The sequence below is a fragment of the Callithrix jacchus genome, chromosome 11, assembly GCF_049354715.1.
Source record: "Callithrix jacchus isolate 240 chromosome 11, calJac240_pri, whole genome shotgun sequence".
NCBI lineage: Eukaryota > Metazoa > Chordata > Mammalia > Primates > Cebidae > Callithrix > Callithrix jacchus.
Genome location: NC_133512.1, coordinates 27,094,158 through 27,237,257, shown reverse-complemented (window position 1 = coordinate 27,237,257; position 143,100 = coordinate 27,094,158). Strand labels below are relative to the sequence as shown.

Below are 143,100 nucleotides of genomic sequence, written 5' to 3'. Positions count from 1 at the left end.
CCAGTTCAGTTTTCCACCTTTGATAGTGACACAATGACAGAGTAACTGTTCTCTACTAAAGCCGCAGCTCCTGTTCAGTGGTGGATGGCAGCTGGCATTAGGGATGGGAGCAATGGGGAGTGGTGAGGGGCGTGGTTAAGGGGAGAGCTTTGGTTCTGGATGAAGGGACTGTTTACATGCTGCATCTGACTACTGTCACATGCTGGGTCAATGCTGCCAGATTGTCCAACTGCTCAGACGAAGCCAGAAATCCAGATTGTGTGGATTTCCCTGATGTGTATCTGTCTTATCACCATAATCCTCATTCCAGCTTCCTGTGCCCACCTAGAGAACCAAGACTTTTCAAGATCAGGAATGAGGGAACCCCTACTGTTACCTGGAACAGTTAAGATGGACCCTTAGAAATGGTCTCGTTTGTCTCATCCTGCTACAGAGAGGGAAACTGAGGCCTGGTGGGGCGGAGACCTCCTTAGCCAAAGGCACTGAATGGGTTAGTGGCAAGCAGCAGCTGGAAGTATCCAGGGAAGATAAACAGAAGGAAGACCCAAGGCAGAAGAATGCATGTGGTCCTGTGAGTACATGACTAGCGGTGTGTCCCATCGAGGTGAACGAGATCACAAAGGTGTGGGAATGATAATTTTAGCCCACATTTATGGGGACAGGCCCCAGAACAAGCAGGGTTTGGGTCTATTGAAAACACTTTATTTTTGTATCACACAGCCCCTTTAAACTGCACCATGGGAGTAATCTTTGCTGGCTTTATGAGCTGAAAACTCAGGCAGGTCTCATGTCTTTTCTGCTCACTCCTATGTCACAGACAAGATGTTCATTAAAATTCTGAAATTGATTCAATGGCACATCTTTTCCCCATGCCACACTCAGGGCTGGAACCTGCAGTGGGAGGGGCAGGGGGTGGGACATGGCCGGTTTCTTTGTTCTTCTTGGCCTTCTGTCTTCCAGCCCCCACCCTCCCATTTACAAGCCGTTTTCTGACCCCTCCTGGGTGTGGGTAGGGCAGGAGGAAGGTGGGAAAGAGGGCCGGTAAGCGGAGGCAGAGTCTTCCTGGAACTGGCTTTGCACTCTCTGGGCCTCGCAGGTTGGTAGCACCAGCTCCTCTTCTGCAATACTCAGTGGGGGCCGCATCTGTTCTGCCCCGCTGGGGAAGGAGATGGCATTCATCATAAGCAGCAATGCCACCAAACCACGGGGCCCACATCATCCAGAGCATGACTTGTGTCAGATGTCTGATGCCCTGGCCACTCACTGGCTGTGGGACTTGAAGGCCTCACATAGCCTCTCTTGGGCTTAGTTTTCTCATCTGTTAATTAAAGAGCTTTGCATAAGGTTGTCTTCCTGTGGCAAAGAGCAATCAGGTCCTCTGAGGAGCAGGAGGCAAGAGAATTAACCTTTCTCACCTGGACCCAAGCAGAAGGCCAAAGCCACTTCTGAGCTGCTGGGGGACTCTTCAGTTTCTCCCCTCCACCAACCCCCAAACCTTTAGAGCTCCTGCTGTCTGCCAGGGGCTCCTCCCAGCTCCTGTGGTCTCCCACGTCCTGTCACTTTATGAACCAAGAGGGAAGGTAGAAGGCCCTGCCCTCACCTATTCTTCCTCCCTAGCTCTACCAATGCCAGCAGGAGGAGCAGCTGACCATATGGGGGTGGGGCAGGGGGTGGTGAGGGGCGCCTGGGAAGACGCGAGGCAGGAGTACTTGCCACGAGGTGGGGCTCTGGACTTTCCCCTCCTCCTTGTCCTGACCCTAGCCTGCCACTCAGGACAAGGCCATGCTGATTAGGAAACTGGTTAGGGATCAGGGTGAGTACCCCAGAGGGCCAAGTCAGTGCCCAGATGTATGGTGCAGGGGTAGAGGGTGAGGGGCCCAGCTGGAGCTGGTGCTAGTCTTGGTGGAGGAGAATTTGCTATGATAGAGAGGACAATGGGTGGAGGCCTCCCAAATGGGAGATGAGAACTTTGTGCTTTCTTTCTACCTCAGTCAGAAAGCTGGGGAAATAGTGCCTGCCCTTCCTTTTCTGTGTCTCCCTGGGCATCAGCCATGCTGGCTGGGGACAGGAATGTGGGGCAGGGTAGAGATTCGGTGGGAGATGGGTCCATCCCCAGGAGTCCCTGATCCTCCTTCAAGCTTTAGCTCAGATGTCACAAATGCCCTGGTACATAGGTCATCAACACATCCATGTTTAAATGAGATGAATCAGCTCAGGGTCACTGGGAAATACCCTAGGAGGCTTTCCAAATACCAGAGAATAGGCTCATTTCTCAGGCTCCATGAGCCTTTCTATGGAGGCCTCTGTATGCCCTTTACACACTGTGAGGAATTGCCACTCCTCTGCCAACGGGGCCTGAGCTGTGTCCTTTTCACCTCTGACCCCCAGGCCCAGGCCTAGTACCTGGCACAGAATAAGCATTGGATGGTGTTTGCTGAATGAATGAATGCAGGAGGAAGGTAGATGGAAAGAAGAGAGGAGAGAGAGAAGGGACAGGCGTCCTGGAGGAGAGGCTAGGTGTGGGTATCACTTCTGGCCAGCTGGGATGCTCTGGCCAGAAATGACCAGAGAAGGTAGGGCAGGGGATTCAGGATGCTCGAGCCCCAGATCTGCCCCTGCTGGCCTTTGTGCTGTAAGCTCTGCAGCCAGGGTCAGCAGCAATGCAACCTCCTCATCCTCCCACCCTCCTCATCCTCACACACTGTCCTTGTCTGGGAGGGGAAGCCACTTTTGTGGGGGAGCGGCAGACAGACATGTGGAGAAGCACAAAAGGGAGAGAGCGGGAGTCATGAGCCAAAGGACCTCCAAGTGGAAGAGGATGGAGGAGAATGGGAGGGCGGACACCTGGAGAAAAGAGAGGCCACAAGGGAGGCAGAAGGAAGAAGGGTTTCTTCTCCCCATTCCTTACCCTTGGTCAGACAAAACAGAATCTCCCTGTTTATAGGAAATGCTAACTTTTGTGACTTCCTGATTCACATGACCTGGTGGCCACTCTGAGCCATCCAGGTTCATTCCCTCTCTCCAGGCGTCTGGTCCTTGGAGTCACAGGGGCATCGGGTGGCCTGTGAGGGAGCATGGCCTGGTGTGCATCGGAGATCAGATTATCTGGGCTCAAACATTTGCCTGCTGCTGACTAAAGGATTCTAGGGGCAACTAGCTTGAATGCTGTCTGCCTCAGTTTGCCCTGATGGGTAATGAAATAACCATCTCAGGGTGGTGAGTGGAGTGCTGAGCCTAGGGCATAACAAGGTCTACATAAATATGTATTATTATTATTATTTGAGATGGAGTCTCACACTGTTATCCAGGCTGTAGTACAATGGCACCATCTTGGCTCACCGCAACTTCTGTCTCCTGGGTTCAAGCGATTGTCTTGCCCCAGCCTCTTGAAGAGCTGGGATTACAGGCATGCACAACCATGCCCAGCTAATTTTTTTTCATTTTTAGTAGAGTTGGGGTTTTGCCATGTTGGTCAGGCTGGTCTCGAACTCCTGACCTCAGGTGATCCACCTGTCTCAACCTCCCAAAGTGTTGGGATTACAGGCGTGAGCCACTGCACCCAGCCAAATATGTACTATTATTGCTTAGGGTGCTTCAAACAGATGCAAAAACAGCAGGCAACATTTAACTCCTGCACACCTGTCTCCTTATTCATAGAAAGGAGGAGAACAAGCCTGGCTCAGACAGCCTGCCATAGGTGGTGAGAGAATCCATGCTGATGATGGACTGTAACAGTGACTGTTTCCAATGACTGGCTTCCTCCTTGGCTTTAAAATATACTCTCACTCCTTGAGGAAGGTATTAATGCCCACTGTACAGATGAGGAAACCGAGGCTAAGAAGACAGGTGGTTTGCCCACAGCCACATGGAGGGTCTCACCAACTGGGGAGGCTGGGACTCTCTGTGCCTGAGAAGACTCCTTTCAATCTGATCTGTGGAGAGAAACCTTAGGGGGTGTTGAGGGGCGGGGACATGGCAGAGGAGAGGGGACATGTTCAGTTCCTGCCCGACAGCTCTCATTATCTGTCCCACTTTATTGCTCCTTGCTGATTCTGAACAGCATGTACCAGGTCTTAATGGTACAATCACCTGCTTATTTGAGGAGAAAATTGGACTAAAATGGCCTGGAGCTTTCAGCCTACAGTTCAGGAGAAAGGCGGGTGACAAGCAGCACATGGAGCAGGGAGGAAGAGAACAGCTTCCGCATCAAAGGGTGTCAGCAAGGCCCAAGAGCAGCCATCGGTCCCAGGTAGGTGCCAGGGGAGAAGAAAATGCCAGAGTCAGGGGGCCTGGCCCAGGCTTCACTCCTGCAAGATGCAGGCTCCTAAACCCGTCTCCACAACAAGATATGGTACAAAACTCACCCAGAAGTACTGGGGACCCACAGTTCTTCCCCTGAGACATATAACACCTGTTGTTCAGGCCAGGTAAGGGTCCATGGCATGAAGTTGTCTTTCCAGATGTTGGAGGGCAGCTTGCACTGTGCTCCCTCACCTGAGTACCGGACCTCCTTGGGAGACACCTCTAACTACATAATCCCCCATCCCACAGAGATTGTGCCATGTCCCAGTTCAAGTGTTGGCTGAGAGTTCCTGGCAAGAGTGAGAAGAAGGTCAGGACCCACAGTCTGGGGACCACCCTCCTTGAAGGGAAGGGGCAAGGCTTATCCCGGGAGGCAGAGGAGGAATGGCAGTGGGTGGGATCAAGGAGGCTGAGGGGCATGATGTCTAGTGCTGCAGAGACAGAGTAAGGTGAGGCATGAGGCTAGGCCAAGAGGTCATGGGGACTCTGCGTCCTTCTGGGGGTGGCTAATGGAAAACCCCGTCTCAGAAGCCAAGTCAGGCCTGCCATTGCCAGCACCCCTTGGGTAGGCTGGGGTGTCCAAGTTGTCCTGGAAAGAACATGGGGCTGCACTACTCCAGGCCCCCAAAGCCCCATCTTGTGCTCATGGATGGGAAGGTGACTCACAGCAGCTCTACCCATTCCCAGCCCATTTACCCTATGTCTTGGCCATCTGCCCTCCTACCTTTTCTCTCTCCTCCCACCTTCAGAGCCAGAGGACTAGACCACCACAGCCCTGAGGGTATCCTCATTCCTGCCCCCTCCCAGGACCCAGAACTTTTTTTCAGGAGTGTAGGAGTACTCAGACTGAACTCGAAGTTTATGCTGCAGCTCAGACCTCTTATTGCATGGATCACTTATGACTGGGCTTGGGGGGTTAGACTTTTTAAGAGGCAGCTCAGGCTGAGACCAGACTTTGAAGTGACAAAGTCCACCAGCAAGTTGGCCATAGGAGAGCTGGCTGGGCAGCATGAATGGCTCTGTGTTGCCCTCCCCACCACAGTGGTCAAAGATCAATGCTCAGCCATGGCAAAGGTTGAGGGAGGGAGTGTGCACCTTTGATAGTGGGGAGCTGATAGCACAGCCTCCTTGAGGCATACGTAGGGGCCACCTGGTGATCTGGGAAGTGACTGCATCATCCTTGCAGCCTTGGGATCAGGAACATCCAGTCCCCACTGATGGACAGGCACTTACCTGGACCATCTGCCTGTCCGCCTGTGTCTGATGTGATCTTCTTCAGGAGCCTATGTTTGCCTGCAGCACGGAGGCCCTGCAGATGTGGGCTAAGGAGGGGTGAGGGAGGGCCCTTGAAATCCATGGCTCCTGTATTGATCCCTTCTCACACTGCTGTAAAGAAATGTGAGGACTAAGAATAGCGATGCCAATCTTCTACGTTGGTGATGGTGTTCCCAGAAACAAAACAAGTGTCAACCTTGCCCATACCTTTAACAGAGCCCAAGAACCCTAACCACAGCAGAGCCCGACAGGCCCTTACCACTTCCTTCCTTAGCCCCCAACAGTTCCAACATGCCAGCACTTCCCCAACCCCTCCCCTATGGAAACTTTAATATAAAAGCCTCAGTTTGTAAGCGATTAGGATCTCAGCCAGATTCCTCACTGGGACCCCTCACAGGCTTATTCCTATAAACAAACCTATTTGGCCATCGAGTTGCCTTTCTCTCTTCCTTTATATTTTCCTAACAAGAACTACCTGAGACTGGGTAATTTATGAAGAAAAGAGGTTGAATTGACTCACAGTTCTGCAGGCTGTACAGGAAGCATGGCTGGGAGGCCTCAGGAAACTTACAATCACGGCAAAAGGCAGAGGGGAAGGAAGCACCTTCTTCACATGGCAGAAGGAGAGAGAAAGCAAAGTGGGTAGTGCCACACACTTTTAAACCATCAGATCTTATAAGAACTCACTATCATGAGAACAGCAAGGGGGAAATCCACCCTCATGATCCAGTCACCTCCCACCAGTACCCTCCTCCAATTTGACATGAGATTTGGGCAGGGACACAGATTCAAACCATATCAGCTCCCTAGACCAAGGCCCATGTCTTGGGTCTTGGGGACAGACAGTGACCTCCTCCTACCTGAAGAGGAAAGGGATTTTGGCTTCCACTTTAGCAACCTCCACCACGTGCAAAGACCCGAACTGTAGTCCCCTTTCAAGGGATGTCCATCTCTCACCCCGTGCTCAAATGTCCTTCCAAGATCAGGAATGGCAGGCTATGCCTAGAACTGAGGCTTGCTGTGGATAGGCAAGATGGCAAGAAGAATAAAGGCAGAGGGCATTAAACATGGAAACTCCTTTACAGAAAGTCTTGTCCATTGTAGTTTCTCAAACATTTTTAGCAGCTCAAATGACTGAGCATCTTAGAAGCTCAAATGACTAAAACAGACGAAAGTAGAGTCAGTCTGATTGCAGTGTGAGTGCAAGACCTGGGCCCAATTATTGACCCGGCTCTTCCTTCCCACTCATGTCAGCCACTGAGTATCCTTGGTGAACTCCTAGGGCTCCATGTAGCAGAGTTTGAAAAGCTGTCCTTTGACTTCAATCCTTCCGCATCTATATTTGGCCTGGCTGTTTTATGGATAGGCACATTGAGACTTAAGAAAGGAGTGACTTACACAAGGTCATGCGTGGCACAGCCAGGGACATAAACCCGTGTTCTTGCGTCCCAGCCTCACTCCTCCCAGCTGCCTGCTAGAACTCCATCTTCCTGCCTGCTGCTTGGATCCCAACAGCTCTGTTTTAAAGAATAATTTTATTGTCCCAATTATGCATTTCAATATTCTAAACCACCTTACATTTGCTCTGGAAGCAGGAAGAGTAAACATCATAAATGCACACATAAAATCATTATGCTCCCTTTTGGCTTGACTCTGGGATCTGCTCCGTTGTGGGAGGAAATGAAGGAGGCTGAATTTGGCCCCTGCCCTTGACAAGCTCATGGTCAGGGTGGGAGTTTGGAGAGCGAGGGTAGTGGGGTCTAGGACTACTCTCAGTAGCTGCAGGCAGGGTGGAGAGGGGGGCTTCCACCCCATCACAACTGGGTGGGGGCATTCTGTGTAGCTTCAGGGTAAAGGCAGATGACCCACATTTTTGGTGTCACACAGCTTGAATGCTATTAAGAAGATGGGCTGACACATAATAGCTTCAGCAAATTTGCCAACCTCTGTGTGCCTTAGTTTCCTCATCTGCAATTTATCATGTGTCAATTTATGCAAAACACTTAGCCCTATATCCAGCATATGGTAAATGCTTAGAACAGTTAGCTGATAATAACGAGTGTCCGCCCTGGAGGGGAGCTGTGGTGTGGGGGCTCTCCCAGGAGCAGTCCTCTTTGTCTGAAGCGTAGCCACTGGAACTCAGGTTGAAGGTTGAATGAGGTTGCCTACTGCGGAGGAAAGAGCCCTGGCTCGGAAACAAGAGACCTGGAATGCCGATCCTCACTCTGCCACCAAGGACCTAGGGCAGGGCTGTATCTTCTTGGAGCCTCAGTTTTTGCATCTGTAAGATGGGTCATATAACAGCAAATATACAGTGTTGTTGCTGTGAATGTTAGATTAGATAAATGTGTAAAATGCTTCTCATTTTACCTGGCAGGATGGAGGTATGTTGGAGTCAGGGAATGTTAGTTTCCCTCCCTAAGAGAACAGGCAGGAGGGCCCTGGATAAAGTGTCATCACGAGGATCCTCCTTAGAGTTTGGGGAGAAGACGGAGGTGGCAGCTCCAGCAGATTAACAGAGGTGGAAGCCATGAGAGAGGCCAGGCTGGGAGAGAGGAAACTTTCACTTTCACCTACTTAGCATATTTCCAGGACATTGACCATGTCTGGGCCCTAGGCTGGATCCGGGGGCTGACAGAAGAGACCACAGCAGCCTGGGCTGCCCTCTCCTAAAATGAACACCATGCCAGTTGGAGGTGCAAAGGCTTATCGGAGGCAGGTGGACCCCTTCAGCTGGGGAGGATTGAGATTTTGTTTTTTGACTGGGGTTTGAGGGGCATCTAAGATAGAAAAAGTGTAGGCATGCCAGGTAGCTTGAAGGGCATCCCAGGTGGGGGAAGCATGGAGACTGGAAATCCTGAGGGGTTGAAGATCTAAGTTATGATTATTTTTTTCCCCAAACAGAGACAAGCTGGATCTATAGCCATGGTGCACCCCAATGGCCGGCCCAGGCTTCCCTGTTCCACCAGAACATTCTTCCTGCCTAGAGCCATCTCCAAAATCCCTACAAAGCAACACATGGTGTGACCCACAGTCTCACTCTGAAATAGATGGAAGCTCTAGGGCAGCATAGGGGAACATTGACTGAAATCTCACGGCGAGCCCTGAGAGGGTCAGCGGACCTGGCAGCTGCCCGGGCAGGGTCAGCTCAGGCCCAGAAGGCTTCTCAGAGGAGGTGATGCTGGTGGCCTGCGTGTGTCGGTGTCAGGAGGAAGCAATGTCAAGAACAGCGAGGTCGCTCACTCACTTCTTATTGTGGATCGGAGCTGGGAGTTTTCCTCAGATTACTTCTCACTAAGAAGACAGCTCTCTTCTCAGGCGCAGCTGCTGACATGTTTTGTTTTCCCCAGATGGGGATAATCAGCCTGTTTGGGAGTTGGGCTGACAGCTCAGGCAGCAGGCGGGGGCTGGGGGGCGGGAGGCTCTGGGCTGCAGGCAGCTCCCAGCTCTCAGGGAGCAGGCGCTGCCTGCGTGACAAGCTCCAGCAGGTGGGGATTTCCGTTTGCGCCACAGAGGAGCGGGCCGTAGAGTGATTTAGCTCAGTTTTGTGAACCCTGAGAGGCTGCCCGAACCCTCTCCCTGTTTAATTTATGCTTGAGTGCCAGTGCTGAAGAGCTTCAAGCCATCCCCTGCTATACCGGAAGGGACCCATCAGGATCCTGGCTTGGAGCTTTTCTGGGTGATTTCCAGACGTTCTACAGAAGGTGGGGAACAGGGCTGGCTGTGCTGTCTCCCTCCCCTTCTCTGGGAAGACTTCCACAGCTTCCCCGTCCCTTCCCGATGGCCCCACCCCACCGGCTCCAGCCCTGAGAGTCTCAGCCTCACCCTCAAACCCTTGCGCAGGTCCAAGTCTGGGCTTTTCACTGAATCAGGTTTTGGAGGAAAAGGTACAGTCACCCACTGGCCTCGGGGCTGTCTGAAAGCAGGCCATAGGTGCTCTGATGGCTGGAACCCAGCCTGGAACTGCTCAGCATTTCTAGGCACTTGGCTGGAAGGCTGGCATCCCAGGCATAGGAGGGGTGAGGAATGGCTACGTTAGAATTGCCTTCAGTGGAACCACTGTGCCCACCTGAGGATCATGGGTTCCCTCCTGTGCCTGGGTCTCTGGGGGTCTGAGGAGGCCCCATACCTGCAGGCAGGCTGCAGTGGGGCCTTTTCTGTTCTCTTTCTCCCCTAGTCCCACTTCAAGGAGGGAAGACCAGGCCAGAGACAGCCTTCCTGAGAGACTTGCACCCTCCCTCACCACATACACCGATTTCCTCCTGCGTGGAATGAAGCCGGTGGACTTCCCATTACCAAGGCCCGGACAGCTCTGAGTTCTCTGGTAATGGGTCCTGCCCCGAATCTCAGCATCCCTTTTCTGACTCCCCACTGGGCCTCCACAGAGCCCAACCTCCGTCTTTCAGTGCTTGCCCACTTACTTCCTGTGCATCCAGAGCTGGGGGCCTTCCTCAGACTCTGGGCCTACGCAAGGCAGTTGCTCTCAAGGACAAGGGTTAATAGAGGCCTTTGATAGAGTCTGAGGTCTTTCCAGAGGGAAATTTAGCTCCCAGACAGGCCCGGGTAGGGGCCTGAGAGAGCTGGCCACAGAAGCTTATGTGGCCCTCTGACCATGTTCTTGGCTGCAGCCCCATGAAGCCATCGGCGCCCAGAGCAAAAAGCAGGGCCCTGGCTTTGTCCTCAGCTCCTGGACACAGACCTTCAGTGGCAATAAATCTGCCCTTCACCCCCTGCACCTCAGTTTCCTTGTCCAACTCACAGTATCTGTGGGACTCCAGCAGTGTGAGTGTATATATATGTGACTGTGGCCCCTGGGAGAGGAACCTCTGGGACCACTGGCCATCTGGCCCTCGGTAGCTGTGTGGTGCAGATTTCCTCCTCTGTGGTCTCCCGGGCAACGTGGAGCTGCCTGCCAAGCCTGCTGCTGGGCCTGGCTCCCGCGCAGATCTTTAGTGCCACACAGAGATGGCTGATGGCAGGAGCCAGGGTGAGACCCAGCCTCCCCAGCTGTCACAGAGCAAATCAGACAAAGGCTGAGTTGGGAGGGGTGGGGTGCTGGAGCCAGGGGGCCTGGGAAAGTAGCTCAGAGGCCCCAGCTGCCCCCTCCCACCTCATCTTCCCAATGCTGCCCTCTCAGTGACCCCTGCTTCTCAGAACACTCTCTTTGAAGTTTCTCAGCCCTGGGCCTCAGTTTCCCCATCTGTCAAATGGGAGGGGCCAGGTCTCTGACTCTCCAGACAAATGGCCTAAGACAAGATCTCAGCCTGGATGTCAGAGGCCTGAGGAATGGACAGGCTTTGATGGCTAATGGCCTTCAGGCAGACACCAACACTGCCACTGCATGTGGCAAGTGACTTTGGAGGATGCGTGTCTCAAGGGCATTTATTAACGAATGTCTCCAGGGCCATTGCTCCAAATCACCCACTGCTTTGCACTCCATGCCACTAGTGAGATCTCTTCTCCCAGGCCTGACTTTGCCCTTGTAGTTTTCCTTCTGCTGCTTCCAGGACTTGCGGGCTCTGGAGGCTAGGCAGTTCTGTTTTAGATCACAGCTACTCCTGCACTGAGGTCACCATTCCATCCCTGTCCCGAGTGAGGCAGAAGCTGGAACTGACCCTGGGACGTGGGGTTGAAGGTAGGGTTTGCGGAGAGTAGAAAGACCTGGAGACTGCTGCTTCTGTATGTGAGTAGCTGGATTCACAGGACAAGGGCAGGGAAGGAGGTGCTGTCCTACCTACAGCAGACCCCTAGGTCTAGAACAGAGATCCAGGCATTCCCTGCTTCAGTTTGGGTCCCATGAATGACCAAGAGGCCTGCAGCACCAGCAGGCACAACTGCTGCAGTGGGGAGCTCCCTTGGGAGGGGGCAGCTGGCACCATCAGGCAGCCAGGTAGGCAAGGATGCTGTTGGCTCTCAGGGCCCTTTTTGTGAATTAGCATAAAAGACACCCTCTCTTGGCAGTCATGGCCCTGCAGTGCATGGATTTCAGTCACTGAACTCCCTAGGGTGCCATTGAATGGAGCAGAACCTGAATTGCTTTATATAGCAGTCTGCCAAGCAGAACTGGAGAGGCAGCAACTCTGACCAAATACTTGAAAATCAAGGGAGATTTCTGGCATGGTTGCATGGGGGAGGCTTTGTTGACCGTGAGCCTGAGACCCAGAGGCCAGTGCAGAAAGGGCGTGGGTTCCTTCAACAAATGTTAATTGAGATCACCTACCCAGTGCCTGGCACTCTTTTGGTTGCTGGGAAGAGAGTGATATCAAGATAGACAAGGTCACTGTGGTTCTGGAGCTTGTGTCTTAGAGGAAAGAGTCAGACAGTAGCAACCTAGAAAAATTATCAGACAGCATGCAGAGACTTCAACCCCAGGATGGATAGTGGGTGAAAGGTGATGTTAGATTTAGGGGCGGGGCTTAGGTATCGGTGAGACTCACTGAGCCTCAAGCTGAGACCTGAGTGATATGAAGGAATCAGCAACGTAAGCATCAAGGACAGAAGTAAGCATCAAGGGCAAGTCAAGGGACCAGCTGAGATAAGATTGCACTGAAGGAACTTGGCCTTGTCCAGGAACTAAACAAGGAGGCTAGGAGGACTGGGGGGTGCAGAAAAGGGAAGAGGGGATCCACTCAGGAGGCAGGGGCCAGATCTTGGAATTTGGTCACCCACTGTGAGGGGTCTGGACTTTTTCCTCAATGCAGTCAGAAGCATTCCAGGAACTAACCCAGAAGAGACTCTAGAACAATGCTTTGCAACCAGGTGTTATCCTCACAACAACTGGGGATACTCAGCAAGGTCAACAGAGGGTGGGGGTGGGGACGCTACTGGCAGCTGGTGGGTAGAGGCCAGGGATGCTGCTAAACACCCTGCAGGGCACAGGACAGACAGCCCTCCACTCCCAACAAAGAATTATCTGGTCTCACATGTCAATAATGCTGAGGCTGAGAAACTCTGCTCTGGATGCTCGTGTCCCCTGGGTCCTGCTCTTTAGAAAAAGCCTGGGTCACTGAACCCAGGGTTCATTCCCTCCAAATCTCCAGTTGAAATGTGATCCCCAGTGTGGGGGGTGGGGCCTGGTGGGAGATGTTTGGGTCATAGGGGCAGATCCCACATGAATGCTCCATGGCCTTCCCACCGTAATGAGTGAGTTCTTGCTCTTAGTTCACTTGGGAGCTGGTTGTTTCAAGCGTTTCAACTGTACTCCAGCCTGTGGCTCTTTCTATATATACTCTGGGTTCAGATTTTGTCTCCACTGCTTGCCCAAAATGTCAGTGGTGCAGAGGTTGAGAAACTGCTGTACAGGAAGAAGGGAAGCATCGCAAATACTCAGACCTGTGCTGAATGTAGTATCCGCTGGCCACATGTGGCTTTTGAATACCTGAAATGTGGCTAGTCCCAGGTGCTGTGAGTATAAAATACCAGATTTCAGACTCGGCACAATAAAAATATCTCACTTGCATTGTTATATGGATTATATTTTTTAAATAAAATTTTGTATATGTTGGCTTAAATAAAATATATCATTAAAATTAATTCCACTTTTTTTTTGTTTTAAATAATGTGCTACTGGAGCACTGAAAACTTCATGTGTAGCTCCCATCACAAATTATGTTTCTGTTGCACAGCACCGAGTTGGATAGTGATAAGACTCGTTATACCGGTTCCTATGTCCAACCACGCTTACGTTTTCACAACAATCTCATAAGGGAGCTATTGTTACTCTTTTTTGGCTTATATATGAGGGGATATGGCCCTGAGAGTTACTTGCCCAACGGCACACAGGGAGTAAGTGTAGGGCTGGCTCCAGGGTCTGGGTGTCCTGAGGTTGGTGGCTTGGCTATGACGAAAATGGTGGAGACAGAGCGATCAAATTTGGATGTTCGTTCCTTCCAAACAGCATGTGGAAAAGTGATCTTCAGTGTTGGAGGTGGGGCCTGGTGGGAGATGTTTGAGTCATGGGGGTGGATCCCACATGGATGGCTCTGTGGCCTCCGCATGGTAATGAGTGAGTTCTGTTAGTTCACTTGGGATCTGGTTGTTTCAAGGCACCTGGCACCTCCTCTCTTTCTTGCTCCCTCTCTCGCCATGTGACACACCTGCCCCCCTTTCCCCTTCTACCATGACGGGAAGCTTCCTGAGTCCTCACCAGAAGCAGGTGCTGATGTCATGCTTCTTGTACAGCCTGCAGAACTGTGAGCCAAATAAACCTCTTTTCTTTACAAATTACTCAGCCTCAGGTATTCCTTTATAGCAATGCAAAATGGACTAACATATGGGGAGAAGGGAGATGGTTTTGGGTCCACAGGGGCTCTGCAGGACTCGCTAATGGGCTGGGGGTGGTGAAATGTAAGGGAAGAAAATCAGTAGGGCATTGCTGTGAATAGCGAGGTGAAGGATGCCTTTTGCTGAGATTGGGAAGCTGGGGGTGGTGTAGGCTCAGAAGAGGAGCTCCATTCTGTGTTGGTCCTGCTAAGTTTGAGACGACTATAGACATATAAGAAATCAGCTGGATTTGCAGACAGACATCAGAGTGGAGAGACACATTTAGGGGCAGCCTTAGTACATTGACAGAATTTAAAGCTATGAGGGACAATGTGATGACCTAGAGAAATTGTAGATGTTGGAGGAGGGTTGCTCAGGATACAGCCTGACACACACCGGCAGTTGGAGGGTGAGCTGTGAAGGATCAGTGTGGGAGGTTGAGAGAGAGAATCCAGTGAGGCAAAAGGAAGACTAGGCATGAGAAGACATAACTCAAGAGGGATGGTGTGGCCAGTTTCCAGGCTCGCTCACATTTTGCCTCTGAGCCTCTGGCTGGTTGGAGCAAGATAGCAGCAGGGCTCGTTGGCCCAAGGTAGGGCATCTGGGGACCTGGGCTCATTTCTGGGTCCAAGCCCTGCAAGCTGGCCAGCTTCATGCTGAATCCCTGCAGCTAGGCATTTCTGGTTCCTGAAAAGACACAGAGGGGCAGGAAAGTGTCGAGTGGCCCCAGCTGAGGCAAGAGGAAGGCCCTGAGGTATGGGCAGGGTGGCCCAGGTAGCTCATTTGAAGCAGGTAACCCTACCTGCTTCAAAGTGATTTCTGTGCTTAAGCTAAACTTAGCTCCTACAGATCCTTCTTTTGGGTGAGGACAAAAGACACAAGGAAGGTCTAGAGAGAATCATGCCCACAATGGGTAGACGTGGGATCCCTCCCCTCATCTCTCTTAAACATGTCAACCCCATCCCCTCCCACACTACTCTTTCTTTCTTAGCCCACAGGAGAGGCTTCTCCTCGTCAAAGCTCCACACATTCAGCTCTGGGCTCTGACAGAGTTTGGGGTTCAGGACATGAGGGGAAAGGTGGGATCCGAGCTTTCTGTGTCTTGACCCTGGCACTAGAAGCTTCCAGTTGGCATATATCCCTCACTCTGGCTGTCTCCCTGCTGATTCACAAGGTCTCTGTCTCCAGGAATCTGTTCTCTGCAGCATGTGTTTCTGGCTTGGCATCTGCTCACTGCCACCTGGATCCTGGCACCACTCTACCTGGCTTTTGTCCTCAGTCTGCCCACTCTTGGCTGCACCCCCACCTCTAGCCCAAGCCTGGTTTTGTCTCTCCCACCTCCTCATCAGAGCTGCCATTCCAACTTACTAGCCTCTGCACATTCCCCATCACTAATCTCCCCAACAGCAGCTTCCCTTCAACCGCACTGCCCACAGAACCAAGTGCTTTGTCGATGAAAAAGCCCTTTGGGGGCAAACACAGGATGTTAAAGTCTCTGCGCAGGGTAAGAAAATCCATTCTCTTTCATGGATTTCTATAGTCCAATTGCTTCTACTTCTGCTGAGTGGCTGGGATTTTCTGGTCACTCACACCCATGGGAGCTGGCCAGTGGGGGTGATGTTAACCAGGGGGGCCTCTGTCTGCGATTCCATCATCCACAGTTCATGACTTTGGGGCATGTAGGCTGCCTCCTGCATCACCAGGGTATCTGTGGCAGGAGAGCACCTTTGAATCATTGTCAGAGGCAAACACCTAGAGTGGATGTGTTGTTGGCTGAGAAAGAGCATGCCCTGCTGGAGTAGAGGCACACAAGTCCAGCCTAGCTCTGTGGTTCTGAGAGGAATGTGCTAAGGGAACAGCCTTCTTCAGGGAGAAGAGGGAACCACCTACCATATGTTCTGCTCCCAGAAGGTTAGTACTTTTCTTCCTCTTGTCTCAAAAAAAGGGGCTTGGATCAGATGGTGTTTAAGTTCCCTTCCAGGTATAATTTATTCAGCAAACACTGGTGAAGCTACATCCATGTGCCAGAACTCTCAGGAGCCTCAACTAATTGTGCCCAGGGCCCCAAATCAAGCAGGCAGAAGCTGCCTCTCTTACTTCCCAGGGCCAACCCCTGTGGAGAGGCCAGGCTCAGGCCACAGCCTGGAGAACGAGCTCACTGGCCTCAATGTTTGAGAGTCTTTGAGCCACAAAGGGGCCTCGGAAGCACTCATATCAGGCAGACATCTTCTCTGAGAACTCCCACGACCCCATCATGAGCACTTCAACATCATGGCCAAGCTCTGAACACAGAGGTGGAAACTCGGTCACCAGAAAAGTAGAACAGGTGCTGGGAGAGGGAGGCAGGCAACTCCCTTAAGGGAGGTGGCAGAGCAAAGGGAAACATGACCTCAGATGGAGATGCACCTGCCCCCGACCCCAAAGAAGGAAAGAGCAGGGCCTTGGTAGAGGGGACCTGGAAGACTCCTTCAAGTTACTTAGGACCTGCCAGCATGTCCCGGTGGAGGGACTGGGAGCTGAGGTTGCAGCCAGCCCGGGGAGAATCCTCCAACTCAGGGATCTGGGTGGTGGCCACAGTCCAGGCATTGGGAGAGCAATTCTTAAGAGGGCAGGATAGGCCATCCTGGTCCCAGAGGCACAGCAAGAAGGGAAGATGGAGGGGCTGGAGAGCCAGTAGACATTAGGGAAGGGGGTTAGCAGCCAATTACCCAAGTCTGTCTGGCACATGGGGTCCAAGATCCCACCCGTTCATCCATGCATCTACCCACCTGCCTTAGTCATTTGTGCTTGAGGCTGGTCATTTCCAAATAATGAAGATTTATTCCTCACAGTTTTGGAGGCTGAAAGTCCAAGATTAAGGCACCAGAACATTCTGGGTCTGGTGAAGCCTGGCTCTCTGCTTCTAAGATGATGTCTTGTTGCTGCGTCATGCGGTGAAAGGCAGAGGGCAAAAAGGACTAGGGCACCGCCTTCAACCTCTTTTTTTTTTTTGAGACGGAGTTTCGATCTTGTTACCCAGGCTGGAGTGCAATGGCGCGATCTCGGCTCACCGCAACCTCTGCCTCCTGGGTTCAGGCAATTCTCCTACCTCAGCCTCCTGAGTAGCTGGGATAACAGGCACGAGCCACCATGCCTGGCTAATTTTTTGTATTTTTAGTAGAGACGGGGTTTCACCATGTTGACCAGGATGGTCTGTTGACCTCGTGATCCACCCGCCTCGGCCTCCCAAAGTGCTGGGATTATAGGCTTGAGCCACCGCGCCCGGCCCCTTCAACCTCTTTTATAAGGTCACTAATCCCACGCATGAGGGCTCCATCCTCATGACTTAATCACCTCCTAAAGGTCCCACCTCTTAGTACTATCACATTGGCGATTAAGTTTCAACAAATGAATTCTGGGGGACACATTCAGACCACAGTACCACCCATCCAGGAAGTGTTTTCCTTTCCTTTCCCCCCCATTCCCACAGTGCTCCTGCCCAGTGGGTGCCTCCCACCCCCACCCACTGTGGGCATGACTCTCTCTAGACCTTCCCAGTGTCAGACAGGTCCTCGTAGCCCCATGTCTGACCTTTCACATCGATCCTAGCAGCCTAGATGGATAATCAGCTTCTCACACTTGTGAGTGGTCACTCCAGCTCTGTCTCACAAAGCCCTCTCCCCTACAATCCATAACGCTGCTGGACATCTCACTGTTACAGGATGTTGACAGTCTTCTGGGGCTGTACTTGGGCCACACTGAAGGTTTACTTGATTAAATTTAAATGAACAAGAGGAACCAATATATAGTGAACATCTAATCTAGGTCAGAATTTCTACAAGTTCACTCACAACCCTCTGAAGTTGGTATAACCCTGTTAACAACAAAAGTAGCTAGTATTTACTACTGACTACTACTATATTCTAGGCATTAAGCTGAATGATCTGTAGATGAAGAAATAGGCTCAGAAAGGATAAGCAATTGGTAACTTTTCCAGTGGCACGTAATCAGAGAGTGGCAACGCTGACATTCAAAACGGTCTGGCTGACCCTTTGGAAAATGCTTCTGGTGGGCCTCCCTGCATCTTCCCTTTCTCACTGACCCCAATGCTGTAAACTGTGGCTGCCTCCTGATGCAAATGCTATAAGCTCTTTCCCTCTGGACTTTCTCTTGCATCTGGCACATTCTTCTATAAGGTCCCTGAGAGCAGCAGAGACTTTACAGGTCCCATTCATCTCTCTGCCTCCCTCTTTTGCTCTTCTGTGCACTCTAATCCAAAGAGCAGTAGAGGTAGGTCCAGTGAAAGGTACTTCAAACATTCTTATTGTTTCGTTAATGACCACTTTGATGCTCACAAAAAACATGCCTTCTTAGTAGTGTTGAGCATAGACCATTCCATTTTATAGATGAGCAAGTTGAGGTCCAGAAAAACAGCAACAGCAAACACTGGCTGGTTGTATAACCAGAAAGTGGTAGATGTCCCTGGGTGCTCATCTGTTTGCAGTGCAGCCTGGCCTGGCACTTGCAGACAGAGCAATAGGCTGCAGTGACAGAAACTCGTGGCCTTGCCCTGGCAAGGGCTCCTTCCCACGAGGGATAGTGGAACCCACTCCCTGTAAGCCTGTGGCCAGGTCAGCTATAAAGACCAGAGCAGCTTCCTAGTGGCCAGAAGGCAGCCCTGGGAGGGAGGAAGGAGCAGACCGGTGCAGTCACTCCAAGGCCCTGTCTGAGAGGACTACTGTGCCTCCTGTCTGGCTTTCCTTGCCACAGTCCATATGGGGACTGTGCTGGGGATGGCTGGACAGTTGCTACGTGTCACCCACTCTTTCTCACTTCCCAGCAGGGCCCAGGAAATGTGAGAGGCACTGCAATTGATGGGACTTGAAGATTGATTCATTTCTCTCTCCTTCCTCCCTGGGCCATCTCACCTACTCCCATGGTTTTAATAGCATCCATACCAGTGGTTTTCAGCCCTCGCTGCATGCTAGAATCACCTGGGGAGCTTTTAAAAACATGCCCATGCCAGACCCCCATCCCAGACATGATAAACTCAGAGTCTCTGGAGTAGGGCCAAGGTTCTTCTGTGCAGTCAGAGTTGAGAACCACAGATTAATTCACCCTCTGATTGCACTCTCTTCTAAGTCCCATTGCTCTTCTGAGAGCCTTGCCTGCTCCCTTGACATTTCTCTGTGTTCTCCTTAAGGTACCTCAAACTTAACTTGCCCAAGTCAAGTTCATAATCTCTACTACCACTGCCTCACTCCATCTCAAAGCCTGTTTCTCTGTCCAGGACTCTCTGTGTCAGTGAACATGACCACCATACATCCAGTGGTGTAAGCCAGGGACCTTAGGGCCAGCCAGCCTTCCCTCTCTTTTCCATCATCTTCATGTGTAATCCACCACTGTGTGAATATTTGATTCAGCAGCTGTAGCAGAGACCCAAAATAGTAGTCCCCTAACAAAATAGAAATTGCTTTCTTCCTCACATAAAAGTGTGAGTAGGCAATTCAGAGCTGGCATGCCAGTTCCGTAATCACGGGTTTGGGCAACGGTGGCATTGGGTGGGTGGAGTGGGGTAGGGGTTGGGGGGCTCCTGCTAAACCACATGGCTTTTCTCTCCTTACAAAGCAGGTTTCTCCTTTTGCCCAAGATTGTTGCCCTAGTTCCCACAATCACATCACCATTCCCGCCAGTGGGCAGGGGAAGGGGATGCCATATCCCTCCCTTCAGTGGCATAAACTGGATGTTGTTCCTATCACTCCTGCTCACACCCTGCTGCACTGAATTTAGTCACACTTCACACCTGGCTGCAAGGGAATCTGGGAACTGTAGTCCCGCTGGTTTTATCTCCTATGGTGGTCTCCAATTCCTCCATCTCTCTCCAGCTCTCCCACCATTCCATTAGTCCAAACCATAATCTTTTACCTTGTCTACTAGCAACAAGCTTCCTAATTGATTTCCCTGCACCCTTCAACCCAGTTTTTCCCCTGCAACTTGGGTGATATTTTAAAAATGCAAATGAGGCTTCATCAGGTGTTCACAAGCTTCCCACTACTCTGAGGTAAAGCCCTAGGCTTTGATGCACCCTCAAGGTCTGACCTGGCCCTCTGGCCTCAAATCCAGCCCCTCTCCTTTGCTGTCTGTCCTCCAGCCATGCTGGTCTGAGTCCAGTGTGTTGAGTGTCTGGTGCCTCCCTCTACTCGTGGCTTTGCTCTTGTTTCTTTCTCTGCTGCAGTATTCCCACCCCCTCTGTCCTCAGCCGACTCCCAGCTCCCTTCATTTGTTCTTCAGATCTAAGATAAACTGACTGTTTCTCTGGGAAGCCTCCCTGACCCCTGGGTGAGCTGTAACCCCTTGTTACATAGGCTTATGGCATCCTATTCTTTATTTCAGTATCACAGGTTGTATTACATTATTTGTGTAATTATTGTTTCAAGTCTGTGTTCCACATCTGACTATAAGCTTCAGAAGGGCAGGGACCATTGCCACCTCAGTGGTTGGCATTGTGCCACTGGTTGCTGGTTGCTCAGGTGAATCATGGGGGCTAGAAAGTGTGAAGAATGACTCCCAGGTTTCCAGCTTACCCAGGAGATGCATGTGGTACCATCTGTGGAGACGGGACATGGTGGGGAGGGGGCAGATCCTGTGCCAGTGTTGGAAAGACTGGTCTGGATGTGTGTATGAAGCCATTGGGGTCAATAGGCTACTGGACATATGGCTCTGGACCTCTGGGGAGATGTCCTATTTGAACCAACTGACATTGGATTCTTGATCTTGATAACCCAGGTCATCAAGGGTCAAGGCTGCTAAGAGGACAGCCATTCAGAAGATTCTGGTGTGCGTCCAACTTTAGACAGGAGGAATCTGGGAACTGGGAACTACTCCAATTCTCCTTACTGAATTCTAATCTGGAAAGGTCCTGTTCTGGGCCCTTCACATGGTCAAGGAAATCAAGATTCTGAGTAGCCAGCACAGTGAGCACGGGATGGCTGGATCTGCGCTCCCCCTCCTGTGTAACATTGCACACTTCTCACTGTAAGTTCAAATCCATGAGCAGTCTAGCTCAGCAAACACTCACGGAATGTCCACTGAATGCCAGGCCTGTGGGATACATGATGATGGGTGTGGGAGTTTCAGAGTAGTGGCAGTAGTGATAGCTACTGTTTATAAAGTAGACTAGAGCCAAGCACCGTCTTAGGCATTATAACATTTAAACACACTGAATCTTCACAGCAACCCTAAGTACCACTGTTCTTCACATTTTACAGCTGGGTAAACTGAGGCAACAAAAAATTAAAAACAAGATCACAACTAGTGAGTGGCAAGAAATAAGAATAAAGACTATAGTCCCTTTGCTAAAAAGTTTAGAGACATGGGGCTGTCTTCTTGGATTCTCTGTAAACAGGGAGAATAACTATTGTCACTCCTATTGGACAGACAGGGAAACTGAGGTCCATAAAGGGGTTTCTGGTAAATATAACGCTTAGCTGCACACATTTTCATTGCTTTTCTTTTGTCCTTCCCATCTTGTACATGTTAAGACTCATCAAGCATTCCTTGGAAGGGACTAAACTAATTTTAAGACAACAGGTAGCTGACGGCCTGGCTGCAAGTCAGTGAATGGTGAACCACTTCCAAGGATAACTTTCAGCAATCTGATGGAGTTCACAGAGCCTGGTGGTTTAAAAGGTCCTTTACAGAATTTGACCCTGTGAGATAGATAGTATCATCTTTGGGTTACCAATGAGAAAGTGGAGACTCTGAGAAGTTAAGTGACTTGCCAGGATCCTAAGGCTGGCTGGTAGGTAGTGGAAGGGACAGACACATGAACACAGATATCTAGATTTCCAGCCTAGAGCTGTCTGCCACCCCTTCTTATTGTTTCTGTCTGTATCAGCTCCTCCTGGTAGGTGTCCAGATTTATTCCCATCTATCTTTCATTTTCCTGGTGGCACATTCTCCTTTTTCCTCACCCCACATAGTGCCCATTCTTTAGTGCCCTGACTGTGCTAAATTTTAATTGCCATATGGATGAATCAGTGAATTTGTGCTAAAATGTTAATGACTAATAATGGCTCAAGGTATTCACTCTCCAGAGGGTTTTTCTATTTTTCTTTTTTTGAAGAAAAATTTGCATTGTTTTAATTATTTTTGTTTACAGAAAACTCAACAGTGTACATTTAACCCAGTTTTGTGGCAAGTTCTTTAGCCTTTGCCTTTTCGAGCTTGGCGATGTGAGCCACAGACTTGGGACCCAGGACATTGCCTCCCCAGTGACAGTGGATCTCATCATATCTGTCATTGTAATTGGTGCAGATAGCTTCCACCAGCTTAGCCAAAGCACCTTTGTCTTCTGAGTTAACCTGTGTGAAGGCGACAGTGGTGCAGGTCTCTTCCTGTGGTCTAGATGTCCCAGTCTTGCTTTCCCCTTGATATTGCAGTAAGGGACTCCCATTTTACGACACGGCAGGCAAGACGACAGCCAGCTCAATGGGATCCATGTCGTGTGCAGTCACCACCAGCTGAGCTTTCTTGTTCTCCACTAAGGTGGTGACGGTGTTAACTCCTGCCTGAAGGACAGGTGGTCTCTTAGTGGGGACGTCCCCTTTGCCAGCCGCTTTTTTCTCGGCCCAGGCCAACAGCCTCTGCTTCTTCTCTTGCTTTGTCTCTGGTCTACACTTGTGGGCCAGCTTAAGCAGCTGAGTAGCTGTTTGGCCGTTCAGGGCCTGGGTGAACTGGTTAATTGCAGGGGGCACTTTCAGCCACTTATAGAGGATGGCTCTCTGCCGCTGCAACCTGATATAGTGGGGCCATTTCACAAAGTGGGTGAGGTCTCTTTTGGGCTGGGTGTCCTGTTCAATGCCAAAATTCTTAGGCATTTTCTCAAACAGGGGATTCACCACTTTCTTGGCCTCCTGCTTCTTCACAACAGCAGGGGCCAGAGCCACCTTCTTCCCCTTGGCCTTCTTACCTTTCGGCATCTTGTGTGGCGGGAAGAGAGAGAGCTCTATTTTTCTTCTTTATAAAAAACATGGTAAAAAACAACAAAAACTTCTTGTAGGGGTCCTGCCCTTGGAGTTTTCAAAAATGGTTCCCATTCATTTGTCTTATTTTCTTCTCAGATCCAGACCTGTCCTTTTCTATCTATGGCCACTGCTCACCCTTTCAACATCTGTCCTCTGGACTGTTTCAGTCGGTTCCCAGCTGATCTCCCTGCCTCCAGTATATCCTCCAATCCTGCAGCCCAAGTGATCCTGCTTAACATTCCTTGCTCTAAGCTCTTCTCTGGATTTGCATCCTCCAAGAATAAATTCAATCTCTTGGGATGGCATTCATGGCCATAACTTGGTCCTGCTCACCTTCCAACTGCTTATCACACCATGCTTCTTCGAGCACCTTATTCCCCAAAGTCTAGTGTTCTTCCTACACCTCACTCTGGGATGTGTCTCTGTGCAGTCAGCTCCCCATCCCTGAGTCACCCAATTTCATGGGAAACTTTCCAAGATCTCCAAAGAGTATTTCAGGTTTCTTTTATTTGATTGAGGTGACAGGAAGATTCCCTTCCTACCTGCCTTTCTTGGATGCCCCCAAAGGTATCCTCAGAGATTTTCACTTTCTAAAGTCCTCACTTTCTGTTACCTGCATGTGGTGGTGGTGGGGGGTGTAGGATAATGTTGGCTAAACGGGTTTGAGGCCATTCTCTTTGCAAGTCTTGCATGGACAATCTCTCAAAATAGTTCTCAAAGGGGTAAAGAGTGGGAAATGCTGGAAATGTGTGGGGGTGTTTTGAATGTCACAGTGACGGGGCAATGCCACTAGTATTTAGAACCAGGGTGAAGATGAAGGGTCTTGAATGCTAACCATGTAGGATGCTAAATGGTTTGTGTGGCAAAGGGCAGCCTACTAATAAAGAAGTGTCCTGACTGACACACCTATGGTGCTACCCTCCTTGAGAAATGAACATGGGGTCAGGTGGCAGAAGTATCAGGAAGGAGTGGGGAATTGGAGCTCTGAGAGGGTCCATCCATCCTTCCCTCAGAACTCCCTTGAACTTCTGGGAGTGAGCAGGTATATTAGACTGAGTGTCTAATGGGGAAGCCTTCAGCTCTGCTGTGCAGCCATACTGATGGGTAGAAGGTAACTGTTCCTCCAACTTGGAGATGCTAAAAGGAGATTTGTTTTTTGGATTGTTATGAAATTCCTCGTAAAAAGTTCCAGGCTCATGAAAGAAAAACAACGAGAGAAAAGAAAAGTTGAAAGACCCACATGGGTATGTGGCTGCTGCAGGGTTTAGGAACATTCACCTATAGCTCTATCTCCATTTGTTATCATCATCAGAGTCTGCATCTCCACCTCCAGGACCACTCACCCATCACCACAATCAACATCACCTCCAAAATTGCCGACTCCATCTGCAAAACACCGTTCCCTGTGTCTTGACCCTGGGTCAAGTTAACTGCCTGGTCCACCAATCTTCTTCCAGATACTCTTTCACATATTGGGGTAAGCTCAGGGTGCCGCTTTGGAACAGAACTGTTCCTGGAGCAGGTTTTCCTTCATCAGGAAGGGGATGAGTCAGCTTGCTACGGGCTTTGACAGGGACTACAGCTCAAGTCTTTGTAGCTGTAGGTTTCCATAAGCCAGTGTGTCTAGGGGGCTCCATTTGACCATTTTAAGGAAGTCCACTGGCCTTTCAAATTTTTTAAGATGAATTCTGTTTTCGGAGACCTGTGGGTTCATCTCAGCATCATTTAGAGGAATCTGTAGTTGGGATCAGGGCTCTGTCTTGAGTTAGGGTTAGAGGTCAGTCTTTGGCCAGAGCAGGAACTTGTTCTGAGACTGGGATTAGAGGCCAAACTGAGATGGAGTCAGGGTCAAGTGTCTGACCTGGGCCAAAGCTCTGGCTGGGGTTGAGTTAGTACTTTGGGTAGAAATAGCATCAAGGTCATTAGTTGAACCTCTGTAATATGTCAAAAATTTCTCACAAAGTACCCCCATTTTATCCTGGGTCAATCTATTTCCTTGAGGGATTCCTCCACTCTTCAAATCCTTAAGTTTGCTGGGGCTCAAGGTACAACCACATTCCTGCTCTTAATTAGGGACTTCAGAACAAGGTAGAAAACCTTCTGACTCCAAAGCCGTCTGCTGCCTGAGCTCACAATTTGAGGAGGAGAGGGCATAGCCAAGGCCTGATGCCTGCCAGCCCAGGCAGCTGGATGAGCAGCTGTAATGGGATTAGGGCTGGCCATGCCCGCCTCCCTGTGTGCTGCCCAAAGCCCTCCCTCCTTTCCTCCCCCAGGACTGATCAGGATTCAGTCCTTGGCTCTACCTACCCCAGCCAGGCCAGCTCCATTGTGCTCTCCTTCCATGGTGCTGGTGCCTAGCAACACTCACGGGGATCTCTTTTCCCACCGCCATCCTGGCCCCTCACCCTGCCCCTCGGCTCTGAGCACACACAAGCACCGCTTGCCTTTTTATCACTGCAAAATGAGCCAGTGAAAGGAAGCCAGCTGTTTTCGCCAGATTCTCCCAATGATCCAATAACAAACCTCTCTTCTGAAATTCTGGGCTTCCTTTTCAAGATTCCTAGGCCCTACTACCAGAAATTCTCGGATTACATTTGAAGACTGCAGAGTTTCAATCTGGAATTCTCAAGTCCTGGAGTCCATTCTATGACTCTGTGAATTCTAGAATCCCAGGACTTTGTGATGGGGGTCTCAGACCATTTAACTATATTCTAGAATTGAGTTATTGTATTTCAGGGGAGTCTGTGATTCCAAAAATGGACTCTGTGGTAATGAATCAGGGTGAGAGGGGTTAATGATGGGGACATGGAAGATGCATTTTAATTCTCTTTAAATGGCAGTTTCTGAGAGTGAAGAGTAGCATGAACCTGCTATCTGGAGAGCGGGAAGGTGGGATTCATTCACCGACTCAATAAACACTATTAGATGCTCGAAGCATGGGGGACAGAGCAATGAGCAAAGAAGGGCCCTGCCCTCAAGCAGCTCACATTCACTTAGGGAACACAGATCTGAAACAAATAGTGTGCAACTTGTCAGATAAGTTCTTTGAAGAATTAGAGCAAACAATGAATAATTGATACTATATTGTACTTATTCTGTGCTAGGCACTGTTCTAAATGCTTTACATGTATTCACTTACTTAAATCTTAGACTAACATTTAAAGGTAGATGCGATGGTTCAATCACACTGAATAGATGAAGGAACCAAAGCACAGCAGGTTAAGTAACTTGTCCAAATGGCAAAGCTAGGATTTAAACCCAATAGTCTAGCTTCAAAATCTGTGGCAACCACTGGGTCCTAATGCAGGGTTGAGGGGTGGGAAGTGATGGAAGGCGTAGCTTACACAGGGTGGGCAAGAACATTCGAATAGAGACTTAAAGAAAGTGAGGGGGTGATGTATGTGGATATCTGGAGAAGAGAGGTGGGGCAGACGTGTCCCTCAGGGATTGAACCAGGTTCCCTCTTCCAATAAGGTGAACCAGGGTTCTCTGTGCTGTGGGGCTGGAGGAAGGCTTTCCATGGGGACCTGGTGGGAGGGGCAGGCTCAGAGAGATGCTTATTGCTGTGGGTGTACAAAGACCCCTTTGCCTGCTCCAGTCAGATTCCTGTGTGTTCTTTCCTCCCTGGCCACTGTGGATGGATCTCTTCTTCAACAGATAAGTGTCCTCCGAACACAAAGAGCTGGAAGAGAGAAGCCCTCCTGGCAGGACTAATCAGGCAGGCTAATTATGAGTAATTAGAAACACCTCTCTCCCCTGTTGGCAGCCCTGTCCCAGTGTGAAACAGAGTGAGGACTTAATTCCTTTGGGAAGGAAGTGGGGCTGGGCAGAGGCACGGGAGGGAGGATGCATCCAGCAACCCCTGGCTCTCCCTGCACGCCCAGCCTTCTGACCCTGCACTCAGTCTGTCCTGCCTGTGGACACAGACAATGGCACATAGAGAAGGGAGCATCTGGGACATCAGGGTGGAGCCAAGAGAGTCAGCAGCATCTCTGAATGAGCTGTTTCACCTCTCTGAGACTGGGTTTCTTTATCTGTAAACCTGGGATAATCATAATTCCTAATCACAGCTTTACAATGATCTGAGCAGACAAGCAAGCAAGAAAGCCAAGCATAGGGCCTCAGCAAACTGTAGTGCTTCTCATTTTGTTTTGTCATATGTGGCTTTGGATGACTCAAAACAGGTCTTTTCCTTCTCCAGGCCTCAGTTTCCCCATCAACTATGGAGGTAGGGGCTGGTTACTCACTAATTCAATCAATAAACATTTTCTGCGCAGTGACTTTATGCCCAGTGCTGGAGGTGGAACAAGAGTGACATGGGCTCTCACATTCCAGGGAGCTCCTTAGGGAACTTGGTCAATGGGTTTCCCCCAGCTGTCACATTCCAGGCTCTAGAAGGTGGGGACTGTAGTAGGCTGGCTTCTAAGGTCCCCAAGGATCCTGCCCCCTAGAATACAAGCCCGTACAAGCCCTTCCTCTTGACTGTGGGCAGGACCTATAGATAAGATGGGGTTTTGATCTCCTGATCAGGCCATCATGTGGCAGAGGGAAAGGGATTCTGTGGATGTTATTAAAAGCTGTAATGAGTTGTCTTCAAGTTTATCCAAAAAGTTAAGATCCTGAGAGGACCTGTGCTAATTACATGATCCCATTAGAAGAGGGCCTAGAAATCCAGGCTGGAGAGGCAGTGGAGTCTCTCTCCCATGGCCTTGACGAACCACACTGCCATGAGTGGAGAGAACCACATGGCAGCAAATGGTGGGTGCCCTCTAGAAGCTTGGGGCCTTAAGTCCTACAACCACTAGGAACAGAATTCCACTAAAAGCCTTGGGAGGACACCCCGAGCCTCAGATGAGACCCCATGCTTCACTCACTTTGACTGTAGCATTATAAGACTTTGAGCAGGGGACCCTGACCTGTGGGAACAGTGAGATAAACAATGTATGCTGGTTTCAGCCACTATGTTTGCTGTAACTTGCTAGAAGACCCTTGAATGTATGCAAGGCCTTGAGCCAGTCCCATCCTGCCAGCTCATACTAACCTGCCCAGCCCAACTGGGGTCTAGAACCCTGGGTGCATCAGTGAATTTCTCGCAGACAGTCCTCCCATCACCCATCGCAAAAGATTGTTTCATCAGCTGCCAATCAGTTGGTCATCAAAGATTGTTCTATTTGCCCTACTTTTAATATAATTATCAGCATCATTTGCATGATACTGAGTCATGGCTCAGGCTGTCACAGGCCCTATAGTATCCTGAGCTGCTTTTCTGGGAAAGGCTGTGTTCCCTGCCTCATGCAGGCTGCTTCCTCCCACACAAATTATCTGTAATTTCCACACCTCCGTGCTTGCTGTGGCCCTATGTTGAAGCCAGGACTTGTGTGGGGCTGGAGCACAATGTTATTTTCAAAGCAGTCAAGCCAGGCTCCAGGAAGCTTCACGAACAGCAGGCGGGACCTAGCTTTGACTGTGGCACCTGTAAGCGGGGACAGGCAGAGGGGGTGCAGGTGTTTATCCCAAGAGTAGCTAGACTCAGACCACTGAGGACAGCAAATATGCAGAGGGCAGGACATGAGCAGTGTGGCTCCTGAACACAGATGATATGGCCTATTTGCAGGATATTCATGAGGGTCCCTTCTGTAGCCAAAGAATACTATGCACGAATGCCAGGATGTGCAGAAGGTGGAGGAGAGGATGGTGGCAGAGATAAGAAAAGAAAGTCCTGTGGATAGAGCTTTGGAGGTGAGACTGGAAATGTTTCATTCTCCTTCAACCAGGAGCCCTGGAGAAGACTCAGCTTCCACGAGTAAACAGCCGAGTCTCTGGGAGGAGACTATAGCAGGTGAATGGGAAGCGTCACTCACTGTCTGACAAGAATTTCCTGACAGTGATGGAGCTATGCCTATGCAGACAGGCCCGCTGCCTGCCTGAGAGTCTGCAGGAGAGGGAGCATCTCTATCTCGGTAGAGAAGATGTACTTTGCTATTCCAGATCTGTGGAGAGCATGGGTGCGTGCGCGTGTGTGTACACACGTGCATGTACACAGACACACACACACACACATGCCTGGGCATCTGAGTGCATGCACATACTTGGACTCTGAATGCACCTCTGGGCATACATATTAAATGGAAATCTACATGTGTATGTGTGCGCAGTGTACTCAGGTGTAGCAGTAAGTACGTGTATTTGAGTATATGCTCGTTTGGGTATGAGGGTGCATTTGGATATTTATGTACACGGAGGACAGAGACTAAGGGCATTTGACTCTTCACATGTGTATCTTGCCATTGCTCCAAGCTTCAAGAAATTACTTCCACCATCCCCACCCCCAACACATCCACACTTTCCAACCCTGTAGAGGTGTGTCTTCACTTCTAAGGTCATGATTCTGGGGATAGAGCACAGGACTGGCGTGCTGGCTCCGCTCTGCCACTAGCTAGCCCCATAACAGAACAAATCATTTCTGTTTCTTGACTCTCATTTTCTTCATCTGTGAAAGGTGGTGCTAAATGGTCAAGTCTGCACTTAGCATTTAGGGTCCAAGCAAGTCCTTTGTCCCCTTGTCCCACCTGCCCCCACTCTCAACAGCCCTTCTCCCCTTGCTCATCCTCACTCATTGCTGTGCCCTCTGGTGGGTGGGGGACACAGACGACTCAGGGCTAATCTTTGAGGAGCTCCCAGGCATCTCCGAACATGGGTATCCCTTCCTCCTTCACTCCAGGCTTTTTTTGTGAGGCAGCTTCAAGGATTTCTAGAGCTCTTGGAACACAATTTGACAATCATGGATCTAGGCAACCTAACCTTCATTCCCTTGGTCTCTCAGAGGATCCCAAGGGTCCCTGAGATCAGGGTCCAAGGCTCTAGATGGCATTGGTTCATCTGATGAGGATGCTACCTCCTGGCTACTCTATGACACAGCAGGGGACAGGAGTGCACTTAACTTTCGGGGACCTGCTTCTGGGGTGCGTGGCCTCCCAGGGGAACTTGGTCCTGTCACTGGAATGTCTCTGCAGCCTGTGTATTCAGGGACAAAAGGCCTTAGTGGGGCAATGGGCATGGATTACCTACTTTAGCGGGGGGCTAAGCTTTCCAAAGCCTGTCTGCTGCTTGCTCTAATCTGTCTCTAACACTTCCAGGATTTCCAGGGAGCAGTCCCTGAGGCACCTGGGGCTTCTCGGAGTCTCTCTGGCCATCTGACCAGAGTGCAGATAAAGGAGACCAGAGGGCATCTGAATGAAGCTTTCCCACAGACAGAAACACTATTTCACAGTCTGGCATTCAAGGCTCTCACCATCCCCAAACAGGAATTAAATGGGCCAATGCACAAATGACAGTTACTTCCCAGCCTTTCCATACCCTGCTGCCGGTAGAAAATGAAAACATTTGTATGTCTCCCGAGGAAAATGGAAAAGGCTGCTTATGGCTGCCCAGGGGGCTGAGGGACCAGCATCTCAGCATACTTCTAACCTGTTCTGGAGATATGAGTGTGCTACCTTGGGATGCTTGCCCGCAAAGCATTAGCAGAGGGCTGAAGACAGGGGTTCTTAACCGTGGCTGCACATTAGCATGCTCTGGGGAGTTGTAAAAAATTCTTTGGCCCAGGCCTCATGATAGACCAATTGTCTAATTATCTTGGGTGGTGAGGCCTTGATGTAGGTATTTTTAAAAAACTCCCCAGGGGGAGTCTGCAGCACCCAGAGGGTTGAGAAGCATTGGCACAAGACGTGGTGAGCATTCGGTCGATGTCAGCTATCTGCTATAAAGAACCTGTGTCCTTGTGTGTGCTGTTCTCGCCTGAGCAGTGTAAAAGCTGAAGTGGGGTGGGGTGGGGGCCCTGTAGTCAGGGAGGAAACTGCTGCTCAGGAGAGATGAATGCTGGGTAGGGTGGCCTGGTATCCATCTCCCTCAGCCACGTCTCAGAAAATTGAATTAAAACCCTTATTTTTCAGCTGCTGCCTGCCTGGCTGGCTGGCTTGTGGAAGGGAGTGAGGCAGTGAGCACCTCAAGGCAGGGAAAAAGCTGGTGAGGGGGCCCCCAGCCTCCCTCCCTAGGAGAGAGAAGGCAGCTCAGGGGGTCCTCAGAGAGAAAACCCTTCCCAGGGGTGGTCCCTTGCCTCCAGTCTTCCCAAAGGCAGGCAGGTAGGGGTAGGGTGGGAGTGGTAGGCTGGCTGGCTTAGAAGGTCAGGGCTAGATCTTGAGGTAAAGTTGATTATTTGGGTGAGTGTGTGGGGAGGCAGAGAAGAGGGAGACCTTGGCCATGTCCTTGGGGAGGCTTAGACTCGGGGAACAGAACTGGCATATCTCCTCCTCCAAGACCATTTGGAGAGACCACAGTGGCATGCCTGAGACAGGTGGAGAACAGTGTGGGCTGAGAGAACCTGGCCTGATTTCCATAATTAAGGGGGTGGGGAGAGCTCACAAGGTAGAACACTTCTAAGCTGGGCACCAGGATAAGATCTCTGATAAGAAAGTTGCCTGTGTCTCCTCGGGCTAGTCTTGTTGCCCCTCTGGAATAAGGCACCCCACCCATAGAGAAGGGGACTAGACAACCCTCCTGGATCCCAGCTCTGATATTTGTTCCAGGCTGATGCTACTGGGGGAAGTGGGATTAGAATCTAAGTCTACAAGTGCTGCTAGCCCACATGGCAACTTTGAGAGGGTTAGAGAGGTGTCACCTCCAGGTGGATCTACCAGAAAAAAAGTGCCTCTTTTTGAGTAGATGGGGGAATGACTGGTTTGGTGGGTAGTGGGCAGAGTAGGATCTCGATTTCCAGCCCCACTGGCCCCTTCCAGGGGATCTGGAACCCACAGTGGAAACTGGAGAAACAAGAGAATGAAAAGGGAAAAAATCTGGAAGTCAACCCTGAACTTTAGAGTGGAGTGGGAGGCGCTGTATCTGGAAGACTGGCCATACCCATTCCCAGGACAGGCTGCTCTACCATAGGTGACCTCGATCTCCACCCTTCCTCTCACTCCCAGGCCCTCTACACCCTGCACTCTGAATCTCTCTTGACTCTAAGGCTCCTGGCAGCCTTCCTTCCCTCACACTTAGTTTCACAGCTTACAGAGAGCTTTTACACACAGCCTCTCATTTGATCTTCACAACACCAGAGCTGTACGCAGATGAAGAAAGTGGCTCTTAAGGGTTAGGGCAACGAGCTAAGAAGGGGTTAGCCAGGATTAGAGGGAGGTCTCCTGTGTGTCTGATTTTAGCACAGTACCTGGCCCTCTTCTCTCCATTCTTTCTTGATGTAGGCAAGACAGATATTCTCCACCAGGAAGCTTTCCTGTACTGAACGGAATATCAGCCAATCAGACTACCAGTGTGTTGTGCCAATGGGGATCAGTGGCCATTGGTCAGCAAAGAGAAACATGGACCTAGGAACCTCCACACATCTTTCTGGAACCTCTGATTGCTTCTTTCAAGTTTCCATATGGATTCCTCTCCATCCACAGGTTCTTTCTTCTTTGGTAGACTGAGGTCCCCAAAGGAAGGCTCAGAACTCTCCCTCCTCCTTCCCCCTCCTTGAGGCCTCCTCAACAAGGTGGCTATACCTGGAACTTGAGCCCAAAATGAAGCTGAGCAAGAATTTACTTGAAAGGGCAAGAAAAGAGCCTGGTTGCAGAACTGAAAAGCTCTCAGTGACGCTTGAGGCAGGGACCAAAAACTGAGAGCAGAGGCAGGCAGGAGCAGCTGGGGGCTGGGGGCTGGGGGCTGGGGTGAGCAGAGGGTAAGAAATTGCCTGGGAGTGGGTAACTAACTACTCTCAGCTAAGTTTTGGTTTCACCACCAACCCCCGCCATGCCACCTTTACCTGTGTAGTTCTTCTCATTAAGCCATTTGTACTAGGAGGAGGTTGGACAGGACTGTAATAACAGTATTAACAGTAATTCATTCAGCATCAATGAATGAATGATACCAGGGAGAAACTACTATGGGGTGAGTGCAGCATTTTTATTTATGCTGCTGTGAAGAGCCCTGGGGCCAGTACTAAGGTTCTCAATGAAGAAGCTCAAGTTCAGAGAGGCCAAGTCACTTACCCAGGCTCACAGAGCTGTCCTGCAGCAGGGACTGGAGCCAGGCAGTGTGATATTTGAAGTTGCCTCTGTCGTGTAAGCATCACCATCCATTTTCTAGTCGTTCTGAGGGAGGGGGGTCACATTTGAGTACATCCCGACAGGCACCCCAAAACTAGCTGACCCTCCCAGGCCTGGGTTGTAGGGGCAAAGAAGAGCCCAAGGAGGGTCTGAGACTTGCCTGGTAAGGAAGGCTTCCTGGAGGAGGAGGAAGACAGGCTCTGACACACAGGGAATTTTGAGGACCTAGGGAGAATAAAGACGGCTTTCTAGTCCCGACTTCGATGGGAAGAGTAGAAAGAGGGTGGTTGGCCTTGGAAGCCCACAGACGGAGGACATGGGGCTGTCGCCTCCGCCTCAGCGCCCCCCACCCCGCCACTGGGATTTCCAGCAGCTGCTCCAGCTCAGGTCTGTGCTGCGGCTGGGGTCAAGTTGAGCAGCCCCGCGCCGCGACCGCACCGCCCTCGGCCTAACCCCGCCCCCGGGCGCTCATTGGTCTGCAGCTCCCCCTCCCCAGCCTGCAAAGTGTGCAGTGGGTGGGTGGGGGGCGGAGGCGGTGGTCGGTCGGCTCTCTACAGCTCCCGGCCTGGTTGGTGGCGGAGGCGGCGTCCGCAGAACAGAGCCGGGCTGGACTGCCGCGCCACGCGGGACGGGCGAAGGGGGGCGCTGCTCTCGGCCCCGGGCGGGGACTGGCGGCGGCGGCGGCGGCGGCTGTTGCTCCGGGCGAGCGTGGTCCCCGCGTGCGTACACGCATACGCCGCTGCGCAGGAACACACGGACCCCGGCCGCCCACGGCCACACAGGCGCGGAGACCCAGCTTGGCGCGCGCTCCTCCGCACACTCGCTCCCCATCCCCGCGCGGCGCGGGCTGCGGACTCGCTGGCTGCACGTCGTTTGCGGAGTCCGCCCCGGCCCTGCCGCCAGGCCCCGCAGTGAGCAGGTAAGGGTCGCCCCGCCGCGGCTGCCCCTCCACGCCTCAGCCGTCTTCTCCCGGCTCCAGAACCTTCGCCCAGCCGGGACCTCGGATCCCCTCCTCTGGCTCGGCGGTCTCCGCCAGCCGCGACCTGCACTGACCGAGAGCTGGCGAGGCCAGCGCCGGGCAAGCCTCTCCAGATCCGAAATGAAGCCCCCTCCGCCGCTGCGCCCTTTTTGCGCGTCAGGCAGACACCCCCCAACCCAAGTGTCTGGCGCCGCGCTTGGGGCAGCCGATCGCCGCAGCCTGCCGGGGTGGGGGTCGGCCTAGATATCTTGCACCCCTTCCGATGCGGAGAAGGGAGACCAGGGGCAGCGAAGCCATGAGGCTGGAGAGACCCAGAGGGACATGTCTCCCTACCCCTAGGCGGACGGACGCGCCTACGCGGATCAGCAGGCAAGGCTGGAGGGTCTGCCGGGGTTAGGTAGCACAGTCCGAATGGGGTTTGAGGGGTGGACAAGCAATGTGCTAGGTAGGGGTTGTGGTAGGAGCCAGCGTAGAATGCCCCTCTGTGGTGACACATTCAGGATTGTTCAAAAGAGCGTCGTCTCGGTTTCCCGCGGTGCGGAGGGGCTGGGATTGGGGAAGCCAGGGCTTAGGTGGTCCCCAGAAGAAATGCCCTGCGGGGTTTGTGGGGCAACACACCGGCCTCCCCAGGCTGAAGTGGGCCTACCGAGACCCCTGCCTGCTGCCTTAAAGGCAGAGGCTTTTTAAAGCGGCAGCTGCTGGGGGCGGAGGCCACATCCTCTGTGGGACCTTGGCAGGTTAGGGGGCTCAGAAGGGACTGGGGAGCCAATGGATGCAGCTAGACCGTCAGGAGGGAGCCCAGCCGGAAGCCGATTGCATTTCACCTGGAGCTGAGGAGCAGAGCCTCACCCCTGGATGGAGCTCAGCCCCACTTTGGAAGATGCTGGGGGTGGGGTGGTGGACACCTGCTAATTCTTCCAACCATTTTTATGTTTTTGAGTGCAGGTGCGTCAGACTCCCTTTATCTTCCCCAGCCTTTCTATGAGCCACAAAGCCCCCCTGGCCCTCTCCAAAGGCACAGCGTTTGGTTCTTCCGGTGAGCAGCCCTGGGGAGGAGTTGGGGGATGGGAAGGGGCTGGATGCAGCATGTGGAGGGCAACTTGCCCTGAGACTGCAGCTGGCCAGAGGCAGGCAAGGTGTCCTGAAGGTCAGGCTAGAAGCTTTTGAGTGGCTCTAGGATTCTCAAGAAGATGGAAAACTGTGTTTGAGCCTTTGGGGGCAGGGGCAGCAGGCAGCACTCAGGTTTTCTCAGGAGACCCCAATTAAATGAGTTTGGTGCTGGGTACAAGTGGGACTGGTGGAGTCCCCAGTCCTAAGCTAAGCCCTGCTCCTCACTGACCTTGGGGAGGGCAGGCAGAGGCACCAGCATGGACACAAGCTGAAATCTGAACATACAAATTAGAGATGGAACATGCTGCGTGGGCCCTGGGCCAGATCTTCCTACCAATCCATCAACAAGTGTGTGTGGGGTGATGGTGAAGGCGGGCTGGGTCCTTTTCCTCTTTGGCCATATATGTCTGGGTGTCTGGGACAAGACCCCCAAAGCCTGTTTGCCCCCATATGCGGTGAGGGGAGGTATCTGTGAGGAGACTCTGGAAGGATCCTTCTCCTGCACTCTAAGGACTGATCTAGGCTAAGGGGCGCCGTTAAGTCCTGTTTTGTGTAAGGTTCAGGCTGGGAGGGGATTGATTGGAGAAACATTTTGGGACCCATGCTTTTTCACATGGCCACCTCTCTCTGTTGTGCATCAACTTTGGGACACTCACTCAATTGTGTTGAAGAAATAAATACACACCTGGGAGTATATGTGACTGAGAGGCTAGGAAAGCTAAGGCCACAGGGTGGCTTTTCTCCTGGGGACAGGACCTAGGCTTGAGTTTCCCAGGTTGCCGCCCTCCCGGGACAAGCATTTCATTGACCTAGGGCTGGCATCGATTAAGTGGAGGACACCTTGTGCTGTCTGCCACAGGGAAGAACCAGGGTGTGCCAAGTGCAGAGCTAGAGTTTAGCTCGGTGCCAGGAAGGCCTTGCTTTCCTGAGACCCACCCACCTTGGGGCAGACACTGGAGGTGACAGTGAGTTTCCTGTCCTGGACAGATTTGTAAGCAGAGGTCTGATGCCCCAAACAAGGGCGGCTAAGTGGCTTTCCACCCCAGAAGGCCTAGGGGTCTTGGAGACCCTCAGCCACCCCTGAAGAGAGGAATCTAAGATTCCAGGGTCTGAATGGTTTGGGCTTAGCGGTCCAGCTGCCTGGCAAGATTGAGATTGGAGACTCCTCAGCTGCAACGTGTTTGTACCGAGCTCTGGATGCCGTCAGAGGCAAATGGTGGCAGCCACTCCCACGGTGACACACAGAGAGGGAGTGACACACAGCTGGGGAAGCATATAGGCTTTCTATGACACCTGCCAGAGAGCGGGAGCACAATAGTGACAAGCAACACCAGAAAGACAAGCAGACATTGAGACATACCCTCTCACACAGATCTGGGCACACCCAGGGACTCAGAGATATTTGTCCAAAGAAGATCACAAAATTCGTCATTAATCAATGTCCAGCTGCATATTGAACTGAGGAAAGTGTGTAAGTGTGTGTGTGTGTGTGTGTGTATGTATATTGCATGAGCCTAGAACAAGGGTAGGCAGCCTTTTTCTGTTTAGTGCCAGATAGCAATTATTTTAGGCCTTGTGTTCATACAGTGTTGCAACTACTTAATTCTACTGTGTAGTCTAATGCAGCCTTAGATGATATGTAAACAGCCTTATATTCTAATAAACTTTATTTATGGACACTGAAATTTGAATTTTATACATTTTGCCTGTGTCATCAAATATGATTCTTTTAATTCTTTCCAATCATTTAGAAATGTAAAAACTGTTCTTGGCTCACTGGCCGTACAAAAATAGGCTATAGCCTGGATCTGACGGGCTGGAAGGGGTTGCCAGCTCCTGGGTTGTAAGGTTAGGAAAGAGAAATGGTCAGAGAGGTTGACGAAGGGAGGGGCTTAGTGTTGAAATAGCCAGAAATGCCCAATTGCACCTTGGATGCTTCGCCTCATTCTAGGAGCCCTGAATGCCCATCTGTTTAATGGGTCAGGCCCAGGAGAGGCTCCCTGCCTGGCTTCAGCACCCTACTTCAGATTGTCCTCTTCTTTGTCCCCGAGATCAATTTCCCCCACTCTAAAAACTGAAGACAACATTAAAGACTGAAAAGCTGACTGCTGTCACTTGAGCTTGCCAAACAGTTCCTGAGCCCCCTTTACCATTCACCCTTTGTGTCCAAGTCTGTGCCCATCCCCATGGGTGGGGAAGCCACATGGAAAACTGGGCATACCCCTTGTTTCTAGATAAAACTTGAAACTCACAATGAACACAAGGAGACCTGAAACAGCTCAGAGGAGAGGTGTTCCTCATCTCAGGGTTGAGGCTTCTCAGTGGAGGGCCAGGTCACAAAGGGCAGGTGCTGCCTGAGTAGGCTTCTTGGAGGACGTTGGGGTTTGGATTGGGCACTCTCATCCCAGCTCTCCGCAGACTCCATGTATTGCCTTAGCTGCCCTCATCTTTCCCTCCTGATCAATGGGCAATGCAGAGGGGTGGCTGAGACAAATATATACAGATAGATAATAGCTCCTTCCTAGGCACCGCTGAACTTCTCAGCTGCTGATCTAAGGCTTGCATAGTGAACTACACCTTGCCTTCTGTTTCTTGCTTTCTGTACTGCCTCCTCCTGATATTTTCTTCCTGTCACCTGTGAGGAGGTGGGCCAAGGAGACACTCCTCTCTCATTTTTCCAAGTCTCTGGGTTCTGTCCCCCACTTTCCACCCCAACTGCCTTCTTGCTCACCTTAGTCCCCCATCACCTCTAGCCTAGATCCAGAAAAGGGCCTCAGGGTACATTTCTGCCTACGTTTTTTCCCCTTCGTCTCTGCTCCCCAGCCTTTGAAGGGATATTTTCTAAATGGAAAGCTCATTATTGCACTCCTTTGCTCACAACTCTTCATTGGTTTTAACTCTTCTGTTGGGTGGAACAACTCCCCAGCTTCCACGGACTGGCACCAGCCCTCCACCCTCTCTCTCCTCTACCTCATCACCTCATGATGTCTTCTTGTGCTCCTTGACACCCTGGAATCACCTTCTCAAACTCATCCAGGGGCACTTGCCCAAGTTTTCTGGGCACTCATGTGTCTTGCCTGTGCCAGGTGCTGTGGGCACACACACATCAGAGCTGGGCTCATGCTAACTTAGGAGAGGCTGCAGCTTACCCAGGGTCTGCACAAAGGGAGAGGCTGTCAGTGCAGAGATACTCCTCCCCAAGCCACACACCTTGCCTGGTGAGTGCTCAATGAACATTGTCTACAAGCTTGTGCCTCCCTCTGGCCAGGCTTCCTGTTCCCCTCCTCCCCTCCCTCTACCTCTCATCCCTTCCATCCTTTCCCTTCCCACCTTCCTCTTCTCCCTGCATTTATCTTCTGCCTTCTTCCTTCCCCTCCTCTTGCCTGGCCTGGGGGAGCACTCCCTGACTCCTCCAGGTCAGGGGAGATCCCTGTACTATACAGTATGGAAGAGGATTCCTCACAGGTCACATTTTTTTGGGAAGAAGGACTCTGCAGCATGGCCTTGGGGAAGTTTCCTGGTTTCCTAGGGCCTCCGTGCCTCACCAGTGAGATGGGATGATACTGCCAATGTGCACGGGTGCCCCAGCCTGGCCCTTCTCTGCCTTGGACCTGGTTTCCCACCCAAGCTTCTGTGAAATGCAGGGCATGAGTGGGATCATCACTGAGGGCCCATCTGGTGGCCTGGCTCCTGTCACTCACTGTGGACAGGATCCAGTGACTCTGAAAGGGGAAAGTTTGAAGAGCAAAGAATAGCGACAGCATTAATGATTAATCTTGAGATTGCCAGGAGGCCCCTGGCCCAGGAGTTTGTCTGTGTCCTTTATCAGCTCTGGTCTGAGGAAAGAGGTTCTAGAGGGTTTTCCCTCCTTCTGTGCAGCAGCTTCTGTCCCTCCCTTTGAGGGGTGAGAGGGAGGGGGGCAGTGTTTCATCTTTCAGCCTTCTCTCCCTTGTTCCTGGCCCTAGGAGGGAGAGGAGGAAGTAGGAGCGGTCTGGCTTCCCTGTCATGAGTAAAGGGAGCATGGGGAGAGCAGGGGAGGTGAGTGATGTACTTAGCCTGGCCGTCTTCTTTCTGGTGTTCAGGCTTGCCCTGCCCTGTGAGGGGAGGGATGCTCAGCGGCCAGAGAATTCCAGTAGGAGGTGGCTTGGATGGCCCAGCCCTATGAGGGGCAGATAAGAGTCCCAGGGCTGTGTGGCTCCAAGAAGGGTAGGCTGTTCACACACCCCTGTGGGGGCTTACAGGAGGCAGGGGAACCTGCGCTGCTCAGGGCTGGTTGGGAAGGGCACAGGGACATCAGAGCTTCCCACTGTGGGCCTGAGCCAGCCGCTGGAGTGGGGCAAGTGCCCATCTCAGGAGCGGAGTTGCCTTCAGCCAGGGGAAGCAGAAGGGCTTTGGACAGTAGGGCGATGGCTGGAGGGTCTCTGCCCTCCACGCAGAGATGTAGAAAGTCTGTGAGCCCAGTGAGTCACTGCTCACTCCCGTGTGCTGACTGATGACGCCATCCTCTGTGTGCAGGAGCCACCGCTGCCTGGTGCAGCGATTCAGGGGAGAACATTGCTACTGTAGTCAGTTTCACTCCAGGCTCGGTGGCTGGGCTTATGAGACCTGAGGAGGGAAGGGGGAATGCTGTGCTATTGGGACCCTCCCTGAATCCCCTTACAGTCCAGGTATCTGTCACACATCCCATTCCTGCCAGGCAAGCCTCCAGGCTCTATATTGTGTGACCTTAGGAAGTATGTCTCCTTCTCTGGCCTCAGTTTCCACATCCACACCTTTAGAGGTGGGCTTTAAGGTCTATTTCAGGTCTGAAATGATGTGTCTGTAACTGATTCTTCCTAAGGAGGAAACTAGACATAGATATGTGGACGGGTGTAGTGGCGGGCCTGACCAGCCCCTGGAGGTGTGCATGGGGGTTCCCAATGGCGTTCCAGCCGGCTCTGAACTGATCATTCTTTGACCAGTAAGAGGGGGCACTGGAAGCATAGGGATGGAGTGCACCAGCTTTGGAGCCAGACTGCTTGGGTTTACTTCCCAGCTCTACTGGGGCCTTGCTGTGTGACTTTGGGGAAGTGGCTTACCCTCTCTGTGCCTCGGTCACCTCTGCTATAGAGTGAGCTAATGCTAGTAACTGTTTCAGGCAGGTTAAATGAGTTCACACAAGTTTTTTGCTTGGAAGAGTGTCTGGCACATACTGAGTATTTAATAAATGTTAGCCACTAGTAAATAAAAGTGCAGGAGACCTGCTGTTCCCATTTTGAATGTGACAAGGTGCCGTGGGGGTGGAGGTGACAGCAAGAGAGTGCAAAATGTCTGAACACAAAGTGGCGAGATACAGTATAAGCCTTACTGAGTGCCAGGCTATAGTACATACTCTATAGTTTATTTGTATTCATTTGCTGATGCCTGACAGTAGCATCTATGAGATAGACGTCACCATTATTCCCATTTTACAGATGATAAAAAGAAGGCACAGAGAAGTTAAGCAGTTTTTCCAAGCTCCTAAGGCTAAAACCGCTGGTAAAATGGTCCCAAGTCGGCCATACTAATTGCCAGGAGGTGAGTTTAATTGTCCTCAAAAGCTATCTGCCCCAACAAAGCCTGGACCCAAGAGAGAGTGCCAAGGAATATGGGGTGACCCACTTTCCCATCCTGAGCCACTTTTGTGGCTGGGCTGAAATCCATCCTCAGGGAGGGGAGAGTTCAACCCCGGGCTGCAGTGGTGGGGCCTGCCCTGTCCCTTGAGGGTATCACTAGTGGCTCGGGAGAGTCCAGAGGAGGAGAGGGCTGGAGTGGCCAACAAGGGGGCCGCATCTCAGAGGGACACAGCAGAGAAACACTGGGTTTGGGGCAGGCGGCCTAAGTCTGTAAACTCTGAGCGTTGTCCAGCAGGGGGCGGGGCAGGGTTGTGGTGGGGGCAGAAATGCCTAGAGGGGCAGAAGGGATTACCACCCAGAGAGGAGAGAGGCTGAGGGAGGTGATTGTGATCCCTGAAGTACCCTGTGGAGTCTAGGCCTGGGAACACCGAGGTTCTGTCTCTCCTCCTCTTTGCTAGCAGGGGTGTCTGTGTCCAGTTAGACAGGGAGTGGACTGTAATCGGGGGAGACTAAGAGAAGGTAACAGAATCAAGAACCCTGAGTCTAGTTCCAGAGGAGGTGCCCTACTGAGAGTGTCCCAGATCCCTTGCACTGGGTCACTGGGCTGGGGGCACACTTGTCTCTTGGTAAGCAGCCTTGTGATGAAGCAGAGGGCTGGGGGTGTGTCGGGGCTGGGGCCTCTGCTGGAGCTTGTCTTTAGCCCACTGCAGCTATAGCTGAGTTGCTGCCCTTGGCACAGCAGGGGTGAGGCCCCTGCAAGTCTGGGTGTCCCTGTGTGTGTGCACGCCTGTGCACACGTGTGCACACATGTGTTGTGATATACCTGCACCCATATCTGAATCCGAGTATATCTGATTTCCTCTCTATATCTGAATGCCTTTGCAGGGTGAGTGTAAGTGTGAATTGTTCTGTGTATCTACAGTCTGATTTGTGACATTTCTGAATATCTGAATTGCTGTGTTCTTGCATCTGCACATATCTTTGTTCTGTATGTGTGCCTCTGTCTCCGTGAAGGAGTGTGTGTGTGTATGTGTATGTGTGCATAGTTGCCTGTCATGGGAGTGTATGCTTCCACCTGTGTATGCCATCATGGGAGTTTTTATCAATACCTCCAAGTGGTGGCCCTGGGGATAAGTGTCTTTGTCTCTGTAGGGTTGACATGTCTTTATGCTCGTCTCTGTGGACCTGTTTCTGTGTATTTTTGTGTGTGTATGTCTGAAAGAGAGAAACAGAATCAGAAATCCACCAGTCCTCAAAACACAAACTCACTCTGTCTGCTTGCTTCCACCTGCTTCCCCACCCCACCAGAAGCTTTCAAAATCCTGGTTCCTCTGTGCCAGCTCCCTGGGTTCTAATAAAGGTTAAAACAGACTTTATAATCCTAACCATACATAAGCATCACCTGGAGAACTTTAAACAGCACTGCTGCCCAAACCGCAGCTGAGAGTTTCCAATTCATTTGGGTAGGTCTTTTTTGGGAAGCTCAGGTGACTCTAGTGGGCAGCCCAGGTTGCATACTTGGGTCAGAGGTTAGGACTTGCCAGGGAGGCAGTGAGCATCCACTGAGGTGTGGGGTGGGGACGCAGCCCAGTCCCGATGGGGGTAGTGTTGCTGCCATCTCAAGGTGTCGCTGAAAGCAAGGAGTTCTGTTTTCACCTTTTTGGCCTGAGGTTGTGGAAGGTACAGGGAATCAACCCCTAATCATGGAGGCTCTCTGCCTTGCAGGATTTCCCTGCAACCCTCTGCTGGCCTGGAAAGTCTGCCGAGGGTCGCTGGTGCCAGGCACTCCTCCATCACAGCCAAGCAAAGTCAGGAGGGTAGTCTCTGCAGGCAGAGCCTTGGGATCCCCAGGGCTGGTAGAAATGACCAAGCCCTTTGGGGGCCACCAGTGCTAGGTCACACCAGAGGCAGACAGTGGCCACCAGGCAAGCCTTGGGAGTGGTACAGAGATTGAAACCTGAGTGCCTGGCATAGATGGTGCCTCAGGGTACCCAGGAGTGCTGAGGTCAGGCAGTCTGCCCTGTCCTTCCTGGCCCACACCAAGAGGCTGGGCCAGTGTTGCCATGCCCCCCAGGCTTCTTGGAGCATCTCTTGGGGACATCTGAGGCCTCCCTCAGCATCTCTGAGTGAGCTCTGGTGCATAATATGGGGAGGTGGGGGCTCCCTTTTATTGAGCCCTCCTGAAGCTGGTTTAATTTCTCCTTTTTGGATGCTTATCTCCAGCTTGAGCTTGGAGAGGGCCTGTGGAGGCAAGGAGAGAGGGAGGGGACATGGTTAGGCAGAGAGTTAGGGACACAAAGGCCCCTGTGGTGCAGCAGCTCTGCCCCACTGGTAGGGGGTGTGCAAGGACTAATGGTTGGGATGCACATGAAGGATTTGCTTGGGCCCCCCACGGCCTCCTGGGCCAGGTACCTGTGGGTTAGCAGTGCCCTGATATGGGCCTACTCAATCTCTTTTATAATAATTTAATAGTAATAATTTAAAAATAATCATAACCATTGTATGGCTGTGCCAGAGCCTATATAGCAGTGCCTGTTGATGGATGCTTTGCTGCCCCATTTTTTATCGTTGATGCTATTTTAAAGGATGCTGTGGCAAATATGCTTGCATATGCTTCTTTTTGTCCAAGTGCAGACATTTCTCAGATGCAGAATTGCTGTGTTGTAGGGTATCTGTAGTAATGATCAAGTTTAGAAGCAGAGTATGCTCTTCCCCTGGGAGGGTGCTCTTGCAGACTCCTTTCTCAACTCCCTGTAACCTGTCTGTCTGGTCCCCACCAGTGGCTCCAGTCCTTGCAGACCTGCTTCCTTGGAGCTCCAGTAGGTCTGAGGCCTGAGCACACACTTCAGCTGTCACTGTGTTTCCCGTGTCATGGTTCAAGGCTTCATCCTGCAATAGAGTGAGGTAGGGCAAAAAGAGGGTGTAATTGTTAGGTGTAATTCCCAGGCAGCTGGAACAAAGAGGCCCTTTCAGAGGGTAAATTAGCTGGAAGGTGGCTTCCCTTTGGCGTTAACAGTCTGGAGCTAGGTGAGCCCTCCAGGCAGGCCTGGTGGCTGGGCTCCACGAGGTCACTTGGCAATCCTGTCTCCTCTCATAGTGTTGCTGCCTATACCCCCAGATATTCTTCATGTCCACACGGTCAAATTGGGGTTTGGCATTTGGGAAGGGTGAAAGAGCAGGAGCAGAGATCATGCGACACCCTCATACACAGAGGGTGCAGATGTGGCCACATGCTGCCACCCACATTCCATAAGTGCTAATAACTTCATCATGTACACACGCCTCCAAGCAAGATAGACCAGGAAGTATCTCTAGATGAGCATGCACGTGGCCAGCTAAAACTTTGTCACTGTGGAGGAGGGTGAACATGCAAGGATTTGGGGAGAAAATCCCTCTAGTGCCAAGGAGAAAGCCATTCCAGACCATGCAGGAGACTGCTGGAGCTGAGCCAGTGTGTGCCCACAGTATCCCCAGCACCGAGCACAGACTGAGTGCCTAGCACATGTTTGCAGGGCAGATGAAGAAAGAGCAAGACAGATGCAGGCATGGAGGTGGGGTTATCCTTGGAGGCCGAGAGCCATGCTGCAGGGAGCTGGGGGAATGAGGAAGGCAGGTGGTCTCACCCCTCCCCAACCCTGCCACAGCACTGGGCCCACAGGATTCACACCTTTCCTTCTTCTCTAGCACGGAGACACATTGGGGCTGACCCACCGCTGCTGTCAGTGGGAAGCCAGCAGTGCTGGCCAAGAAGCATCATGGCTGGTGTCGTGCAGGTCTCCCTGGCTGCTCTCCTCCTGCTGCCTATGGTAAGAGCCCAGGAACATCTCCTCTGGGAGCCCCAGGCTCACCTGAGCCCCTGCTCTAGAGAACTCATGTCTTTTGTGTGCCCTCAGCTCAACTATTCACTCGGCTGGTATTTCTGCCAACACCACCACTGGGCCCCCCAGCGCCTTTGTGTAAATCAGAAAAGATGTACCTTCCTCAAGAACCTTCATTGATTTGACCAGAATTTATTATAAAATGTACAAATCTTTCTGATGGTACTGTGCGGCAACATTTAGAGTTGCACAGTACACAATCTGCTCAGCTGAATGCAGGATCTCTGGTCAGGGCTGCCGAAGGCTCTTTTGATTTTCTCATCACCAGCCCACCAAGCCCTCCCAGGATAGAACTCAGAAGACTGCCCTCTGCGCAGATCTCTCCCTGAGCAAAGGTAGGGATGGGGAGTGAGCAGAGGAGGACTCCCAAGTACTGGTCCCATCACTCGACCTGAGAGTTCAGAGTAGCAGTGGGTGAGGCTTTCCTCAGGACCCTGGGTACCAGTTCTGTCTCTGCCCTGACTCACTGTGTGGTCAGACAAGCCTATCCCTTTCCCTGGAAACTGCCTGCACATCTGTGAATAGTAGGGACTGGACTCCGTCCCCAAACATGGCCCTTGGCAACTCAAATGCCTTGTGACTGCCTCCTCACTTGCTGACATCCCCCTGAGAACCATCCCTGCCCTGGGGGTTTGAGTTAAAGTGACAGCATTTGGAAGCAGCTGTCATGGTAGCAGTGCATGGGCTGTGAAGTTACTTGTCCTGAACTTGATGCCCATATCTGCTGTTAACTAGCTGTGTGATTTTGGGCTGGAGTTTCTTAGTCTCTCTGAGCCCCCGTTTTTTCTTCTGTAAATAAGGGTGGTGAATAGTCCCCACTAAATGGCACCACTGCTCCTTAGCCTGCAACTGCTGGGGGCACCTTCTCCCTGAGCCCCTGGAGAAGACGAACAATGAGATTTCTCCGCCCGACTTCTCCCTACCCCTTGTTTTCTCCCCTAAACTGCAGTTGTGGCCTTGTGGCCCCTGGAGTCAGACCTCCTGGGTTTCAGTCCTCGCTTTTCAATCTACTGAGCCATATGACTCTGAGCAGGTGACTTAACATCTCTGTATTTAAGTTTCCACATCTATAAAATGGAAAATGATAAGAGTAGTACTTCATAGTACTCTCCAGACCCGTATACACGCACACACATGACAGTCAGGATAATGCATGCACAGAGTAAAGTGCTGTCTATGCTTCCTATTATTATAAGATGTGGAAACTGAGACCCAAGGAGGGAGTGGGACCTGTCCAAAGCCACACATTGAGTTGGTGACTGAGAAGAGTCCTCATAGTATCTCTCAAGGTGAATGCCAGGGCCTCTGCTGGCCCTGACATCTATTGTCACCTTCCTCTCTGGTTCTGCTCCCTACTCCCCCCAGGACACTGCCTCGTGGGCTTTGGTAGGAGGGCTTGCAGGCAGGCCTCTGTGCCCGCTCCCACCATCCGTCCTGTGTTCTCCCACAGGCCCCCGCCATGCATTCTGACTGCATCTTCAAGAAGGAGCAAGCCATGTGCCTGGAGAAGATCCAGAGGGCCAATGAGCTGATGGGCTTCAATGATTCATCTCCAGGTGAGCCGGGCAGCAGGGAGCATGCCATGTCCCCAGTGCCAGCTTGTTAAACTGTTTTCCTGTCCTCAGGCCCACTTAGCAGAGAGTGGTCAAGGCTATGGGTTTCTGGGACCTTCAGAAAGCCCTCCAGGATACTGATGTCCTGGATCTGCTCTGGGCAATGATGCTGGGGTCACCCTCCTCAAGGCTGGTGTGCCCTGGATGCCTCGCGGCTGTTCTGGGTGACTGGACATGGCTGCCTTCTCTCCCACAGGGGCTGGGATAGCACTGGTGCCTGGGCTGAATAGTGGCTGTCAAGAGCTTGTTAGCAGGCAGCATGGGCCTGGTGGCAGCAGGGACACAGCTGTTGCCTGTGGCTGAGCTGTAAAGTGCTTGGTCAACCCAGGGCAGGTAATGTGGGGTCTTTTCCCACCTCCTCTGCTCATTCCATCAGCAGCCAGAGAAGAAGCAACAGCAGGAACTGCAGTCCTGAAGGCTCGGGTACAATGCTTCTCCTGGAGCTGCCTTTGAGGAGGGTCCTGCTTCTCTGTGCTGGAGGAAGCACACATTGCAGGACACTGAGCATTCTTAGCCTCTCCCATTAAATGCCCATGATGTCCCTCACCACAATGACAACCACAAAATGCCTTCTAACAGTTCAAATGTCCCAAGGGAGTGGTATGACCCCTGGTGAGAACCAGTGGCCCCATTGAACCCCTCCTCTGCCAAACTCCCCATTGTGCAGATGGGAAGCTAAGGCACATAAAGCAAAAACACCATCAGGTTTTGGCCTCCGGGGAAGTTGGGGATTTGGGGGAGGGGGCATCATAGAGCCCTTGCCAGCCCCACTTTTGCCTCAATCGTTGGAGGACTGGCTCCATGCTGCCTAAGGCCAGAGGGATTCATTTTTCCTTCTGGATCCTCCTGGCTCCTCTGAGCACCATCTGTTTAAACACTTGATTAATCTGCGGCCCAGTTAAATGTAATGGTCCCACTGGACAGAGCTCCCCGGCCAGTTGCTTCTCAGTGAACATTAACTGGTGAGGGAGCTACTTTGGGTCATGCTGGCCTTTGCCTCCAGCTGAGCTCTTGCTCAGCCCTAACCAAGGCTGAACGTGGGTTCGGGGCCCCATCAGTGAGGGAAACTGAGGCAGGGGTTCCAGAAGGGAACATAGTTGGAGGAGGCCAAACGAATATCCCAAGGATGTCTGGTCCAAGTCTCTGTTTGGACTTGGGAATGCTGAGTCCGGAGGGAAGGGATGGTGTGGATCACATGGAGGATCAGGCTTAGGTGGGTCTGGAACCCGGGTGTCCTGCTCCAACCCAGGTCCATTTTTCCTGCATCTCATGTCTCAGACACATCTGGGGTTGAGCAATAAAAGCATTCAGGAGGGAAGAATAGAGGCAGGGGCTGGGGTGGGACAGGGACCTCGGGGTAAGCTGTGTGCAGTTTAATCGCACACCTGCTTGTTGAATTCTGGGCTGAGAAGTCAAGATAGGCCCGTTCACAGGGATGTCGTGGCAGAGACAAGGGAGACGGATGCCAGGCTGCACATACAGCATCCTGGGAGGGGCCAGGCCAGTGCTGGAGAGGAGGTCTCACCCGCCGGCATGCTCTGGAGAGGAAGAGATGAGTTCTCTTGGGAAGGATTCATATATTGAAAATGGTTCCTTGCTTATCAAACCTGGCTGCACATCAGAATCACTGGGGAACTTTCAGAAAAATGCACTCAAGCCACAATCCAAACCAATTAAATCAGAAGCTTGGGTCTGTCATAGTCACCATAGATTTTAAAAGCTCCCCAGGCAATTCTAATGAGAAGCTGCTGTTGAGAACCCTTGAGTTCAGCCCAAGGGATAGGTAGGCATTTGAAGGCAGGGGAGAATTGAGGGCTAGATGAATGGGTGAACACTGTAGGCTGAGGAAACCACAGGAGGCGGGAGCCTGGTGTTTTTGGCAGTCTTCAGTAATGTCCTGTATTTGGAACTCAGAATTGGAGCAGATGGTTGGGCTATTGAGGGGGCATGGCAGAGGGCCCAGGGTGTGTATTTCATGTCCATTGCTGCTGGAGTTGAAGGTGGGGGAAAGCAGTGGCTGGCTCCTATGGAGCTGGCATCTCTGCAACTGCCCCAGGGGCTCCACTCACCCTCCTCAGGGACCCTGTGAGTCAGGGCTGTCCACAGGAGGTTGGGGTGTGAAGAATTCTCCAAGAGGTGAATGAATTGCTCTCCTTTAATCCTGTCCAGATGGGAGAGGAGGCTGTACCCTCTCACAGTCTGCCTAAGGAGAGAGTCCCTCATCTCTACCTCTCCCCTCCCTTGAGTCATAGGATAGGACTTTATAAAACAGAGCTGAGCTAATTAAGCAGAAGCAAAGGGCACCTATTAGGTGAGAAAGAGGAAAAGACTAAAGGCCCAGCTGGACCACCAAGTCCATGGCTCTTTCCTGCTCTGGGCCTCAGGATCTCCGCCTTTAAACTGAGTGGGATGGAGTGCATCATGTTAATGACCAGGCCCTCTATAGACTTCCTGTGTGCCAGGCTCTGTGCCAGTACTTCATTCTACCACCACAGCAGCGGGGCAGGGGGAGGGGTGTGGGTCTGTTATTACCCCTATTTCATAGATAAGGTAACTGAGGCCCGAGGAGGTTATGTACTTTGCTTAAGGACATAGTCTATTAAGAGGCAGAGGTGGAACTTGATCTCAGGCAGCCTGTACCCTTGACTTCTGGGATGCACTGCCTCTGAAGAGTGACACGCTCCGAGTCCCAGCACCGCTCCCCTCGCCCCCACCGCCCAGCCACAGCACCAGATATGGAATCTTTGAAGGGCTCTTAACACCATTAATTTTCATGTCTGAAAAATAGAGGAAGAGTAATACCTACCACATAGGATTATTGCATTAAGTGATAAAAGTCTGTGAGAAGTGTGAAGGACAATGTATGACATTTGCTAAGCGCTTAACTAAGATGTTGTAGTTATTAGGAGCTGTCATCCGACAGTGTTGGGGGTTTCCAGGGCTCCCACCTTTTGCTAGATCCCAGTTCTTCTGGGGAGTAGAGAGATCCTCTCTAGGAAGCAGGTGAGTGCTGCTTGGAACAATCCTGGAAGAACAGCAGAGAGGTTGGGGACCAGATCTGGGCTTCAGAGGGCAGATTGAGAGTACGGGAAGATGGAGAGAAGTGCTTGGCTGGGGAAAGGTAGAAAGGGGGCACGAGTAAGGCAGGTGGGCATTGGGCTCTCTGTCTCTCTCTCAGACACTCATGCATATGCACGCGCGCGCGTGCACACACACACACACACACACACGAACTCATTTAACTCTCACAAACCTATAGGCTTGGTAGAGTTTCACCTCCATTTAACAGGTGAGGCTGCTCAGACACAGAGCGGTTAGGTTGCTTGTCTCTTATCTAGTAAACCTCTGAGCCGGGAAGGTGGAACCAAAGTGTGCAGGTGGATGGTTCTGGAGTCTGTGCCTTCACTCCTGGGCTACATTGCTGCTCAGAAGACGAATGAGGAGACACCCTAGCTATCAGCTTTCCCCTTGCCAGGGTGAGAGGTCATATAGCAGAGGAGGCTACAGTGAGGATGGAAAGAGGCCTTGGGAGAGAGGGGCCCTGAAATGTGCTTGAGGTCTGCCCCTTTCTTAGCTATGAAAAGGCCAAAGGGTGTTTATGTTTCTAAGGCCTGGGATAGAATGTCTCGGCTTCTAATGACTTGCTTGGGAAGGAGAGGGGCAGGCCAGGGGGAGGGGAGGCCCCTGGAAGAGACTGCCCTGCAGGCTGAGGTTGGAGGACTCTCCTCCAGCGGGCCTCAAGTTCTTGGAGAGCATTGACCTTGCTGTCACCCACCAGGGGAGGCCTTAATTTTTCCCCATTGCCCTTTAAGAACCTCTAGCCTGCTCTTAGGGGTGCCCTGGCTGGAGCTGGGCTTCTTGGCTGCAAGTTCAAAACTCTTGGGAAAGATAGGCCTTCACACCTCTCATCACACCTGCAGCACTGTAGAGCCCCCAGGAGCATTTAAAGATGTTGATGTACAGGCCCCTCTCCAGACCAAAGTCTTCAGCATTTGGGTGTGTGTGGGGGCTCCATGTAGTGTTAAAAGCCTCCAGGCAATTCTAAAGTGTATCCAGGTCTGAGAACCACTGGCCAGAGCACAGCATCTACCAGGTCACTCATCCCATCTTAGGCAGAGAGCAACCTCTCAGGGCACAGACAAACCAGGCTGGGGAGCTCACCACTAGCCACGTCAAATATGAGTGTACCAAAGAATCGACGTCTGTGCATTGTTATTAATCTGTGCCAGCCCTCCTGCTGCATTCTGTTTCCTGCGCCTTCGCTGCCTGTGGGGCCCCAAGCACACACACCATGCACAGAACACTGGCCAAAGCTCAGCTCATGTCCTTGAAACACACTTGAAAAAGGAAACCTGACAGCTTGGTCCAGTGCCTGTGAGTAAACTCACAACAATGTCTTTTATAGAGTTTAACATACTTGTATATATTTTGTGTGTATGTATTAAATCTAGTAACATGAGTCAATTGGAACAGGAGCCTTGATCTGTTAGGTGGATTATGTCTGTGGCAGTGTGTGTGTGGCTGGGGGGATGCAGGGAGGTTCCAGGAAGCACTGGTTTCCTTCAAGCCCTTGCTCCTCACTGGTCCTGGGACCTCCACCCCAAAGAGAACTTAGAATGGTGCCGTGCAGAGTGGCTTTCAGAGTGGTGGCCAGGACGCAGATATGCCAGGGGTAGCAGGCAGGGTAGCAGGCAGCTCAACGAGGGTGAGAAATGGAGCCCAGAGAGGTGGCCGTGGGGAGTGAAAGCAAGCTTGCAGCCTGGCTTGATTTGCAAAATCCTTGGCATGTTTTAAAGGTGTTTATTGAGGAGAGGAGGGGGTTTGGAGATGCAGCCGTTTTGTCCCTCATTCCAAGTCCCCGAATGCTAATGGGACTTGAGCCAATACCAAGTTGGCTTTGTCATATGATGCCCAGGGAGGCTAAGGCCAGAGGTGGTGGTCACTGGCCAACCACACTGGGGACCAGAGCCAGCTACATGGGACAGGACCCAGGTCTGCCATCTCAGCCAGGGAGTGCCCTTTCTGCCGCAGTACTCTTGTGACCAGACGGGAAAGACAAAAGACGCCTGTGCCTGGGAACTGGCTTCATGGCTCGGCATCCCCAGGCCCACGCAGCCCCCAGGCTCTGTTCCCTCTGCAGTCTGCCTGCCGAGAGCGAGACCAGCACCTCCACCTTGCAGGGCTGCCAGTTTCCATCAGCCTGGAAGCCTTCCCTGAATCTAAGCAGGGTTGGTCGATGTGGTACTCCATGGGGGTCCCCACACTCTGGTGGAAGAGGAAGAGGAATGGCCATGGCAGGGTCAGCAGAGAGCAGGCTTGGAGGGAGTATGGGAAGGCCTGCTCATTGCTATTCTGACCTGGTCTCAGAGGCCTGTCCAGGGCACCAAGTGCCTGAACCAGTCCTCTCTACCCCCACTAGAGGGGAGAGAAGCACACAGGGCTGGGTCCAGGCTTCCCCATCCTTAGAGCAGGAGGAGCTTCTTGTCTGGGTCTCTCAGCTGCTCGGAGGCATCAGCCTGGGGAAAGGGTGGTGTCTTCAGGGACCCTCATGCTGAGGAACTTATTCCCTATCTGACAGAGGGTTTCACTTCTATCCACTGTGTTTTCCTGAAGTCTGGTTGTTCTCAAACTTGAATATCAGATTTTCTGTTAAAATGCAGGTTGCTGGGGCCACCCCCAGAGCTTCTGAGTAGATCTGGATGGGGCCTGAGCATCTGCATTTCCAACAAATTCCCAGGTGGTGTTGCCCATCTGCGGTCCACACCTTGAGAACCACTGACTTCCAAAGGGAAGGGTGGCATCTTTAATCCTCTGCCACCCCCAGCACTCAGCTCACAGTGGGGTCCTCATGTTGTGGAACAGAAACATTGGCTGTATAAGTTTTGGTAAATTGAATTGTTTTTACCCTTGGATTGCATGCCAAAATGGGGACCTTGTTCTAACAATACCAGGGCATCCTCAGGTGGCTTCTCAAAGGAAGGACCATGGCTTTGTCCGAGTCTCTTTGGCGCCCTGCCGTATGGAGTTTTGAACACTGTGGAACTGGACAAAATCATCACCATGACAACCCAGGATTAGCTCCTTATTTTGTTCCAGACAAAAGCTAATAGCTCATGTGTTCTCTCTCAGTCGCCCTGCCTGAGCAGATCCCTTCCCTTCTGCTCTCACACCTCACTGCCACTCCTGGGCACTTTATAATGTCTTAGGTGGGAGCAGCTCCAGAGAGTGTATGCAGCACTCCACCACCCACCCCTAGGCCTGCATTCCTCTGCCCACGTCTCCCAGCGGGGGCCTTTACACAGATGGAGCCACAGGCTTGGAGTGCCGTCAGGATTGGAGAGGTCTCATGGAGAACAGGACCAGTTCTGATTTTCAACCTCTGGAGGAGGAAGGGGAAGAGGGGAACTTGGCCGTGGCTGCACTAGGCCATCTCTTCCCTGAAATATGTTTTCCTGGCTGCTGCGTCCCTCCCGTCCTGGTTTTCTTCCTCAGCCTTCTTTGCTAAGGCCTCTTCTAAATGCTGGCACTTCTGTTGGGGCTAGGCCTATTCTCTCTTCTTTTCTTCTCTGATCTCTGCTCTCTCATTAGACAAAGCATCCATGTCTGCAGCCTGAATATCATCCCTGTGCTCCCCACCCCCAGCCCTCTTCTCCAGTTGTTACTTCTCTAGACTCCAGACTGTTATCCAGCTGCCTACCTGACAGCTGCCTCCTCTTGGCTCTTAGCACCATCGCAAACTGAACATACCCAGACTAAGCTCTTACTTTCCAACTTGCTTAATTCCTGCAACACCTGCTTCTCACCTGGCCCTTTCCACTGTGGCAAATGATCCATCCATCCACCCGTTCACCCGCCCACCGACCCACCCACTCATTCATCCAGACACTGGGTGACATCCTTGGTACCTCTCCCCGCTTCAGGATGTGTTAGTCAGGATGGCCTCGACTTTGCAGCAGTAACACGTCAATCTTAACATCTCAGAGACTTACACAGTAACATTTCTTGCTTGCATATATCATAGGCCAGTAGGGTCAGCCGAGGTAGGAGGTGGAACTCAACTTCACCCAGTCATTTAGGGACCCAGGTTTCTTCCATCTTGGAACACTGCTACCCTTAACATGTGGCCTTCAACGGTAGTACAGAGAAGGAAGAGAGGAAGGCTGAAGAAGCCTGTGAGGGATGTTTTAGAGGCTGGTTCTGCACTCCACCTACTCACCATTGGTGTGCCGTCAGTCAGGTGATGTGGGTGAGAACTAACAGATTTTTGCACACTTGCTAGCCAGGTCCAGCCAGTGTCTCCAAGCCCTGTCAGCCCTGCTCCTGACTCTGTCCCACACAGCACTCTTCCCCAACTCTGCTGCCTCCCCGTGTCTGCTATTGGATTATATGATCTTCCCTATACAACCAAATCAAAGTGCGACTCCTTTAAAGCCCATCTGTGTCAGGTCAAATAATGCCCCTCACCCTGCCCCGAGATGCCCACATCATCCTAATCCCTGAAACCTGTCAATATGTTACTTCACACAGCAAAAAGAAGTTTGCAGAGGTAATTAAGGTTCTTGAACTGAGAATTTTATCCTGTATTATTTGGGTGGACCCAGTGTCATCACGTGGGTCCTTATAAGTGAAAGGAAGAGGCAGGACAATCAGAGAAGGGAGACTTGAGGATGCAAAGCTGCTGGCTTCAAAGAGGGAGGAAGGGGCCATGAGCCCAGAATATGGGTGGCCTCTTAAATCTGGAAAAGGCAAGAAAATGGATTATCCCCTGGAACCTCCAGATGAAATGCAACCCTGCTGACACCTTAATTTTAGTCCAGTGAGACCCATTTTGGACTTGTGACCTGCAGGAATGTCAGATGATAAGCTTTGCCATTTTAGGACACTAAGTTTGCTTACAAACTTACAGCAGCAGTAGGGAATGATATACGACCCAATGACATCTCTAAGCATTGAGCATAAAAATCTAAAAGTGTTAACACAACCCACTGGACTCAGAGCTCTGTGCATGCAGAGACTGCCTTTTCTATTCACTCTTGTATTGCTCTGCAGTGTCTGACTCAGTGTGTCTTGAATAAATGAGTAATTAAGAGAGAGAGGGAGAGGAAAGTGGGAAGAAAAGAAAAGGTAAAAAAGGAGAAGGGGGAGGAGAAGGAGAAAAGGCATCTTGAAATCTTCCAGTCTCAACAAAACTAAATTTTGTTGTGGAACATATGGGTCTGTGGAAGCTGGACGTACTGTGTGTGAGTGGAAGGAAAATCAGTTGCTGCTTTTAGTTAGAAAAACCCAAGGCTGTCTAGGGAGTCCGACTCCCATCCCCCCAACCTCCAGGGAACCGGGCCCTTGGAGGATTCAGCTCTAATCCCCTGAGGCCAGAGCAGTTTCCATTCAACAGAGTAGTGAAGGTGGGAGCGCGCTGGGCCCTCCCATCTGTGCTGGGCTGGGAGGTGGTATCTGCAAGATAACTGGGCACCAGGGCATTCTGGGGAGCCCCAGGGAGGCAGCTGGGAGTCTTCTGAGACTTCAGCAATGCAGGCTAGAGGACTGGATAAAGGTCTTGGAGCTCTCGATAGGGCCAGGGACATTGTCTTCCAAACCCAGACTGGGATTTGGGTCCCGGGGTCCTGAGGGCTCATTCTGTTTCCCACCTAGAATGGGAACTGTTTTTACCACTCTAGAGAGGGCCCAGGCTGGGGACATAAGGGGTACCAGGAGGGCTTTGAAAGCTGTGGCAGATGCATCCTGAGAGCTCCCAGGCCCTGGGCTGGGGTGAAGCACCTTGGCAGATGCCCCTTAGGCAGCTTTAGCCACCCCAGCCATCCTCTGGGCACCAGTAGGTCCTTGGTGAATCGGTTTCAGATTTGAGCTCTGGTCACTCAAAGTTGGGAGTTCACAAGAGACTCAGTCCTCCCTGTACACATAGGAAATGTGAATCATGGTGGAGGGGGCGGTGACTCGCCTGAGTCACCAGTGAGCCTGTGGCAGAAGGAGATCAGAACTCGAGTTTTAGGGCTTCCGGTGCTAATGCTGTGTGGAGAGCTCCCCTTTCCCCCAACTCTGCCCTCAAATGTCAATTTCACAGCTTTGTGTTTTTCTCCACACACTCGCCTGCACTTAGTAAATAGTAGTTAAGAGACTGCATCCCCTGTCCTGCTGCCAACACGAGAGCCCCCCCTTCTCCCCTCGTGCCACCCTCCCGACCTCTGCAGCCCTCCCTGCCCTTAACCCTCACGACCCTGCTCGTTCTGTCTGAAGTGGCCCCGTGACCTCGGCAATGTCAGATGGCAGCAGCAGCTGGTTGTGCCAGGGCCTAATGGTCTCTATTAAGGGAACAGCTGTTGGCTGGGGCTCCGGAGGCATGGGCCAGATGCAGCCACACTCCATGGCCGTTCCGCGGTTAACATGGGCTGCAGCAGCCAAAGAGGTGCTATTGGTTCTCTTTCAAGGACATGATGTCACAGCCAGGCACATGCTAGTTAGATGTCCTCTGCTAACCGTTACACAGGAATCACCGATGACTGGCCCATTGCTCTGAGACCTGGTACCCAGCTCCCTTCATCCGGCCTTTAATATCTTTGCTTTCTTGGCTTTTTGTTCTCAGAGCTTTCTATGGTACGTCTGGCTCCCAAACTCTGTCATTTATGAGCAGGATGCTATGGGCCAATGTGACTGGGTACGGATTCCAAAATAGCCTGGTGTGAATTCCGAGACAGGATTTTCTCAATCTAGAAGCTGTGGATACCTTCTGGTCCAAACAGCACTCAAGCGTCATGGACCTCAACAAAGACTGTGAGCTCATGGCGCCTGCTCCAGGCCCCTCCTCTTCCTAGCATCTTCCCAGGTGTCCTCTGGGCCCTGTCAGCAGCCCTTCCCCAGGTCATCTCATCTTGCAGGTCCCTGCTTCACCTCCCTGCCTATGGAGGCCTCTCGGGCGAATGGTTCCCAGGGATACCTAATTGGGATAATGAAATTAATGATTCTGACAGCAGTAAACAGGCACTGAATGAGCCTGGCTCTGTTCTGAGAGCTTTGCACATGTGAATTCATTAATCCTCACAGCAGCCCTGTGAGGTGGGCACTGTCCCCGATATGGCACAGAAGCCCTCTTCATAGCCTTCTTTTATAATCCCCTAACAGATGGAGGCCCCTTTCCTGCAAGTCTCCTCTGCTGCCTGGCACCCCACACCTCTGCCTCCCACCACACCTTTGCCACTCTCTCCTGCTTGCATCACTACATGCATTTCCTCTGCCTACTCCATAAATACGGGGTCTCCATGCTCCGTCTCCATATGGAACCCATAGCGGGGTTCCCTCCTCCATGCTCTTCTCACTGTACATCCCTTCCCAAAGTGAGCTGTCTCATCCCATGGCCTCAACCACTACCCATAGGCTGGAAGGAAAAGTGAGTGACAGGGCCGTGGGCAGGGTCGTAAGTACCATATTACGGATTGAGGTTACTAAGAGCCCGGAAAGTGTGGGATAGTTGATGAGGGCTTGTGACACGGCCAGATACTCATTTTGAAAAGCTTGTGGTTTTAGCTCTATCGGGTTTGTGTACCTGTGGTCTCAGTGAGGGGTCCTAGTCCCTTCACTGAGTAGGGTAAAGGGATAGAGAGTGAGGCATGGATTGCATAAGGTTTCAGGGTAAAACCAGCAAGGGCTTGACCAGGAGCACCAAGGTGAAGGAGATGAAGTGGGGTGACTCCCAGGTTTCCAGCTGGGACTGGAACAGGCAATCAGGTTTGGGCAGGAGATGCTGCATCGAGTCTTGGACTGCTGTGTTTGAACCATCTTTGGTCCTTCAAGGTGGGGGTATCCAGCAGGCAACCAGCTGTGGGCTCTACCCTCATGGGGTGGACAGAACAGAGGACTGGGAGTTGTCAATATACAATTCTGTTATGTTCATGAGCAGGGTGAGTTCTGAGGTTGGCAGGGTGGGCAGCCAAAGGCGGGGCAGCTACCAGCACCTGCATTCGGTTGGGGCTGCAGGGTTGGACCCAGTCAGGGCTGAAATCGTTCCTTGGATTTGGCAGCAAAGAGGTCACTGGTGACCTTCTTGAGGCGTGTTCCAGCATTGTGGGAGGACAGAGCCAGAGAAGTAGGAATGGAGCAGAAAGAGGTGGTGTCAGGCAGTGCAGGGAACTCTACAGAGGCTGGTAGGGCTGGAAGGAGAGGCAGGCACAGGAGAAGAGGGGTCAGGGGAGCTGCTGGGCCCCCAGACCTGAAAATCTGGTCATCAAGCTTGACAGTTTCCTCTTCCTCGCTGCTCATGTCCAGTGAGGCACCAAGTCTTGGGGATTCCTAAGCATCTCTCAATAGGCTTGTCCCTTCCTCTCCATCAGCCTGGAGATGCTGTGGAGGCCTCTGCAGCAGTCCCTGCCTCCACCTTTTCTGGTTCTGGGTCCTTTCACAATTCTGGCTTGGTGTGTGCAAGCTTCTGCCTGGCTGGCTTTCCCCCTTCTCCAGCTGATGAATTTGTGTCCCCTGCTGGGCTTGCCTGGGGGTAGGTGGAAGAAGTGGAGCAGCAGTCTTAGACCAGCCTGTTCCTGTCCCTCCCCATAGGGCAGATAGGGGACCTTGCTGAGGGGTGGATCTGAAGTGGGACCCCTCAAGGGTGGCTGAGGAGGGGCTTGGGTGAGGGATGTGGGAGAGGCTGCCACAGAGACCCCTGCATCTCAGCATCTCATTCCTAAGGATCCAACCTGGCCTGGTATGTCTCCCCTCCCCACAATCTTTCCAGATTGTGGGGCTGTGGGATGGTGTAAAAACAGGTAAGGGCTCCCTCCTTCTCTACCCAGGAGCTCTTGAGTGTCTTGCATCTCCATCCCTCTTTGAGGGATGTTCCTGGTACGGGGCTGAGCCCTCCCGCAGACTGTAGGCCTTGCCTTCCCTCCCCTAAACTGCTCCTGGTCACCTGCAAGGGCCCGGCTTGTGAGCTGTGGAGCATACCTCAGTGTGTGTATATATGAGTGTGTGTGTGTGTGTGTGTGTACATGTGTGATGTGTGATGTGTGATGCATGTGTGGGGGATATGATGTATGGTACATGTATGATGTTTGTGGTGTGTGCATACATGTGTATAGTGTGTGATGTGTGTGGTGTGTGATGTGTATATGGTATGGTGGGTGTGATGTGTATGTGGTGTGTGTGGTATATGTAGGTGACACGTGTATGATTTGTGTGTGTGTAGTGTGTGCTGCGTGTGGTGTGTGTGATCTGTGTGGTGTGAGAATGTGGTGTGTAATATGTGTATATGTGTGGGGTGTGTATGTTGGTGTGTGTGATGTGTATTGGTGTGTGTGTGCGTGTGTGTGTGTCTGGCCCCTCTCACCATGGCTGTCTTCTCCACAGGCTGTCCTGGGATGTGGGATAACATCACATGTTGGAAGCCCGCCCATGTGGGTGAGATGGTCCTGGTCAGCTGCCCTGAACTATTCCGAATCTTCAACCCAGACCAAGGTAGGTTTAACCCAGAGGCTCTTTAGATCACCCTTGTCTAGCCTGCTCCCCAAACTCGGCCCCAGGCAAGCACCAAGGACAGGGAGGCCACCCTTTGGGCAGAGAATCCCTGCTCCTGAACTCAGGTGCGGTGTGGGGGATGAAACCAGACATGCACACATGGGGACACAGGTACATGTGGGGACCATCATTGTGGGTAAGATCAAGGCTGTGTCCTCAGGCATGGGATCCATCCCAGGTGTCACTCATCCTCTAGCCCGGACCCCTGTCTGTCATCTGGGGAATGTGGCCCTGTGGTCCCCTCTCAGGGTACCTTTGTGAGGGTAACGTGAAGCAATGTTGTAGATACCACTTAGCACAGGACTTGGTGAGTTTTGAATGTGCAGTAGTAAATGTTAGCTGGGATTATTGTCACCATCCTCCCACAGCGACAGATCAATCCTCAGCAGCCCAGCGGGAGGCATGGAGAGAGACGCGCATGTAGACATCCCCCTCAGGCAGAATGAGACGCGTGGGGAAGGCAGCTGGACACAAGACACCCACATCCATATTCAGAGCCACTTAGATGCTGGCACAGGGCCTGGTGGGGCGGGCACACAATCACATTTGCTCAACAGAGCATTTTCTGGGCCCTCAATGCCCTTATGCAGTTACTTGGGCTCAGATGGGGAGGAGTCTGGCCTCAGGGTGCCAGGGGAGAGGGTGCCACACATGGGAAACAGTGCCACAGTGCTGTCAGTAACTCGTGGACATGGGCTTGGAGGCATGGGTGTGAGATGGCACCTCCCTGAGAGGGAAGGCTGGGAGGGTGCAGTGTCCTGAAGATCTGAGTTTGGGGCATGTCTGTGTTTGAGGTCTTGGGGGCCCCTAACGTGCTATGGAGATATCCAGCGGCCCCAGAATCATAGAGGAGCCTGTGAGTTGGGCAGAGTGTCCAAGCTCTGTGCCCAAGTGGCATGTAGGGTGAGGGCAAGGGAGAGAAGGAGATGCTCTACCCACAGACAGAAGCCCCAGTAGCCCTATCTCCATTGCAGGGGGCATCTGAGGGGAAGGGATGGCTGCAGATGGCTCCTTTGCATATGGGTCCCATGGGCTCTTCCAGGATGGTTCCTGCCTTTCGACTGAGACCTGTGAACCTTCCCACAGGCCTTCTACCTCATCCCTGTGTCACAGGAGGCAGGGTGGCCAGCTGAGGGCACCGAGTTGGGGCTGGGCAGGGTGAGCTGGTGGGGCTGGCTTCAGGCAGGTGACTTACTGAGCCACCTCCTGGCCATCAAGCAATGGGTGGGGGCTCCTGAGGGGATCAGAGGGGTCCAAGTTTTGTGTGGCCATGGACCTGGCCTTAGTGTTCTCCTTTCCAGCCTAAGCCTTAGGCTGATGTCCTTCTAGAAGGGACGAGTTTCCAGGCTGCACTCTGGCATTGAGTCCTGCCTGCTGCAGTCCCCTGACCTCTCTGAGAGGAAAAAGGCAAATTTGCTCTCAAACCTCAAATTCCAATAATCGACTCTGCCCTGGAGGGGGAGGGGCTTGCAGGAGGTGGCAGAGAAAATAGTGGTGTGTGTTGGGGTCCCAGGCCCCCGTCTCTGGCTCCCACCCCAAGGTTTGTCTAAGATGTACTCCACCCTGCAGCATACCTCCACCTCCAGACCACCTCTCGGCCTAGGAGGAGGGGGGCATGGAACTCTCCCATCTGAGGGCTTGGGGACTGGGTGTGACCCAAGCAGGCTGCAGTGAATTTTGAAAGAGAATACAGGCACTGGAGTGAGAGATACAGTAGGACTGGAGGGCTGTCAGGCATGGTGGCAGCCAGTGAGTGATTCAGCCTGATTTCCAATTCATTCCTGTAGAGCCAGCTTAATCACTTCCTCTGTTCATGTATTTCTTTTATTCCATCATTTCTTTAAAGTTTATTGAACATCGACTCTGGGTCAGATTCCATGCCAGACTCCTCCTTCTCAACATCAAAAGGCAAAATGAATCAGCAGTAAAATAAGATTTTCTTAAGATACACTTTCCTCCACACTCCCCCCTTCCTCTGGAAGTGGCACAATGAAGGTGTTATTCACACCTGATTCTTAATGGTTCATTATGGCAGGGCCTTTTAGCACCTCTCTTCACAAAGCTTGATTGGTGAGACTTGACTTGAATACTTGGCAGGGAAAGAATGGAATTCCTCTTTCTTCTCAGTTCCCAGGTAGCCTGTTGTGATGACTGGCTGTGTAGGATATTGGAGAGACTGGAGATGTGGGAGCACTAATCTCCTTCCTCCTCTCAAATGCCTCTGCCCATTTCTTTTCTGGAGGTCTCCAATATTCCCAGCTTATAGTCCTCATACCTTCTGGGTTCCCCAGAGCCCCTTTTTAATGTTTGAGGGTGGGAAGGAGGAGGAAGTGATCAGGGCCCGATGAGAACACCCCCTGACTTCAGCCACGCTGCTTACTTCTGACTTCTCTCTCTCTCTCTCTCTCTCTCTCTTTCTCTCTCTCTCTCTCTGTTTCAGTCTGGGAGACCGAAACCATTGGTAAGAGGAACCTTGGTGAGGACAGACCACTGTCTCTCTGTCCACCCAGCAGGAGTCCAGCCTCAGGAGATCCCAGGCTCTGGCTGCTGGGATTGGGGCAGGGGTGGGGGTGGGAGTGGAGTAAGAGGCTCATTGGGGATCAGGTTCTTTCCTCCTTCCTCCCTCCCCTCTCCCCCATCTTGGCCATTCTGGAGGTGAGGGTACAGGAAGATGCAAGACACAGATGGGACCTCGGGGCCCTCACAAGCTTATTTGGGAGGATGGGACTCACCAATGGAGGGGCTTACAAGCTCACACATAAGTGTAGGTGCATGCATGTGCATACGTACAGACCTGAACATGTGTCTGAGTCCATGCAGACGGTGATATCCCTGACACCTAAGAAGCCAGAATGCACAGTGAGCAAGAGAACAGAAGAGCGAATGATGCAGCATGCAGGCAGAATAGTGAAGTCAGGAGAGGCTTCCAGGAAGAGGTGTCATGTCAGCTGGACCTTGGGTTTTGAGAAGTGGGGGTGGCATGTCAGCTGGACCTTGAGTTTTGCGAAGTGGGGGTGGGGGTGGAAATGGGGTCTCATTGCTAGCAGGGGTTTGAGAAAAGGGTGGAAATGGGAATGAAGAGTAGAGAGAGAAGAAGAAAAATTGTCTGAAGATGAAGTCTTCTGGATTCCCTTGATGAAGGGCAGTTTTGGAGGCTGAGGTGGAGGGCTGAACACCAGAAAGGAAACCACATTGCTGTGTTTTGCCCTTTTCTTGAAAAGGCCCAACCATCCCTTTTCATTTTCTCCCATTCCTCTCCATTCTGGAGGCCCTCCCATCCTCCTGGCAATGCCCATTGCCATTTCCTGTGGAGAACTGAGTCCTGGACCATCCTGAACATCACAGAAATGCAAAGCAAGTGAGACTGGTGTTAGAAGGTGGCACGTGTGAGACAGGTGTGCGGCTGCTGTGTGTGATGTTGCCTCTTGGCCAGGACCCCATCCCCTCCTTCCTGTAGACCAGGGGTAGCCTGAGCCTTCCAGGGTGGAGAGCAAACAGTAGCTAACTGTAAGGCAGGCATTTTGATACCTGCCTATGTCTGTATTTTGCAGGAGAGTCTGATTTTGGTGACAGTAACTCCTTAGATCTCTCAGGTAAGGGGATAGGCTGGGGTCAACCATGGACTGGCTGGAGGGAGGGCATCTGCTGATGTGTCAGCTTTGAGAGCTCCATCCCAGGCTGGGCTCTGCCCCTCTGTGGCTGGGTGATCTTTGGCTGGTGACTTTTTTTCTCTGAAAAAGGTACAGATTATCTTCCCAGAAAAACTCAAACAGAAAACTGTGCATAGAATTTCAGGGGAGCCACAGATGTCTTAGGGTCTCCTTGTGGACTTCAAGTAAAGAAGTCCTGGATTGCATGAACCTTGACTGTTTCTGAACTCCAACATGTAGAACAGTGGCTCTCAAGCTTTAACCATGTTTCACAGTTACCTCGTGTGCTGTTAAAATGCAAGTTCCTGGCAGTCTCTAATTTATTCCACCTGGGCTGGGGCCTGAGAATGTGCTTGTCTCACCAGCGTCCCAGGCGATGCTGATGGGCTGATTGGGTAGGGCAGCCCTTTGGGAAACGCTGCCCGAAAGTTCTGTGTTCCTGTGCAGTCTCTGGGGCAGATCAGCCTAGTGAAGTCGATACAATCACTGAGAGGTTTTGACAATCTCAAGAGCACTCCATCTTCCGGAGATTTCTGTTAGAACAATGCAGTGGTGAATTCATGGAACAGTTCTGAACAAAAGGGTTTATACTTCTCTGAGCCCACAGTGTTATAAAAAGGAAAAAAAGAAAGAAGGAAATAAAAGAAAGGAAATGGCTTTTCTCTCTAGAACATTTTTTTTTCAAAAAATATTGTGTTTCAAAGCAGCTTCCCTTTCCTCTTCCCACCACCTTGATGTGAGCAAAACGGAGAGGAAATGAGGCCCAGGGAGGGGAAGGAGCTTGGCCATGGCGGTGATTTCCCTGGGACATTCAGACTTTCTGAAAGAAGTGTTCAGAGGGACTTAAAAGGAGGTTGCCTGAAACAGATTTGCTGGAAGAAGGGACAGTTTGGCATCAGCTGTGGGACAGAAGTGAGCTCCTTTGCTCCCCCTGGGCTGCCAGCTTCCTCCTTAGCCTGTGCCATAGAACTGAGAGTTGGAGAAGGTCTGGAGCCCAGGCTCCCCATTGTGGGCAGAACTCTCCTTTCTGGCAGCGTTGCCTGCATCTCGGAAAGTTCATTTCTGACTTTCTTGGCTAAAGAGAACTGGCCTTAGATCTTCTAATGCAACAAGTGAAGGACCCAGATTGGAAAAGTAGAAGGATCTCCTCTCCTGGCCTCTGCCTCCCGCAAAGACTGACCTGTTGCCCCCTTTGCCTCCTTTCTGAGTTCCCTGGAGGTGACCTGTCCAGTAATATAGGTACTGGAACCCCTTTTCTGCAGGTGTCTCTTGTTTTGTGTAATGCCCTGGTCTTCGAATGCTGTGAAGGGAAGAACCAACTGCATGTGGTCCTGATAGACCAAGTACACTCCCAATGTCAGGCTGGGGTGACACTTAGGTGCTGGGCTGGAGGAAAAGGGGGCTGCTTGCTCACCCCCATCCCACCCTCGACATGAATGGCCCACCATTATAAACCATCGGGTGAGGGAAAAATGAAAAAGCAATCATGAAAGGCTAACATAGCCCAGGCAGGGCAAAAACCAGCCTGGATTCTACTTCGCAGCCAGCAAATGACTCACTTGATGGCCATGACTGAATCCAGCCCTCGAGTGTCCCACTGAATGGCCTTAAAGTCAATCAAAAGAAAATTAAAGTACATTAGTGACAGGAGACAGTCCCCCAAATGCTGAAAGGCAAAACTTTAAAAGAAACTCCAAATATAAACCTTCATAAGATCCGCCCTAGGTTAGCGGAGGTCTGGACCTTGTTAATGAAGTAAGACCTGTGTCCCCTTGTGGGATGTCACAGCTGCTGTGAGGCTGAGAGCTTAGAGCTCCAAGGGAAAGCATCACATCAAGATGTGTTCCCAAGGTGTGCCAAGGATATTGCCCATACCCTACAGTCACCAGAGGGGATTCCTGAAAGCGCCCAGATCTCCTGACAGAGAATCTTTGGGGGCAGGTCTGGAATCTGCATTTGTGATCTGTCTCCCCAGTGGTTCTGCACACTGACATTTGAGAAGTGTTGATACAGAGCCCAGGGGAGGACTCAGGCCCATCCCTGATGAGCATTTGGAAATGTTCCAGAGGGGAGGGGTGCAGGGCTGCTGGGTTCAGCTGGTGCAGTCTCCCCATCTTTGGTTGAAATGAGCTTGCTCCTTGTCTCTCCAACCCTCCGATTAGCAATTGCTGATTTCCAAAACCTTCTTCCCCCGTGCTTCCCAGTTGGTCATAGAGGTTTCCAGGAATTCCCATTGAACATGTAATTTTTGCATATGAATTTCAGGTTCTTGCTGAGTTTTATTTTTACTGCAGACATGGGAGTGGTGAGCCGGAACTGCACGGAGGATGGCTGGTCGGAACCCTTCCCTCATTATTTTGATGCCTGTGGGTTTGATGAATATGAATCTGAGACTGGGGACCAGGTGAGTGTCTGCACCCTGCTCCCCAGAGGCGGTGAGGGCAGGGCTGAGGAACCTCAGGTCAGGAGGCAGCATTCATCAGCACCTGCTGGAGCTGAGAAGCAGCTGTGATGCTGCCTGTGCTTCCCATCCTGGCTACTCTTCCAGGATGCTGGGTTAATGCCAGGCCCAGCAGGGGGCTTCCTGGACCTTTATGCAGGCCAAGGCTGCTGTCTGTTCTGATTGGACAGTACTCTTGCCTTCATCAGCATCTATTGAGCATCTGCAGAATGCTGACACTGTGCAAAAGGGAGTAAGAGGCTTGGCCGGGGGAGGAGAGGTGGTGGAGATGAGATCAGCAGAAGAGAGGAAGGAGCTAGGCCTGGAGGTGGGCAGGCCCTGGCCTGGGAGACTGGGTGCAGGCCCGAGGCGGGCTGGCTGGGGGCAGGTCTCACATGAAGCCCTGTATGTCCTGTGCCCTGTCCAGGATTATTACTACTTGTCGGTAAAGGCCCTCTACACGGTTGGCTACAGCACGTCCCTCGTCACCCTCACCACTGCCATGGTCATCCTGTGTCGCTTCCGGTGAGACCCCCAGCAACATTCAAGCAAGCGCCAGAGCTGGCCAGGGCCTCAGAGGCCTTGGTCCATGTCTCCCCTACCCACTTGATGTCAGCCCTAAGAGGCCCCTTGGAAGGCATTTCCCCCACCCCAAGGATAACAGATGGGAAACTTCACCCCAGAGAGAGTAACTGACATGTCCAGGGCTACGCAGCCAGGCAGAGCTGGGGCAGGAGATCTGCATTCCTTGCTCTTGTGTTCATGGTCTAGATAGACAGAGGCCACAGGAGGGAGAAGTCTGGCCATGTGGGGTAGTGGAGCTGGATTATAGGGGCCTGGGGGTCAGTGAGGATCTAGAGAGGTGGCAGGAAGGAGGGTGGCCTGGGTGGGAGACCTGCTGAGATAAAGCCACAGAGTTGGCCCATCGCAGATGCCCACATGGAGGGCGTGAGATGCTGTGGGGTCCAAAGCTTCTTTCTACCTGGCCCACTCCTGTAGGAAGCTGCATTGCACACGCAACTTCATCCACATGAACCTGTTTGTGTCATTCATGCTGAGGGCGATCTCCGTCTTCATCAAAGACTGGATTCTGTATGCAGAGCAGGACAGCAACCACTGCTTCGTCTCCACCGTGAGTGAGCTGAGCAGGCCAGGAGGGCTCTGCCGGGAAGGCCCCGCACCATTCCCCTGGTTCTCCAGGATGCACATTACCTGCCTGACACCCTGCAGGTCAAGTGTGTTCCTATAGGTGAAGGCATTGCCCCACCACCCTTGGTTTATGTGAAAACTCAGGAATCAAGTTACTAGTAGCCGATGAGCCAATGTACATCATCACTTCCAGCCAAAATGCTTCCTGCCCCTTGGCCTGAGTGTTGTATTTGGTAAGGCAGTGGAGGAAGGTCAGGTGGGAACGCCAAGTCCCACTTGACTGAGGTGGAAATTCAGGCTGAGAGAGGGCTTACCCAGCCCTTGGTCATTTAACTAGCCTGGAATGGAGCCCAGGTGCTGATTGGCCAGGGGTCTATTCCAGACACCTTCCCAGGTCTCATACCTCTAGAGGAGGTGGCATGAGGAGAAGCTGGGCTTTGAGGAGGAGGTAGGTTAGGAAGAACAGTGTAAAGTCCAGGCCTTGACCAGGAGGACATGTGTGGGGGACCTCCATGAGTAGAGATTTCTGGAGGCCAGGAATATAGATGTCCCTGCTTGAAAGGTGTCCAAATCCTCATTATAGTAAGGAGCCTCCTGCAGCGTCCTCTTGGCTGCTTCTCTCCCTCCTCTCCGCTGAGGGAGATAGGGAAAGAGGAGGAAAGTGAAGGGGAGTGCGCTGGCAGTGGGGAGGCCTGTGTCTGCCATCGTCTTCATCCTGTGTGTGCAGTTTTGCCTCCATGGGCAGCTTTGACTCAGAATCCTGGGATGCTGTAGTTTCAACTCTTTGATCCAGGAATGTCGACTCTCTTAGATCCTTGGGCTGTTTGAGTCTGAGCATGCCAGAGCCAGCATGCCAGAATCCAGGCTCTAGGATTTTTCCCTGCTCCCATTCCTGTTGGTCTCACATCCCTCGCCCTGATGCTTCTCCTTGCAGGTGGAATGTAAGGCTGTCATGGTTTTCTTCCACTACTGTGTCGTGTCCAACTACTTCTGGCTGTTCATCGAGGGCCTGTACCTCTTCACCCTGCTGGTGGAGACCTTCTTCCCTGAAAGGAGATACTTCTACTGGTACACCATTATTGGCTGGGGTAGGTTCCTGGCTACTTGGACAGGCTCAGGCCTCATGGCCAGGTGTGTCCTTGGTTCCGCCTTCAGGAAGTGTCAGGTGAGGAGGGCTGCCCTGCCCTAGGCTAATGGCCTGGGCTCTTTCTTGGACTCTTTCTCGTTCTTCTTGCCTGTGGAAAACCCACTATCTGAGGGAAGAGCTATGCCCAGGAGTCCTCTGAGAAACAAGGTAGCCCTTGGTCCAAGGAAGATATCAACTCTCAGGAGGCCTGGGTGTGAGGGACAGTTAGAATTCCCAGGAATTCCACGTCTCATGGCAGAGCGATAGCCCCCGGGAGCCCCTGGTCTGAGGCGGACATTGGACATGTTGGTTTTTCTGTTGTCATGGACCTCTTTTTCTTGTTCTCTCAGGGACCCCGACTGTGTGCGTGACGGTGTGGGCTACACTGAGACTCTACTTTGATGACACAGGGTTAGTACATGCTCGAGAGTCAGGGCCACAGCACAGAGTAGATTCTTACAGATGGGTTCTCAGTGGCTGCCCTGACTTCACATGAACTTCCCCCAAGAAACCATTCAATTCCAGGCCCAGACTAGAGCCCAGCACTGGGCACCACCTGAGCCCTGGCTCCATGCAGGTGACCCATCCAGCTGTATCTCGGCCAGAAATCCAGCAAGAGAATGTGCTAGGTTTCTGAGCCCTTTTAACTTCTGCACTCAACTCTGAGTGTCTGCTTTTCTTTTAGGGAGGGGAGGAAGCATGTTAAGGGGGAGGTCACACCCTATGAGCTGTAGGACTCACAGGGAAAAATGGTCCTTTCCCAGGTGCTCATTGGTGATCCTGAGTTTAGGGCTTCATGCCCTGCCTCGATAAGTGAGTGGAGGGAAAGATAGAGGCTCAGAAGGAGGGGATTTTCAGAGCCAGGACCAGGCTGGAGTCTGCAGCCCCACTTTCTGCAGGGCCGAAAGTGTTGGGCTCCCAGCTAGGTGGGGCAGTGTCCTTCAGACATCCACACCGCCGACTCATGGATGCGATCTCGTTTCTCTCTGTCCATCTTTCAGCTGCTGGGATATGAATGACAGCACAGCTCTGTGGTGGGTGATCAAAGGCCCTGTGGTTGGCTCTATCATGGTGAGTGTCCTTGGGATAAAGAGGAAGGGAAGAGACGGGGTCCTGGGGAGCAAGGCACAAGAGGAAGAGAAATGAAAGAGTCCCTACACAACCTAGCTTCCTTCTGTCATTGTAGTCTGTAACAGGGATGCACAAACTATTTAGCTATTTTCTTAACATTAGAGATTTATACTGTTCCATTTTCCTCATTACAAAAAATAGAAATAGTTTCGTGCATAATTTTGAGCATGTGGAAATATTTCTTTAGAATAAACCCTTAGAAGTGGAATTGCTGGGTCAAAAGGGGTAGAAATTTAAAGTTTCAGATCCCAAATCGCTTTGCAAAAACCCTTTAACAATTTATGCCTCCTCAGGAAGAGCGGCTCATTTCCCCATTTCATTATCTATACTTATAATATCAATCATTTAATTTTTGCACAGGCTAATGGAGGATAATGCTGGCTCATCATTTTGATGTACGTTTCTCCGTCTTGCTGGTGTGACTGAGCATTTGTTTCCAAACATTGACAGTTTGTTTTTCTTGTGAATATTCCTATTTATCTTGTTCAGTTTTCTATCAGATTTTCTTAGTTACAGTTGAAAGGATAGTTAACACTTCCTTTGTTGCATATGTAAGTATATTTCCATTTCTGCATAGCATTTGCACAGACAAATGGTCAAGATTTCTCTTAGTGAATTCCAAGCCTTATTTCTGGTTGATGGAGGCCTTTTCCAACCAAGATATAAAAAGATTATTCTTGTCCACTTTTTGTGGACTATTACATGTGCATCTTTAATCCAGCTGAAATTTTATTGTTTTGTCTGTTCTGAAATGATATTCAGTTTTATCTAATTTTTTCAGTGGATGGACATTCTACCCTCTCAATCCTTTTTATTGAAAAGGATTATGTTGAAAGGTCATTTTATTATAAACCCTCAATATACTGGTCTTTGGTTCCAGACTTTCCATGTTACTAATCTATTTGTCCATTCCCATGGCAGATGCACCATTATGCTAGTTACTGTAACCTTGTAGCATGTTCTGGTATGCAGATTTTCCCTTTGTTATTCTTTTGCTTCCTTCAAATTTTCCTTGCACGTTTACTCTTTCTGGTGTACTTTTGAATATCCTTGTCAAGTTGCACCAGAAAGTCTAGTTAAGATTTGTATAGGAATTGCACTGCATTCACAGACTAATTTGGAGGAGAATTTATGTTCTTAAAAGATTGAGTCATCCTCTCCAAGAATGTGGCATGATTCTCCATGTATTCAGTCTTTTCTTATAGAGTTAAGCTTTTTAGTTTTCTTCCTTGTTCTTGTTATGTTTACCTCTAAGGTGTTTTCCAGTTTGGGCTTTAAGTGGGTCTAGGAATCATTCTTTCATTGTATTTTCTAATGGGCTATTGCTGCGTTAAGGGAAAGCTATTGATTTTTATGTATTGTGTCTTTTCTTAATTATGTTTCTGAACTTTTTTTCTTTCTTTTCAGTTGGTTTTCATGAAATTTCTAGGTAGAAAATTATATAATCTTCAAATGAAAATAATTTTTGCTCTTTCATTCCAGTGTTTACATCTTCTAGCCCTTGTTTTTCATAGGGATGGTGTTTGCTCTAGTTTTGGCGGTTACCCTTCATCGAATTGGGAAAGTTTTTCTTCTTGCCTTGTTTCTTTTTTCTTTTAATAATCAGGAATGGGTGTTGAATTGTATCAAATGTGTTTTGGAGACATTCATTGAAGTAATCGTTTATTTAGTGATGGACATTTATAGCATTTCAGTTTTCCTTCATTACAGACAGTGCTACAATGAATACATTTATGCATATCTTGAACATATGTGAATGTCTTTAGAATAAATCTCAACAGTGGAATTTCTGGGACAAAGGGTATGTCCATTTAACATGTTCATGCAGATCAGATTGCTCTGTATGAGCAAGCTACAAGAGCGCCAATTTCCCATGTCTTCGTTGATGTTTCTGCTACTGAATTATACTTGCTGGTCTTATGGGGATAATGGAAGCTTATTGATTTAATTGGTTATTGTAACAAATATTAGATTTTTGGAGGCGCATTTCTGGGATAAAACCTTTATTAACATGATCTGCATATTCTTTTACTATGTTGCTAAATTTTCTTAATATTTTGTTTAAATTTTTTGGCATCGTTCTTCATAAAGTTCTATGGTCTTAGGTACATGGGTTGTGTGCATCTGTGTATTTTCTCTCCTTATTTTGTTTTTGTAGCAAAATTTTGTTAGCCTCATTGGTAATCCAGAGGTTTACTTTTTTTTATTTGCCTTGAAACAGTTAAGCAGTATGTAAATGATATCTTTCTTAAAGTTATTCTGGAACTGGTCTATAAAATTATGTGAACCTGGTACCTTTTAATGCATACATCTTAAACTACTTTTTAATTTCTTCTGAGGTTATTGCTCTTAGATTTTCTGTATCTTAAGTTAATTTTGTCAATTTTTATTTTCCCATTTTGTTCCGTTTTCTCTCATCATTTAAAATACTGTGTATATCTATTGCCTTGCCCTCTTTCTCATTCCTAAATTTGTATAATTAGATTTTCTCCTTTTTCATTGACTAACACATACAGTTAGAAGTATTTACTAAATACAAGACATTGCTTTTTTCCCTTTGTTTTAAAATATTTCCAAATTTTATTTGAGATCCAGGGAATACATGTGCAGGTTTGCTATGTGGGTATATCACATGATGCTGAGGTTTCTGGGTACAATTGATCCCATCAGCCAGGTAGTAAGCATAGTGCCAAATAGTTTTTCACCCCCTGCCCCATCCTTCCTCTCTGTCTAGTCATTCCCAGTATCCATTGTTGCCATCTTTATGTCCATGAGTACCCAAAGTTTAGCTCTCACTTCTAATTGAGAACATGTAGTATTTGGTTTTCTGGTTTCTATGTTAATTCATTTAGGATAATGGCCTCCAGCTGCATCCATGTTGCTGCAAAGGACATGGCTACATTCTTTTTATGACTGTGTAGTATTCCATGGTGTATGTGTGCGACATTTTCTTTATTCAATCTGCTGTTGATGGGCACCTAGGTGGATTTCATGTCTTTGCTATTGTGAATAGTGCTGTGATGAACATCAAATGCATGTGTCTGTTTTGTAGAATGATGTATTTTCCTTTGGGCATATACTCAGTAATGGGATTGCTGGGTCCAATGGTGGTTCCGTTTTAAGTTCTTTGAGAAATCTTCAAACTGCTTTTCATGGTGGCGGAATTAATTTACATTCTCACCAACAGTGTTTAACTGCTCCCTTTTCTCTGCCACCTCCCCAGCATCTGTTGTCTTTTTGCTTTTTAGTGATAGCCATTCTGACTGGTGTGAGATGGTATCTCATTGAGGTTTTGATTTTCATTTCTCTGATGATTAGTGATGTGGAGCATTTTTTCATATGGTAGTTGCTTGCATTTTTTTGGAGAAGTATCCCTTTATATCTTTTGCCTACTTTTTAATGGGATTATTTATTTTTTGCTTGTTGAATTGAGTTCCTTATAGATGCTGGCTATCAGACCTTTGTTGGATGAATAGTTTACAAATATCTTCTCCCGTTCTGTTGGTTGTCTGTTTACTCTGTTGACAGTTTCTTTTGCTCTGAAGTTTAATTAGGTCCAACTTGTCAATTTTTGGTTTTGTTGCAGTTGCTTTTGAGGAGATAGCCATAAATTCTTTCCAAAGGCCCATGTCCAGAATGGTGGTGTCTAGGTTTTCTTCTAGAATTTTTATAGTTTGAGGATTACATTTAAATTTTTAAATCATCTTTAGTTAAATTTTGAATATGGTGTAAGGAAGGGGTCCAGTTTCACTCTTCTGTATATGGTGAACCCCTGATCCCAGCATCATTTACTGAATAGGGACTCCTTTCCCCTTTGCTTATTTTTGTTTAAGCTGAACATGTAGCAGAGAACAAGACTGACAGAATCCTGCCCTCATGGAACATATTTTGTCATTCAATTGATCTGTAAAAACCAACAAACAAGATAAAAGCACAACTAAAACTTTATTTTTGTTGATCAGTTCTACTTTTTCTTATAATTTTTTATCATTTTAAATTTCTTATATAAGTTACTTTTGTGGTAATCTTTCCCTAGCTTTTGATTTGAATGATTAAGTGTTTTTCAGTATTTATTGTTTTCAAATAAGTTTTTGGCTCTTCATTTTTTTTTCTCCCAGGGCTGCTTTGGCTATGCCCCAAAGATACTGAATTGTAGTCCTGTCATGGTGCCTTGTTTCTATTTCTTTGCTCCTCTTCCTCCTCCTCTGTCACTGTTCACATAGCTTCCTACTTTGTTTAGGAAGCTTTTGTCCCCAGTCTATCTGAAGGCAATGCTGCTATTTCTACTCCCAGGCAGCCCTTTAATTAGCATTGCTTATGGCTATCCATTCTGGTTCCCCATCTTTGATGGCTCTGTACTTGGAATTTCTCTAGAGAGCAACTCTCACTTCTGCAATAGCCTTACTTTATCTCTTTTGGGCTGTAGTTTTCCCATCACCCTGATCTTATTTTCTTTCTCTTTTAGAAATAGCTTACTTTTCTGGCTTACTCATGATGTCCTTTCCTATTTCCCATATTCCTATGAAGTTCTTTTTCTTCTATCTCTTCCATCATTTCAATGATACTACGGGAGGCTGGGGAGATAAATGCCGCCAGCTGGGGCATTTATAAATGCTGGGGAATTATTATGCCACCATCTTGGACTAGAAATGTAGATGGGATCCTGACTAGGTGGGAAAATAATAGCCTATGCTGAGGTAGAGAAGGTCTTTGCCCAGAATCATGTCCATCTTTTTTTTTTTTTGCTCCTCAGGTTAACTTTGTGCTTTTTATTGGCATCATCGTTATCCTCGTGCAGAAACTTCAGTCTCCAGACATGGGAGGCAATGAGTCCAGCATCTACTTGTAAGTACCATTGTGTGGATGCCACAGCTATTTCTGACAGCCACATGGGCCCTGCATTCAGGTCACAGGCAGAAGAAGGCTTTACTGATAGGGTGGCCTAGCATTGGCATTTCCAGATCTTCTTCTGATTAAGGAGCCTTTAATATAGTTTCCCTTCCAGCCTTCAGCCAACTCAGGAGCTCCTCAGCTGCATGGCCATCGTATGGATGGGCGGGGGGGGGGGGGCGGGCGGGGAGAGAGAGAGAGAGAGAGAGAGAGAGAGAGAGGCAGACAGAGCCTGACAGAGACTGACTAGGAAAGTCAAGATGGAAAGCACCAGATTTCCTAGGGGAGTTAGGGATCTTGGTTGGTTAGAAGTTGAGTTTCCTTTGGGGTTCCTATTTCTGTGGGAAGCTCATGAATACCATTGAATACACTGTTGCCCGATATTCTCACCCCCAGCCCAGACTGTGGAAGTTGCCTAGTTTCCACTAGCGAGTCGGGTGGACACATTCTCACTGATCTGGGTGTTGGAAGCGGGGTACTTTCTCTCCTCCACTGGCTCTAGGGGCAGCTCTGCCTCTCCATGTGGTTCTGTTCCTTCAACTCCTTCCTTCCTTCCCGAGGAACATCTGATTCGTTGGGGATTATTGGGTTAGAGGGCAGCCTCTTACCATAGAGTGTAGGGCTTTCTCCACTTTCATGGCCATTTGATTTCTAAGAAGTATTTCTGGAGTCATGTCCCTAAGATCCTATCTTTGCCTGCCCTTCCCCACTTCTCTCTCCGTCCTGTCTCATATCTGAAATCAGACAGAGCACCTTCCACCTTCCACCTCTGGCCTTGTGAATGGGAACATGACCAGCTGGTTGTGTGGGGTATGGGGACATTCTGATGCTGGGGAGGAAGGTTGGTGGCCCCCTGTGGTTTGCTGGAGGGGTGGATGGGCAAACTCTGGTTCTGAGGGCAGTCCCTGGGGTCCATCCATTGATAAGGCAAAAGCCCTATGTGTGGCTTCCTCCACTCCTTTGGAAGAAAGTGGGTGAGGAGGAGCTGAGGTATCTTCACTGGGTGGATCATTGGGTGCATGGTCATGCCTTCATCACATACCCCAACCTGGGGTCACAACTTTGATGGCTGCCCAGTAGATGACAAGTGGGACAGTGAGAGATCCCAGTACAGGGCTCCCCAGGACCCCTTCCTCAGCCATTCTCCTAGAGGGAGAGGCAGGAACTGCTCAGAGACCACATCCTAGATTCTTCCCTAAGGATCCTTGGGGCTTCCTCAGGGAGGAGGAGCTTGCTCTTGGTCTGTCAGTCTGTTCAGCCTGGGTACCTCCCCGTGTGGAAGCCCTTCCTCAGGGGTGGAGGACTAGCACAGGGCCTGGGATATTCAGCCAAGTTTTCTCTGCCTATACAACGATTACATTACGTTAGACAATAAGTTTTTTTTTTTGCTGTCCATTTACTGTTTTTCTTTTCTTCATGTTTTTCAAGTTTCCCACTTCTCTCTCAGCCCTGTCTCAATTCTTGCTTATATGTATATATTATATAGTAGAAAATTATTCATCAATATAAGTCATAAAGTCTTAGAGGCCCTGCACTGTGAGGTAGAGGGCCAGCCCTCTGCTACTATATAACCTGCCCTAGAGAAATCACTCCTGCCTTCATCTCAAGGATTTACAAAATAGGGCTCCGCTGCTCCCCTTGCCTCCTGTCTAGTGTTGGACACTGCCCTTCTGTCTGGCCTTAGTTTCTCCTGCTTGGGTGTGGATTGGGGCACACACTAACAGTTGTCTCCCATATTTGAAGCTGGCAAGGAGCTAAGTCAACCTCATCTTTCATTTGAGCTCTAGTGGTCTTGATTTCCTCCCCTTCCTGGTAGGATTTGTTCTAATGGGGACCCTCAATGTCTTCTCTGGGGGGTCCTCTCAGCTTTCCCTACTAAATAGGATACCCTACTGAAGCCTGAACACAGTTTGCCAGCTCAGACATTCTGGTTTGGGCAACAAGAACCCCTAGGGTCTGGTGGGAAAGAAGTGTGAGCTAAGGTTTCAGGTTCTCCACAGACCAGGAGCTTGAATCTTGTTAGGTCTTCCTAATGCATAGATAAGAACAACTTGTAATTAGCACATGGTTTATACATGTAAGTACTGTATTAATCTGGGACATTTAAAAGAACCAGCTAGTTGGTTTGCTTCTGGCATTAAAAAAAATATATTTTTGCAATCTCAGCAAATCTTTTTTTTTAGAGAAAGCCAACCCTCTGCTAGTCTTGAGCACCCATGATTAAAATCTCACATGGATGAAGTCTGTGAGCCAAGTGGGAGTTCCCACACAGGAGAGGGGATCAGCTTGATCCCATTAAGTCCAGCAGTATGTTTGAGTGCTTCCAGGGTCAAGGAGACCCTGTCAGCCAATATGAGTAGTAATCCAATTGACCACGCTGCTGAGAACTGTAGAGCACTTGGAAACACTCATGACCACATCCACGCACATTTAACACTCGCAAACATCCAGTGAATCTGGTGGAATAGGTAAGCCACTGTTAAATAGAATCACCATTTTACAGCTGAGGGAGTTATCAGTGAAGTGACATGAAGCCTGGAGGCAGGAGGAAGCCACGGCTATGGTGCAGGCAGGCCTTTCACTTCAAGCTGGACAACACCATCGTCCCTGTCCTCAAGGAATTTGCAGATGGAAAGATAACATTAAACAAGTGTACAGAATTAGGCTTCTTGGAAGAAGAGGTCCCTGGTTCTAGCCTGTGTGAAAGCCCCCTCAGCCCAGAGTGCTTGGAAGAGCTGGCTTTGAGCTGGGAGGTGTCTGCACTGGGAGGAGGGGAGAATGCCAGGTGAGGGGAGGTGGAGAGGGCAAGGATTGGTGGCAGAGGGAGATTCCAAGGCTGTGCCGGAGTCCCCTTGGGAACCAGAGTTATGTGTGGGACCGAGAAGCCCCTTCAGATCTGCCCACAACAGCTCTCCGGTTTTTTCCTCTTGTTTCCAGAACAAATTTAAACCCGCGAGTCCCCAAGAAAGCCCGAGAGGACCCCCTGCCTGTGCCCTCAGACCAGCATTCACTCCCTTTCCTGTAGGTTGGTTCCAGCTGCTCAGGTGATAAGGGTTTGTCCTCCATAGATCAAGACGGTGTTCGTGGCCCAGCCTCAGAAGCACCTGTTGGGATCTGGGGCCTCTGCAGGGGGACAGTGGCACTGAGCCACCCATCCTCCCTGACCTGATGCTCCAGGTAGAATGAGTGGCTGGGGACAGGACTTGGGCAGTGGGCATCAGGGTTGGGCCAGGGCTCAGCATGTGCTCAGGGTTAACTTGGTCTGGGGCAGGGGTGAGGGCTTAGCCCTCAGCTGGGGTTGGCACTCAGCCTCAGGCAGGTCTGGCCTAACTGGAGTTGACCTCTACAAGCAGGTAACTGGTTCAGAAAGGGGAGAGGTGAGGCTTCCAGGGTAGACATTGACTGTTCAGGGAGGGCCTCCGCCCCCTGCCTTGAAGTGAACCGGCTTTACTCCAGGGGCCTCCTCCCTGGAAGACAGACATCGGAAGCTGCAGCTTGGGTGGAGGAGGGAAAACCCATCTGTACTCCTGTGGGGTCTCCTTGGCCCCACTGGGGAGGATGCACACATCTCTGAAGGTGGCTGTGCTGGGGCCAGGCAGGCAGCTTTCAGTCTAGGCTTCCTTCACAGCCAGAGCCTTCCAGTGCACATAGGCTCCATCTTCCACTTCCATGCACCTCCTTCCCTGCCAAGGCGCACCCAATCCTCAAAGTTCATGTTACGGCCTAGCAGCAGCCAATCGTTACCCTCATGTTGCAGAAAGAGAAACTGAGGCCCAGAGAAGGAAAACGGAACCACCTAGGATGACCCAGCAGTCAGTTGCCAAGCAAAACCTTGAGCTCAGGTGCCCAGACTTCCCAGCTGGTACACTCCAGGCTGGCTGTGAGCATGGAGGTGTGGCTTGTCCTCATGGTTGATAAGGGGGTGGTGGTAGGCAGGAAGTTCCCCAGATCTGTGAGCTGTGCTTCTAGCTGGGGTGCCAGTGTGGTAGGGAGTACTTCTGGGACTGGGCAGCGCTCTGGGGGTGCACAGCATTTTAGCATCAAGAGAGATCCTATGGAGTGTGTTCAGCTCAGTCTGCCACATTCTGTGGACTACCACGTGGCCAGACCATGCTGATCCCTAGGATTGCAGACATGAAGAAGACAGGGATGCTTCCTGCAAAGGGCTCCCTGCAGGTGTCTCTGTCTAGCGTTCCTCTGGGTGTTTCCCAGGGCTATAGCCCAACTAGCCTTGCATACGAGGACTATGGAAGCATTTCTGGAGTTTGACCCTCATAGAAACCATGTGCTGGATCCCTGGCTGACAGATGTGAGTGCTGAGACATGGAAATGGCTGTGACCTTCCTGTGGACAACACAGTGAAGTCATGGTGGAGCCAGTCCTGGAGGCCAAGGCTTCCCGAGTTGCAGACATGGAGGTGGACCCTGCACCTGTGATGGGGTCTCCCACCTTCCGAGTCAGGCTGCTGTGCTCTCCAGACAGCCCCACCCACCACCCTTGCCTGAGCTGTTATCCTCTCTTGAATCCAGCTCAGAATTTATCGCATCAGCCAGTCTAGGTTCATCTCTTCTTCTTCACTTAATTTATTTTCTCTTTTCTCTAATTGTCCTGAGTTTCCAGAGATTCTGAAATCTTTCCTTCTCCCACCCCTGTCTTTGGCTTTTCTGCATGATTTGTTCTTTCTTCTCCATGAGTCCTTTTGTGCAGAGCCACTGAAGGTTTGGGGAAAGCTGTTCCTTAGACCCGTCTTCTTCAAGAGCCCTCCAGGGCTAGTTCTCCCCCAAGCTGCTTGTTGATCTGCCTTCTCCCACCCCTACTAGAGCCACACAACTTCACCAGGTACAGGGTTTCCCAGTGAACTTGTCACTAAATGGTCTTTAGAATACTTTCAGAGAAGTCTGTGTTTACCATAGAAACATCTGGGGTCCAAGAGGGACAGGAACAATCTGAAGCTAAAGAAAGCAGGGCTGCAGAGGAGAACTTTAGAATTTAGAGTGAGAGTTTAAGCTTGACATGGAGGAGGCAATGGTTGAAGTTGGGGGTCTCTTGGACCCCGATTTCTGTGGTTTACCCAAGCCAAGGTTGAGGGTCCCTGGCCATAGGAGAGACTAACCTAACCAAGTTTTTTGTTGTTTTGAGACAATCTTGCTCTGTCGCCCAGGCTAAAGCACAGTGGTGCGATCTTGGCTCCTTGCAACCTCTGCCCCATGGGTTCAAGCAATTCTCCTGCCTTAGCTTCCCAAGTAGCTGGGTCTACAGGAGCCTGCCACCATGCCTGGCTAATTTTTTGTATTTTAGTGGAAATGGAGTCTCACCACATTACCCAGGGTGGTCTCAAACTCCTGAACTCAGGCAATCTGCCCACCTTGGCTTCCCAAAGTGCTGGAATTACAGGCGTGAGCCCCTCCACCCACCCTGAGACTAACCAACTTTTCAGCTTGGACAAGATAGATAATAAATTTGAAGAATAGAATAACTACTATTTCTGTATACCCAGTTAAGCTCTTTTAATGATTGAGAAAAACATACTTATTTGAATCGGTCTCTGTATGTGTATGAAACATATCTTTGACATTCATTGAGGAATCATGAAGAACCTTCTCAGACGAATACCACCTAACAGCGCTTCTCAAGCTTTGGCATGCATGTGGATCCCCCAGGGATCTTGTTAAAATGCAGATTCTGACCACAGGTCTGAGGTGGCACCTGGGAATCTGCATTTCTAAGAAGCTCTCAGGTGGTGTTGGGATTGATGGTCTGGGGACCGCAGTCAGAGTAGCAAAGCATCAAACCAAACCTCACCATTTCTGTTCTGGAAAAGGGGATCTGTAGTGCCCACCTCACAGTGGGATAGGAATTGCAGGGTGCTGTTTATTGAATGAGAACCCCAAACCCATTATGCACAGATGCAGGGAGGCCTGGGCTTGCCCCATTTTGGAAGTGTGACACAAATTCTGCCCTCAGCAAAATGACATGTCACCACCTGTCAGGTAACTTCAGGCTTACTCTTAAGGAGCTGGAATCACATAAGGCAGATCCTGAATGCCAAGGGTGTGGTCTCTGTATCTGTCCTCATTTGCATCATGTCTAATCTGATTTATTAATTCACTGGCCAGCACCAGGAACCTCAGAGCCATGTGGTACCTGGGGAAAGTCAGCAAAGTAGATATTCTCTTGCAGTCAGAAAAGATGACACAACTCTTCAGCTACCTCTGACACATCTGTTAGAGAAGGGAAAAGTGTCCATGGCTTGTGCCAGCCTAAGCCCAAGCAGGACCACGGTGGGCAGGAGAGCCCTCCCTGAGGAGATGGAAGGCCTGGGTCCACCCAGGAGAATGTAGAGCAGGACTGCAGCCTGGGCCCCTCTCCTTGAGGTGGTTTTTTTCCTGCAAGCCATGGGGCAGGCTCCTGTCAGTCTTCAGTCTCTGCCCATTGAACTTTTATCAAGAACTCCCTGCAGTGATGGAAGTGCCCTATGTCTCTGCTGTCCAGTATGATAACCACTAGCCCCATGTGGCTGTTGAGCCCTTAAAATGTGGCCAGGACAACTGTGGATGTGAGTTAATTTGGCTAATTTAAATTCAGATAGTCACATATGGGTAGTGGCTGTTGTATTGGAATAGTTTAGGTCTGGAAGAGTGAACAATCCATTCAATCTGACTTACCTCTGCCCCCTATGTATGTGCCGATTCTGAGTTGCTGGGGGGCTCAGAGGGAGGAAGCTATGGACCAGAGGAGAGGGAGAGGGTAGAGGGGAAACATCAGTGGACACCCAAGTTGACCTTCACAGCCAAGCCCAGAACTGGCCTGATTCAAGGCTCAGGCTGCCTGTGCCGGGCAGTGCAGAAGGTCCACAGTGTGAGTTTCCAGTTCTCATCTTGAGTGGGACGACGCTGTGCTCTAAGCTTGTAACCAACTGTGGAGGCAGCCTCTGGCTCCCTGTGTGAGAACCAGCCCAGGCCACCTCCTGAATACACGTTTCCTCTAAGCCCACCCACCTATCACTGGCCTCAGTGTGAGTGCTTGTGTGTATGTGCGTGTGCGGCCATGCACACTCATGTCCACGTATAGGCGTGCGTTTCTCTGTCCATAGCTGCCCATGTCTTGGCCCTCGGCTCCCTCATTCTCCTCCACATGACTGCCCTGGCCCTGTTTCCATATCCTCCTCTTTTCTGCCTTCCCTGTAAACTGAGTGTCCCCCAGCTGACAGAAGTCACTGCCTGGTGCCCCCCAGCTGACAGAAGTGCTAATCTTGTCACACCCAGCAGCTGCGTGCAGAAATGCTACTGCAAGCCACAGCGGGCTCAGCAGCACTCTTGCAAGATGTCAGAACTGTCCACCATTACTCTGTAAGTGTGCGTGGCTCAGGCTGTGGCCGGGAGTCCTGATGGGGTGGGGGACGCATGCTGCCACTGCCGCTGCTGGAGGAGAGTGGAGAGCCGGCCTGTGCCTCCTAGCCCCAACCCATTCCCAGCTGTTGCATGTTGGTGTCTGTGTGTCTTGTGAGTTCTCTACAGCCTCGTGGTCATGGGGTGGGTTGGTAGGGTGTGGGTTTGGAGCTGCGGCAGTTGTGGGTGCTTCCTGAGGAGGCAGCAGCCCTGCATTCTCCGCTGCTGCTACCTGGTGCGTGGTCGTGCTCAGTCCCCAACTTCTCTGAGCTTCAGTGATTTCAACTGCAAAACTATTTCCAAGAGTCTTAGAGCCTGAGTTCATATAGACCTTCCCCTGCACAGGGAAGGGAACTTCACTCCAGCGTTCATGGCACTTTGTGTGTGAGTCAGCATTAACTCACTCAATCCCCATGACTCTGTGAGCTGGGTCCTTGTATCATCACCGTTTACAGATGATGAAACTGAAGTGCTGAGAGATGACGTCACTCACTCAAGGACCCCCTAATTAACAGAGGGAGGATTTGAACCCAGAGAATCCTAAGCACTTTGCCCCAAGGAGTCTATGGCTGGAATAGCAGACTCAATTTGGACGTCTCTTTTGCTAAAGGTGCCGTTGTCCTCCTGGGCAGCCCACTATAATTTGGGCATCTCTGAGGCCCTTCTTGGTATTTTAGAACTCTTCTGCCCATTGCTGGCTCCTTAGGGCAGGAGGACGAGGCCTGGGCCCTGTGTCATTATGGATAGTGGCTCACATCATATGCTCCCATTCCAAGACCTCGGTCAGCTTCGAAGCACAGTCCCAGGACCCCGGACTCTAGAGACACCTTGTCTGTCCCCACTGCCTCATCTGCCAAAGGGGTCACCAGAATGCCTTGGCTCCCCAGAAGAAGTTCCTGACTGTTCTGGGGCTGCTGCAGGGCTGCTGGGGAGGAAAAGTGTTGGCCTCTGACTGTGCTGCGGGATGCACTTGCTACCATCCCTGCACCCACCTTGTGACTGGGAAAGGCCTGAAAGGTCACAGTTTCTCACACTCTGAATCCATCCCATGTGATGCCACCACGGAAGCTGGAGAGACTTGACCTCTTGGTTTCCAGGGCCCCTTTCAGACTGCAGGGACAAGTACTTGGAAATGGTCCCTCCTGTGGGAACGGAGGCCAGGAAGAGGAAGGCAGGGGCACAGGCATGTTCTGAGGCCAGCTTCCTTTCCTGGGCTCCTTCACTAGACAGCTTTTTAAAAGTAGCCCCTGTGGTTAGGGCCACAGAGGGGTCCCCAGGACATCCATGTCCCTGTTTCTGGCCATTTTCCTATGCACTCCTGACTTTCATTCCTTCTACAAACACTCCCTGTTGCCTTCTGGCGCCAGGCACGGGCAACTAGAGATGAACAAGACCTGAGTGCCCAAGAGGGAATTCAGTTTTGAGGATTCTGAGGCTCTCATGCCAGGCCTGTGTGCTGTATGGATTTCTTCATGGAACAGGCATTGTCCCAGCATCAGTTCCCTGCCCCAGATAAATGAGGCACCACCCCACCTTCAGGGAGCTACGGTCAGAGACAGACAGATAAGAGGAAGGCTAGAAGGATGGACCGGTCAGGATCACATCTGGGCTCAGCACTGACCTGCTCAGATCCTGTTGACCCTTGTCTGTGAGCAGGGCGGGAAGGGATGGGCTCCCACAGTCACGGTCCTCTTCCTTTCCAGGCTGAGCTTCCTCTGCCTGAAGATCTCCTCGGGCTGCCCCTCCTCCCTCTGTGTCTCCTCCTTCCTTCCTTCTCCTCTCTCAGTGTAAGCGAGGAAGTCAAGGGCCTCACACAGACTACAAGAGTTTGGCCTTTAGACCTCCGGAGCTCCTATGTTCAATAGAACATTCTCTTCCAGAAAGGCTGGATGAGGGAGAGAGGGACTTGTGGTGTAATTGCCCCAAATCAAACGGCTCCCCCATGCCTGCTGTCCATACCCTGGGACTTAGGATGGAAGCTGGGGAGGCTGATCCTCTGGAGGAGCTGGCAGGGTGCAGCCTGGGGGCAGGCTACATCTGCAGAGCAGGGCTGACCTCTCTAGGGAGACCCACAGGAGCCAGTGTGCCCACTGTGGGAGAACCCTTGGGAGCACCCCCACATAGAGCAGGTCCCACAAGTTTACATGGTCCCAGTGTCCTAGCTGTGGGGGCTTCTGTGGCCCTGTGCCTTCAGAACAGAGCCCCACCCTGCCGTCAGCCTAGGGCTAGAGGCAGGCAGGCAGGCAGGCAGGCAGGCAGGGGAGCCCCAGGAGAGCTGCCTCAGGAGATATTCTCTAGCCATTTCTCCCCGCCCCGGCCTGCTTCAGACCAGACATTCTCCTCCACCTCTGACTCAGTTTCCTGGCAACAGGCTCCTCCTGCCCAGATGGAGATTACTGATGCCCAGGGTCAGTAAGTTCCTCTTAGGATTGCTCCCGAGTTTCTTCCTCTGTGGTCCACTCACTGTGCCTGCCTTCCTTTTTCCTCCCTGTCGTCAGCACCTCCTCAACACTTGGTGAGTGTCTGGGCTAGCCCCAAACTCTGAAAAGCCAACTGTCTCTGTGGCCCATCCAGGGCTGCTTTCAGGCACAAGGGGCTTCCTTCCAGAACAGGAGAGTGGCTGCTCTGCCCGAGCACCCCGTATTTCCCTCAAGCCTTCTCAGTCTGATCCCTGTGTTTTGTCCTGATTTTGCTTTCCCAAGGGTTTTACATGTCACACAAGGGGTCCTTGTAAATCATGTGCACATTTTCAGTGGTTCTACAGGCTACTGACTGTGTGCCCTGCAGACTGGAGATGCCCCTCCACCCGCAATATCCCAGAGAGTCCTAGCAGACCAGGCCACTTGCACTGGAAGAGAATGCTGAGGGGTCTGTGGACAGGGGACCCAGCTTGGGGAGAGAATAAAGGACTGGGGCCGAGTTTTCTGCCCGCAATGGCTCTGGCCCCGAGCCTTGGAAGTGCCCAGAACAGATGTTTTGCTTTCTCCTGACAGGCGGCTGGCCCGGTCCACCCTGTTGCTCATCCCACTATTTGGAATCCACTACACGGTATTCGCCTTCTCCCCAGAGAATGTCAGCAAAAGGGAAAGACTCGTGTTTGAGCTGGGGCTAGGCTCCTTCCAGGTAGGTGTGGCCCGTGGGGAGGGCAGGACTCACCGGCAGCCAGGGCCGGGTTGTTCACCTGCAGGTGGTGCTGGAGCCTCTTTAACCTGGACTGTGAAATGAGTACTAGAGTAGAGGTGATGAGGGAGCCCTGTCTGCCATCCACCCTTGGGGCTCCTGTAAGAAGACACACTGGTGTCTGGCCATCACTGCATCTGAGTATCCTGAGCCAGCTGCCCCTGCTCTCAGCCCCCACCCTGGGCGACCCGAGGAGACGGTACCTCCCAGCAGCCTGGGGTGCAGGGTGGAGTGGCCTCAAGAGCCCAGCATGTCCACATCCTGATTTCAGCTTTCTAGGCCAAGCCTAACCCCTGGAGTTCTATCCTACCCACATCTAGGTCCCCAGCAGAGAACCCAGCAAGCTGCCCAAGCGCATGAGCAAACAGACATGAGTGAGTGAGGGAATGAGAAGCGGGCAGAATGCTGCCTCTGTGCCTGGAGGAAGGAGTGAATAGACTGGAAATGAGTAAGGGGCTAGGTGAATCACAGTGAGGAATGAGCAGGCGGGAGCAGCAGTGGGCGGATGAAGGCAGGAGCAACTCCCTGGAGTGTCCAGGGATAAAGCACGTCTCCCTAAGCCAGCTGTTTGAATTAGGATTTGATCCTGATGGTCAGAAAGTTACTCTCCATATCTGATTTGACCTCCTTCACCATTTTAATTCACAGCCATTTAACCTGGTCCAGGTTCTTAGTCTGGTGAGACTGAGCATGGGTCTCACCTGATTGCCTCATTGGCTCATAGACAAAGCCCTGGCCCAGGAGTCAGAGCCCAGGGCTCCTGTCCCTGTGCTCACTGGCCAGTTCTGGGGTTCTTGAACTGTCATTCTTCCAATACCTTCAAGCGACAGTACAGAGCACAGGGATTGCAGGGGACTAATTTGCAGTATTCAAGAAAATGCTCCCGCTTTGTTTGGTGTAGATTTAAAGAACACAGAGAATAGCTAAGTGCATACTCTGTACGAAGTACTTGCTCACTCTGTGTGGTGTTCTGCATTGCTGTGTATGAGAGTATCTGGCCCAGGGAGGGCATGGGGAGATGATGGTAGACAAGGATGGCATAGATCTGTTTTGCCCTGGAAGGGTCCTGCCCTCAGAAGCCTGCAGGCTGGTTTTGGAGCCAAGAGAAATTCTAGGGCATTCAGGGAAGGCTTCTTTTAGAAAGTGGGATAAAGCTGGCCTTTGGGAATGGGAAGAATTTGATCAAGGGAATGCGAAATCCAAAGCTAGAATGTATCTGTGGGACAGAACTTGGCCACCAGCCATGTGGCCTCATGGGTGTGCCCATCTTGGTAGAGTAGAAGTGTCTCATCTTACCGCAGACCCCTGGGCAGGTGCCCCCATCCAGATCATGGTGTCTTTCTGCTTCCTGGTGTCACCCCTCCATGCCCCAAACAGCATTTCAGAAGCTCCTTTGCCAGCATCCTCAGGCTCATTTTCTCTATTCCCAGGGCTTTGTGGTGGCTGTTCTCTACTGTTTTCTGAATGGCGAGGTAAGGCCTTGGCCCTCTCGCTTCTTTGCAGTGCGGGTGGGGCTTTCTGGGGAGCAGATGGGGAAGCCACCTGTTGGCCACATGGGACTAACTCCCCCGAGGGGGCTCTGCCAGGTTCCAAGCACTGAGAGGAGGTGCTGCTCACACAGCTACCGGCATTGTGTGGAGCCAGGGCCTCCTGACACCCACACCCTGTGCTGGAATCTGTCCCACTTTGCCTGCTGTGCAGCTAAGGCCCCACCTGAAGAGCAAAGTTCCTGGTAAAAGCATCGGTTCTGCTGAGCACGAATCTCCTGGAGAGGCTCCTCTCCCTTAACACACTCCGTGGTGAGGAGGAACTGACAGTAAGGCAGGGCGGGGCACAGGATACAGGACCTACAGGTCATGAGGCTGTGCTAGGCAGAGCCGCTGCGCCAGGAGGTGTCCAGCACTCAGGGCCATCCCCAGCTGGCTGGCTAGCCAGGCCCAAACTCCCCTGGTAGAGTGAAACTGAGGATTTGGAAGACACCCCAGGGAGAGACCTGGAACTTTCTTGTAATACTCCGTTTTCAGCGCTGTGGTCTGAGGGCTCTCTCTGTAGCCTGTTGGAGTGAAGCCCTTGAGCACAACCCAGAACAGAGGTGCTGGGGTAGGGGTGGGGACTGAATGGCTAGGGTGGGCTTGAGAGTAGGCGGGAGTCTTTGCACCAGAGCTTGGGTCATAGCTGCATCACCTTGCCAGGCTCCTCCCACTTTTTGCATCTGAGGAACAAAGATTGGGCTCTGTGATCACCCAGACAACCTACGGAAGGATCTGATTAGGACAGACAAGACAAGGAGAGGCAGAAAGGTCCCTGCAGGTAGTGGCCGGGAGAGCTCAGAAGTGTAGCTTGTTCAGAACCTGCAGTGGAAGCAGGAGGTAGAACTGGAGAGGGTGGGTGCAGGCGCTGCCTCCAGTTGTGCAGTCTGTGCACTGCACAAAGGCACTTGGCTGAGAAAGTACATGGAGGCTGAGACTCGGCACGGCCCCACCCACCATGCTAAGAGCTACCTGGGTGTGTTTACCCAGAGGGGTGCATTATTTAGCGGTTCCCAACCCTGATTACCCAGTGGAGTCACCTGGGAAGCTTTAAAAAAATACCATGTCTGGGTTCTGTGCAGAGATTTTGATGTAATTGTTCTGGGGTATGGCCTGGGCATCTGGAGTTTTTAAAGCCCCCTCACAGGTGATTCTTTTTTTTTTTTTTTTTTTTTGGTGAGACGGAGTTTCGCTCTTGTTACCGAGGCTGGAGTGCAATGGCGCGATCTCGGCTCACCGCAATCTCCGCCTCCTGGGTTTAGGCAATTCTCCTGCCTCAGCCTCCCGAGCAGCTGGGATTACAGGCACGCACCACCGTGCCCAGCTAATTTTTTGTAATTTTAGTAGAGACGGGGTTTCACCATGTTGACCAAGATGGTCTCGATCTGTTGACCTCGTGATCCACCCGCCTCGGCCTCCCAAAGTGCTGGGATTACAGGCTGGAGCCACCGCGCCCGGCCCAGGTGATTCTAATGTATAGCCCACTCTTACAGCTCAGCCAAGAGTGGCGATCCTTCCCTGGTCCGCCTGCCCTGTGGGGCTGCTTCTAAAGATCTCCTGAAAGACCCGATGTACTAGTCTTTGCCTGGCCTGAAAACAACAGGAAGCCATTAAGAGTCTTGCTCAGAAAGTGGCAGGGGAAGGGCTGTTCAGGCCAGCTCCTCAGAGCCTGCCCACAGATGCTGAAAGCCCCCACTGGAGACCTTGAGGGCTGCAGGCTCCAAATGGGTAGTGGGAAGGGTGCTGGGGGAGGCAGTGCCAGCCTGGGAAGGGCCCCAGGCCAGGACAGGGCTGGGAGGCTGGAGAAGATGTCTACCTGGAAGTGACTGCCCAGTTTGCTCCCTGCAGGTACAAGCGGAGATCAAGCGAAAATGGCGAAGCTGGAAGGTGAACCGTTACTTCGCTGTGGACTTCAAGCACCGACACCCATCTCTGGCCAGCAGTGGGGTGAACGGGGGCACCCAGCTCTCCATCCTGAGCAAGAGCAGCTCCCAAATCCGCATGTCTGGTCTCCCTGCTGACAACCTGGCCACCTGAGCCGTCCTCCCCTCCTCCTCTCCTCCATCCACAGGCTGGGACTGCAGGCAGGCGCCAGCCCACGCATGTTCGCGCCTCCTCCCTCCCCTTGGGCAGGCCCTGGGCTGGAAGCTTGGCTCCCCGAGGGGGAGAAGGAGGCAGGGCACAGACTAGGATTGCCCCCTCGTTGTTTTGGTACTGGTCCCACCCACTGTGGTCCCCTGGGCCCTGACCCCAGACATGTAAATACTCCTCAAATTTGGAAAAGTTGTTCCATCCCTTTCCCCTTTGCCCCAGTGTCCCCCTCCTCACCTCCAGCCAGGTCTCAGCTCCAACCATCTGCATCTTGGTCAGCCTCAGTGATGGCCTGACCCCAGCTGTGAGGCCTTGTGAGCTAAGGCTGAAGAGAGCTTGCCTGTAGGAGCTGGGGTGGTACCTGCCCCAACAGCTCCCTCATCATCTGATTTTGGATGTGACTCCTCGAGTGTGCATGCCACTGTGGGGCTCTTCTCAGTCCTGGGCCCAAGTCCCTGAGGCCTAGCAGAGGGCCAGCTCAGGTGGCCAGAACGCCCCTTGGTGCAGATCTCCTGGCACTCACCCAGCATCTTGGTGTCTGGGTGCTCAGCTTCTGGGTCCCAGGGCAGTGGGACAGCTCCAAGGCTCTTCTCATCAGAGACTTCAGTTTGGGTGGGGAGTCTGTAGGTCAGGGAAAGTTCTGGTGCTTTTCATTTGACCCAAAAGGAGCCGAGAGCCAGACATGTGTCTGTGATTGGGAAAGAGACAGTTTGGGAGACCCATGGAAGAAAACCTTTGCCATCTCCATTGTTTTAACCCCAGCTCAAGATGGGCAGGGTTCTTCTGGTCACCTCCCATCCACCTGTCCTACCCCCATGGATGCCTTCCAGAAGCTGTTTCCAACCACGCCCACCACAGAGAGTCCCTAAGCCCTCTCCTCCCCATTTCTCCTAAGTCAAAGCCATGACTATGATGAACCAGCCGCCTGCCTGTGATGTCAGTGAATCCTGAATCACCTTTTGCCTCCACGCGCCTGAGTCTGGGGCCCAGGGCTCTCCTACCCCCACCCCCACCTCCACGGATGATGAGATGTTCCAGATACCAGATCCTTGGGCCTGGACTCAACTATTGAAATCTGAGACCTCCGCAAAGATGTCCCTTATATGCTCTTGACCTTGACTCACCATGGGCCGCTAGGGTGTCAGGAGGAGAAGCCACACCCACTATGCCCGTTCTGATGGGGCACTTGCTTCCCACTACCTGCCTCTGGGTCCCCAGCTGCAGGTTGCACACCCTCAGCCTGAGAATATAAAATAGGGCGGTGCCCAGCTGGGGAGGTAGAGGGAAGTGCTGGAGTACACGGTCCCTGTGTGGCCTAGTTTTCCATGTCATGTTTGGTGTACTCCTGTCCAAGTTCTGTTTGCAGACTTGTCTCATGACGATGTTCTGGAATGCTTGGGGACTTTGGGTGGAAGAGGATGTCACTTCATTTTATAAAGAGGAAGGGGCCTGGGGGACTTGGGAAAATGTTTCTGGAGAGGCTTTCAGAATGGCTGGAAAAGGCTCTTGTTGCTGTAATTTAGAAAGAATTCTGTGTCCTTGGCCAGTCAAGTAAGTCCCTGGCTCTTTGGCAAAGCCAGAGGAAGAAAGGAGGTACCTGACCTTTCCTGGGCATGCTTGGTGACTCAGATCGATCATGGAGTGTGCAGTGGCCCTTCTATCCTGCACCTGACCTCATGGTCCCCTCTGCCTGCACTAGTGTGTATTACTGAAGCAAGCATTCTGTGGCCATCTTGCACTTTGGACACTGCGAAGGGGGCTGAGCTGCCTGGAAAGAGCCATGGACTGGGGTTCAGGGAACTACACTCTATCCCAGTTGGGTTCAGACTGCTATGACTGTGGATACGTTGCTCCCTGCCCTGTATTTAAATGATTTTCCAGTTCGAAGCCAAGGCAGGTAAAAGGGCATGCAACATTGTGCCTCATATTAGGTTCTGATGAGTGTGTGTGTGTGTGTGTGTGTGTAGAGGGATGGACAGAATGCCATTTATTTCCCTTTCTTAGAAATGGACCTTCTGTCCCTTCCATTTGAACACCACAGTGGAAGCTGATGGACTGGAAGGAAGAACTAGGTCACGGACATTTGAACAGGTGCCTTGGGCCTGATGTATAGACACAGTCATATATACGTGGCTGGGTTGTGGTGCCTCCTCCAGATCCAAGGAGCAGCCCCTGGGGATGGACCCCATTCATTCATCATCACTCCCAACAGCAGGTCTGTTCATTGTGGAAGAAGAAACTTTGGCATTATAGAGACATCATCGCAAAGCAGCAAAAACAAAATCAACCCTGAGCCCCATGCACTGTGCTGCTTCCTGAGCCCTGGCCCTGTGTCTTCAGAGAGGTTGCTCGTTCCTATTGGCTGGTTGATTTTTCTGTCTGAATGAATTTTTGCCAGTCTTGTGAGCAGATGTACCTGATGTATTCTCAATGTTCCAGGAGGTTCTGGCCTTCAGGGTCACAGGCAGTAGGTGGACAGCATAAGGTCTGTGTAAAACTCTTCCCTCTCTGACCCTGTTTTCAAATCTGTAAAATGGGCAATAAGACTAGATGACTTTTATATAGCCTAAAGCATCTCTGGAACTCTGTCTAAACACCAGCCATCTACTTGAAATGGGCCCCAGAACTGTGGTATTTGCCTGGGCCAGGAAAGGCTAATAAATCCTGTCATGTGAAGACAGCTTGAGACACTTGGGAAAAGTGGGGCTGGGGAGCAGCAGCCCTGTCAGACTCCATCCCTGTTGGGGATTATTCCTGGGAAGGGGATTCTCATTTTGTGCAATCCTGAAGGACCAAACTCACCCACAGGAGGCTGAATTGGGATATATATATATATATAATGCCAATCATTCTTGGGATGGAGAAATCTCTCTTTCCCTGTCACGACTGTCCAGCAAGGGAGTAGGCAGAGCGTCAGGGAAGGACTTTCATCCTGGAGGAAATGGGATTCCAAGACAAGGATGCTGAGGCTGTCAGGGAGCCAGAGAAGGGGTTCAAGTATGGAATGTGGGTAGCTGTGGTTCTGTGGTGGCCCCTAGCACTACAGACTTAACGACTCCCCACTTAATGTCAAGCCACATTCTCTGTACCAGTGTGTAGCTCTGTCACCCTGCTTGACGCATCCAGTGGCTTACAGTGAGTCCTCTCTAACTCAGCCCCCTCTAAGCTGGGTTCTTTGCTGAGCAGGGCCAGGGAGCTAGAGCCAAGCCTGAGGCTTGAGAGACACCTGTATCTACAATCCTTGTCAAGGATGCCCACTCACCTCTCTCATCTGACCCTCACTCTTCATGGAAGGGAAAGCTCAAAGGGTCTCTTTTTCTTTGAGTGATACTCTTGCCTCCTTCATGGCGACTCCAAGGTGAAGCCAGCAAGTATTAATACTTTGTTATCATAAAGTCCTCCTTGAGCCCAGGGACCATGGAAGTCAGCTAGAAGATCCCTGAGCAAGGAGCAGGGACTTGGGCTTCCAGATTTGCTCCTGGCTTGTGTGACCTTGACTCATTCCCCATATGACTTTGAGGAGGCTTACAAAATGCTAAAGCTGGGAGGAAACGTGGAGATCTGTAAGTCAAACCTCCCCGCTGGGCTGATGAGAAAACACAGCATGGTGCCTACCACCATGGTGGGATCCAGTATGTTTTATAAATCTGAATAAGTGGCTCACATATATGCACAGCCCTGCACATGAGCAGAATGTGACACTCAAAGCAGCCATGCACTATGTATGTAATCTTGCACAGGACAGGGGCTCTGGTGACAGAAGGTTGTCCAGGACTCTACTGCAGGAGAAGCAATGGAGTCAGCGTGGTATGAGGAGACCTACTTTTCAACCTGGGCTTAGCCACCTGCTCTGTGATCCAGGCCTTACCTTCTTTGGGCCTCGGCCTTCTAATCTGAGTAATGGAGAGGACATGGTTGGCACTGTTAGCCCCACAGACCAAGGATAAGGTTGAGATGAGATGGCTTGTATGTGAAAAGATTTTGGAAACTATACATATGAGGGCTTGTTACTGGGATGAAGACTGCTGAAAGGGACTCCTTGCTGTCTATCTACTGCTTTGAGCCCTCCTGAGTTAACCTTTGCCCCATTTGTAAAACCACCAGCATCAGGAGTAAGGGGGAGGCCAAAGGGCTAAGATGGACACAGAATTCTAGGTTCATCTGCATCAGCTAATTCAGTTTTCTGTTGGGATTAGAGTGAGCATACTTCCATAGGAGTGATAGCAGCATTTCCTTGCCACTGCCCTGGGAGTCAACTTCAAGGATCTGGGACATTTCGCAAGTGGGTGTTGTATCCATTCCTTCTTCTTCTGAACTCAGTCTTGGGATGTGTCTGTACTTGGCCATATGTATCTTGTCTGATGTCTGTCTTCTGAAGCTTTGCCTCTGTCAGGGCTAGAGTGGCGCAGCCCCTGGCATCTCAGACATGGTTCCTGGCTCACTCATGGGAGCTGGACCAGCCTGGATTTCATCTCCCACAATAAAGACAAGCCCCACAGACCTTACTGCTACCGCTGCTGCCATTAATGCTGTGCTCACAATCTTGTCCAGGATGTCACACTGCTGTAGATGACTCAATAAATGTTTTACCATTTTTCCTGGTGGCTGTAACTTGGCAGAAGTGGAGGGCAGGGAGGAAAGGAGGTGGAAGGGGAGAGCACTACTGCCCCAAATTTGATCATCCCAGAGTAATCTAGTCTACAAGGCCCAGTGGCCTTTAAGTTTCCAAAGGAGAAATATGAGAGTGGGCCTGAGTGAGCCTAGGATGGGCTTCAGAAAGTAAATTAGAAGTCTTGGCCTCAAAGGATTATGGAAACTGAGTGGAATCATGCCCTTCATACTGTACCTCGGGAGTACCTACCAGACATCCGAGAGCCTTGACTGCAGGGAGCATTTCACCCCAGGTAACTACAGGTACATCCTTGGCTTCCAGGGTCCCATCTGCTAATACTTCTGGATATTCTGAGCCATCAATCTCAGCCAGACCAGATAACCAATTCAAGATAACTGTAATTTCCTCAAGGTTCTGTTGATTGTCATGATCCCAGTGTCCATTTTCATATTGGTCATAATGTCAGTTGCTAGCAACGAAGATAATCCTGGCTAAGTCAGAAGAGGAGTTTATGAAAAAGATGTTGAGCTGGTCACAGAATTCTCATAAGGCTGGAGAAACTAGAAAAGGTATTCTGAAGCCATATCATGCTGCATGACTGATGAAAAACTGCTGCCACTGTTGCTGCTGCCACCCCAGTGATGTCTCTTCCATGCCAGGGACGTGACCTCACAATTATTGCCACCTTCGAAAGCAGAGAGGTTTGCTGCTGTTCTCACTATCAAATCAGATTCCATTTTCAGTCCTTTTCCTCAAGTTGCCCACTTCCAAATCAAATTCTCACGTAACACCATTGGATTGCTGTGTCCTCACTACAAGGAAGACTGGAAATTGGACTTTTCTGGATTCCTGGAGAGTCAGGCTCACAAGCCTGGAGATTTTCTAAACATAACAATAAAATCTTGGGAATAGTAAGTGCCCACTAAAACAGGCCTGAGGTCTACAGCAAATGCAGGGCCAGCTTTCTCCCGCAATCAGGTGGGCCATTCTGAAGAAGTCAAGTCAATGGAAAGATGGATTTTAGCGCAATAGCATGTGAGCCCTGCAACCAGCTAGCAGTGTATAGGTCACCAGAGGCCCCCAGGTGTTCAGGGGTTGTTCCCATGCTGGGACACTGGTTGTGCTTTCAGAGACTGTGTCTGCTCCTTTTTCTCCAGGTCCACCTCTTCTTTTAGTTCTAAAGGAGATGACCAGGCTATGTTATATGACCCACTTAGCAGATATTTTGAGCTGCTTCCAAAATGGAACCTACGCTCAAAGGCTGAAAATTAGTTCCCTTGTGTGTCAGGCTCTGCTGGCTGTTCCTACAGAATACTTCCTTAATGTTTAGAAAAGTATTATTTTCACTGATGTGACCATAATGAATTGAGCTTCCAAAAGGAAATCAGCCTGCAGATGTCCATATATTTTGTTCTTTGAAAGAGGCCACGTCCAAAAAGCGAAGGTAAGAGCCAAAAGTTAGTTGAAAGGCTTGACTTTCACATTAAACTTGAAGGTTTTGGCAACTGTGAAGATCATCAAACTCCTTAGTCCATGTGAGCATTTATTAAATCCTGTTTCCTCTGTCCTCTCCCCAACATTGATGGAGTAAGCCCTCATTTCTCCCAAGCCCCTCAAAAAATGCCTTGAATCTTGGCTGTTCCTGATAATGCTGTTTTGCTGGTACTGTGGGCAATTCCTTTTGGGAACCCAGTGGTTCTTAGACATTATTTTGTATTAGAGTCAGCTGAGGGGCCATTAAAACACTGACTGTGGGACCCACCCCCAGAATTTCTGATCCAGCAGGTCTGAGGAAGGGCTGGACCATTTTTATTTCTTAGAGGTTCTCAGCTGTGGCTGTTCTGCTGGTCTTGAGATAGCACTTTAAGATCCACTGTTCTACAGGTTCTGACTGAGGACACTGGAAGGGCATCATAGTCCCTGTCTGTGAACCCTGGGCAATGATTACCTTTCCAGGAGGCAGAGAACAAGCATAGTCATTTGCAGCAGGAGCTTTAATTTCCTTTTTTCTCTCAGACTAGTGTCTTAGAATAGAAAGCAAAGAGTTCCAAAAGGAAATCAGCCTGCAGATGTCCATTCATCTCAATCAGCATAAGTATCAGACCGTCTCTGAATCAATTGGTATCAAGTTCAGTGAGATAGGACAGCAAAAACTCCAATAAAAAGTGGCTTAAAGCAGACAGAAGTTTACTTTTCAAATGAAGTCCGGAGATAGACAGTCCAGAACTGGTGTTGTGGCTTTGTGGTGTCTCAGAGGACTCAAGCTTCTATCTTTTTGCTCCTCCATCTTTGGCAGGTGAGTTCTAGTCTTGAGGGCACCCTATGCTAGGGCCCCCTGGAGCTCTGGATGTCACTGGACTTAGAGGTAAATGGGAGAAGGCAAAATAACTCTTTTTCTTCAGTCATCTTCTAAGAGGCCTGTATCTGCTTACATCTCATTATCCAATGTGTAGTCACAGGGCTACACCTCACTGCAAGGCAGGCAATGCGGTGCAACCTTAACATTGGAAGGAGAGAACGGATGTTGATTGACAACAGTTTGTGTCATAATCTCCAAATCTTTGGGCAGCCCTTTGTGGTGGGTTGGGTTCATCCAACACCTGTGGAAAACCAGAGTCATAATGACTATATGTTTGTCCTATTTTACTATATTGGGAACAAACTCGGGAATACAGTCTCCAGCCTGGACCACAAAGCCCCCTGATCGGAAGTGGGGAGCTGTGTCTTCCCACATGTTGAAACCTCATCTAGTTTCAAGGGATGAGAGCGTGTCTGCACCATTTCTGGTGTGTTCTCTCTCATGGCTGCAGCCCCTGAGTGCATTCTGTGCCCTGGTGCTTTCTACATTAAGTAATGTCTTTTTAATCTGGGGGATCCTCAGAGTAGTGATGGGGGCTTGGGAGGGATGAAGGTCTTGTAATTTCTTACTGTCAGCTGCCCCCAAATGAACTCATGTAGATGCTCGGAGCCTCCCAACCTTGTTATACTGTGCCCTTGTGGATATCCCATTGCAGTAGTTATTCTGGTATGAACATGGGAATTCCCCTGCCACTCTCCTGAATGCAAGGTTATAAATTCTCTGTGTGAAACCCAGTCATCAAGAGTTCTTCCATGCGCTCTTTCTAGGCCAGAGAAGCAGTCCTTAGCAGATATCAGACCTGTACAAAAACATCATGGGTATCCATTCCAATTCATACAGATTCTCAGCCTATGGGGACTTCTTAGCGAGATCTCAGCTTGTCAACAAATATTCCACCAATGCAATGGGCAGGGCCTTTCTCTGACCCCCAGGGCCCTCTCAGGACCACCCCTCTCGGTCACTCTCTTCCTCCTCCTTCTTTCAGAGAGCCCCCACCTGCAGTGTATTGTATTCTAGGTCCTTCTCCTCCCTTACCCCAGGTCCTTCCTCCCCTCTGTCCCTCAAGTAGACTTAGGCATGGCTTGGGGTGAGTTCTCCTTGAGCTGACACTCTTAGTGTCCCTATCTTTTGGTTGTCCCCAATACTTAAGAGTCATCTGTAGTGTTCTCCTTAACCCTCTTGAGATGCTTTTTTCATGTACAAAAGCATCCATTCCTATGACATTAAGCCTGACTTTCATTAATCAACCCAGCTATTCACCACCAGGAACAGTTTTGGCTTGGGCAGTAAGTACCATGGAGAGAGCCAAGTGAACCTTGGGTCCAGCACCACAGACAGTTCCAAGACCATACCTACTTGGCAGTCTGTGTGGCCTATTTGTATCCCATATGAACAAAGGCAGATTTAGGTTTTATGAAGCTGGAAACTCATAATTTGGGGAGTCTTCTTTAATACAAAATGAAAAATTTTTAATTCAAAATTAGGTATGAAAAATAAGCGTGTTTAGAATGAGAAAACTTGACAACTATCATACACACTAGGAAACCCAGAAAAACGTCATCATCTTTGTATTCATTACTCTCTGACACTTTTTGCTTGTTTTGGCTGCATACTCTTTGATCATCTCTTTATTAGATAACTTTTCTATCATTTTCTTTGCATAAAATTTAAATATAATTTTGTCGCAGTTAATCAAAATGTGTGTTTTATTATTGAACATTTGGACTCAGCACCAATGAAAACAGAATCTTCCAATTACAATTTTACACATATGATGACTAGCACCTGGCTCCATACATATCCAACTTTGTTTCTCCAGCACTGCACACACTGCCAGGCACTGCAGGACGTTTTAATGGACATGATCTGATCTCTGGTCCTCTCTCTGCCTTTGTACATAATGCTGAATGAACAACAGGAGTATTCCCAGAACAAGAGTATAACTATAAAGAAGCAACGGCACACACTCATGTGTAAAACCCACTGAGCCCAAACCGAACGTCTAATTAACCTCCCCTTCGTTGGATCCCCACAGTGTTCCTAGCAGTTCAGTGCTACCCAACATTGTAAAAAGGATGGTAGAGAAGACATTAGGGTGGAGAGATGATGCAGCATTAAGTAATTTAGGGCAAATAACTTACTTTTTTCAAATTTTCCGAAACATAAGATCTTATAAACACATTTCTGAGGTTCAAGCGAGAGGGGGACTTGGAAACTAAGTGCTGGATATGACCCACATTTATGTACAGGAATGTACTTTTTAGTTTTACAAGACTTAGGCCTTTAATGCAGAGACCCAGAGATCTCTGACGTCCCCATTTTCAAATGATGTCATGTTGTCTCTGGAGCATTCAGGTCACTATTTAGATGGATGTCCATTACCCCTTCATTAAAAAATTTCTTAATGGAAACTGTGTGGTAGAGGCAGTGAGGGCACAGTTTGCCATCAAGAATGAAACAGAAACATTTTTGTCCTCATGGTCAGGTGGAGAAGACTAAAAAAATCAGCCCCATATGGTGTGTGATAAGGTGTAATTAAGGCGTTAAGGGATCTGTGGTTAACAAAGTAAACATCTGTAACTGCTGCTTCAGCCTCCATTGCCCTCAGCTGCCTCTGAGAACCCTGCTTTTGTTTTATGGAAACTGCCCAGTTCATGATCAAACACAAAGTTTGGGTGCCCATACTCCTAGGCTCAGGGATGGGTCCAGATAAACCAGGCCACATGGCCTTTTCACCCATCCCTCTGGCTATAGTGACTGGCTCAGGGACAGGCACACAGGCCATGTGAGAAGTCTTTCTAGGAAGCTTATTGGAGAGGCCCTCTTTCATCCCCTGGAAAGCATGACATGGGAATATGAGGCTTGCAGGTGCTACAGTCACTTGCAGCTATGAGAGAAACAATTGGAGCTGTTCAGAGAACATGGTAGGGATTTTCAAGATGAATCAGACAACAGGGGAGGCAGAGGAGAGTAACAAAAGGAAGCAGGGTCCTTCGCATTGTCATTGGAACAACTTGATCAGGCCTCACCTGAAGGTGAGTCCCATGGACTTTCCTAGGGACTGGTGGGTAGGAGGGTTATTTGAATTGGCAAGATATAGAAAAGGCATCCTTTTATCATAAATTTTTAAAATAAGTGCACTAAAGTACATAGACCAGTACAACAAATTCTGTGTCCATCCTGGAACTAACAACATGCTCTTATGCTGGATTCAGATAACTTTTTCAATGAAAGAACGTAACAGATGAAATTTGGTCTCCATTGTGGTATTTGTTTGATTTTCCTCCCTCTCTCCTTCCAGAGGCAGGCACTAACGAGAACTTTGTCTTTTTCCATACCGTTTTTGTTTCTTTACTTATGCTAAATATCCATCAACATTATTTAGTATGTGTGCCTGTGTTTTTAAGCTCCATCAATGGCATCACACTAGATATATCATTCTGCCTTTGTTTCTGAAGTAGTTTGATGTGCTATTTATTCATGCTTGTACATTTAGATCTGGATTATTCCCTTTTAATTGCTGTATAATATTACATCATAGCAACAGGCCAGGCATAGTCGTTGTCCTCCCTGTGGCAACGTATGTAGTTTCCATTTTGAAGTTATTCCAAACAATGTCTCAGGAGGATCTTGTTATTTGCATGTGCAAGAGTTTTTCTAGACTTAGAATTGAATGAGCTGGATCCAAGGGTGTGAAATTTTCAACAATTCTAAGAAGGAAGGAGAGGCAGATAGCATTTCATTTTTACTGCTAAGGGATGCCTTCGTGTTTCTGTTAATGCTTTATCTTTTTTGCGTAACTTTTGTTTGGCAATTTTCTGGTTAATGTACACGTGGTGTTCCATTTCTACCCATTCACTTGCAGTTTTTTTGCCCCCCCTTTTTTTTAACTGTGTGGTGACGTAAGTTTATTCAGTTTATGCAATTTCTCAGCTTTATAAAGTAAAAAGCTAGACTGACAGGAAAAATTCCTTACATTGGTATCAAAATATCTTCTAGCCCCCATAAATCATCTGCAGTCACTTGATAGAAAAAATCCACAACCACAGAGGTCATGCAGATTTTTATAATGCTATTTGTATTCCATTTTCAAACATACATTTCCAGAATTGTACTTGTATTAATGTTTCTTCCCATTTCAACTCATCCCATTATGAATAAAAGAGGAGATGAGGGGATAAGATCCTTGAATGCTTCTTATTTTCCTTGAAATAAACTAATTAAAACTTTTAATGTCATCATAAGGATAATAAAAGACTCAAAGGTTTTTTTAAGTAGAAATATATAGTAAACGAGTATTCAAATGTTAGTAACCCAACAGGCCCTAAAACATCTTTCAGAAAGTTTCATATTAGCAGGGAAATATTGGCACAGAAAAGAAGTTTTCCAAGAGGAACTCATTTTAAACATAAATCATAGCTTAAATTACTACTATACAGATTATACTGAGCAAAGACAGAAAGAATGAATGTTTTCCTCCATTCATGAACTGTGTGAGGCTACATTAGAAAGTCAGAAAATGGACTGCAAATCACCTGCTATACTAATCAATCATGTTTACTTAAAGCTTTCTTAACATTAGACATTTTGAATGGGGGTAAGTGTGTCCTCAAAGTGGAAGAGCTGTCTCTATTTTTTTTGGTATGTATTTTCTATATAACATATTGCTGAAAAAATTTTTAATCCAAAGTGATAGCCTGTGTTTAGATGGGCACAGTCTATGGTTACTCACTATGACTGAGGATATTTTGAATTATCTTCCACTCTATCTGCCACGCCTTTTCTGTGTTTTATGCCCTACCTGCTCACCTGCTTTTTTTTTTTGGTCTTTCATTGGATTATTTCCCTTCCTTTTCTTTTACTAATATGGAAAATATGCATTCTATTCTAATTGTGTTGTTTACCTTTAGAATTTTAACAAAATACATATTTTTCCCTAAGTTTTTAGGTTATTCATCCTTCTTTCCTTCTCCTAAACAAGATACATACTTGAGCATGCGTGACTTTCTCCAAGATTCACATTTCCAGAATCTGTTATTGTCTACTCCTTTAGACATATCTTATTTAAAATTCTAAATATTTACTACAGTTTTTTGCAGTTTGCGCTTATTGAGCTCTATCAATATACTTCTTTGGTTAAAATATTTGGTTTCCAATCTTTCCTTCTTGTTGAAATTAATCTTTTAAAGTAGTTCTGTGTAGGGCAAGCACTGTCTTTATAGGGCTACGTTCAGAAAGCGGCTATGTATTTTAGTCAGGCAGGTACGTTCTTTCAGCACTTTTACACTATGGTTGCTCCTGGCATTTACTGACTTTGAAGATTAAAGTGGCCTGACATTTTTTCGTTCTTTGGTTGCCTTTAAGCTTGGTCTTTATTATCGACGCTGTACAGTTTCATTCTTACCCTGCTTGGAGCATGTAATGCCTTTGCCAATCTGTTAATTCAAGTCTAATTCTGGAAAATTCTTTATGAGGATACATTGGAATCAGGCCAGTTGACAGCAGAAATCCAGGGTGTGGATGTAAGAGGAAAGCCAGGGGAGTGTAGTGACAGGGAAGGCAAGGAAGGGTTTCTATTCTAGGAGAGGACAGTCATCCGGATCAAATGTGGCTGATGGTCTGTGAGGAGTGGAGTGGAAACCAGCAGCTGGCTGAGAAGAAGGTGGCTGGGCCATCCCTTGCCCCAGGCTTGAGAAGGGCAGGCTTGAGAACCTCCATCCTCAGCTTTGACTGGGCACCCTGGGGAATTACTGGATCCCTATCCCTGTTTGGAACCTCACACTCAGCTTGGAGGAGAGGTCTGCATGCCCTGCAGTCTGTGTGACACCCAGGCTGCACTGAGCATTGTGGCAACACCAGGCCTGAGTTTGGTTTCTGTAACACTGCCCTGTGGGCCAGGCCCAGAGTAGCTTTCCCCAGGAGGGTCCAGGACTCGTTCTGGCTCCCCAGAGGTTCTAGACCTAGAAGTCATCTGACAGTGGGGAGATGGGGAGCTGGTTGGTCCTTTTGTAGTCCTCATCTATCTTTGCGGTTAGGGGCAGGCTCCATGTCTTCAGGAACCAGAGGGCCACTCTCACCAAAGCCCAGGCCTCATCCCAGCTGCCCCATGGCTCCAGAGCTGAGAACCAGACATGACCGGGTGGGGAAGAGCTGGCAGCTGGCTTGGAGCAGGATGGCTCAGTTGAGTCTTCTGTTGCCTCTAGGATCCACTGGGATAGGCCCCAGTGTTGGTAGAAGCCATGGAGAGTTCTCCCATGAGAGTCTAATCCTCATCCTCACTTCCTCAGAAAGCAGCAGGCAGGTTCCAGGCCTCACACTTGGGTCCTGGAAACGATGGCAAAACAAACAAACAAACAAACAAACAAACAAACAAACAAACAAACAAACAAACAAACACGGTGGACCCTGGCCTGGTAAAGGGACCTGGCATTTTGCAGCCCTTCTTTGCTCCCAAGAAAGAATTGCGGGAAAGGAGTCCCGCACCAGAGTGAAAGGGATACAGAGGAAAGGATTAGGTTGGGAATGGAATGATTTCTACCTTTGGGGGATTTTAAGGAAACACTGCTCTATGTCACCCACTCGAGCAATCAAAATATCAGACCTAGCCCTGTTCCTCAGAATGTCCCATCTTTAGCTTTGACTGTCCACCCCCACCTCTACCCCCAGGACTGCCTGGAGCCCCATCCCTGACTGGAACCACACACTCAGCTCTGAGGAGAGGTTTGCATGCCCTGTGGCCTATGGGAGATCCAGGCTGCACTGAGCTTCTCCGCAACAGCAGGCCTGAGATTGGGCCCGGCCCACGGGGTAGTATGAAGGAAAAAGAAATCTTGGGACCCTTAAATCACTAAGCCAAAGGGAAAAGTGAAGCTGGGAACTGGGTCAGGCAAACCTGTCTCCCATTTTATTTCTAAATGAGATAGCCACGAAGATTAAAAAAAAAAATTCTCCCTCCCTCCCTCCCTCCCTCCCTCCCTCCCTTCCTTCCTCCCTCACAGTTTGCCTACTGGGAGATTCCTTGTGGGTCCCCCAGTGTCTCAACCCTAAAACAGACTTGTTGAATTTCACCCTGACAAAGTACACTGATAGCTTCTCTTCATAGATATAGGACAAAGAACAGAACTCAAAGTCATCCCTCTGCCCACCCCCGCCCCACCAAGACAAATGCATATCTATGTTTATTTCATCTTAGGAAAAAGTCCAGAACCACTGAGCTAGATGAATGCGTAAGTGACTGTTCCTCTACCTCCTTTCACATGTGAAAAGCTGATCAAAGACTCAAAAGAATGCAACTGTTTGGCTCTAATGTACTCACACCTTTAAAAAATGTCTGGTTCCCAGTAGCTGCCCTTTCCCCTCTAAATATTGAAGTTCTCAAAATCATCTTTGGAGAAAGGCACAGACCTGTCTCCGGGCACGATTCCTTAACCTTGACAAAACAAACTTCTAAACTGAGACCTGTCACAGGCACTTTTTGATTTACGGCAGCAAACCTGGAAGCACAGAAAGGCAGTTCTCAAGCAGAGGAACACTTACAGTGACCCAACCACGCCACTTAGCCTGAGCAGTGAGGCAGCGGACAATACGTTATGTCTGGAATTCAGAGCCACTTCCTTCCCCAGCCAAGCGGTCCCTCAAGTTCCCCGACTTTGGTTTCTTTAGGGCAAAATTCAGTTTCTGGGTCTGCACTGCCCTCTTCTGGTCATTCGGTTGTTAACACGAGCAGCCCCTTTGGAAATCGCAGGAGATCTTCCCAGTCCCGATTTTTCTGCCAACCAGGCTTGTTTCCACACAATGACTCATAAGTGAGATAATGAGGGGCAAGAACAAGATAAAATATTTACTATAATTTACATTTGGAGGAAAAACTTTAGTCTTAAATTGCCTGTAGAAGGAATGTGACCTACAGAGGATTTTGCAATGATTTAACCCTTTGTATTTCTTTTTGATAAAGCATACAGTTAAATTTTTTTCTGATCATACAGAAAATTTATTTATTGAGACCGGATAAATATAAAAAGGTGTCATTTAGAAAGTGAACATGTGTCTAAGAGTTTTCACACTAGCTTGTAAACACTAATGTAACTCATCCATCCATCCTTGGATTTTCCTTGAGATATTTACTAAGTTAATCATCCGATGCTTTTGAGGACGTGAGAGTGAGAGATAAGAATCTCAATCTCAAGAAGTTTGTAAGAAAGTTAATGACGACTCTAAAAGAAGGCAAATAGGGTAATGCGTCCTGCAGAAGCTGCCAGTGCCATGCTAGGAGCCTTCCCCAGTCCAGCAGCTGTGGGCTGGGCCGCTAAGAGCTTACCCTGACCTCTTCTGCAGACAACAGCTGGAAGATGCCTAAGGGGTACCACCACCCACTCCACCCTTCCTATCCAGGGTGGCCGGGTAGCCAGTGACTGAGGGGGGTCCTTTTTCTGGCCTCTAAGCCTGGTGGCAGGCATGTGTTTTATTCATCTTCTTGTGACTCATGGCCGCAAGAAAATCCCATTACACAGGAGTGAAGTTGGTAGAAATAATTGAACTCCAGGGTCCTTTCTAGTGCCTGTTTGCCCTTTTCCATCTTAGGATCTCAGTAGCCAGGCCAGATCCTCTCTCCATTCAACAAGCTTTCCAGCCACTGTACCTTGTTAGCTCAGGCTGTTCTCCTGCTCAGAGGCTGCCTGGTAGAACAGAAAGGAACCCCAAAGTGCATAATTTAGGGCAAATCAATTCTCCATAGAAATCTTGCATACAGTGTCCAGCTCCTGTCAGTATACAGTAGGTGCTCAAGATGCTTCAGTTTCTAGCTTTCCACATTACAATAGAACAAATATTTGTATCTTCCTTCCCACCCAAATTCACATGTTGCAATGTAACCTCCATTGGATGGTATTAGGAGGTGGGGGTTTTAGAAAGGGATTAGGTCATGAAGGTAAGGTGCTCATGAATAGGATTAGTGCCCTTAGAAGAGAGACCCCACGGAGCTCCCTTCCTCCTCCTTGCCATGTGAGGACACACAGAGAAGATAACCAAGGATGAACCAGTAAGTGGACCCTTACCAGACACCTTGATCTTGGACTTCTCAGTTTCCAGAGCTATGAAAAATGAATTTCTGTTGCTTATAAGCCACCTGTTCTCTGGTATCATTTAAAGGAGCCTGAATGATATCCATCTTCTAACCAGTCCACTTTTGAAAAGTCTTCCTCTGTTCCCATAACCTAACAGCCCCCCTTGCAAATCTCACCTTTTCCAAAAAGGCTCCTGTGATGACTCTGATGCTGACTGATCTTCGAGTTGAAGTTATTTTTCTCTAATTTGCATGGGATAGGATCTTTCTAATGTAAGCGTTAACTCCGCCCCCGCCTCCATTTTTTTTTTTTTAAACACTTGGGTTGTCATTAGGGCTTTCCCAAATATTCTGATCCTTTTTATTTTTTTTTCCAGGGAACAGAGTTGGATGACTTTGGCCCAAGGTCCCTGAAGCTGGGTGTGACCATGTGGCATGCAGTGGTCAATGAACAGCAGGGAGCTGTTGTTGAAACACTAAAAAGCTGTAAAATATTTGTCATGTTCTTGTTCCCTCTGCTGGAGCAAAGAACAATGTGCACTTGTAATCTGAGCCAGAAATAATCTTTTCTGCACAATGTAGCTTATTATGGCTGTTGCATCCAGTTTGCTTTCTGGAGATGAAATCGACAGTATCTATGTGTCTGTATGTGTCCGACCTAACTGCAATATAAAGGAGAAAGAGGGGGCATTACCTTGTAGTGCTATGTATTCAATACGTAAATGCGCTCAGCAGACAACACGGAGACACAGGAAGTAGACGCTTGCACCTACATGTCTCATCACCTCAATGCACCACTTGCAGGTGCAGACTCTTACCAATGTGCCAGCGACGCAAAGACCACTGTTGTCGCTGACATGATTAGCCAGAAATACAAACATGTCTTAGGGAAGTTTTTGACAGGAGAGAGTTTAATCCCCTCTCCATTGGCAATGCAGTTACATTCCTGAGAAAATGAAATGGATTTGGAACTATGCCCCAAATACTTTGTGTTTAAGTATAAACAGGAGTTGCATTTTTTTTCCCTTGAGACAGAGTCTCACTCTGTTGCCTAGGCTTGAGTTCTGTGGTGCCATCTCAGCTCACTGCTAGCTATTCTCCTGCTTCAGCTTCCTTAGTAGCTAGGATTACAGGTGTATGCCACCATGCCTGGCTAATTTTTGTATTTTTAGTAGAGACGGGGTTTCACTATGCTGACCAGGCTGGTCTTGAACTCCTGACATCAGTTGATCCACCTGCCTTGGCCTCCCATAGTGGTGGAATTACAGGCTTGAGCTATAGGGCCTGGCCCAGGAGTTGTATTCTTGATCTAGGTTTAAATGTAAACCTGCACTTGGCCTACATGTTAAGTAAAACCCTACATGTTTTTGCCTATGTAAAGGTCTGTTCAGATGTTGGACAGTTGTGTAGGATATGGGACAGTTCTCTCTAGTGTAATCTGCCCTGAATAATGCAGGACATCCACCATCTGACCCTGCCAGGTGATCCAAGTCACACTCCAGCTCCAACTGTCTTGATGATGAAAAATGCCCCCAGTGTTGCCAATGTGTCCCTTAGAAGCTGGTTTTCCCTTTCTTGAAGAGCACTGAAGCCTTCTTCCAGAAGGATGCCATCTACGTTTCATCTGGATACCCAGTAGCACCCCACAAGGCATTGGGTTGAAAGTAGCTTCCTGACTCTGTCGAACCAAGTCTTTAAAGTCGATTCTGTTAAGCTGAGTTTGTCTCACCGGTACATGCTGAAGGGTTATTCCTGTGGTCTGAGCCTCCAGGACTCCATCTGTGATGGTGGGGCTGGAGCCCTGACATGGGACAGCACAGTGGCTACCCTGAAGGCTGGATACACAGATGTCCCCCAGGCCAGCACTCTCAAGTGCCATGGATATTCCTAGAGCATCCCTAAGTTTCCCTCATTTGGCTGTGACAGCTCATCCACAGGGCCTTCCCCTACCTCCTATGATAATTTCTGGGGTTGCCACCCCATCAGTCCCTTCACAGTATTCCCTGGAGATGGCGGGGCATGGTTGGGCTGGGTCAGCTGAGAACAGCTGTCCCTGCGGAACAGGAGCACATTGGAGGCAGCACGTATTTTAGGTTGCTCTGGAAAAAGTGACTTTTCCAAATTCTGGTGGCCCTCTGTCTGCAACACAGCATACCTGGCTTACCTCTAGCTTGGCCCTAGAGGGGTTTCCCTCATTCCTTATTCTCCACAGCTTTGTGTGAGAGCGGGATTCAGGAGGATTCTCCTCCACCAGCAGCTCATTTCCTGTTGGCACAGTTTGGAAAGCCAGGTAAGGTCTGGGGATAAGTAATCCCTACCACTCCCCTCCCCCCATTTGACAGCTGTGAGGACTTTCTAAAAGGCTGATCAATAATCTGATTCCTGGGGACCCTGCTCTACTCTGATTTCAAAAATCATATTGCGCTGTGGTGCTCAAGGGGGCATCCTGCCCTTAGAGTTCCTGTCTGTTAGCATTATCCCAGGTCCCAGCTAGGTGGCGGCTTTCCTCTGCCTCTGAAGGTAGACAGTAGTAGCAGAGGGCAGAAGCCAGCTGTTCCTTGACTCCAGGCCTCATTTCTAGGGCTGACACTCCATGATGGCAAGAGGCATCATCTCTGGCAGACAGCAGAGGGTGGCAGGAGACTGAAGATCTCATTTTGCCCATTTGAGTGATTCCTCTCTGGCCCCATTCTTATTTCCTGTCATGTTTCCACCTTCTGCCTCTGTTCATAGATAGGCTTTAGCACACGGCAGACATTTGACATTCTGCAACTCTGCAAGATGTTCACTTTTCTGATTATTGAATATGTAGACCTTCTTAATGAACCCGAATCTCATTTCTATTCCCATTTCAGGTAGGCCAGCTTGAAACAAGCCATAAGTTTTCATAAAGAAGCTTACCAGATAAAAAAGAAACGGGAGAGGCTGTAGTGTGTAGGATTTCCACTGGCATAACACTTTAAAGAAATCGAAGCGATTACTATAAAAGTCAGAATCATTGTTAATTTGGGTAGCGGAGACTGGACTGTGGGTGGCCTGGAAAAGTTCTACATCTTGATTTGCATGCTGGGCTACAGGGGTGTTTAGCTTATTATTATAATAATAAGCTATGCATTTTTGTATAGTGTGTATGTATATCTATTTTTCAGTAAAAGGTTATTCCAATCAAAAGGCAGAGATTGTCAGGCTGGATTAAAAACCATGACCCAACTTTAGATTCTAAGAAGCAAGTAGGTTGAATGTAAAATAATGAAAAAGAAGACGTATGGGGTAAACAACAACTACAAGAAAGCGGAAGTGGCAGTAGATACTGATACAACTTTTCCTAAAAGTTGCCCCTAACACGGAAACACCAAAATATACCAAGCAAATGGACAGAAATGTGGGGGAAAGATAATTCAACAATCGTTGGATACTTCAGTACCCCACTTTCAATAACAGATGGAACGACCAGAGAGATTGGTGAGGAAAGAGAAGACTTGAATTAACAATGTAAACCCACTAGACCTAATGACATCTATAGAACATGTCACCTATCAACAGAATATATACTCTCCAGGGCATAAAAATAAGCACCAATACATTAAATAGGGTAGAATAATAAAAAATGTGCTCTTCAGTCACAATGGAGTAAAATTAGAAATCAATAGCAGAAAATATCAGGAAATTCAAATATGTAATTCCACCCCTAAATAACCAGTGGGTCAAGGAGGAAATAAAAAAAGAATTCAGAAATTTGCTGGGTGTGGTGGCTCGCATTTGTAATCCCAGCACTTTGGGAGACCGAGGTGAGTGGATCACCTGAGGTCAGAAGTTTGAGATAAGCCTGATCAATACAGTGAAACCCATCTCTACCAAAAAATACAAAAATTAGCTGGGCATGGTGGCAGTAGTCCTAGCTACTTGGGAGGCTAAAACAGGAGAAATACTTAAACTGAGGAGGCAGAGGGTGCAGTTAACCGAGGTCACACCACTGCACTCCAGACTGGGCAACAGAGATAGACCGTCTAAAAAAAATTCAGAAACTGCTTTGAGATAAATGAAAAGAAAGAGCAATATACCAAAAATTTCTAGGATGCTAAAGCAAGGCCTATAGCATAATTGGTCATTGTAGATATCTATATATAGAAAGAAGAAAAAGAAAAACTTGTATGTGAATGCCAGAAAGGGAAAGGAAGTACTGACACATGCAGAAGTATAAATGGACCTTGGAAATGCTATGCTAGGTGAAAGAAGCCAGTCGCAAAATAATATATTATGTGATTCCATTCATGTGAAATTCCAGAACAGATAAATCTATAGAAACAGAAGGTGGAATAGGAGTTACTTAGGGCTGAAGGAGGATCGGGGTGTTGGATACAGGGATGACTGCTAAAGGGTGTGAGGGTTGCATTTTCAATTGATGAAATGCTGTTAAATTGACTGGGGTGATGAGTGCAAACATCTGAATATACTAAAACCATTGGAACTGTACACTTTAAGTGGTGACTTGGCTGGTATCTGAATTACATAAAGTTTTTTAAAAAGTTAAGAAGTGTTTAGAAACATTGCCATAATTAGCTTTGAATTAGCTTGTTAGCATGAGTCAGACATATTTGGGAGGACATAAATTCAGATCTAACCAATGTAATAATATTTAATATTCAAAGTTGAGTTTTATTAATCTTCAACTTAAACTGTATTTTATGCTAATACTATCATAGAATAAACTCTATTTTTTATATTTAATGTCTTCAGCATTTTAAAATATTTCAATCTAAATTTGGTTTTTGTAATTAGCTATTTTAAAAGTCTATATGAAATTTAAGGAGTGAAAGTGCTCAAGTTTATGTAATAATTATCCCTATCCCCTGTAAGAAACTGTTAACCATTTTCCAAAGTGGTTGTACAATCTTGCATATCCACCTGAAATATATCAGAGTTCCAGTTGCTCTACATCCTCACGAGTGCTCTATGTTGTTAGCTTTTAAAAAGCTATTCTGGCCAGACACGGTGGTTTACCCCTGTAATTCCAGCACTTTGGGAGGCAGAGGTGGGTTCGAGACCAGCCTGGCCAACATGGTAAAACCCCATCTCTACTGAAAATACAAAAAATTAGCTGGGTGTGGTGACAGGGGCCTGTAATCCCAGCTACTTGGGAGGCTAAGGTAAAAGAATTGCTTGAACCTGGGAGGCAGAGGTTGCAGTGGGCCGAGGTCACACCAGTATACTCCAGCCTGGGCAACAAGAGCAAAATTCCCTCAAAGGAAAAAAAAAAGTGCTGTTCTAACAGGTGTGCAGCAATATCTAATTGTAGTTTTGAGCTGCATTTCTCTAATTATGCTGATGAGTATTTTGTCATGTTTGTTTGCTACTCATATCTTTCTGTTGGGCAAATGTCTGTTCACATCTTTTTCCATTTTCCTAAAAGTTGGCTTATTTGATTTCTTATTGAATTGTGAGAGTTTTTAAAACCTATGTTATTTATTCAAGGCCTTCATCAGATATGTGATTTACAAATATCCTCCCTCAGCTTGTGGCTTGTCTTCATTGTCTTAACAGTATGTTTAGAAGAAATGACATTAAAAATTTTTATGGTCTAATTTATTAACTTTTAATTATTTGATTTTGCTAACTTTGTTTGCAGAGACTTTTTGTGTGGCAGGAAATATGGAGATGTTGAAGAATTTTGAGCAGGGGAGCAGCATATTGAAAGACATTAGGATAAAAATTGGTTTGATTGTAGACATCAATATAAATTGAAGTAGAAATAAATCTAGAGTAAGAGAAATTAGCTGTTACAATAAATTGGGTGTGAAATAAATGAGGAATTTAAGTAAGTATAGTAACTACCAGAATTATACCTTACTAAAATTTCATCTGTCTGCTTAACTAGAATGTGCTAATGATTGAATAGATGTACTTACAGCCAGGGTTACTTTGGATGACTCCAAAGGGAAATCCAGAGACTTTCCTGATCTGTATCATGAGGAGGCCTAACCTCCTTAATCCTATTTGGCCTGCCCCTCAATTTTCTTTTTTTAATGTGTATCATGGCTTTCCATTCAGTCAGGAAACAAACTTTCTAGGATGCAATTTAGTGATAATGCTTATATCTTAGCTTAGCTATTGCTAAGACCCCATTTAGGGTCTTAAAACAACCATTGGCTGGGTGTTGTGGCTCAAGCCTGTAATCCTGGCACTTTGAGAGGCCAAGGTGGGCAGATCACTTGAGGTCAGGAGTGTGAGACCAGCTTGGCTAATATGGTGAAACCCTATCTACTAAAAATATAAAATTAACTGGGCGTGGTGGTGGGTGCCTGTAATCCCAGCTACTCAGGAGGCTGCGGTAAGAGAATCACTGGAACCCAGGAGGCAGAGGTACCACTCTCCAGCCTGGACAAGAGAGTGGCTGTCTCAAAAAAACAAAATAGAACAACAACAACAAAAAAACCCACCCATCATTTACTTAGCTTATGATTATGAAGATTAACCATTTGGGCGGGGAACAGCTGGGTGGTTCTTCTGGTTCCTTCCAGGCCATCTCCTTGGCGACAGATGGCTTTGTTGATCTTGGCTGAACTCTCTCAAATGTCCTGGTGCCTTGGCTAGCTTATCGAGGCCCAGGCTCAGCCTTAGTAAGTGCCTTTCACGGTATTTCACTGGACAAAGTCAGTCAAAGGCATCCAAGATTCAAGGAGCGCATACAAAAAGGGGAATAATTGTAGGCATTTTTGCAAACAATTGTCTTCAGTGCTTATCCTCAGACCTGAGATATGGTCATACTTGTGACATGCCTGGGAAAGAAAAGCATCCTAGAGACCCTCCTAGGACTTATTGGTGAAGAAAGTATTTCTAAGATAAACTTTCATTAAATTCATTGTAGCAGGATCTGGGAATTAGGATCTAAAGGGGAAATCTCAACTCTTGTTGTTTGCTTCCCATAAGAATAAGAAACAGCAGCGTTATCAAACGCTGTACTTTGCTACAAATATTAACAGGCAACAATTGACCCTCTCTGGGACTTTCCATTTAGTTATTTACTAGAAGCTGTTACTGTAATTTTCAACAGTGCTGTGATCTATGAGATTATTTTTCTTTTAGCCGTGCTGGGTTTTCAGATGCATTAATATAGCTTAATATCTCTTCCTGTTGCTTCTCTAATTAAAAGCTTGTTGGATTTCCAAATAGGAAATAACATACACATGCACTGGTAATACAGGCTGCTAATAATTAGGAGAGAAACCTCAGCAAGGAACAGCATCAACCAGGCGTGAGGGATCTTAAGACTGGGCAAAGAAAGAGGCCAGGGAAGGATGGCAGGGCAGTGATCTGGCTCTGAGCAGCTGGCCTCCCTGACAGGTGCTGCTGCAGATGGAGGGTAGCCTGAATATAGTGCATGTGCCCTATCCCGAGCTGGATGTTCGAATCCTGGGTCCCAGAGAAGAGCTCATATCTGTCTTACCAATCCCTTTCCGGCTTCCCCTCATTTCTCTACTCCTGGCAGCTTTTGCCCCTTTTGGTCCAGGTCTCAGGAAACTGTTCCTCTAGTTCTAAGAATCGGCCACTAGATGGCAGCAGCTGTTCGGATTAAAGTGCCTCCCTGAGCTCCATAGGCCCGGGGCGAGTGCAGGCAGGGTCTGAAGACAGCTTCTCTCTGCTACCTTCATTCTCTCTCTCACCTTTGCTCTTCACTTCTCATCCCTTCCTCATCCCGTTTAAACAGTAGATTCCTTCCGGCAGCGGTATTTGCGTGATTTCGAAGGTAGGGGAAATGTGTGTTTGGTATGGTAGGGTGGGGGTGGAAAAAAAGGGAGTTTGTGGGTTCCACAAGAACCTTAGGTGCCCTCTAAGGGCACAGATCGAACTCCAGCCAAGAAAGGAACAGCGACTGCTCCCCGCTCTCACGCCATGAGCACTGGCCTCTCCAAAGCATGCCCACTGAGCTGTTCTATAGGCCTCTCACACTGTTACGTCAAAAACTGAAATCTTAGTGGTGCACGGTAGCCCACACCTGTAATCCCAGCATTTTGGGAGGCCGAGGCGAGTGAATCACTTGAGGTCAGGAGTTCGAGACCAGCCTGGTCGACATGGTCAAACCCTGTCTCTACTTAAAAAAAAAAAAAAAGCTTGCTGTGGTGGCGGGCGCCTCCAGGAGGTGGAGGTTGCAGTGAGCCGAGATTGTGCCACTGCACTCCAGCCTGAGTGACAAGACCGAAACTCCATCTCAATAAAATAAAAATAAAACACAAAAATTGAACTCATACTTCCTTCTCTCCATCCTCTTCTACCCCAATCCATTCTTTTTTTCATAGTTCCATCCTCGTTGATGTCACTTTTTTTTTTTTTTTGAGGCAGAGTCTCACTCTGTCACCCAGCCTAAAGTGCAGTGGCACCATCTTGGTTCACTGCAACCTCTGCCTCTCAGGTTCAAGCGATTCTCCTGCCTCAGCCTCTGTAGAAGCTGGGATTGCAGGTGCCTGCCACCATACCCATCTAATTTTTGTGTTTTTTAGTAGAGATGGGGGTTTCACCATGTTGGCCAGGCTGGTCTCGAACTCATGATCTCAGGCGATCCACTCACCTTGGCCTCCCAAATTGCTGAAATTACAGGCGTGAGCCACCGGCCCAACCTGATGTCACTTTTTAATCCAATCATTTCTGAAGCTAAAAGCCATCCTGTTTTCTTACCTAACTCCAGCCCCTTTTCCAGTCTGCTACGCTAATGCTCCCTGACTTCATGTCTGCCCCCACCCTTTCCTTTCCTCTCTGTTTGTACTGAATAATGGAGCTGTTTTTTGGATCACCTATTCATTTAATTACAGAGGCCCTAGTATCCCCACTGGGGATACTGGAGTGACATCCAAGCTGAAACTTTATGGATAAGTTGAAGTTAGCCAGGCATATAGGGGTAACAGCGTTCTTGATGGAGCAGATTTCAGTGGGAGTGACTTTGCCTGGAAGGAGACACTTGACAATGTCCATAGACATTTTTGGTTGTTACAATCTGGGGAGGGAGTGGGGTTTGCTCCTGACATCTAGTGAGGAGAGGCCAAGGATGCTCTAACATCCTACAATGCCCAGGACAGTCCCCAGCAACAAATATTTTCGCTCCCAAATATTAGTAGTGCTAAGCTTCAGAAAGCCTATGATAGAGAAAGCTGCAGAGACAAGATGGCTTTTTGAGAAACTGGAAGAGTTTTATTAGAATGAAGCTGACTTGATGGTAGATAAGCTTTTTGATGTGGGGCTGGGAGATGGGAATTTATAGGTCCCTGACTGGGGCTGCTGCCTTTCTTTCAGAGATGCCCTACCCAGAGAGGAGAAATCTAGGCAGGTAGTCTGGCTTTGCTGAGCTGTGGTGAGCTCTGCCCAGTTTGAACTTCCAGTGGTTCTGTTTACCCTGTGAGGGGAAAACAGCCTACTCAAGCCTCAATAGTGGCGGACATTCCCTGTCCCCTATCAAGCTCAAGCATCCCAGGTTGACTTCAGACTGCTGTGCCGGCACTAAGAATTTCAAGCCAGTGAATCTTAGCTTGCTGGGCTCCATAGGGGTGGGATCTGAGCTAGAACTCTTGTCTCCTGGTTGCAGCACCCTTTCCAGGGGAGTGACGGTTCTGACTGGCGTTCCAGGAGCCACTGAGGTATGAAAAAGAAATCTCCTGCAGCTAGCTTGGTGTCTGCCCAAATGGCTGCCCAGTTTTGTGCTTGAAACCCAGGGCCCTCCGGTGTAGGCACCGGAGGAAATCCCCTGGCCTGCGGGTTGCAAAGACCATGGGAAAAATGTAGTATCTGAGCCAGAGTGCACCATTCCTCATGGCACAATCCCTCACAGCTTCCCTGGGCCAGAAGAAGGGGTTCCTTGACCCCTTGTGCTTCTCAGGTGAGGTGATATCCCACCCTGCTTCTGCTCACCCTCTGTGGGCTGCACCCACTCTGTCTAACCATCCCAGTGAGTGAGCCAGGTACTTCAGTTGGAAATGCAGAAGCTGCCTGCCTTCTGCGCTGATCTTGCTGGGAGCTGCAGACCGGAGCCGGTTCTCTTCAGCCATTTGCCAGACACTCCCTGTATCTGTCTTTAGCTCTAATGGTATTTGCTCTATATATCTGTGTGCCCCAGCATTGGGTGCATATATATTTACAATTATTTTGTCCTCTTGCTCAGTTGACCTCTTCATCATTATATAATGACATTCTTTGTCTCTTCTCACAGTTTTTAAAAAATCTATTTTTTCTGATATAAGTATAGCTACTCCTGCTTTTTGGTTTCCATTGGCTGGAATATCTACTTCCACATCTTTATTTTCATCTATATTTGTCTTTATAGGTGAAGGGTATCTCTTAAAGGCAGCAGGTAATTGGGAAAAAAAGCCAAAAGCAAGACCCAATCAGCCATCGTGTCTTTTGATAGGAGAGTTTAGTCTATTTACTGTGTTGGTATTGACAAGTAAAACCTTACTGCCATTCTGTTGTTTTCTGGTTGTTTTGTGGTCTTTTCTTCCTTCTTTTCTTCCTTTCGGTCTTACTTTCAGTGAAGGTGATTATTTCTGGTGGTATATTTTTTTGTGTATCTGTTGTATGTTTATTTGATATTACAATGAGGCTTGCAAATACTATATTATAATCCATTAATTTAAACTGATGACAACACTGATTGCAGAAACAAATGAGCAGAAAGAAAACTAATAAAAACTCCATAAAGCTCCCCCACTTTTCATGTTTTTATTTATATCTTATTGTACTGTCTATATCTTTAGAAGTTGTTGTAGTTATTATTTGATTGGTTCATCTTTTAGTCTTTCTGTATAAGAGTAGTTTACACGCACCAATTACAGTGTTATAATATTCAGTGTTTTTCTGTGTCTTTACTATTACCAGAAGTTTCGTACCTTTGAATGTTTCTTATTGCTCATTAATGCCTCTCCTCTCCTTCCCCCTTCTTCCTTCCCCTCCCTCTTCCTTTCTTTCTCTTTCTTTTCTGTCTCCCTTTAGCATTTCTTTTAAGACATGTCTGGTGTTGATAAAAAGCCTTCAGTGTTTTGTTTTAAATCTGGGAAAGTCTATTTCTCCAAGTTTGAAGGGTGTTTCACTGGATATAGTATTCTAGGAGAAAAGCTTTTTCTTCCAGCACTTTTAATATGGCACCCAACGCTCTCCTGACCTGAAAGATTTCACTGAAAAGCCTGCTGCCAGACGTACTGGAGCTCCAGTGTAAGCTATTGTTTCTTTTCTTTTCATGCTCTTAGGATCCTTTCTTTATCCTTGATCTTTGGGCGTTTGATTAAATGCTTAGAGGTAGTTTTCTTTGGGTTAAATCTGCTTGGTGTTCTACAACCTTCTCCTTCTAGAACATTGATCTTTTCCTAGGATTGGGAAGTTTTCTGTTATTATTCCTTTGAATAACTTTCCACCCCATCTCTTAAACTTTTATTTAAGGTCAATAACTCTTGGATTTCCCCTTTTGAGGCTATTTTCTAGATCTTGTAGGCATGTTTCATTCCTTCTTTTTTATTCTTTTTTCCTTTGTCTCCTCTGAGCATGCATTTTCATAATGGCCTGTCTTTAAGATCAGATTGTTTCTTCTCGATCATCTGTACTTAAGAGACTCTGATGCATTCTTCAGGATATCAGTTGAATTTTTCAACCCTCGAATTTCTTCTCAATTCTATCTCTTTGTTAAATTTATTGGTAGAATTCTGAGTTCTCTCTCTGTTATCTTGAATTTCATTGAGCTTTCTCAAAACAGCTATTTTGAATTCTTGGTCTGAAAGGTTACATATACCGGTTTCTCCAGGACTTGCCCTGGTTTCTTATTTAGTTCATTTGGTGAAGTCATGGTCTTGATGCTTGTGGATGTTTGTTGGTGTCTTAGATTGAAGAGTTAAGTAGTCTGGGCTTGTTTGTACCCATACTTCCCGGGAAGGGTTTTCAGGTATTTGAAGGAAGGTGGGAGTTGTAGCTAAGCTGGGTGTGCACTGGGGGCATCCCCAACACAGTAATGCTGTGATTCTTGCAGTCTCCTAGAGGCATTCATAGAAACCTTGGTGGTCTTGGATATAATCTGGAAGAATTATCTAGATTACGAGGCAGAGATTCTTGTTCTCTTCCCTTACTCTCTTTCAAGTGAATAGAGTCTCTCTTTCTGAGAGAGTTGGGTTAGGAGTTGGGTGACACAAGCACCCCTTTGGACAAGTCCCAGCTACCACCACTGGGAATGCACTGGGCCAGACCTGAAGCCATCACAGCACTGCATCTCACCCAAGGCCCGCTGTAATCACTAATTGAATATAACTGATGTTCTTCACTCAAGGTCCCACAGCTCTACATTCAGCAGGTGGCAGAGCCAGCCAGGCTTGTTTTCTTCCCTTCGGGGTGGTAAGTTCCTTCAGTTTCTGGATGGGTCCAGAGATGCCATCTGGGAGCCAGGGAACCAGGAGTCAAAAACCTTAGAAATCTGGGAACCAGTTGTCAAAAACCTGAGAGATCTACCTTGTGCTCTGTTCTATTGTGGCTAAGCTGGCACTCAAACTACGAGACAAAATCTTTCCCACTCTTCCCTTCTCTTTCCACAGGCATAAGAACCTCCCTGCATGGGCACCACCATAGACTAATGGCAGTGGTGTACTGTCAGGTTACTGCTGACCTTCATATAGGGGCTAAGTGCTCTTCAGTCAGCTTGTGGTGAGGGCTGCCAGGCCTGGGCTCACCCTGGGCAGTGGGCTTTCCTACAGCCCAGGGCAGGTCCAGAAAGCAATGCCAGCACCAAGGCCTAGAATCAGGGACCACAAGAGCCTGTTTAATGCTCCACCCCACTGTGTCTAAGCTGTTACCTAAGCTACAAAACTAAGTCCTTTTTTACTTTTCCTCCTGCTTTTCTTAAGCAGAAGGAGTCTTTCACCATCACCACTGCAGCTGGGAATGTGCTGGGTCTCACCTGAAGCCAGCACATCTCAGAGTCTCACATAAGGCCCTTGACATTGTACTTGGGTATTGCTGTTGGTTCTTCAGTGCCCAAGGGCCCCCTCTTTACTCATGGGGCCTCATGTCTGCCTGATGCCCTATCGTTCTGTTGCTGAGCTCGTATTCAAGATGTAAGATGAAGTTCCCTTCACTCTTCCATTTCTTCTCTTCAAGAAGAAAGGAGGAGTCATTTTGTTGCTGTGAGTTGTGCTGCGTGGGGTTGGGGGAGGGATGGTGTAAGCACCGGCATCTCAGTAGGTCATGTGCCCTCCATATTCACTAGCTCTGAGCTCAGCACAGCACTAGAATTTGCTTAGGAATTGTAGTCCTTGTGGCCTAAGTTGCCTTTCAAGTTTATTTGGCACCCCAAAGCATGTTTGCCAAAACTCAGGTTCTGACCACTAGGAGTGGCAATTCCCCTCTGGGAAAGGCTGGTCTACAGACTCCCTCCATGGGCAGTCGTCAGCTGAGTTTAGCCCAGTTTTGCTTTCTGCCATGGCAGGGCAGCACTAAGTTCAATGCAGGGTCCCACAATCACTGTGCTCTCCCTTCCCCTACTGCATAGATGCTCCGTACCACACAGCTGCCTATGGGGAATGTGGGAAGGATGGCAATGGGAAGTCAAGACCATCTTTCCTACCCACCACAGTGCCTCTTTCAGTGATATGAAGTTAAAACCAGGTGCTGTGATTGCTCACCTGACTTTTGGTTCTTAGGAGGTGCTTTTCTTTGGGTGTAGATTGTTATTAAATTAGTGTTCTGTGGGATGGCAGGAGTAACTGATGAAAGCTGTTTCTCTGTCTTGCTCTGCCCTCTCTCTGAGAATAACATTTAAATTGGTGGACTTTGAGGAAAGCAGATTATTTTCCACAATGTGGGTGAGTCTCATCCAGTCAGATAAAGACCTGAATAGAACACAAAGACCAACCCTTGCCCAAGTAAGAAAAAGAGAAGCTGGTGCCATTCCTTCTGAAACATTCCAAACAACTGAAGAGGAGGCACTCCTCCCTAACTCATTTTATGAGGCCAGCATCATCTCGATACCAAAACCTGGCAGAGACACAAAAAATAATAACACTTCAGGCCAATATCCCTGATGAGCATCTATGTGAAAATCCTCAATAAAATACTGTCAAATCGAATCCAGCAGCACATCAAAAAGCTTATGAACCATGATCAAATCAGCTTCATCCCTGAGATGCAAGGCTCGTTCAACATATGCAATTCAACAAACATAATCCATCGCATAAACAGAACCAATGACAATAACCACATGATTATCTCAATAGATGCAGAAAAGGCATTTGATGAAATTCAACATCCCTTCATGTTAAAAACTCTCAACCTAGATATTGATGGAATAGCTCTCAAAATAATAAGAACTATTTATGACAAACCCACAGCCAATAGCATACTGAATGGTCAAAAGCTGGAAGCATTTCCTTTGAAAACTGGCACAAGACAAGGATGCCCTCTCTCACCACTCCTATTCAACATAGTATTGGAAGTTTTGGCCAGGGCAATCAGGCAATACAAAGAAATAAAGGGTATTCAAATAGTAAAAGAGGAAGTCAAATTCTGTTTGCAGACAACATGATTGTATATTTAGAAAACCCATTGTCTCTGCCTAAAAGCTCCTTAAGCTGATAGGCAACTTCAGCAGTCTCAGGATGCAAAATCAGTGTTCAAAAATCACAAGCATTCCTGTACACCAGCAATAGACAAGCAGAGAGCCAAATCATGAACAAACTCCCATTCATAATGCCTACAAAGAGAATAAAATACCTAGGAACACAGCTAACAAGGGGTAAAGGACCTCTTCAAGGAGAACTATAAGCCACTGCTCAAAAAAAGCACACAATCAATGGAAAAACATTCGATACTCATGAACAGGAAGAATCAATATTGTGAAAATGGCCATACTTCCCAAAATAACTCATAGATTTAATGGTATTCCCATCAAACTACCATTGACATTCTTCACAGAATTAGGAAAAACTAGTTTAAAATTCACATGGAACAAAGAAGTCCATATAGCCAAGCCCATCTTAAGTAGAAAGAACAAAGCTGGAGGCATCATGCTACTTGACTTCAAACTATACTACAAGAGTACAGTAACCAAAACAGCATGGTACTGATACCAAAAGACATATAGACCAATGGAATAGAATAGAGACCTCAGAAATAAAATCACATATCTAACAGTTATCTAATCTTGGACAAATCTGACAAAAACAAGCAATGGGAAAAGGATTCCTTATTTAATAAATGGTGCTGGGAAAACTGGCTAACCATATACAGAAAACAAACCAAACCCCTTTCCTTACATCTTTTATAAAAATTAACTTAAGATGGATTAAAGACTTAAATGTAAAACCCAAAACCACAAAAATCCCTGAAGAAAATCTAGGCAATGCCATTCATGACATAGGCATAGACAAAGATTCTATTATGAAGTCACTGAAAGTAATTCCAACAAAAGCCAAAATTGACAAATGAGATCTAATTAAACTAAAGAGCTTCTGCACAGAAAAAAAGCTATCATCAGAGTGTTGGGAGAACTCACAGAATGGGAGAAAAATTTTGCAATCTACCCACCTGACAAAGTTCTAATATCCAGAGTTTACAAGGAACTTAAATTTATAAGAAAAAAACCCATCAAAAAGTGGGCAAAGGACATGAACAGACACTTCTCATAAGATTACAATTATGCAGTCAAGATAGGCAAAAAAGCTTATCGCTGATCAATACCACAATGACAATGCAAATCAATACCACAATGACATACCATCTCATACCAGTCAGAATGGTGATTCAAATTAAAAAGTCAACAAACAAAAGATGCTGGCAAGGCTGTGGAGAAATAGGAATGCTTTTGCACTGTTGCTGGGAGTGTAAATTAGTTCAGCCATTGTGGAAGACAGTATGGCAATTCCTCAAAAATCTAAAACCAGAAATACCATTTGACCCAGAAATCCCATTACTGGATATATACCCAAAGGAATATAAATCACTCTGTTATAAAGACACATGTACACGTATGTTTATTGCAGCACTGTTCACAATAGCAAAGATAAGGAGCCAACTCAAATGCCCATCAATGATACAGTGCATTTAAAAAAATGCAGTGCATATATACTATGGAATACTTTGCAGCCATTAAAAGGAATGAGATCATGTCCTGTAGGGACGTGGATGAAGCTGGAAGCTGTTATCCTCAGCAAACACACACAGGAACAGAAAACCACATTTTCACTCATAAGTAGGAGCTGAACAATGAGACACATGGACACAGGGAGGGGAACATCACACCCTGAAGCCTGTTGGTGGAGAGCAAGGGGAGGGAGTGCATCAGGACAAATAGCCAATGCATGTGGGGCTTAATGTCTAGGTGACAGGTTGGTAGGTGCAGCAAACCACCATGACACAGGCTTACTTAACAGAACTGCAGATTCTGCACATGGTATACTAGAACTTAAAGTGAAAGTGAAAAAAAAATTATTTGCCGTATGAAATCATTGCCAAGCTCACTTCTTTATAAGTTCCTTCTCTCAAGGATCTTGGTTTAAGTTCTCACTACCTTTTTAGTTCTCAAGTATTTTTAAATACCTATTTTAAAAACAGATTCCTAAACATTTCTAGTTGTTTTTAGTGGGAGAGTTTGTCTGAAACCAGCTATTCTGTCATTACCAGAAGCATAAATCTTTGATTACTCATCTTTGAAGTATATACAACTTTCTGACACCAAGTGCTTATAAGAGGCTAGTGTATGGCCGGGCATGGTGGCTCACGCCTGTAATCCCAGCACTTTGGGAGGCTGAGGCGGGTGGATCACGAGGTCAAGAGATCGAGACCATCCTGGTCAACATGGTGAAACCCCGTCTCTACTAAAAATACAACAACAACAAAAAAATTAGCTGGGCATGGTGGCATGTGCCTGTAATCCCAGCTACTCAGGAGGCTGAGGCAGGAGAATTGCCTGAACCCAGGAGGCGGAGGTTGCGGTGAGTCGAGATCGCGCCATTGCACTCCAGCCTGGGTAACAGCGAAACTCCGTCTCAAAAAATGAATAATAATAACAATAATAATAATAATAAGAGGCTTGTGTAGAACAAACAGGGCTCTGTTTCAAACTAGGTAAAATTTTATGACCCAGGGTTTGGTGTATAAGTTCATTTAACTTTTATTTTCTATAAACTGCATAAACATTTGTGGAATTTTTCTTTTTCCCCACTGCTACAAAGAAAGTATTTATGATTCCTGTGTTTATATTTCTAATTCTTTTTACCTTACAAAGACTTCCAGGAAGATGGAGAAATTCTAACATTATAACGCTATCTTTAAATCAGAAATCTGACCTCATTTTTATTTTAAACAGATCTCTCTGGCTACTGTGTGATATATTAATTCAAATAGCAAATGACTAGAATAAACCTAAATATACATGAATACAAGATGGTTAAATTATAAATTCATTTAATAAAACATAGCAATTAAAAATCAGGCAGCTTTCTAGGTAATGACATGGATATATTCCAAGTATTGAGTGAGAAAAGCAAGGTGTATAACAATGTGTGGTATTACTGCTACCATTTGTGTGAAAAAAGATTTTGTATACATATTTTTATAAGTACATAGTCTGTCTCTGGAATAAAATGCAAAACTATCAAAAGCTACCAGTTTTTAGAAAAGCTGCTTAGGAAATGGAACAAGGTTACTGGGGACAGTTAGTCTATGATGGACATTAACTTTTTAATGCATCTTGTTTTATATTTTTTGGATATTGTATTATGGGTATGTTTTACCTATTCAAAATGTAAATAAAACATTTACTTAAACATGTTTTACTGCCCTCCAGTGATATAATTTTCATTTGGGGGTATGGCTAGTATACCTATTTTTTCATTTCATTAAAATATGTATTTGATATAATTATTGCTTTCAAAATTGTAATTTAAAACTTTTGCCTGATGTTTAGTTCAGGTATAGCCATTTATTTACTCTTTCCCCAATATTGGTAATTTACATATTTTCTTATATAACATGGTAATGAGCATGGTAAATGTATATACTTTTGTAGAAGTATATACATTTGGTTGCTATAAATTGCTCTAATGTTTAATGGTTATTTGATAAGGTTGAATGTAAATTAAGCAAGCACAATGAGGAGTTAATAAAAGGTCAGAAGTGATTATAGATGATCCCTTGAGATACTCAAAGCATGGCAGTTTTCATTCATTTTAACATTTGTCAATATGGGTAAACCAAACAGATTTATTGCTCTTTAAATATAGGTACAGTAAAAATTGAACTTACAGGAAATAGTGCACTTAAAGAATCATTAATTATTACCTAATTGCTTGCACCACTGTGGCAGGGACAGAAAAGTACTCTGCTATGATGAAGTTGTCAATTACAGTTGATAATTAAGGGGCCAGGTGCATATTTAACTTAACAAGACAAATATCTGCCCAGATGTTGTTTGTCTGCTGCTTCATTACCAGGTAGGTTAGGAGACTTTCATAAACTAGAAAGACTATTAAACACACAACCTTGCTACATCAAGAAACCTTTAACAAATCTGTTACTATAGCCAATATTCATTTAAGAAGACGGTTCATCAGAATTCCTACAGAGTTGAAGTAAGCATATCTGTATAATACCATCTTTGCAGATTCCCAGTGAAATAGATTTTTCAAATATAAACCAGATAGAAAATATAATAGCTTATAATAGTATTGGGAACTACAGAAGTTGCCTCCTCATGTTAGGAACACAAAGGAATTTTATGCAAGATTTAAAATGCCAGATTAAATGGAAACAACAAAAGATCAGTCCATGTGGGGACCGTTCCAAGAAACCCAAGATCCTTGGATGTAAGAGATGAATATTCTGGCAAAATTATAGTAAGATATCCTAAACTACTAGGAGAGGCTATGAGCAAAGAATTAGCTGCAACAAAAAGGAAGCTGGATCATGTCATTGCTTGTAGTAGCTTGCTAGAGCTACCATAACAAAGTATCAGACTAGTGGGCTTAAAAACGATGAACATTTATTTTCACATCATTCTGGAGGCTGTAAGCCTAAGGTCAAGGTGCCAGCCGGGTTGGTTTCTCCTGTGGCTTCTGTCTTTGGTTTGCACATGTGATTGACTTTCCCAACAACCACATGTGGGTTCTTTTTTCTGTGTGTGCAAATCTCATGTGTCTCTTCCTCTTCTTGTAAGGACACAAGTTATATTGGATTTACAGTTCCATTCTTATGACCTAACAACTTTTACTAAGCCCCTATCCCCAAATGCAGTCATATTTAGCCCTTAACATATGAAGTCGGCAGGAGAGCACACAATTTAGTCCATTAACACTCCTCTTCTTAAAACTCTTCAAAGTCTTTAAAATGCCTTGTGAAGCTTAATGCATTCAATACTGCCTCTCTAACATCTTCTTCAAAACATTTCATTTTTGTATCCTTCACTCAGCCACACTGACTTTCTTCCTGTGTTTCTGACAGACTGACATAGGGATAGTCAACCATTTGGAAACCAAATATAGATGCCACAGGAGAAACGATCCTGCTGGCACCTTCATCTTGGGCTTCCAGCCTTCGGAATTGTGAAAAAAATAAATGTCCATGGTTTAAGCCACCCAATCTGTGATAGTTTATTATGGCATCCCTGGCAAACTAATAGAAGCAGTGACACTCATCCCACATTAGGACCTTCACAATGGCTATTCTGTCCTTGGGACACTTTGTCTTTAGATAGCCAGCCACAGAGGTAGCTCCCAGCTGCCATAAGGGCACTGTGTAACAAGATCCTTGTCAGTGAAATTTTTCTGACCATTGCATACAAAATGGAATTCCTGTCACTTTCTTTGCCTTCTCACACAGCTTTATTATGTTTTCTGAGCACTTGATATTCTTATGAATATATATTATGTATACGCTGCCTGCTTTCATGGGCTGTTGAGTGTCTGCAGCTTTTTAGGTGCACCGTGCAAGCTGTCAGCGGATCTACCATTCTGGAATCTGGAGGATGGTGGCCCTCTTCTCATATGTATACATACATACGTTTGGTTATCATCTATGTGTTCCTAGTAGATTTAGACAGCACCTTGTTTGAGGTCAGGGGCTTGGGCTTTGTCCATTTCTGTTACTGTTACAGCAGCTGGAAATAGACATGTCTTAAAAAAGAAGAAAAATTTGATTGACAGCAGATGTTAGCAGCAGCAATAGAGGACAGTAGACAATGGAATATTTCCAATTTGTTGATAGAAAATAATCACCAACCTAGAAAAGTGTGTGGTAAGACATTTTCAGGCATGCCAGAACAGAAGTCATTTGCCTTCAAGAGGTATTTACTGAAGAAATTTTGGTTCAGGTAAAAGGAAAATGATCTGAATTGTCTTTGGTATAAGTTGTAAGAAGAAAGATCAAGAAAATAAAAATAAGTGTATAAATTTAAATACATATTTAAATAATGTCTAATTTATGAAGTTAAAAAAAGACAATATATATATAAGGGCATACAATTCTAAGCTAGTAGAATAGCAAAAATGGATTAAGAATGAACAAAGGCTTACCAACTATAAAAAGAGAAAAAACATTAAAAATGATATATGGATTTGATAATTAAAATTGTGAAAACCAGCCAAAGTATACCAAAAGTCATAAAAGTAGACCAAATCCACCAGTTATAAGATGAACTTTGTCAGATTGGGCAAACATTTTTAAAGATCTATTTTATTCATAAGTAAAAGAAAAACATTGAAAAGGTGATGGTTAAAGAATGGAAAAATATATACCCTGCAACACTAGCCAAAAATAACTACAAGAGCACTGTTATGTTCAGACAAATACAAAATAGAATTTCAATGAAATAAAATAATTCAGGACAAGGAGGGAGTATTAGTCCATTTTCATGCTGCTGATCAAGACATACCTGAGACTGGGAAGAAAAAGAATTTTAATTGGACTTAAAGTTCCACATGGCTGGGGAAGCCTCAAAATCATGGCAGGAGGTGAAAGGCACTTCTTATGTGGTGATAGCAAGAAAAAATGAAAAAGAAGTGAAAGCAGAAACCCCTGATAAGCTCATCAGATCTTGTGAGACTTACTATCATGATAACAGCACAAGAAAGACTGGCTGCCACAATTCAATTACCTCTCCTTGGGTTCTTTCCACAACATGTGGGAATTCTGGGAGATACAATTCAAGTTGAGATTTGAGTGGGGACACAGCCAAACCATATCAGACGGTCCCTACATAATGTAAAAATTTTAAATTATCAGGAAGACAATCATTATAAACTCTATGTCTAAGAAAATAGTCTAGAGAAATAAAAATATATAAATGTTAATACATATGCCAGATTGATAAGATTGTAAGGAGAAATTGACAAAGTCATCGTAATGAGAGGTTTCAACACAGCACATTCAATTACAAATAAGCCAACAAAAATTATTACAGCTGGAGAATATTTGAACAATACAGCCTAACAATTTTGAACTAGCAAAGCTTATAAAATTCTGCACCTGACAAGTATACTTTCTTCTCAAAGGTTAAAACTTGTGTCTACAATATTTCAACATTTTGTTCTGACCTCGGATGGACTAGGAATAAAAAATTAAAGCCCACACATTTGAAATTAAAAAGCACACTTTCTAAAAATATTTCAAAGAAAGTATAATAGAAATAATACTTAGAACTATGCACAACAGAAACATACATTAAATTTGTATAATACGTTAAACTTTGTGTGATGCAGCACATGGTACTTAAAAGGATTTTTTTCCAACTTTTAAGTTCTGGGGTACATGTGCAGGAGGTACAGGTTTGCTACATAAACATGTGCCATGGTTTGCTGCGCAGATCATCCCATCACCTAGGTGTTAAGCCCAACATCCCTTAACTATTCTTCCTGATGCTCTTGTGGTTTTAAAGTGCCCTGCTGATTCCTAATGAGGTTGAGCTCCTTTTCATCGGTTTATTAGCCATTTGAATTTCCTTTGTGATGTGCCTATTCAGATGGTTGGTCTTGCTCATCTGACTTTCTTACTGACTTAGGAGTCCTTTTCTTATTCTGTATTTAATGTGGAATGCAAAAACCATTTTAGTTATATGTTTTTAAATCTTTTAAGGGTGACATTTATGTCTCTAAGAAGTCTTTCTAGGACCCACAAGCCAATCAAAAGTTGCTCCAAAACTAAAACAACTTGAACAACAAAGTAATATTGGATTTTAAGCCATAGAATCATCTACAGATGAACCCATACAAATAAATAATTAAATAGATAAAAGGGAGGAAAGGACAGCTTTTCCTTATGGAATACTAATTTTAAAATGTAGAAAAAATTAGGGAATGAAAAATCACTATTAGGCAAACACTGCAATAATATTTCTTGTAATTAGGGTCCCCTAACGGATGCTAAAGTCAGTAGAGGAAAAACAGGTATTTCATTTGTGGAAGTTTTTCCCCAAATATTTATTTATTGTGAAAGGAAAAATAGTTAACTTTATAGTGGAGGAAGCTGGTAGACACCTTATGACCAGAGTTAAGATCACAGGTTGCAAAACATACCATTCACCTCCTGGTACAATGAATTGAAAACAGACTAACATCACTTCTATACATCTTGTCCAAAATGCATTACCACAAATATAATCATGAGAAATCAATCAGGCAAACTCAAGTTGAAAGACTTAATGAATGGAAATTATCATTCCTATTTTGTAGACTTTTTTAGGATTCTTCTAATCATTGCAATGGGTCACCTTGAAAAGTTGCTTAGCTGACCTGCAAGCTTTCTCACTTTGACTCTGTCCATTGGGGTCTTTTCTCCACATGATCTTTATTAGAACCCTTTTCCCCTCTTTAACTTCAGTTGTATCTCTTTTTGAAATGACATGTACTGTGGGGTACTCGCGAGCTAATAAGCTTTATAAAAGCAATCATTAATATTGAGGCTGGGTGCAGTGGCAGTGGCTCATGCCTATAATCCCAGCACTTTGGGAGGCCAAGGTAGGTGGATCACTTGAGGTCAGAAATTCGAGACCAGCTTGGCCAACATGATGAAACCCTGTCTCTACTAAAAATACAATGCCACATCATGTTGGCATTGTAAAATGCAGCTTAATAATCCAATCTAGTTGTTCACTTATTCCAACCTGTTTTTTCTTCCACAGTCAGAATCTTCATGGGGGAAAAGAGTTGAAAACAGCCCCTGCATCTTGTTTGCTTTCCTCTTCAGGTCCCCTGGGCCTGTAAAAAGCCATGATTCCCTTACCTTGCATTTGTTCTCTATGAAATTATGTAAGCAGGAATGGCCCAGGGAGCTTGGAATGCTTGGTGGCTTCCTTCATGAGTGGGTTTACACATGGTGTCAGAAGAGGGCAGCTGCTGAGGCAGCTATTTTGGTCTCTCCAGGGTCTCCCCTGGGTGCCTTGTTTCTTTCTCCCTTGCATCTTCCTTGGCCCTGCAGTGAGTCAAACTTGCCAAGCTAAGTGCTCCTCTCTGCCCCAGCCACAATCTCAGATGGAGCCTGACTTCAAATCTCTCACTGGTTGGTGATTTGAGACCTTGAAGAAGTTGGTAGACCTTGTTTTATCACCTGGGAAATGTAACTTAGTTCAGAGAATCAGTGAATTGAGAGTTGTGGGATCACAAGTCTTAAAAAAAAAAAAAAAAAGCAGCCACAGGAGTTAATTATGCTAGTGTTTCTCCACCCATTTTGTTGATGAAAGAACTTCCAGATCATTGCCTGTCAGTCTGAGCCTTCAGATAAAAGAGTCTCCCTTTGAAAATAGTCATTACATGAAAGTCTGGGAACCAGTATCAATATTTATTAGGGGACGCACACCCATCTTGTCCTGTTGTATCACACATTTATAGGACAACCAGTTATCCTGGACTCCCTAAGCTCTTTCAAGGATTGTGTTAAAATTAAACCTGTCAGCTGTTCCTTGGGAGGATAACAAAGTTTTAGGCATTCTTGTAGCTGACTTGCCTGCAAATGTATAGAAGTAGTTTTTTAAAAAGTATCTCTACTTAGCAAAACATTTATTCTTTCATTTCTTTTATTTCCTCTTCCCCTGTGGTTCCTGGTGATTGATGTTTAACGTACAGTTCCTTTGGGAAAGCCTGACATTCTTCTGCAACTACATAGATCAGAAGAGGAGGACATATATGTTGCCTATTGTGTGAAGGAAAAACAGATTAGCAATCTCTAGAAGCTGTACCAGGAGGCATAATCAATGTACAACTGTGAAAGAAAAAACTTTTAAAACATTAATTTTGGAGAAAGATCATTTCAATCAGGAACATTAACAAAAGCTCAACTTCCAATGCGAGGAACAAAAACTGATTTGATGAGCCATGTGAGCTGAAATTAGTGTCAGGATGGATTTAGAAAGAACTAGGATGACCTCTTCCTGAAGGGAAATGTAAGCATTAGTCAACAGCCAAGTGTGTTGAGCTGTATACGAGTGATAATACTCACTTTGGAATCACCAAGAATTTTCTAGGAATAAGCATTTATAAGCATCACCTTATGGTGATCTTTGTTGAATGAGCTATTGACTGAGTGAATGAATACAGTGAACAGAAAAATGTTGACAATACTTCTCTAACATGGTCAGACTGCCCCTGGAATACTGTGTTCAGCAAAAGGACCACTTAGATGAACAGTCTGGGCATCACATTCTATGGGAATTTTGAAGAAATAGGGGAACATTGGCTTTGAGAGGGGGCATTTAAGGCTGTGGAGATACCTCATGACTACTTTCAGATATTTAAAGCCTTAATAGATTAAATAAAAACTGAGCTTAAACTCAGGGTTGGGCACCATGTATGATGCTGGGGCCGTGTAGAGAAGAATATGAACGTCTCTCTGCTTTCTGGACACTTTCATGCTGATTCTACTCGCTCCTAATCAGGAAATTAGGAACAATGGTGGCAGGTATAAGAGGAAGGTTTCGGTTTAATGAAAGAGAACCTGTCTTAAATCAGAAGGGGCTGCTTAAAGAGTCTTTAGCATAAGTGAACCACAAGACTTGCTGCTCATGAAAGTTTATCATAAGGGAACTGAGAGGTCACATAGCAAGTATTCAGGAGAGACGGATGATCCTTTGGGCGGTGCTTGGACAGAATTCCCAGTTCCCTATCTCTTCTTGTGAATATGGATTTCTGAATCATAAGGTTTGGGAATGTGGATTTCGGAATCATAAGGTTTGGGAAAATAAAAGAGCACAGAATAGCCAAATAATAAAGGATTCATAGTTTGAGTGAATAAAAGCATAAATAATAATTGCTGATTTTTTGAGAGCTTCCCACGTGCTTGAGATGTTGGGTAGTATCTGGCCTATGCAGTGCTACTATTTTATCTCCTTTTCACACTTGAGAAAACTAAGCTAAAGTAACTTGCCCACAGTTACTTTAGCTGACACAGCAGATACACTGGCATGTGATGCGAGGTTCATGCTCTAACCTCCAGGCTGTGCTGCCTTGTTCACTCACACCTTGTTTCATTTCTTAACTCAAACCTGCACTTGAGCACCTTTCAGGAATGACACCTGAAAAGATTCTTGGGACTGTATTGAATTTGCTACAATGTGCATAATCTCACGTGAATGCATACCAAATGCAATCAAACAGTGGGAATGAGTCACTGTGGAAAACTGTTTAGATCAAGAGTTTTTAGAGAGGGCTACATCTGCATTTCTGTCTATGTACATGTGTGTGCATGGGTGTGGGGACTTGCACACATGACACTCTATGAAGCAATTCTGTATTTTAATTAGGTTCTCACAGGGATGACTGATAGCCTTACAACAGTGTAAGAAATACTGACTTAAGGTCTTCTCCAGCTTTTGTGTAGCCAAGAGAGTCTGTCCAGATATAAACTTTCAGTCAGCATGGGAATCAGCTAGTTTAAAATGAAACAAAACCAACCAGCCGTTGAGGTTATTAAACCAATTCATTATGATTGTAAAAGAAAGACATCTAGGTTTAACCCTTTGGGACTCACATTACTAGGTGTTTCAGACCTTGTGTGAGGAGGCATTTAATGGATGTTTCTTTTCCCTAAAGGAAGTTTGGAAATGCAGGAAGAGCACCGGCACTGACTTGGATGGGAGAAACGAGGATTACTCACTGGCTTTCCTTAAGCACCCCTCCCCTAGGCTTTTGCAATATTCAACAGTGGAGTCTCTGAGTGATCATTTTCTTCCCACGGCACTGCATTTTTCCTGCCTTCAGTCCTTGCCTGACATCATCAAGCATCGCATGCCAGCAGAAACAGGCAACAAAATAGAAACCATGTCGATCAAAAGCAGTCAGATCTCCAAGTAGAAAAATTTGTCTCTGTTTCTGAGCATCCAAAGATGCTCTCACCATTCTTGCTAAGTGCTTTGATGCCAGATAACTGCAGGAGAATGAAACTCTCCTTGCATAATAACCACATGCTCATTTGAGCTGTTGAGATTGTTCTTTGGCAGAAAGAAAACTTTTGCAGAAGCCATTGGGAGAAGAGAGGGTTTAGTTTTATCAACTAGTATTATATTAAGCATTTAATGATTACATTTCCATATTTCTATTAACACTACATAAAATACCAACATCATTGTGCCTTTTTATTGACCGTCCATTCTCTTGCAAGAAACCAACCAGAAAAAAAGAAAAGCAGGTTCTTTCAACTAGTGAAAAAGACTACTTCTATTTGGACTCAGCCTTCTTTTTCCATGCTTAATTCTCACATCCACTCTGGAAGGATGTTCCCTTGCCTCAGTACTCGTCACCACACTACATTACCTTGCTGAAACCTTACTTATGTAACCTGCTTGCGATTCCCAGTATACCTTTTACAAATTGAGGTTTCTTAGTTGTTCTCAGCAATAGTTCTTCATTTGTTAGCCATGAGGCTCTTGGTCAGTAGACTAGTTTCATTATTTATGTCAGGGTAGAATAATATAGCTGATGTATGTTCAGTTTATTATAATTTATAAACTGTCAATATTCAGATCTCTCCTGACATTAAACAAACTTGCTCAGAAAAAAATTATCTTCTCGAAAAACATTGCATTAGGTGATTGTCCTGCAAAAATGCAGAAAGTGACCAGACGAACCTATCCTCAGCTGTGCAATGTAGTTAAAACAGCATGTTTCTGGGTCCCTCCCTTAATTCGTGTCTGGACACATTTTGTGAAATACAAAGAGGCTGATGGAGTTCATTGCCACAATCAGCTTTTAAAACAAACATCATGAGAAACACTTGTAGGGAGAGGTGAAGGAGTTTAGGTCCTGGTGAGAGGGGAAGTAACAATGGCTGCTGGGATAGGGAGAGGCCAGGACCCACAGAAGGCAGGGCCTTCAGGGAGATTCTGTTCTGACCATTGCCCTGCATATACCTTTGTTTGCCCTTCATCTACTGCAATCCTATGGAATTTTTCTTAAAAATGGCATATTCTGATTGCGTAGATTTTGTTTTAGAAATGCAAAGTGGCAGAGGAAACAGCAAATGCAGAAACGCTGTGATGGAACAGTGTCGACATGCTGGACAATTTGCCAGGAGGTCAGGGTGGCTTGAAAGAGTGAATGGGACGGATGGCGGGAAAGGCAGGAAATGCAGGCATAGCAGCGATCAAGGTGGGCAGATTTTGTGTAGGATCAGTCATTCTTGGTGTCACTTGGAAACCACTGGCTAGATTCAAGCAGAAGAGTCACATTTATCAGACTTATATTCTAGCAGAAACATTCTGGCTTCTGTATGGGGAAAATGGGCTGCAACAGGATGGGGAAGGAAATAAATGTTAGAGACTATAGCTATGGCTCTGGAGCATTGGGAAGGTGACGCTCCAGGGTGGTGCATGAGGTGGTATGGAGTGGTTGGCCCAGGACATGCTTTTGGAGTGGAGCTGACAGGGTTTGCTAATAGATTGGGTAAAGAGTGTGAGAAAAGGAGAGGAAACAAAGATGCTGAAAGATTTTGTCTAGGAGAACTGAAAATGTGGAGGTGCCATTGACTGAACTGAGGAGCAAAAGGAATAGGCAGATTGTGGAGGAAAAAAGTTCGATTGTGGGCATAGTGTGAGATGCCAGATGCTCCAAGAGGACATTGAGTTAGCAACTGGCTATATGCATCTGGAGTTTGGGAGAAAGGTCAGGGCAGTACACATCTATCTGAGGGCGTTCACGTGGATATGGTATTAAGAGCTAGGGAGTACAGGAGAGCACTTACACTCCTGTGCATTAATGGCGAAGAGGACGACTCCACTCCTATGGGAGATCTCTGGTGTTTTGGGTCAGAAAAAGGAAGAGGAACTATCAAAGGAGACTAAGTGGCTACTGGTATAGGAAAAAACATGTAGTTCTATGGAACAAAACAAGAAAAGGTTTACTTTCACCAAGAAATAGAGACAATGAAACTTTGACAAATGCCATTGAGGTGTTACTTAGGATGAGTGTAGACAATAGACATTTGGATTCAAGAACACGATCATTGGTGACCCTGATGAGAGCAATTTGGTAGGACTTAATGAAATTAGGTCTGTGTATGCAGTGCGGCCCAGCAATTCTACTTCTGTGTGTATAACCCAAAGAAACTCTCTCAGAGTCACATGATGATGTTTATTAGGATTTTTGCTGTAGCACGGCTTATGGGAACAAGGCCTTGGAAAAGGTCTAACAGGAAAATGGGTGAAGTACGCTTTATGCACAGGATAGAATACGATGCAGCAGTCAGAAATAATGGACTAAATTATAGACAACACTTTGGGTAGATTTTAAAAATAGAGTGAAAATAAAAGTTTTAAAAAGAAACATTTATAGCATACTACTTTAATACATATTTTTAAATGATGAACTCAGAAACACTAATATTATGTAGAATGTGAGGAAGGTGAGTTGGAAGGATGGGACTTGAATATCCCATAGTGGATACATGTGGCGTTAAGGATCATGGGGCTGGAGGGACTGAAGGAAATGTGGAAAACATCAAACCAAAGAGGCACCTCTTCTGGACCAATGATATTCATTACCATGAGTTTAAGGAGTGTGATGAACTCAATTCTGTCCACCTGAGGCTTTAACTACCATCCTCACAAGAAAAAAGCTAAGCAGCCAAGGGGAGTGAGAGGCAGGCAGTTTGTCCCAGACTCACTCCCTCCCCAGGCCTCCCCATCACTTGCCTCCTGGCCTCCTCCTCTTCAGGACCAACTTGTTCTAAAAGCTCTAAGGGATACCGAAGACAGGAGAAGTCCCAGTGTTCGACTGTGCAGTAGATAGTTGAATATTTTTATTTCAGAATAGCTAGAAGAATTTTGATGTTTTCAAGACAGAAGAAAGATAAATGTGTGAGATGATGAATATTCCAGTTGTCCTGATTTGATAACATTGTATACAGGTATGAAAGTATCACATGTACTCCCCAAATCTGTACATTTCCACAATGAAATATGTAAATAAAAATTACTGGTCAACCACCCATGCAGGCTGTATCTATTCACCTTTGCCCATGTGGGGCTTCCTTAAATGACCTCCAGACTGAGTTACTCTTGCTCCCTTTCCAGGCCCCAGAACATACTCTGGATACTGTTCTTGTACTGTCAGCCTTTGTCACAGTGTATGTGATTAATGTTTTTACACTTTGCCAGAGTGTATGTGTTTACACCTCTATCAGCCTGTTTTAAGGCTGCCCCAGTGGTTTCAGATCCCATTTAGGAATTTTCTCAGGGATTCTAACATTTCTCCACTAATTGGGAACTGCATCTATCATTTCCTTCAGCTTTTTGTACACTGCTTGGCTCATTTGTAGGCATAATTGAATTTCAGGTTTATGGAGGGACTAATTCAAATACATACCTCAGATGGATAGATTAGTAACATTGTAGAGAATAACATTATTTCTTTTAAAAACGTTTATACTACTGTGTTCAATACCTTTTGAGAAGTTATTTCTGAGGGGGAAAAGACAAATTTCCCAAACAATGAAAACCAAAGATAATTTACGTAGAGACTCTGCCCTCAAGGAATAGAACCTAAGTCTCTACATTTCAGCTGCGGGCTGCACAGAGTGGGCTGGGGAAAAAGATTTCTCTGCAGTGGAGAAATCCGATAAACACTACCCTATCCGGGTTGTCAAGGTTAATGTCAGCAGTAACAAATTGTGTTGATAGTATATCGATATAAGGTGATGAAAATGATATCTCTATGATCTTCCTCCCACAAACCTGTAACCATGAGAAAAATATCAGCCAAATTCTGATAGTGGAGCATCCAACAAAATACCTGACGACTACGTCTCAAAGCTGTCAGAGTCATCAAAAGAAAGCACAGTCTGAGAAATTGTCAAAGAAAGAAGGACCATAATAACTGAAGGTAACGTTGTGTCCTGGAGGGAATCCTGGAACTGAAAAAACGACAAGAAGTAAAAACTAGGGAAATATAAGTGAACTATGCACTTTAGTTAATAGTTTATCAGTATCAGTTCATTAATTATAACAAAAGTACCAACAGGGGAAACGGCGTGTGAGCTATATAGGAACCTTGTATATAGTAAGTTGTTCCATGTATCTAAAACTGTTCTAAAAACAAAGTCTATTTAAAATGAAATGGAGATGTCCTTTTTAAAGTGAGTGCTGATATTCTAAGTGATGGCTTATATGTTTTCTATTAACATTTTTGGCCCCTGGAGCAAGCTGCAGGCCACCTGCCCCACCCCCATGTCAAAGTAGTAAGCCCACGTGTGATGACTATGATCTCTCATCTGTAATACTCATACTGTGTAAAAGAGAGTTAAGCAGTCAGTCAACTCATTAACCTTTCTCCTAAGCACTAAGCTTTTTTTGACAATCCTTTACAGTGGCTAAGATTAAGAAGAAGAAAGAAGTGAGCTTTAAGATTCTTGAAGTAATGGCCATTCATTTTGTGGTGAAACCTTAGTATCTCCATTGCATTCATATCTATTTCATACATGTATATATACATATATAATTTGTATACACACATGTTTATAATGAAATGTCCTGGGTCATGATAATTAAAAGCATCTAATTTCATTTAGGTATTCTAATTTATTATTTTTTATATTTGACTTCCCACTTTTTTATACTTTAAGTTCTGGGGTACACATGCAGGTTACATAGGTATACACATGCCATGGTAGTTTGCTGCATCCATCACCCCGTCATCTACATTAGGTATTTCTCCTAATGCTATTCCTTCCCTACACCCCCAACTCCCCGACGAGCCCCAGTGTATGATGTTCCCTTTCCTGTGTCCCTGTTTTCTCAGTTCAACACCCACTTATGAGTGAGAAAATGTGGTGTTTGCTTCTCTGTTTTTGTGTCAGTTTGCTGAGAATGATGGTTCCCAGCTTTATCCATGTCCCTGTAAAAGACATGAAGTCATCCTTTATGATTGTATAGTATTCCATGGTGTGTATGTGCCATCTATTCTTTATGCAGTCTATCATTTATGGGCATTTGGGTTTGTTCCAACTCTTTGCTATTGAAGCACCTAATTTTAGTTAAAACAATAAAACAAAATATACATGGTAATATTCAGTCCTTGGAAGTTCCAGACTTAAAACTTTCCAATAAGGAGAGAAAATGTGGCTGTGGAGAGCAATGGTGGGAATTAATCAAAGGACTGTACCTGGAGCAGCAGCTGGGCCAAATCTGCAACTTCACTTCCCCGGCCACAAGCCCTGTGTTTACAGAGAGCCTGGGTGGTTTTGGCCCCAGGCAAAAACTAAAAAAAACTGGTGAAAGAGTGGATGATGAGAAATTGGTTAATACCTATTAACCAACTGGGTAATGTTAATACTCATTAACATTAACAATGTACATTATTCAGGTGATGGATACCCTAAAAGTCCTGACTTGACCACTATGCACATAAGAAAATTGCACATGTACCCCATAAATTTGTGCAAAAAACTAAATACTGCTCTCAACTGAAATAAAATTATTTGTGTAAGGAGGACACTGACTTCTACTGCGGGAATTGGACTTCTTGTTTTGTCATGAACAGAGAGAAGATGGATGCAGGGATGGCATGGTCTAACCTACCCAACCTGCTTCACAACCCTACATGGAGAAAAGTTGGCCATTGGATATAGCCTGTTCGTGTGCACAGAGGTGCCATGCAGAGAACATGTTTGTCAGGAAAATAAATCTTCCTAACAGAAGTAATTCATCTCAGTCACCAATCCAGTCCTTCATTTATAAATGTGAAAAAACAAGAATCATCAAGTTTTGTTAAGAAAAACTTATAAAAAAAGGACCAAGAGAAACAAATACAGCAAACTATAAGAGAATATGCATGTCATTTGGGAAGCTTTAAAGAAAACAACTTTAAAAATTTTAATTACAGTTCTTAAATAGGATTAAAATAAAGACCTAAGCAAAAACTGAACAAAACAATAACAACCTAGAATAAGCTGCCATGAGTAAGAATTAGGACATGAAAGAATTATTGGAAACTAAAGGCCTATCTTGTTAGGTAAAACACTTCATAGATAAGTTTGAAAATAGGACTGAAACAATCTCTCAGAACATAGAACAATGGCATAAGATGAAAAACATGAGATAAGAGTTAGGAGATCATGAATTGATTCATGAGATTCAACATCCACTTAATATTAGGTACAGAGAGAAGAGAAAAAGTAGTATGGTAAGATTTTTCAGTGGAGTAACAGAAAAATGTTTCTCAAAATTAAGACAGACACAAACCCTCATGCTTCCCTTAGTACACAATCAGATGTGAGAAAATAAAAATGTAAACACCAACTCGTGAAAGTTTAGGACACCAGAGATAAATGTGATACAGATCTCAACCAAACAGTTCCCCTTTGAAGGAAGAGGATCAGATTGGCACCGGAGATCTCAGTAATACGAGGCTCCAAGGAAATAGAAACTTTATTCAAAATATTGAGATAAAATGACTTTAATCTTAGAATTTCATACCCAACCAAACTACCAATCAAAAATGAAAGCTGAAGTAAGGCATTCCTAGATATATAATGATTAGGAATAATTGCCTCTCACAGGTCTTTCATATAAATTTGCCTGAAGTAAAAATAAAGGAGCAAACAAAAGTTAACAAAAATAGAGAAGGGGACATAACTAGTGAAAGAAATCGAAGCAGGGAGGAGTTGTGCAGAAGGCAGAGGGTCCAGGAAGAAGATCTCTCAGTAAATGATGCAAAAGACAGCATAAAGGAGAGGAGAGAGAAACCTAAGATGGCTCGTTATACATGAATAAAGAGAATGGCCATGAGAAACTCTAAGAGGAATTAAAAGTTGCTGCAAATGTATATTCCAAACATTAAGCTAACAAAAATTGGCATGATTATAAGCAAGTAATAGAAGAATAAAAGAACTAAGGAAAGAAAAAAAAAAGAAAAGAAAAAAGAAAGAAAAGCAAAGAAGAGGCAGAGAGAAAGAATCCATTTAATCTCATTCCAGAAATAGTCTGTTGAATGTCCAGCAGTTAGGACACTGAGTCTACAGAAAATGTGACGCAACTTTACATAGGACAGCTATGAATATTTAAATTTAAATGCAGCTTAAAAATTTTCAACTTTTAGTGTCAAGAATAGATGACTTGTTTGCAGATGCAGAAATTAATGTAAATGGCAATGAAATTAATGGTCAAGTTACATATAGGGTGGAAGGTGGAAGAAGAGGGTGTTAGAATGAGAAGGGTACTAATATCTTCTTTGCATTTAGAAGGACGTTAAGACACTGACTTAGGTTGATAGAACAAAAACAGTTGTAATGTTGAAAGGAGGCCAGGTTATCATTTTTCTTTAAGGCCTCAGTGAGATGGTGACATTATAATCCCATAATAGTAAAGAGAAACAAGGGAGATTAGTAGCAAAAATAGTGCTTTCAGTAAATTTCCATGCAATGAAAAAGTGGAAGCACATTGATAGTTAAAACAGAGCAGGAAATCTGTTGCCTGGACTATCCAGAGGTGCCTATAACACCAAAAATCATCACTCTGCTCTCTGGACCGAAACCCTGAGGGCCTCCAGGATTAGGAACTGATGTTCTGAGCGAGAAGGAAAACTGGAAATGCTGGTAGGGAGAGAAATGCTGTTAGTTGAAAGCCAGTCTAGCAGTTTCTCAATGGAGGGACTATTGGCATTTTATACTGAACCAGTCTTCATTAAATGCAACTATCCTGTGTATATAATTTGAGATCCTTGGACCCTCCCATTAAATGCTAGCACCAGTGATTTTCTAGTCAACTAAAATGTGCCTTTTTTCCAAATGAAAAGTATTGCTACCTCTATTTAAGAAGCACTGGATAGAATTTGTGTACTGCCCCTGCCACCCTACCCCACCTTTTCCCTTCTGCACAGAGGGCAAGTAGCCTAGGTGTTTGACTCTTACCCTATCCTGGGCTGTGAATCAATTTTTTCTAAAGAAATTTGATAAGGTTTCTGGAGAGAACTAAGGCTACAGCGTTTTACATCAATTATCACTGGATACAAAGAAAACAGCAACATAAAAATAAATATCTTGATAGATCAAATAGAACAGTAATTCTCAAAGAAAATTGCTAAATAAGTTTTTTTCTTTTAAATCTTCTACTTAATATCCTTGGAGAGGTTCAAGAAGGTTTTACATCTACAAGAATATTGTGCTATGGAAAAAGAAAAATCATAAATTATAAAAGCTCTTGGAAATTAAGCATCTTTTACTAAAATTAAGAGTTTTCAAGAATTGAAAGGTAAAGATATATTCTGTAACATGAAAATAAAAAAGAGAAAGAAAAGTTAAGCAGGGAGAATCATCCTAGGAATATATGACTTCTTTCATAATAAGCTTCAGAAATAGACTATCACATGCATATCTTACTGATAGAAATAAATGAGTGCAAACCCATGTCACAAGAAGTTCTTCATGTGCTTTTAAAAAATTTGAATTTGTTCTTCTCTATGTAGAACATGGGTCTTAGGAACACAGATTCACTCTTCCTTAGGTAATTTCAGGGCTCATTAAACATGTTAACTTTATTAAAATAATATTAATCTCAACCATTATCAAAGCTAAAACAAAGCTGGGGTGCTGACCAGGAGGTCTCATAGGAAGGATATCACGAGGAGTGATCATGTCTGCTTTTGGTCCTGGGAACCTTGTGCCTGCCTCCACCGTCCTACTCTAGGCACAGGCACTTAAACGCTTTTCCCAAAAAATAATCCAGTAATTTCCACCAAATATCTGTTTGGATCGTTTCTCACTTCAAATTTCTGTTCCAATATTGTCTCCTAAAAGTGGCTTTCCCTGATCCTCTGAACAAAAAAGACCTCTCCTACACCATAACTCTGTTTATCCACCTTGACATTTCTTCTCGTAACAACCTGGCAGTATGGTATTTATTTTCTATCTTCCCCACAGGAATGTATGCCTCACGAGGCTCAGGAGTTTTGTTTGCCTTAGAATTCCCAGTGCTTGGCACATGGTAAATGGTTCATAAATCCTATTACTTTGTGGACTCTATGCAGATACCATGAGAAATTCTGTAGTATTTTTATATTTTGGGGAGTTTCTCTGTTTTCCACTCCTGTCCTTAGTGCCTTTCCTGCTGGGGTTCGCACAACCCCAGCAGGAAAGGCACTAAGCAAACGCTGTGAGAACCAGAATGATTGGTGAGGGTAGCAAAAATGCAGACAGAAGGGCTGGTGGCAGAGGGGAATGTCCCATTGTGATGGTCAAACTGCTTTAGCCCTGAATGCCATTCTTACGGAAATTTTTACCCTTATCCTTGCAACAGGTTCTAACCACATGGCTGTTTCAGTTGCCAGAGTTCAAGCTCTTGGGAGTGGAAGTCTTTGAAGCTAGGAGAAAAATTTATAGAATTTGGATCTTATGTTATTTGTTCAGCTTCAGTTACAAATGACTTAGCAAAACAAAGTTTAAAGTTCCCAACTGAGCATTTAAAATAAAAATAGAATTTTGCAGGGAGCATAACACCTTTAATTGCAAGAAGGAACAAGCAAGCAGTGAACATTTTCTGGAAAATGGTATGATGGAACACTCCAAGGTGACTGGAAATTTTTGTGGGAAACGACAAAATTCTAGCTACTGATGATCTCCTTGGTTTTGCAATACTGAGAGATGGTCAGCAAAGTATATGCTTAGCCACAAATAATTCTTAAGTTCTCATGTGTCTAAGGAGCTGAGTTGGGGGGAGTTGTTTCATAGTAGCCATTTTAACTCCATATATTGAAAGTTTATTTCCTTGTGTTCTTGTAAGTTAAAGGAAAGCCTCATTTTTCCACCACCTTGCTCATTTTATGATTGGCCACAAATGAGCCATTGTAAGAGTCAGCACTAACAAAAATGGTAAGAGTGACCTAAATTGTCTATTTGGGAAAGACCACAATTAGACCTATCAGCCATCTGATATGGAAGGTTATAAAGCCATGACAAGAGGTCTAAGATTCTATTCCTTCTATTTTCAACCCTGCTGCACCATTTCACATGCCTTTCTGACTCCTGGAAATGTTATTTCTCCTAGTCCAGTGATTTAATCTCATGTGATGTCTGCTCAGTTCTCATTTCCATTGTGCAGCCTTCCTTGATTTTTCCCCCCAAGTGGGGGGAAACTCTATGAAGTTTAAAGTAGACACCTCTTTTCAAGGTGTCTACTTTAAACTCTAAATCCCCACAGCATTTCTTTTTCATGCCTCTATTATAGACCAAATCATGGACTGCAAATAAGAGTTTGTTTACTCAATTATTAATTCATCCAGGGTAGGGGCCAACATCCTCTTTATTCTTGTGGTCTCCAGTGTTTAGCACAGTAGCAAAAGTGAGTGAATGATGTCAGTCATCCATAATGTACATTGATCAACTATCACTCCAAATTTATAACCAATTTTCACACGGCACAATGCTAATCTCAACCCGAGGCTGCCCCTTTGCTTATGGATGAAGTCCTTGCAGGAGAGGTCTTCCTCTGCAAGTCTCTGGAATAAAAGTGTACTGGGCATCCTAGGTGGCAGAAGTCACCCTGATTCCTATTGGCTCGATGGATCATTGCTGTGTGCTTCCTTCCCATTTCAGTGACTTTTTAGTGGACCCTAAGGGCTTACTATTCAACCTGCTCAGCTGCAAAGTTGTGGTTGGCAGGAAGCTTGGGTCTACTTCTTGGTCTTCTCTGCCTGTCTTTGATGACAAACGTATTCTGCTGAGATCAACCAACAGCTCATTCTGCTCCTTTAAATTAATTTCCCTGTTGCTTTGAGTCTCTGCCTTTTCAAAAGAGTGACCAGATGTCTTTGAGTGCCTCAGGCAGGCTTGGCACCAGAAGACTCTGCCATTGATCCCAGTGTAACTCCATTAGCATTGCTGGGCCAAGATGCTGGATCAGGCTCTCCTACCTGCCCTGAGTTTGGGGACTTTTCCAATACAGCCTGAGTTCTTGGAAATCTGTTTGGGGCTTAGTAAATCTGCACTTGTTAATTTATCAACAGGCTCTTAAAACAAACCTGTCTAAGATCATCTTGTCATGCAGTGGAGACAGAATTACATCAAATTTATTATTTCAGAATCTGGCATCATGCTTTCACCAACTAGGTGCGGAACATATCCATGCTGAGTTGGTGTTGAGCCTGGGAGCAAGGGGCTAAGGCTCTCTCTCCAGAGTGAGGACACTTAATCATGTTCATTCCTGTTAAAATTAATGGGTGTACCCTTGGAAGGTCCAACTGTCAAACCAGGCAAGTCAGCATACTGGTCCCTCAATTGCAAATGTGACTTTTGATTCTTGGGTTCTTCATTTGAAAAATGTGAGGAATTAGTAATTCACTGGAGGTATTCTTTGGAACACAGTTATTGCTTCTAGGTGCTGTGCTTTAGGATCCTCAAGCCCCATGGATAGATGGAGTCCAAATGGCACAAAACAGAGCAACAGGAGCCCTGACTTCCAGGCTGTGGCCGCCAACATCTAGCACTGTGGCTTTGTGACAGCTGCTTACTTTTCTGGGCTGCACACTCATCTTGTAGAAGATGAGAATTCTTTCCATCTCTAGTAACTCAAGCACAGAGAGATCACCAGGAGCACCAGGGATTCTGATTTTCCACCTGCGCATGTAGGCTCTCCCGCAACAAACAAGCTCCAGGTGCTTTGGCTCTGTTTTGTCCAGATCTGTCTACAAGGCCCCACGCTCCTGGGAGGACCATTTTCACAAACTAGAATCCAATGGTGCCCTTGAAATTGTGAGACAAAGTATATCAAAGCCTGGTTATTTTTCCCTTGAAAAGAGGTGTCTACTTTAAACTTCATAGCTAAAATTAAATAGATAATGACATATAAATCAAGAAGCAAAGTACGATTTTGTAAAAAGAAATCCAAATACTGCATACCCCACAGCAAATAATGTGCAGGGAAACATAGCTACCTCAAATATAATAGCACGTATGTGTGCTTCTCCTCCTAATATCAGCAGTTTTCTTCTTTCTCAAGAGCCTCCAATGTTCAGAGCTATCTTTAAATAGAAAAGACCAGGGAAAAGAAGCAATCTGCTGTTGATCCTTATGTGTTGTTATTCTTCGTTCCTGAGATCAGCCTTTCTCTTATTTCTTCAAGCTTCCCTCATTGTCATATAGAACAACTACAATATCTTTTGTTTCTGCTTTTAGTATCTTTCCTTTCCAAGCCATATCACTTGCCACTGCCAGATAAATCTTCACGAAGCACAGCTCTGACTAAGCCCAAGCCCAGATCTTACATTGGCCCTCACTGCCTACCAGCAGTGGTTAAAACTGTGGGCTGTTTAGACAGACTCTTTGGGGATGGATCTTGTCTCTGCAGCTTGCTGTGTTCTTGCATAAGTTGTACCCCTTCGGCAAGCCTCCCTTTCTTGAAGGAATGCAACTTATGCAAGAGCACAGTTAGCAAGTAAAGTAAATTATAGTAAAGTATATATATTTTTTGAGATAGAGTCTTGCTCTAAAGCCCAAGCTGGAGTGCAGTGGTGCAATATCAGCTCACTGCAACCTCCGCCTTCCGAGTTCCAAGTGATTCTCCTGTTTCAGCTTCCAGAAGAGCTGGGATTACAGGCACACATCACCACGTCTGGCTAATTTTTGTATTTAATAAAGCCAGGGTTTCACCATGTTGGCTAGGCTGGAACTGAACTCCTGACCTGAAGAGATCCACCTGCCTTGGCCTCCCAAAGTGCTGGGATTACAGGTGTAAACCATGGTGTGGGGTCTGGAATTATCAATCCAACATTAGAGAGCAATTATAGTTTAAATGAGGAAATATATGTTTTATATATAGTAGCTGTCACAGACTGTTAGCCACTCTTTCTCCCATTGGTATATGGCTCTTCAGAATCAGGCCTCAATGTTTCTGCCCAAACATGTGTGTCACTAACTACATTTATGTCACCTATGGGGGTCTGGATTGTTCACTTTTTCCTTACAGTATACCTAGGTATTCCTGCTGCAGTACTTGAAGACATGTAGGACTTTACATCCGATTCCTTAGTTATCCATTATTAGATGAGTTACTTAAAAAAATACGTGAAAAATTTCATATATGTGCCAAAAATACAGAGAAGAGTGAAATGAACATTGATGCACCCATAACCCAGCTACCACAATGAGTAAGTGGCCAATCTTGTTTCAACCTTATCCCTAAATGGATTATTTTGGACCAGATTCCAGGTATTATGCCATTTCATCTACAAATACCTCAGTAAGTAATTCCGAAAGATAAGGACTCATTTAAAAAAAACAATCATGATATCATTACCACATCTACGATAGTCATTTTAATATCAAGGATCTAGTCAATGTTTAAATTTCCCCACTTGTCTCAAATGTCTTAAATATTTTTATCGTTGGTTTATTCAAATCAGGATTCAAAGTCCACTTATTTTATTTGGTTGCTGTGTCTCTTCAATCTA

The 143,100-nt window shown here is 47.4% G+C and overlaps 1 protein-coding gene and 1 long non-coding RNA gene across 51 annotated transcripts; one reads left to right on the top strand and one right to left on the bottom strand.

Moving 5' to 3' along the window:
- Positions 1-680: 680 nt before the first annotated feature.
- Positions 681-6,731, bottom strand: LOC118143854 (uncharacterized). Its single transcript, XR_004728348.3, has 4 exons — positions 6,438-6,731; positions 6,098-6,184; positions 5,536-5,688; positions 681-1,156 (listed from the first exon to the last, which is right to left on the bottom strand). It is a non-coding gene; the product is annotated as an uncharacterized LOC118143854 (long non-coding RNA).
- Positions 6,732-33,469: 26,738 nt separating this feature from the next.
- ADCYAP1R1 (ADCYAP receptor type I) lies at positions 33,470-91,802 on the top strand. 50 transcript variants are annotated; one of them, XM_078342024.1, is made up of 19 exons: positions 33,470-33,860; positions 34,866-34,956; positions 43,405-43,528; positions 44,309-44,430; positions 45,953-46,058; positions 58,464-58,571; positions 61,072-61,092; positions 62,183-62,224; positions 64,576-64,685; positions 65,149-65,246; positions 65,721-65,853; positions 66,805-66,958; positions 67,347-67,407; positions 67,998-68,067; positions 72,881-72,972; positions 80,286-80,366; positions 83,399-83,528; positions 85,016-85,057; positions 86,963-91,802. In XM_078342024.1, the coding sequence occupies exons 4-19, from the start codon at positions 44,380-44,382 to the stop codon at positions 87,149-87,151; spliced, it is 1,488 nt and encodes a 495-aa protein (XP_078198150.1). In that variant the 5' UTR covers positions 33,470-33,860; positions 34,866-34,956; positions 43,405-43,528; positions 44,309-44,379; the 3' UTR covers positions 87,152-91,802. The 50 variants fall into 50 exon arrangements, with proteins under 50 accessions (XP_078198150.1, XP_078198144.1, XP_078198151.1 ...); XM_078342018.1 differs by having other exon boundaries at positions 80,283-80,366; XM_078342025.1 differs by having other exon boundaries at positions 33,470-34,289.
- The last annotated feature ends 51,298 nt before the right edge of the window (positions 91,803-143,100 follow it).

Excerpts from the sequence above, each read along its gene's own strand:
- ADCYAP1R1 (XM_035253489.3), top strand. The coding sequence starts at position 34,902 with ATGAGCCACAAAGCCCCCCTGGCCCTCTCCAAAGGCACAGCGTTTGGT. Across the intron at positions 65,854-66,804 it reads ACCACTGCTTCGTCTCCACC|GTGGAATGTAAGGCTGTCAT; the intron begins GTGAGTGAGCTG and ends TTCTCCTTGCAG. Across the intron at positions 72,973-80,282 it reads AATGAGTCCAGCATCTACTT|CAGCTGCGTGCAGAAATGCT; the intron begins GTAAGTACCATT and ends TGTCACACCCAG.